The following is a 121,967-nucleotide window of genomic DNA, read 5'->3' as shown; positions in this document are numbered from 1 at the left end:
GAGTGAATGTGTATGTACTATACGTGCCTCATTGCACTAGGTGGGGAAACACTGTCTTTCATAGACATTAGTTTGTATTGTCTATGTCGTCTCTGAAATCAGCTGCCAATCATTCAGCCCTTCTCTCCTCTCTCACCCTTTGCCTGATGTAAGTAACTGTGTTGATTGTGTACTTCTTTCAGTAGTTTGTGTACTGTATGTCCGAGGGAAAATCAGGACGGCACTGGGATTGATCATTTTAATTGTTGGGTGTGTTTTGATTACATTCATGAGAAGGAAGACAACAAAAAATAAAAGGTTTAAGGGAAAAAAAAACAGATCAAGATAAATTTAGATCCCCATAAAGGCGAGACATCAGGGAGGAGGTGTTGTGAGAAACGAGCGCTTGAAATATCTGCACTACTTGTGTAAACCGATACAGACTTTTCAAAGCCATGTCTGTCACCACACTGTAACCTCAGCAAAACAGTACAACACCTCACTGCAGCTACTTGTATTGTTGCCATTTCAGTCTCATCCTCACGTGCACAAACACACACGTGTGTGTATTTTGTGCGTGCAGTTTGGGGATGGGGGGGGGGGGGGTCTAGTTTTCCTTTGGATCAGTGAAGGTAGCAGGAGGTTATAATTACATCTGAAAGTATTTTGTGTTGTTTGTCAGATGGGGGGTTATTGATCAGCTTGTATAAGTAGATATGGTATTGATCCATCGGTCTAGAGGCCCCATAAACTCTCCTCCTTTCCCAGCCTCTCTCCTTCTCTCTCTGCTTGTGTCTACCCTATTTAGCCCTAGTGTTACTGCCTTGTGATAGACTGCAAAACTCATACTGGAGCCAGCACATTCCCTTATTCTCCTCCTCCCTCTGCCCCCCCCCCCCCCCCCAACCCGCACCCCATCTAAACCCCTCCCTTTCTGTTTCTGTCTGTCTGATTACTCATTTTCTCCTCCAGCAATCCTTACCTTTCCTCCTGCAACTCTCCATCACCTAACCATTTTTCCTGCTCTACTTTTTCCTCCCCAGTTCCTTCAGCTTTCTCCCCCCATCTTGCCCTCTTTCTTTCTCTCTGTGTATGACAACCCCACCCCACCCTTTCCGTCCTCCTCCCTATTCTCCCCCTCGCTGTCTTCTCTCGTTTGTGCAGTTCCGAATGGTCATGGGGAAACATGTTTGCATGCTTATATTAACATGAATGATGTCAACTTGATGCAATGAAAATTATATAAGTGATGCTTTAAGCAAAATCTGACAAAGAACTTGATACTAATACTACTAATGACGACTAAAAGGAGATCTAGCAGATGTTTATCTCTGTGGTCAAAAACAACACTGAAGAAAAAGGATTGTTTATGCTGTATTTATCTTTCTCGGATTGGTATTCCTTTTGATTTTCATTTGTTCTTTTTATATATAATTTATTCAAGAGGTTTACTTTTTTATTGGTTAATGCTGAGTATTTTGATTGAGAGGTTAAGCCAGGGCGATCGTTTCAGTCGAGATAGCTGTACCAGGTCGCAGGATGTCTGTGAATGTGTAAGTAACAGTGTGGCTGAAGTAATGATCATGGAAATAAAGGATATGTATCATCCAGCCTCGTGTTTCTTACTTCCCTTGATGCACTGGGCTGTCACAGATGCCAGGCAGTGTGCTACGTGCTATATATAATATACAAACTTCACAAACTTCTGAGCATTTCACATGTCCACAGTGTATATTTGCCTCAGGCATAGAAGGTAAGACCTGGATAGAGACTGCCTGAACTCCGAACTTTTTTATTTATTTTTTGAGTTTTTGGACTTTCAGCTGTGCATTACGTCGCATGTAATTATTCAGCCACTTTGTCATGAATTCTTTATTGTGGCCACATTTTGCCTAAATGCAACGTGGAGCACCGTCGCCTGCCCTGTGTGCGCACCCACATCTGCACTCCTACTTCTATTTTGTCTCCCTTTCTTTTAGAAAAATCACTCATATCATTTGTCATGTGGTTATTATCCCTCGTTAAAGCCCACCAGCAGCAAGCTGCACCTCCGGTGTTTCGGCAGAAAGCAGAGTGAGGAGGAAGAGGAAGCTCAGATGTGCAGAGGAATGACAGAGAAGGAGGATTAGGGGGGGATTAAACAAATGAAGGAGGATGAAGAACCACAGAATGTCAGCGAGGAAGAGAACAGGAGGAGGAGGAGAACACAAATGGGAAAACCTTAAGGAGAGAGGCGATAGCTGCTTGCAGGATGAGTGGAACTGGACACAGGAGGAGGTGGAGGAGGCTAGTTCTGTATATAGACACACTCATAAAGGGGCACCTGCAGCATACTGACAGTGTTAACAGTTCAAGAAGTGCAAAAAACACACACACACGTGACATCGACCAGTTAGCACAGCTTTAATGGGCTACGCTCTTGAGCAAAAAATGAGAGGAGGGGCTGGGGGGGGTGCTGTCTCCATGGCAACTTTCCCACCGTGTAAAAAAAATCATTTAGTCGGAAAGACATTTCACTCAGTTCACTGAACTGAAAGAGGCAGAGAGGAGGGAGGGGGGAGCAAGTGAGACACTGGGTGTGGGAGTGTGTGTGTATGTGTGTGTAGCATAGAGCTGTGTGTATCACGCTTGAGGGACAGATCTAAAGGTATCTAAAAGCTGACAGCAATGCATTAACCCTTATTGCAAATATATCTGATTATTAAACATAATGATAATGAATTCACCTGCATCATTAAAGATGTATGCTGTAACTCTGGGTGATGCTTTGGTTTTATAGTTTTCTTGACAGGGCCATCTGCATGGAGCCCAATCTTTATGTAACATGTTGAAATTCACTTTATGCCACGACATTAAACCTGTGTCTCCAGCGCGCCGGAAACCTTTACGTGACGCCCAACTTTTGCTTTCTCATTTTGAAAGTACACCAACCACTTATTATGCCACGTATACAGTTTTTAACATTTTATTCCAAAACTATAAATAATACCCGAAACCTTTCAAAATAATGAATTCAATGAATGCATGCAAGTGGAAACTTCAGCCAGCAGGGGTATTAGAGGAGCCTGCCTCTGCAGGGGAGCAGTGTATTAATACAGGAGTGAGCCCCAGGATCTGACCTTCTCTGCAAACTGCTGCCATGGAGGAACTTGCTATTCACCTGATGAGCACAAACTTATGTAAAACATCCACTGACATTAAATTGCCGCATGCATGGCTTTAAATGATGAATGCTCGGGAAGTTCTGTACAAGATTAGAAACTGAGGTAAAATCCATAATTAAACTCTGTTTTATTACTTTTCATTGCTGGTCCATGATTTGACAGAAAAAGGTAATTTTCTATGAAGATTTTTAAAAATACTATCAGATCTAATACTCTGGGCAGGAGTGTGTCCAGCGGAGCTCATGGGACGGAGCTGTCTAACCAAAATATAACTGAATTAATTATCTTTGAACTAATGACACAAATAAATTTTAACGCATTCATTTAAATATGTCTGTGTTACTCCACTTTCTGCTTCCACCTCACTATATGTTGGATCCAAATATTGCATTTTGTTCTCCATGTCATTTATTTTAAAGCTTTTAGATATGATTTTAAAACACAAATTTAAATGTTGCCTTTTTTTATATGTTTTTGTTTTATTTTTTGTTTTTTAATAGTTTTTTATGGTTTAAAGTGATTTACACATTAATGAATAATTGTGATCTAACAATATAATGCCTGTGCTTCTGGAAAGGCCCCTTCCCTTTACTTCAGGCACCTTATTTATTGCTAAAACCTTTCTTAAGTCAGATTTTGACATTGCTACTTCACCACTTTGCAAAACAGTTATTCAATGCTGAAGCATTTTCAGGCTCTTTTGCAGCACAGTTTTTACGTATTACATTGTTTCAGGTTGCACAAAAGCCTACAAATCACACCTAAGGTTTTCAACATAAATTTTTCTACATTGGATTTATTTCTGATCAAATATTACGATTTCCTGTTGGCCACTTTTCCTTCACATTCATGGAAACGCCTCTGGTAACCTATTTGTCTGGTAACCTATTTGTGTGGATGCCATTGTATCAGCATGCTGGCTGTGATTACCTGTTGTGAGGCGACCATCTGGCCCTCAGCATCCCAGCTGGGTACCAATGTCAGGAGACGGATTGTCTTTACCATACCACCTGGACCTTGCAGACATAGATAGCTACAGCACCAACTATATTTCTGATTCATATTGTATTATGTAATTCTGTGACCAAACAAGGAACATAAGAGGAAAAAAAAGAAAAGAAAACACTGTCTGGTCTTCCAAAGGCATACACTGAAAGCAGGCCTTCTGTAATTGCTTGGCAACTGCTGGCATTGTGTGTGTTGAAGTTCAAAGCAGCGAGACACACTGTATATTCCTCTGAGCGGCAGAAAGCATCAGAGTTGCAAAGTAAAGGGATGCCTACGCAGGCACACACACACACACACACACACACACACACACACACACACACACACACACACACACACAATCCATTCTGTCAGTTTAATTTGGCCATGATGCTCATTCAAAATAAAAAAGCTCTGTGGAGGAGCTAATGTTTGCATCCAGGGGGTAGCCTTGGGCATAAACCCTCCCTCAGATGAACTTTCTTTAGGTCGCCTGAAGTGTTCTTGCTTACTGACGCCCAAATAGAAAAGCTGCTTGAGCCCACAGCTTGTTGCCCTCCTTAGAATTTAGGTTAAATTGATGTGGAGCATTGTTTCTGTGGGAGGGTTTGAGCTTGATTAGCTCTGAAGCGCTTTGCTGAATGCTGTGCTAAGCTGACTGACTGGCTGGCATTACCACAGGGAAGGGGATGCTATTGTTGGACCCACAGAAGCAGCATGCCGATGTGTTACAACTACAGGTTAGCCTCTGGTGTATTGTGCTGATCTGACAGCAGTTAATGTGCCGATAGCTGCTGTGGTAATTATGGTCTTGTTTCCAGCACTGAGGTTGCAAGGGGAATGTGAAAGCCTTTTTATAGAACAATGAAGTTATGAAACCATGAAATCCAGAAAAAAGCAACAACTAGGTTAAGAATGTCAAGCCGAAAAATCACAGGCCATGCTTTGTGGTGAAGATGTTTTTCTCAGTACCATGGATTTTGTCTCGGTATCTTTTCCTATATGTAACTTACTCTAAACATATACCGAATATAGATAAACAGTCTAACACTAAATTAAAGGAACTTTAAGTTAAAATGTGTAGCCTGCTCTCTGATAACACCATCATCGGTTCATCATCACTAGATATTTGCTGACATCTGCTGGAGGTCTGGATCACAAGCACTTGGATATCTCCAGCGTTTGTACTCAGAACCCTATTCGAAACACAAAAAAGAAAATAGTCTGGGGGTTTTTTTTTGGGGGGGGGGGGGGGGGGGGGTTGGTGGTGGTGGTGGGGGTGGGGTTGCTGTGGCAACACTCAAAGATTTCAATTTCTGTCTCTTCAGTACTGAGCATAAGTTTGCATTAAGCAAATTAATGTGTGATTCCTGTCCTTTGGACTTCGGGAAATTTCATCTGAATGCACCTGCCATTGTTATCTGTAATAGTCAGCTGTCTGGATTTTTCTTGTGTAGATTTCAGTTTTACCCTTGGGGAAAGCCCTCTGGCTGCCTCAGGTTGGTCATTAGATAGATTTAAGGAAAGCTAACTGGACCCTTTCCTCATCACTCAGGCACTGAAAAGCAAAGATGAGGTTTAGAAGTCTGAGCCAAGACAATATTCACTGATGACCCTGCACCTCCATGTTTCATTATGTGGAGCAATATATATTGAGGGCATTTCATTTTCAGTAATTGCTTACAAGCAGCCAGATAGCAGAGACGTCTGGGCCTGCTCTGGGCACTTACACATCAGTTATGGCAATGGCAAATGTTTATGGGCCAGACGTGGTCTAAAAAGTCATGAAGTGGATTCCACCAAGTTAAGCGTGGGCTGGAAGTGACCCAAACACTTGGAAGCAAGAAAATACCACAGTACTGTGTGAAGAATTAATGGCTTGACTGTTTTTTGTTTTGTTTCTTTTGTTATTGTTTTGATGTTGTTGTTGTTCTTATTCAAAATAGAACTAGATGAAATTAGCATTTAGGAAAACACCTGGACAGATCATGCTATTACAACTTTGTCTTCTGTCCCTTTTTGTTTTTTATCCTCACCTCTCCGTGCTCCCGTTTCCCACTGTCACCAAGTTCTTGGTCATAGGGGATCATCTGAATGTTGGGATTCTCTCTGTTTAATATTGTGTTAGAACGCACTTGAACTGACTGTTGTTGAATTGGTGCTATTTAAATAAAATAAACTCAAAATGAATTGGATATAATCAGGGTCTTGGCCTTCAGTAAGCCTAAGAAGACAACAAATAAATTCGACAAGGTAACTGGACTTCTTTAAGCTTGCAAAGACCCACTTATTTAGGTACATATCTGCTATGTGGGAACACACAAAAACATCTTTGACTGATGAGGACCAAAGCTATTAGTTTTGCATTTTCTATTAATTAGATTTCATTTTTATTTCATTTTTATTTTGTGTTTTAAGGGAACTGCCAGTGCTTTTGTTTAGTTTTAAATGTTTGAAAATGTTTCGATTTAGTTTAGTTTTCATTACTATGAGGGGTTGGTTTTAGTCTTTGTAAGGGGTATTGATGTGAATTGTTACTTTTTGTGAAACCGATATTGAAACAGTGGTTCATTTATTCTGGTATTGCTGGTTTACGAAACATCTCTAGAGCATATTTTCACGTTTTGTTTCTGATCATGGTAACCCTAATTTTTCGTTATGCTCGAAAAAAGTTTTCTTGGTTACAGTGATATTGACAGTGTATTCACACATCCAAGTTCTCCAGTCGTAAGCCAAATTTCACTGAATTACTTTTGATATTAAAGCATTATATTTTCTCAATAATGGACAGCAAGAATTGAAAATACCTTAAAACCGTGTCACCGTCTTAAAGATTTTAGTATACTTCTATAATTCTGTGTGTTAGAACGGCTTGAAACCCCTGGTATTTTGTGTTTATGGTAATTCCCAAGTTGTATCGTTTTCGTTTATTTTCCTTGTACTCCTTTCGGTGTTCTTGACAACCTGATGTATGCCATATTCCGCTTTGTTGTTATTATTAATAAAGTTTTTCTTTTTTTTTTTAATTCTTGGACTCTTGTGGGCATGTCGTTTCGTCACTTCCGCCAAAAATACAACAAACGCTCACGCTAACTGTGCTGTGTAATTCAAGTTAATTTTTAAAGTTACAGTTTGGTCCAACCGGTTCAGCGGTTCGTCGGACAGTCACAGTCCATCAGGTCAGTCTACATCACTTAACAGCTTGAAAAAGGCTTGTTAATTGGGGTTATTTGAACTATATTAGCTTGAATCGCTCACTGACGTTTGCTGTGCTAGCTAACGCTAAAACGAAAGCTGTGCGCACTTCAGCTGTTGTTGACTTCGTTAGCTTGCGTTTAACCTCCCCTTGGCGATAATGTCGATTAGCAATATTAATTATGGATTAATGATTAGCGAAAAAAAGCTTGGTTTTAGGTCCTACCTTTAAAACTGGAGCGCACAGCTATCGCAGCAAACATCTGGTATTTTATCACCGGTTTAAAACAAACAAACAAACAAAAAGAAACAAAAAAATAAAACATTTCTCGCAAGTGTGCTACACTGAAAAACACATGTGCTGTTTTTGTTTTTCTTTGAGAAAGAATAGCAGACTGTTACAGCTTCACAGAGGTGAAGTCACATGCTTCCATCGTACTGTAGCTGCTGGATGTCCCTGAAATCACTATCTTACATTGGGGTGTTTCAGCTCCGAGTGACTTGTGTACCTGACAAAACAAACTCAAAAAAGCAAATAACATAGATAATCGAGCTCGAATTAAGGTAAGAAATCAAACAGGAAATTAAACAAGGTAACGCTAAAGATGGTATCCCAAAAAGTTGAAGCTGTTCGTATGGACTTTGCGTTTTCAGTTGGAGAAACGTTTCGTCACTCAACCAAGTGAGTTCTTTAATCTCAGTTGACTGCACGTTATAAACAGTGCATTTGCATATTGACTAAAACTAACACCACTGGTGACTATTGGTTTGTGGGGTGAGTACAGTACTGTTTAAGCCATGGGTAGCTTCAAATACTTAATAGCTGGAAGTATATATTTTTTCTTAAAGATTCAAAGTAATGGTACAAGGTTCGCTGTCTCTTCAATGACAAACACAACATCAGCTGTGACGGAAGAAGTCACTTTGATGAGTGATGAAATGTTTTTCCCACTGAAAACGCTACGTCCAGATGAACAGAATCAACTTTTTGGGATTTACTTACCTGGATAATTCAGCATGCATCAAGACACTAAAGATATTAGTTCCGATAATAAGAAGACAATATTAAAAAATTAAAATGTAATGCTTTCTAAATGAATATATATGAAATGAGCAGTAAATTAACATGTTTTTGCTTTTGTTTAGTTTTAAAGGAAAATTGTAGTTTAAATTGTAGCCCAATGTGTCTGTCTTCTCACTGTGCTGCAGAGTATACGTACAGATCATAATAGATGCCATAAATACCACAAAGGCATTTGTCTGTGAAGGTTCTCAGTCATCCAGGTCATCGTAGCCTAAGGAGCTTGGAAAGAAAAGCATCTGGACTTTAAGTTGCTTGAAGACATTTCACCTCTCATCCGAGAAGCTTCTTCAGTTCTAAGGTCAAATGGTGGAGAGTCCCAGATCTGAAGTCCAGACGCTTTTCTTTCCAAGCTCCTTAGACCACAAGGGCCTTTCATCCGAGTTTTAACAAAAGTGATTTTTAGAATTGTTTTGTCATTTTCAATGTCAATTATAGCTTTTTATGAATTATATTTATTGAATCAAGATTTAAGAATATCAGAAATGCATTCAAATAGAAAGGTAGGTGTTACGACCCGGCTCAAAAGGCGCAACATAAAAAAGGAGATGAGTATCGGTGAGAAGAGGTTTCATCTTAAAATGGAAAACCAGGTTGGCTAAAATGGTTGCTGCCACCAAGGCAAAGACAAGTGAGCTCCCTGGGAAGCTTGCCTCAGGTATGCTTTTATCCACACCTGACTAGGTGTGGCCAATTAGCACCAGCTGAACACACTGAGCAGATTAGAGGCTGCAGAGGGACGTAACAGTAGGTAAGAGGCTTAAGAGTTACATGTACCAAATCCTACTAATGCTGGTGTTGAAGAAATCAGACTATATTTATTTATTTATTTATTTTTAACCAAGAAATATTTTTCACACCTAATTTTGGTTTTTATTGTAGTTTTGTTTTTTGTTTTTTTAAACTATGATAACCTTCTCCTCTGTATCTAGATCTATGGTGGCAGGTTCGGCACTCATGGAGCCATCCAGTAAACCTGGGCCCAACCAGGTGGCTGATGTGGTGTTTGTCATTGAAGGGACAGCGAACCTTGGACCATACTTTGAATCTTTAAGAAAAAATTACATACTTCCAGCTATTGAGTAAGTATCTAAAGCTACCCATTGTTTCCTAACTCATTAATGTCATGTAGCCATGAATTAATTTTATTTCATTCACCACAGGTATTTTAATGGAGGGCCTCCAGCAGAAACGGATTTTGGTGGAGATGTGAGTGTTGCTGTAATTGCTGTAATTCCTGTTTTCTATCTTTTTAACTGCTTATCCAACTTAAGGTTGGGCTAAAACCTTTCCCAGCTGACATAGGGCAAGAGGCAAGGTACACTGTAGACAGTCTAATCTCTGCTTTTTATTCTTTAGCTTGCATTCCCTGTCACTGTTTGCTGAAATTCGAATATGTTTTTTGAATTCTGTGGATAATTTATGATTACTATTTTATTTTTTTCTAGTACGGGGGCACACAGTATGGCCTTGTGGTCTTCAACACAGTGGACTGCGCTCCGGAGTCATATGTCCAGTGTCACGCGCCAACCAGCTCAGCCTTCGAATTTGTCTCCTGGATCGACAACATCCAGTAAAAATTATTTTCCTATTACACCTTTTAAACTGCCCCTTTGTTCTAATCATGAAGAGAAATCGTAGAAAATCACACTTTTTTTCTTTTCCACACAGGTTTATGGGAGGTGGAGCAGAAAGCTGCAGTCTGATTGCAGAGGGACTTTCTGTGGCCTTGCAGCTTTTCGATGACTTTAAGAAAATGAGGGAGCAGATGTAAGCCTGTATTTGTGTTTTCTTCATTGATAAAACAAACCTAGAGGCAGAATCTTTTCATCCAAGGTAACTTGGTAAAAGACAGTGAGAAGCTAATTTTGGCACTTCCTTAAAATAACATATTCTTCTCTTTTCCAGCTCCATGTTTGTGTTGGGCCTACCAGAGTAGCTTTTTTAGAATAGCAAGTTCAAACAAGCTGCTTTAGCTGCTACCTCTCAGTTCAATAATCCTTATTTTTCTTATATTTGATCCCGTCAGTTCATCTTCTTTCTGAAACGACATGTTTTAGCATACTTCCCTGTAATTTTAACCCGTTTTCTCTGATTGGCTCCCTCTTTGAAATACCTGCTTAAAATGGCAAATGGGTGGGGCCTCGTTGCTCTCAGTGTCTATGATGAATATATTACGGATGTCTGCTGTTATTAACATTATTATGAGACAAAAATAGAAAAAATTTAATTTGAGTGTTTAGATCAGTTTTGAAATCTGAGTTTTCACCTCACACAAATTACACTCACATAAACTGAACTCATTTTCAAAACTTTGACCATATGTAATTTTGGTTATATAGATGAACATTCACCAAATTAATGGTAAAGGAAAAGTATAATAGGTTCTCTTTAAGAGGCAAAACTATGATTGAATCAGTATAATAAGTCTTCCTTTATCCCCAAAATAACTGGGTCTTCTTGCTAAAATCATCTTTAAAAAGTTTCTAATATCTCATGAAATTCAAGTAAAAAGAAAAAAACAATTACAACAACGCCAGTTTTCTTTTTTGAATTAGCTTAGTAGTGATGAAAATCTAAACTTTTATGTCTCTCCCTCTTTCTGTGTGCTGCTGCAGAGGTCAGACCCACAAAGTGTGTGTGCTGCTGTGTAATTCCCCTCCTTACCTGCTTCCTGCTGTGGAGAGTGTCAGCTACACTGGCTGCACAGCAGACAGCCTGGTCAAAATCATCAGAGATGTAAGTAAACACAGATTTTGTCCTCAGTAGATACTTGGAGGACAGGCTGGCTTTTTTGGTGAAGGTTATTTTTACTGGGTTAGATATGATCATAGTATTAACCTTGATATATATTTGTTGTTGTTTTTTTTTTTGTTGTTTTTTTGTTTTTTAGAGAGGAATTAATTTCTCTGTTGTGGCTCCTCGGAAACTGCCCCCTCTAAGGGCTTTGTTTGAACGTGCGTCACCAGTAGGGGGGGCAGTTGAATCTCTTCCTGACTACAGTCAAGATCCCTTCCACATGGTCCTAGTCAGAGGCATCTCGCTTCCTGGTGAGAAAACTATGCCTTGTCCACTTGTAGCACATGTTTTTATTCATTTATTTGTTTTTTTTGTTTGTTTGTTTGTTTGTTTTTTGCTCTTATACTAAAGATATGTTGTGGAACAATAAGCCTTGATGAATTTTCAATTTTAAGTCTTCTTTGATACACAGTGATATGTAAAGGTATTTGGACTCATGTTAAAGCCTTAGCTTTTACACGCTGGGTGCCATTACGCTGGTTTTCGGGTGGAGGAATTGTTCTTATTTAGATTTGAGAATGGACTGCTAAGTTGTCCGCTTGGTTGGAACTGTAGTTTTGGCACTTTGACATTTTTAGCCCTGGAGGTTGATGTTTAATATGTGAGTAGACAAGTGTACAATGCTGTGAAAAAACAATTTGACTCCTTCTTGTTTTCAACATGTTTCACCTTTTCAAAACATTTTTAATATTAGTCAAAGATGATCAAAGAAAAATGCAGTTTTAGAATGAGGATTTCATTTATTAAGGGAAGAAAAGTTATCCAAACCTACCTGACCTTATGTGGAAAAAAAAAAAGTTATTTCCTCCCTTGTTAAGTCATGAATTAACTGTGAGTAATCACATTTTTTGAAAGCTGAGTTCACTTTTATTGGCCAAACCCAGGCCTAGACTCTGGTGAACCATGCTGCTAGCCATTATCCACAAATGAAAAAAACAGTGGTGAACATAACCAGGAGTGGCCAGCCTACAAAAATGACTCCAAGAGAGCATGAACGACTTATCTAAGAGGTCACAAAAGGACCCAAAACAACATCTAAAGAATTGCAGGCTTGACTTGCTTCAGTTACGGTTGTGGCTACACTTATGATTCAACAAAAAGAAAGAGACGTGGCATAATGGGATAATTGTAAGGTGAAAACCAATGCTGACCAAATAGAGCACAAAGGCTCATCTCACGTTTGCTTAAAAAAATGTCTTGATGAACCCCAGGAGTTTTAGGAAAAATATTCTGTGGAATACAACTGGCATAAAACTAACGTGGCATTTCATAAAAGAAACCTCATACCAACAGTCAAACGTGGTGGTGGTAGTATGATGCTGCTTCAGGACCAGGATAACTTGCAAAATTTGAGGAACTATGAATTCTGCTCTCTTCCTGAAAATCGTGAAGGAGAACGTCTGACTATCAATTTTTACCCTGAAGGTTATGCAGCAGAAAGTGATCTGAAACACCTCACTTGTCATCGCCATTGTCCATGCTGATGACAACTTGCATATTAACAATCATGAAACTGAGCTCACAACCATCAATGGTGCTAGTTTTTGTCATAATGCAACTATACCATTTAGAAGTTTGGGGATACCTGCTGTTAGCGGAAACTCAAGAAGTTCCCACTAAATTCAGATGAACAGAATGAACTTTCTGGGTTTTCCTTACCTCGATGATTGAGCATGCATTAAAATACACCAGTCACTCTGCTACTGAATGGCTAAAAAAAAAAAAACAGTACAAAATGAAGTTTCTGGAGTGGCCTAGTTGAAGTCTAGACTTAAATCCATCAGAAATGCTTTGGCATGACTCCCATGCTGCTGAATTAAAAAAAAAAATAAAATAAAATAAAAATTCTACATTTATCACAAATGATTGATTTCAGATCTTCCTGCCAAGGGTGCCACAACCAGTTATTAAGTTTAGTTTTTCACTCAGAGCCAGGTTTGAATAGCTTTTTCCCCTTAATAGATGACATCATCTTTTACAAACTGCATTCTCTATTTCTTCTGGTTATTTCTGTCTAATTTTAAAATTACTGAAACATGACTGTAACTTTGTATATCAGTTTATGAATCATCCATTTATATAAGATTTTTATTTCACTCTGAGCGCTTCTTTATTTGTAATTCTTAAAGGAATTTCTAAAGACTTAGCTACTGTTCAAGGTTACTCCGACACATCTCTGTGATCAGAGTCATAAATACATATCATGCTTCCAGTTGTAAGAAGTGCAAAACAGAACAAAAAAACGCTTGTACCTTTTCAACTGGACTTCACTAAACAATGGGTGATGTCCCGATGGCTGCAGCCATCTTTTATGTACAGAGCTTATCTCCCCATCTCTCTCTCTAGTTTCTGCAGGTGGAGGACCGGGGCCGCACAAACCTGTCATCCCTCCTCCGGTGCTGGCTAGTAGTCAGCCTGTTGTTGGAACTCCACAGCCCCCTCCACCAATAAACACAACCCCTCCTTATCAGGTAATGGGCAAGCAGCCATATAGTGTAAAGCTGGCTGGAGACTAATTCGTGCTGCCTGCTTTTGGCTCAGTTTCAGACAGCGGTGCTTATGTTTCTTCCCTTAAAACGTTTTACCAAGCATTGTCTTCCTTTAATCTGCCCGCTGACAGAATACGCCTCTGACTGCTGCTCAGGTGGCTGCACAGATGGTCATGGAGGCAGCCAACAACCAGAAGAGTCGCTGTGAGTTACCAGAGGGCTCTTTGGGTCTTTGTGAACAATTTATACTAGCCAAGCTTTTACTTGCAGCGTGTCTGTGTTTACATAGACCATGTGTGATTATGCCTTGGTGTTTAACCCTACAGCATATTTATATATGATATTGTTCGGATTTATGCTTTTTTTTATGTCAGTCTTGTCTTTTTATGCCTTCTTTCCTTCCTTCAGTCCCAGGAATGGGCCAAGGGCCTCCATTTCCCAGTCACCCTGTAGTCAAGCCCATTCAGCCGAGTTTATCAACAGTGAGTACGGTAAATACGCCAATCCAACCAGTTACTCCCAATCAGCAGCCAGTCCCACCCGCAGGACAGCCAGTGCCCAGCCAGCCACCACAGCCACTCCCTCAGCAGCCACAATCCTCTGGAAATCAGACCACGCAACCATCTGCAGCGCCCACTATGGTAATTTCTGTTTCTTCTTCTTCAACTTCCAACCCCCTTTTAAGGGTTAAAAATACAGGAATTTGCAAACAAGGCAATAAATGCATTATTTGGGAAACTGTTCGTATTTCTTGTGTTGCTAAGAGTTAGATTAGAAGAACCGTAGCTCTGTAATGTGTCCCTGGAAAAATCAAAGCTGCAGAGATCAAGCTGGTAGCTCAGACAGACTCAGTGGAGCTGGGTCTGACCACCGATGACAAACTCAATATACTTCAGACATTGAAGAAGAAAAACACTTAAAATAAACCGATATTAGATAGGATATGAAAACATGAACGTCTTGTAACATGTTTTCATATCCTATTATTAAAAGGTGACAAATTAACATCCAAAAAAACGAATAAACTGCGACCAAAAAGTGTGGAACATGATGGACGCTGCTCTAAAATTCATGACAACCTCTTCAATATAATTTAAAATCTAAAATAGCAAAACAATAAACCATCCAGCAATTCACTTATTTGGTTCTGGGTTGCAGGGCAGCAGCCCCTCTCACGAGCCATTTCCTCCAGCTTATCCAGGAAACATCAGGTCCAGCCAAGAGATATAATCTCTCTAATGTGTCCTGGGCCCAACCTGGGGCCTCCTGCCAGTAGGACATGCCTGGCCAGACAACTTTATATCCAGGACTACCTCAGCTGCCTCCTTTCAATGTAGAGGAGTGGCGGCTCTACTCTGAGCCCCTCCTAAATGACTCAACTCCTTACCATACTGTTAAGGGAAAGCCCATCTGCCCTTTGGAGAAAGCTAATTTTTTCCACTTGTATCCATGAGCTCATTCTTTCACCTTTAAAAGAACTAGCAATAATGGTGCAATAAGATATCTGCATAACATTTAGGACACAACAATTTACTGGTATTTCACATCAATTAAAATCTTAACAAGACTTGGATTAAATGAGTAGTAAGTCTGGTGCTGAGTAGTGACAATTAGTCGTATAGTCGCACACATGCCTACTAAAAACAAGAAGTGTTTTTCTATATAGGGGATATTGGCGATCAATCGTGATATCATGTAACTAAAGAATTACTTCCATGTTGTCCAGTGCACTGGAAACATTGGCCTTCAAGCATATATATTCCTATTTCCAATGCTGACTTGTCCTGACAGTTGCACATTGCAAAACACTTTCATCAGATTAATTGCAGCGGTGTTTTTGGCTACGTTCACACTGCAGGTCTTAATGCTTAATTCTGATTTATTTTTTTTTATTTTTTTTGTCTGCTTGTTCACACTACAAATAAAATGCGACAGCAAATGCGCTCTAGTGTGAACCCTCAAAGCGGCCGGCATGCGCAAAAGAAGACGTCACACACAACGCGCTCTGTTTAGACCCAGACCAAACAGTATTGTTTGACTGATGGTCCTTAATATAAAGACTTGTTTCGGACTTTACGTTTCCCAATTTTGCTTGAAGTTATAAAGTTATTTTGTTATTTACAAATGGCCTAATAATGATCCTTATTGCTGTTTTAGAGAGGAGCGGTGCTTCAAAGGATAGTTGCAGATTTCTGTCAGAATCTGCAGATTATACAGTACAAATAAAATGTTTACGTTTCTCCAACGTTGTCTTCCCAACAGTTTCATTGGATGGCCAGGAACTGTTCGCGATGTCTTCTCAGGCGCTGATAATTGCCGTCTGTCTTGCGTCAGTGACGTAAAAGACGGATTTAATGCGACATGACCGTTCAAACAGCAGTCGCTTTCTAAAACATCGGACATGTATCGGATTCAGTACCACATACGAAAGTGACCCAGATCGGATTTGAAAATATCGTATTTGTGCCGTTCACACTGTCATACCATGATCGGATATGGGTCGCATAGGGTCAAAAAAGTCGGATTTGATGAGCTTTCGCCTGCAGTGTGAACATAGCCTTTGTACACCTAAGTCACATTCATGCCTTTATTTTTCTGTTCTGTTTACACATTTTGTTCAAACCCAGAGAAAAGAAAAGGGTGAAAAAATAGTTGGACTAATGCTGAAGACATACAGTACTCTGCATACAGAAGTTCATTTTCATTCCATGTTCCAGTGGCATATTGTGTTTCCTAATCCAGGTTTATTTTGTGAAAAGGCTAATTGATCTTTGTGGGGGGGGAAACCCCCATCCAATTATCCCAACACAGAGCTGAAACTGCTGATTAAGGAAGCAATAAATCTGTCTAATTGAGCGGTTGGAGCATCAGCGTCTGTGGTTCAAATATACTCAAGTTGGCTGAAAAAATATTGGGTTATCTTATGTTTCATTTGCTGTTTTCACCCCTGTAAACGCTATCAAAGATTAAGTCATACTGATATTTTTACATGTAAATAGCCCTGCTTCACTTAGAAAGACTCAGGACTTTACTTGGTGATGCTCTGCAAGCAGCAGCCTTGAGCTGAGTTTTCAGACCAGCACACTGTCTGAAGCCTAATATCAAAATGAATTTTAAATACTACTACTACTACTATCAGAGCAAAACCAGATAAGAGTCGCAATTCCCCAGAAGATCATTGTGGGTAGCGTTTTTTTTCCCCTTCGTTTTCCAATTCATTTATTAATGTTCCTTTTTTAACAGATTCAATTGTCTAAACTTACATCTAATAACGTAGTTCGATCAGCTCTAAAGAATTATGTTTTACTATTGAAATAATTACTTTTCCTATGAATTGAGAAGTAATTCTTTATTCCTGGAAAAGTGTTGTATTGATAGCGTCCTCTAATTTCCTTACAGCCTGGAAGTCAAGTCAATCCAAACCCAATTCCACAAGGACAAGGTGTCACCAATAAAGTAGTGGCCTGGACTGGTGTTCTCGAGTGGCAAGAGGTAAAACAGATTCTTTGATTTTGAGTTAATGTTCATTCAATGGGAAATAAATGGATGTCTTACTTTTATTGAGAGCTTTGTGATCAGAAAGTAAAACCATCAAGGAAAGAATCACTTAAGTCATCAGAGTTCAGACAAAAGAGGTCTGGGAAAACTGCTAATACTAACCATTCTCCTCCTCAGTGGGCCTCACCACCAGTACACTGTGGAGCTCCATTTACCAGTCAGCTTGCAGATGTTTCTTTAAAATGTGAAATAGAGCTTTTTAGCAGCTGACCGATACTTTAGTAAACATTGAAAGTCTGATACCTTTTAATGGTGTGCTGCAGCAGCTGCAAATGAGTCTGAGGAAAACAGAAATGTTTTCTTTTTGTCACAGCAAAAATATACGAATTAAGGGAAATCCGGAAAGATATTGAAGAGTTGCAAGTTGGAAAAACAAAGTAAATAACTGATTACTTCAAATGCAATACTAACGTGTGTTGCTTAGTGTAGCTGGAGGGTAATCTAATGCATTACTTTACCTAACACTGCCCTTGGCTCTGTAAGTCAGTGAGAGCAGATGTTCCTCATATCCTCACATCTCATGCACAAACCCTCTGTTTGTAGGAAGGAGCCAATCAGAAGAGAGCTGTCTTAAAAAAAGAACCTTGGACGTCTTGGGGCTGTACATTATGTTGCATTTATTTAATGTGCAAAATTTGTATGTTATCTAAAAAGTTTTGTCTTTGCAAGCTTCAGAGGGGCTACAGACAAGTTACCTGGTTCCTTGTGTTTCCATTCCTAATGCTAAGCTAACTGGCTCCTGGACTCAGCTTTACATTTTCTGTCCTTTTGTAATTGATAAGTATTTTTTGAAACTATCTTCAGAATAAGTGAATTAGATGTCCCTGCTGTAAATCAGCCTGTATTAGATTAGAATAAAAACCAGCACAGTCTGAGACTTGCCCTACCGCTGTCTAGGACCTATCACAGCAGTAAGTCTTAATAACCACCTGCCATTGATTATTGTACAGCTTGATTAATTGCACATCATTTTATTGTGCTACTTCTATTGGTTTTTGCCCAAGGTCAAATCGATTCAGTTTACAGTTGCATTGCTGAACCAGGAAAATGGATGTTAATGCCTTTTATGCGACACTCATGAGGTCTTCCAGTGTTTGTGTTTAGTGGACAGACTCGGATCAATTCCCTGCATCGACTCCAGCCCCCGTCTTCTGTTTGTCAAAATTATACAAGTCGGTTAAACGGACAGGAATAAGAATGAAGAAGCTCTGGAGAATCTAAATCTTGTCTATGACAATACAAACCGTCACAAATGATCTGAGTGGACAAATTAGAAGCATGAAACATTGCTCTTAATCTGCTGCCTCCTACTGCAGTTAAGTCATCAGGCTTTCAGCTCTGTAAGTGATTCTTCTGTGGCACAATCTGTAATGTTGAGAATAATTACAATGCAGACACTAAAATTCATTTGGAGAAATGGCTGTTGATAAAAACTCTCAAGGACTGCCAGCACACTTGGGTGGCGCTTGCTCGGAGTACAGTGTTATCAATATGGTATGTTCTGTTTTTGGCTGAATTTCAATCTGTTATTCTATGAAAGCTTTTCTCGTCTAAAATGTGGCGTGTTTGCGGTTTCCGCTGTGGTTTACTGACACACTTTTTAAATCCACCCGTAATTTAAAGCAGATTGTTTTGTTACTGTCCACATTCCTGGCTCCTTTTCTTCTCCACCTTAGCAAGCCCTGGAGATAAATAACCCATTTGTCTGCAGCACAACACATTTGTAATGGTCTATAGTAGACCTGACTAATATGTGATAGATTAACCATTGATCGTGTATTGATGCGCTGAAGACGAGTGCTGGCAGTGTTCCCAGTGGGATTGCTGCAGTGATGTGCTTGGAGAGAGCGCCCCTCTCCTTTTAATTCTTGACAATTTGTTTAGGTCTTAAAAGTCCATCCATTTCTTTAAATTGCTTTTTCTGATTGAGGTCACTGGCAGAGGCTTGAGCAGGGCAGCCCACAGATCCTTTTCCTCAGCAATATTCTCCAATTGCTCCCAGGCCAACTTGAAATCCCAGATACCCATCAGAGCATTCTGGTGTAAATTGAATGTTGGATGGTCAAACGCATCCAAAACGGCAACATTACACACCAAATAGGAACGGTGCCACTCCAAAGCACACTCTTTTGGGAGTTCATTGCTCAAACTGAATAAGCTGTGAGGTATTTAAGCCTACAAAACAACTGACTAGGGCCCTATGAACTGCAATCACAGTCATTGAAATTATTGAGAGTTGAGTGTGCTGATAAGTAAAGAGTTGCATAACAGTCACTTTTCTAAATTTTACAGTGTTCCGATTTTCTGGTGTTAACAATATCTGATATTTTAATTAGTCAATTAATGAATTTAATGATTTATTAGTAGTAACACACGTGATAATACTGCAAATGTTCCAGCACCATAACTGTCTGTTTAATTTGCACAGTTATGGTTAACTTTATGCTGTATTGCAGCATTGAATGCATGGTTTCAATAATGAGGTCAGCATATGTACACGTAATCCTGGTGAGCCTGAAGCTCTGCTTCAGACCACTCTAAATGCTCAGTATCAGACTGTCTGAAAATTGAGTGATCTGACTCTGGTGAAAAATCTGTTAAGGCAGTGTTCACACACAAATCAAATATACTTTTTTTTTTCTTGTTTTTTTTCTCTTTTTTTTCTGGCCTTTAGTGATTGTTTTCAGAGAGATCTGTTCTTTCTGTCTAAATATAGAACTCAGTGGCACTAGCCTTTGGGTGCTTAAAGGGAGTATATTATGTTTTTCCTTATTTTTTTGTATGATGTCAGAGAGAGTGGATATTCCTCATATGGTGTCCCACCTATCTGCTGTTCAGACCTTGTATTTTTAAGTGGCAGCCAATCAGAAAAAAGCTGTCTTACACAGAAGGGAAAGAGCTGCTTTTTTTTCCTTTAATATAGAGGATCATCTGTTAGGTTGAAAGCCCAGAAAACGATAAATAAGAATGATTTTGAACTGAATCTTGCAAAGCTACTTTGGCTGAGTGCAAGAATAATGTGCTGAGCGTTTTAGGCTTTGAGTGTATTTCATTTGCAAAAGACCACAATAATTAAGATTAAAAGTTCATGTGACTTATAAAATTATGTTATTGTTCACTCATTTCTTTTCCCAGATTTCAAAAGCTGTTCTAGTTGATATAAATTATTTTGGCCATCATAGCTGTATAGTGAACATCTAATATTGTAACAGCTTTATCGACAACGAACCCCATAAACTGGCTGCAACTATGCACTTCTTCCCAGGCTTAAAATGCAGACCAAAATAGAAAATTCCCAGTTCCCTTTAATTATTTGTGAAAGAGTAAAAATCTTGTCCACTCTGCAGGCTGAACTTGGGCTTTTTCAGTTGTTTTCTCAGGGACAGTAAGAACACACCATCAGGTCTATTTTGAAGTTGGGCTAGAGGTGCGAATTCTTATATAAAAGTGTTAAAAATATATTTGTTCTCTCTGCACTCTTACTGATTTCTTTGTTCTGCGTGTCCACACTAAACTTAATACATAATGTGCTCAGCCAGAAGAACTTTCACAGTTTAGCTAAATCCAGTCTGCCTACTCTGTATTTCAATTTTGGTTTAAGAGAGTCGGCCATGGTTTGAAAGATCACACGAATGTCTTGGAATAAGCTTTCTGTGAGCTTTAAGTAATGTTTTCTGTGCCCTTCTAGATGACTTCTTTAAAGAAAATTTTCTAAATTCCCCTCTTCTTTTTGTCTCACACTCGCCCCTCTATGTTAACCCATGCAGAAACCTAAAGCCTCATCCATGGATTCGGCCACCAAGCTGACGCGATCCCTGCCATGTCAGGTGCACGTCAACCCAGGAGAAAATCTGTGAGTAGCTCATCAGACACCCTGGACGTTAAAAGTGGTGAAATGTTTTTGTTCACACCGTGACTATGCACGTTTGTCTCTAAACAGAAACACAGACCAGTGGCCACAGAAGCTCATTATGCAGCTAATTCCACAGCAGTTGCTGGTGAGACCGTGTGTTTATACTGTTTTCTTTTGTTTTGTTTATGTGCAACAGGGATGCCTTTATGAATGATGCATATCTCGCCTGCTCTCTCCGTAGACAACCTTAGGTCACCTTTTTAGAAACTCTCGGATGGTTCAGTTTCTCTTCACGAACAAAGACGTGGAGTCGTTGAAAGGCCTGTACCGCATTATGGCCAATGGTTTTGTAAGTTTTCGAGCTCCCTCTGCCTTCCTCTGAACCTGGAATGTGTGTCCTCTGCTTGTACCCGCTCTTGTCCATCATTCAGCATACCTCAATTTATTTTGCATGAGTGCAAATTGCGTGCAGGTTCCACCTCTACCCAGTAGATGGACTGAGCGTGAACCTGTGTTGCAGTTTTATGGTGAAGACTCTAGAGGGGGTTCTAGGCCACTCTTTCTTTTAAAGCTCAACATCATTTTACAACATTATTTGTCATCAGTTTAAGCAAAAGAAAAAAGCTTTTAGTTGTGATCCTTTTCCAAAGGGGTAGCATAATGATAGGACTTTTGTTAGTGTGGTTTATTTTTAATCTGCTGGTACCTTTGAGAAATAGCGGAGGCATTAATGGCATTCGGTCCAGCTGAGCTCTACCTCTTTGCCTAAATTTGATTTGCAGCCCAGGGAAAGAACAGTGTGAATTAATATCATTTGCATTCACTTTATAAAACTGGCATGTTTGATTGGGCAAAGGAGCTTAGGAGAAGGTTATGTCCCCAAGCCGGAGCCCATCACATAATTACAACAGTGTCCCATGTCAGGGTCTTAATCTGCCCTGTGACCCTCTGCAGGCTGGCTGCGTCCACTTCCCCCACACTACCTCGCCCTGTGAAGTGCGGGTGCTGATGCTGCTTTACTCATCCAAGAAGAGAATATTCATGGGCCTCATCCCCAACGACCAGAGTGGCTTCGTCAATGGCATCCGGCAGGTCATCACCAGCCACAAGCAGGTCCAGCAGCACAGAGCGGTGAGTGGAAGTGGAGTTTGTGGGAAGAAGGATTCAGTGTGGTAGAAAACATGTGCAGCGGGGAGACCAAAAGCAGGTGATAATGAGGAGGTATTTTAGAGATTGGACAGGGAATTGAGGTGCATTGTTTAAGGCGTTAAGTTGCATTGTTGTTGACATTTCATTTAGTGAGCCTGGTATCTTCACAGCAGCCACTCTACTACAGGCATTACCTCCTGCAACATTAGCTGACTGTTGCACTCCCACCTCATTATCGCTGCTTAACTGAAGGCACATATAGGTGCGAAGCATAAAAGCTCTTTATGTCGAATTTGCTTCAACCACAACACAATGGCCTCTGCAGTAATCGGCGCTGTTTGTTTATTTCAAAATGCTGGGATAATGCACAGTTACTGCTTTTTAATTGTTTATTTCACGTTAATGATTAATAACTGGCTAAAACATCAAATATTAAGGGTTTAATTGCCCCTAAATTAAGTGCTTCACTCAGGTGTGTGTGTGTGTGTGTGTGTGTGTGTGTGTGTGTGTGTGTGTGTGTGTGTGTGTGTGTGTGTGTGTGTGTGTGTGTGTGTGTGTGTGTGTGTGTGTGTGTGTGTGTGTGTGTGTGTGTGTGTGTGTGTGTGTGTGTGTGTGTGTGTGTGTGTGTGTGTGTGTGTGTGTGTGTGTGTGTGTGTGTGTGTGTGTGTGTGTGTGAGATGAAACTATCACACCTTTGTTTGTTTCCAAGTATTTTTAGGGTTGTCAGAATTTGGCTCTGACTTTGTTAGTCTCTTCGTAGTTTAAAGCTCTTGTAAACTGAGTTTCAAATATTAAATATTTCTCTTTAACATCAAATATTCATATTAAATCAAAGTCACAGAGGGGAAAACCATTGTTGGGTATCAATTATTAAGAGTGAAACACTCAAAACTGAACCAGCATGGTAAGCAAAGACCAAACAGCTGAATTTCATATATTGATTTAGTGTGTGTTGTTTTTTTTTTTTGTTTTGTTTTTTGTTTTTTTGGTCTAAATGGAGTTTGGAGGTATGCTTAAATCTGACGGCAAATAATGCACTTATATGGGACCATAAATACAGAAACCATGAATACAAAAGCCTTCAGGAATAATAGTCCAAATCTTTCCAGCTTTCGTTTAATTCAGGTGTACCCAGCACATTTTAGCTCACGGGCCACAAGCAGTCCAATTTAATCTTGAGTGGGCCAGACCACTAACGCTATTGCATAATAGCCTATAAATAGCACATTCAAATGTTTCCCTTTCTTTGTTGTTTTTTTTTCTAACAATGACGGAAAATTATCCACTTTCCTCATTTAATATTAGCCCTGCTGAGTCAACAGACACTCACCGGCCAATTTATAAGGTACTCATGTTCAACTGCTTGTTAATGCAAATGTCTATTCAGCCAACCACATTGCAACAACTCGGTGCATTTATGCATGTAGGCACAGTCAGGACAACCTGCTGAAGTTCAGAGCATCAGAATGAAGAAGAAAGGTGATGCAAGTGACTGTATGTGGCATGATTGTTGGTACTACATGGTGTGGTCAGGGTATTTCAGAAACTTCTGAGAGTGGTCAGAAAAAGAAAATATCCAGCGAGTGGAAGTTCACTAGGTGAAAATACCTTGGTGATGTCAAAAGTGAGAGGAGAATGAGCAGAGTGCCTCAAGCTGATACGACTGGAACAGTAACATACTGATAAGCTTATCTGTAGGCAGAACAGAGAAAACCTTGAAGCAGGTGGTCTACAGCAGCAGCAGAAGACCACACCGAGTCCCGTCAGCTAAGAGCAGGGAACCAAAGTTATATAAGACTGGAAAAACATTGCCTGCTCTAATTAGTCAAGTTGTGCTTTGATGTCGGTGTGGAAGGGTTGAAATTTGGCACAAAATAAGATGAAAGCATGGCTCTTGTGTTAACCACTCAGGTATGTGGTGGTGGCGTACTGTTGTAGGGGATATTTTCTTGGCACACTTTGTACCTCTCAGTGCCAGTTTAGTGTTGTTTAGCAACACCAGATGATACCTGTTGCTGACCGTGTCCATCCTTTTGTGACCACACTGCACCCATCTTCTGATGGCTGCTTCCAGCAAACATTGCAGTCAGTTTACTGTGCTTAAATGGCCTCCAGTCAGCAGAAATCAATCCCGTAGAGTCCCTTTGGGATTTGGTGGATTGGGAGATTCGTATCACGAATGTGCAGCTGACGAATCTGCAGCAACTGTGTGATGCCGTGACGCTGTCAATATGCAGCAAAATCTCAGAAAATTTTCAAGCACCTCGTTGAATCTGTGCCACAAAGCATTAAAGCAATTCTGAAGGCAAAACGGGGTCCAACCCAGTGCTAGCAAGTTGTAACTAATAAATTGGCCAGTGAATATATAAGCACAATTTCCTCTTCTGTTGTGTTGTGTTTGCTTGGCTCCAGACACGACAGTCAGAGTGCAATGAAGTGCTTGTTACGTCTGATATCAGGCTGCTTTTGTTTCTTAAGCTTGTGGAACTAACTTACTTAAACGTGCATGCGTCACCTGTTCACGTCAGTGAAAAAATTAATTTGTTTTAATTTGTAAACTCCTGCACCTTCATTTCACTCTTGTTCATTAAAAGCACATTGCACATATGTTTTTTGGGATGATTTTTAGGAATCAAGCACTTCTCATGTTTGTTATTGAGACTGTCTGAAAACAAAGAGGACAGGCAACATGATCTTGAGATTAGTTAGTAAATTAGAAAAAAAGAATTTCTAAAACCTTTTTTTTTTCTGGCTCCTCTGTAGTTATCAAACTGCCAGCACCAGAGAGGAGGAGGAGACACTGTGCAGCTGCTGACTGATATCACAACTGTGTGTGTGTGTGTGTGGCAGGGATAATTATGTTTACCACATAAGATTCAGTGGTGGTATGAACTCATAATTTGTATTCATATTTTAAAAGAAAAGATCCTCCACTATTGGAGGCATTATTGCCGTTGCTAAGTGTAGCAGTTTTTCTGCTTTTTTAGACTTGTAAAGGGGGAGGAGGCAGTAAGTGTACGTGTTCTAAATATTCGAGGGTTGACATTTGATATTGCATAGTCCAGTGTGACTTTGTGGCTGGTTAGTATCTTTACCTTGTTGTAAGCAGTGTTGGGGAGAAACGGAACTCATACTGTATGTATGAGGAACTGTATACCGTTACAGTTGACTAGTAGTATGCAGTTACTTTGTTGAAATAAATGGATTGCAGGGCGATCTTTTCCTGTTTCATATGTGAGGCTATCCCCTCTCAAATTTTGGTAATTACACGCATTGCCGAAACCCAAATAAAACACGAAATGAAAAGCTCTAATATAAGGGTCCTGTTAATTTTGGTGGCGTCAGTTACACAATGGACCCGAAGCCAGCACAACAGAACCAGCAGTCAAAGAATCGACCTCCAATCTAAAGAAACATCTGGAAGTAAGTTCTTTTATTAAGAACTTAACCATTAGCCTAGTTCAATTACCTTGTTTTAGTTGTGTTAGCTACCTGGGCTATGTGTGACTTCAGTGTCTTCAATGTACTTTTGCTGTGTGATTTATTACTATTACTGAAGGCTTCTCGCCACCGACCTAACATTGTTTGCTGGCGTTAGCTGAGGTTAGTTCATAGACTGCAGGCGGTTAGAATTGATGGATAGCATTAACAACCTGCTAGCTGCAAATAATCATGCATAGTTCTAAGAGCAGTCTATGAACTAACCTAACAATGTTAGCTCGGTAGCGAGTATCCTTCAGTAATGGTAATAAATCACACAGCAATAGTACATTCATGTAGTTGTAGAAAAGCATGACAATATATTAAGTAATCCAAAGTATTCAGAATACGTTACTCACACTGAGTAACGTAACTGAATGCGTTACAAACTTCATTTTGGGGCATGTATTCTGTAGTGGAATACATTTTAAAAGTAACCTTCCCAACACTGCGTAAGTGGCTTTCAGTCACAGCAGAGGCCATCACCACTGGAGCAGCGAGGCTTGTAAAAATGTTGGGGGCGGGTGCGTGGAGTCAAGTCTGGGCATTCCGCGTTAAATCGGGACTGGGCATCCAAAAATGAAAGATGGCAGCCTCCTTTGGTTTTAGCTTCATTTTTGGGAAATGACAGGAAGCAGAGGCACATATGCAGTCTATGATTAAACTACCAGGAAAAGATGAGTAATACATTTTCTGTGGACCTTTCAAGTTGAAACGTGATGATTCACATTTATAAATTGCTAGATTGTGTTCTTCTCTTTCTGAATCAGGTCTTGATTTGCTCCACAGCCCTCATCCAACGTATTGCAGCTCACTAGGCTATGATTTTAGCATTTTATACACCAGCATAGTTAGAGCACCTGCACCCCCACCTCTGGCACCGGTTTGTAGTGCAAAATACAGGCAGTCCCGTACAGAAGAAGAGTGAATCATCTCAGGTTTAAGGTTTCTTCAGGAGGAAAGGAGAAGGAATTTTAAAGCTCTTGAAAACTGTGATTAGCATTTTTTCCACATTTTCTTACCTTGATAATCAAAATAAAAAGAAATAATCTTTAGACTAATGAAAGATGAAAACTTGTCTTATTTTATGGTACCTTTAAGAGGTAATGTAATTTTGCTATACAGCAAGGTGAAACCAAAACATTCACACTAGTTGCTGTGCTATGTTTTGTATAATGTGAAAAGTGTAAACTTGTGAAATTCAGCTTTAAGCAAAGAAGATGGGGTGTTAATTTTGCAGGCTGTCTAGATGTTAGCATTACATAAGACGTGCTGTAGGAGGCAAAGTGTGTGTCACTCTTCATGGACAGGGATGAGGAGGTCTAGAGACAAAGCCCGCCCTCCCACCTCCTTGCCTTCAATCTCACTGGCGAAGGTTCCCTGTTCCTGTGGCAGAGTTCATTACAGGTTACAAACACTGCTGCTTTGTCCACATGACTTGGAAATTTCACTCTCCCTCTCTGCTCATCTTCATCGCCGGAGACGGGGCGATTTAAAGTGTGTCCTCTGGATTAGCTGTCTTTTCCATCACAGGGTTGTACTCCAGTTTGTAGCATCCAGGGAGGAGAGGTGCAGCGTAACTGAAACAATGCAGCATCTAGCCAGAGAAGCAGTGTGTCTCTCTTTAAAAATGAAGCCCGCTGTCGGTTTTACACGAGTTGGATCACATTTCTCCACGCAGTCTGCTGTCATCAGCGATGATAGCACTTGTTTACTCACCCTGCTAATTTTATGTCTTCGCGAATGCGCATAAGCCTTATACGTAACTTGAAGTCGTGTATATGTGTGAGCATCAGGGCATTTAGATTAGGCAGTAGACATGAAATTATAATGAAGATTTTTTTTTTTTTTTTTCCTGCCTCTTGTGTATCATCACATATTCAGTGCTGCATTACTAATAGTGAAGCGGTAGAGCAATCTTAACATAATTAAAATTTCAATTTGGACCCGTAGTTAAGGTTTCTCTGTGTAAACCCCTGGAGTGGCATTCTTTAGGAACAAGATTGCAGTTTGTTCTGTTCACTGCAAGACAAAATTAAATATTTTTCCCTTAAAAGCAATGCAAGCTCCTAAACCTTGATCCAGGATTTCACAGGTTAGTGGGTTAAAGACAGGAGATCAATCAGAGGCAGTAGAACAGAAAGAGGCAGCTGTTTTGTTAGTTCCCTCAAAAGACCTAAAGCTGTTTGTTGCACTGCTTTTGTTGGTCAGAAAACATACCCTGCATTAGTGCAATCCCAGGGTGATTTCTTCAGACTCAGCAAGATGGATGGGTTAAGGTGGGGGGGGGGGGGGGGTTGTCCCCCCCCCATCTTCTATCACAGTTTTTTCCTCCCTCAGTGTCTGGTTAATAATTTGTGCTTGGAGGAGGGATGAAACACCCCCTTCATTCCTCCTCGTCTCTCCCTTAGTGTAGAATCGCACAAAACACCACAGTACCTGCAGAGCACAGCTAACTCAGGAGCACTGCTGCCAGTTTCAAATTCTGCCTTTTCAAGCACCTACCACTCGTCTCATATTGCAATAGTCTGTCTTGGCTGATTTCTGTTTAAAGTGCAGGACTCTGCAGATAAAACTCAGATGATACTGACTGCAGTTCATTTTACTTCAGTATTTCAGGTGCTATATTTGTGAATTATTCAGACTCTCTCTTAGTAACAGCAACAGGTTTCCTCTTTTCATGTTGCTGTGTTTAACTGGAGATGCATATTGTATATGATATCCCCCACCCCGCCAGACGATGCTGGCGGCTTCAGTTTGTTTTAAACTGTGAAATCCAAAATAACAAACACCTCAGCTGGTGGTGCTTGAAGTTAAATCTCCGCTGGTGTATCATCGTCCTGTTTGCTTTTGCTTGCCGTCTGTGCACACACATGTACAAAGAAAGTCAATATGTGGTTTCACACTCTTTCAGCATTGTTAACACAGTAAACATCAACTACATATAGCAAATATGAAGTTCTGTAAATATGGATTATGGTTTCATAGCATTAGCATAAAAATATCGAAACCTGTAAACAGTATTGATTTATTTGGCCTAGATGGGTTTTTTGTTTGTTTGGATAGGTTCTTATTTAAAGGGAATAAATTAAAATCGATCGTGACATGCCCATACTCATATGTATGTTATTGATGACTGGACTAATTTCTTCTGTCTTTTTGATAGGCCACACAGACCACTCCAAAGTAACAAGAAGTCTTTCTTCTGCGATTTTATATAAAAAAATAAAAATAAAATAAAATACTCAAAAGGTTCAGATGAAGTTAACATGAAGCTTCATAAGTCCTGAACACATTAACAGGGTTTCAGAGTTCCTCTTTTATATCTTGTGAGTCTTTACTTAATGAATCCTTTATTTAAACAGGTAAATGGTAAATGGCCTGTATTTGTATACAGGCCACACACAGGTGATGGCAGCTACATTGTAGCCACAGCCACCCTGGGGCGCACTGACAGGGGCGAGGCTGCCGGACACTGGCGCCACCGGCCCCTCTGACCACCACCAGTAGGCAACGGGTGAAGTGTCTTGCCCAAGGACACAACGACCGAGACTGTCCAAGCCGGGGCTCGAACCGGCAACCTTCCGATTACAAGGCGACCTCCCAACTCTTGAGCCACGATCTCACTGAGATCAAAATCCACTTTAACAGGCTCTAGAAAGTATGAGCCCGGACAAAACATACAAGTAAGCACCATTCCCCAACTCTCTGTGAATGGTACTTATGACCATTTGCATTTCTTTTTTTCCTGACCTCACAGCCCATGTTCGTTGGTGGTGCTAGTTTCAGTCATTATGCAGATGTACTGTTTATAAGCTTGGGGAAACATGCAGTTGGCTGAGGCTGCGTCCACACTAATGCGTTTTCTCTCCGTTTTGGCCTTCCGTCCACACTGAGACGGCGTTTTAGAAATGCTCTCGAAAACGCAGACTTTCTAAAACGATGACACATTTTAGTCATGTGATGCAGTCATGTGACCAATTAAAGATGGCGTAGTGCATTATACAGCAGTTGTTTTGATTGCTCTAAAAAAGATTAATATCAGTTTGTACATGCTCCAGATAGCTTTTCTTCAAATTCTTTAATTCTCACTCGCTTTTGCGCATGCGCAGCACTGGAACGTAAGCGTTTTGGGCCATTTCAACGTGGACACACAACTCTGTGAAAACGACTGAAAATGCTAGTGTGGACGTGGAGCGTTTTCAGACGTAAACGCAGTTTTCAAATCTACCCGGGCTAGTGTGGGCGTAGCCTGAGGAAGTCACTTGGGTGATTGACGAAACATTTCTCCCACTGAAAACTCTACACCCAGATGAACAGATGAGCATGGATCAAGACACAAATACACACAACTTTCTTTCACTTAAAGTGGTGCAAAAACAGTTGTACTAATGATCAAGAAATCTGTCTGCTCTTCATGTGCCTGGACAACCGTTCAGAACCCCGTCAGTCTCAGTGGATGTGCTGCTGGGGACCCAGTAAGTGCTGTGTTGAGTTTGAGGTAGATTGGATTTGGCGGTTCTCATATTTTGGCTAAAAGTTGTTCTCTGTTCTTAGTGTTTCCCCCAGAGTGACTGTAGCCACTGTGTGTGTGTGTGTGTGTGTGTGTGTGGGGGGGGGGGGTTGGGGAAACACACAGAGAGATGATTGTTTGCTTTATTTTAGAGAGCCATTGGCATTAACAGTCCCCAAGCCAAGTTAATTTTGCCAAACTGTCACCTTGACCCTAATGTACTTCGAGCTTTAACCCGAGAACCAAGAATTAACCTGCAAACAGGCCTTTGAAGGAGTGTTAAAAAGAAGAGCTGGCTTAAAAAGAGGGCCCAACACTCAAACTGACTCTTACAAAAATAACTGGCCATGGTTTTTTATTTGTTTTTGTTTACTTTGGCCTTCATATTCCTCTGACAAAAGACTTGAATCACTCACTCATTTTGTTTGGATGAGCAGTTCTCCAGAATGCTGCAACCCACAATCTGCCCAATCTGCACAGCCACGTTTTGAGTAGGCACAATCACACACAGATTCAGCAAGTGTGTTACATTTTTTTTTTCTTTTCTTCTTTTAACAGCAGCTTTAGGATTGTCTCAATGTGACACTTTTAGGTAAACACTGTTGAAACTAGTTTATTTTTTGTAGCTACTATTTAACTCTCCCTGTGTTAATGTTTAAAAAAGAAGATAAGCTAAATCGTTTAACTTTAAATCCACTTGTTTCAGTAAAGTAAGAACTGTTTCACTTTGATCGTGTGACGTTCATGATATCATTATAATATTTGACATCCCACACTTTAAAGATTTAGCCATAGTTTACACATGACATAAAGTGGATATCCGGTGCTGGTGAAAGAGGATCAGCTCTCCTTTACGTTGTGCATACACAGATGTGGTTTGCTTTTAGGGTGAGGATCGGAGATGCATATACACGATTATCAAAAGGAAGCCAAGACAGAATGGTAGATTGAACAGTGCTCTTCCTATTAGCAGAAGAGAAGCATTATTTTTCATCTGGGCACTAATCAGATTTTGATCTTCAGTTTGTTAATTGGATTTTGCATTTGGGAATAAAAAGCAATTTTAGCCGCTTGAATATTTGTAACATTTAGCAGTTTTCAATTCAAGATCCATTCACTTAAATTTGGACTTTTTTTCATTTCCATTTGCACAATAAGTATAACAAAACAGCATATTTATATATTTATTTTTGGCAGTTTTGACAGTTAGGCAGTGGAATGCTTACAAAAACAAACGACGATTTGTTTTTATTTTTCTTTTCTAGCTGATGACAGGTGGAAGGACTGACTGCTGCAGTTCACCTGTCACACTGTAACACAGGTGTCCTAGGGCAAGCTCAGAGAGTGCAGAAACCTTCAATGGAACAGAAAGGCCACAGGTCACTTGAGCGCAATTTTCACAATAAATATACCCTCAGAAGCTTTCTGACGTTTCTGGTTTTAAGCAAGAGGTGTCAGAAAAACTAACACAAGGATTGACTGGTCTGTAACAGCCATGTGCTGATAGCAGCATTGATCCATTTGAAGTTGTCTCCTCATCATTGTGTAGAACGATTTGGGTTGTTCACACACTTACAGGAAGTTAGAGCTGGGACCGTTGTAAGATAGGTTAGGTTCACGGCACTGATGTTGTGTCTTAGCAGTAATAATTGTGGTTAGTACAATTTGCAAAGCTACATCTCTAAGTCAGAATCCAGTCTAGATCCAGTGATACAGTAGCGCTGTGGAGTGCTGGTTGTTGTCACATAGCCAGCTTGTGGAGGACTGGGTTAGGAGAGGGCCAAGAGACTTTGTTTCTGGAGGACCCGGGCTAAATAACTTTTAAACGATCTGAACCGCAGTGCAAAATTGCAGGTTTGAATTAGTGGCTGTGGGAGAGGAAACTCACCAGTGATTTGCATTCGTAGCTGACAGATTATGTCTGCCATGATTTGCTTTCCTCAGAAATTACCTGAGCGTCTGCTTGTAATGCTGTTAAATCTGCATTTAAGGTTATGAGTGCTGCTGCAAGAAATTAATCAACGATTCTCAGATGCAGCAAACAGATTCTGTCTGCCATGGATTTCATTCTTATTAAATTATCTAAACTTTGTCAGTTTTCTAAAAGAGACCCCTCTCCACCCAAGGATAACAGATAAAAGCCTTACTGTTGTTAAAGTAACACAGACTTCAAGAAAGCTATATATGCAAATCTATATATTATGCAAATAATAATTTGGTTACAATCAAGTTATATTATGATAAATGTAATCAGTGAATAAAATTATTTTTCTGTACTGCTGCTGAGTGATGTAACTGCAGACAGGCTGTATGAGTCATGGTTGGATGTTGCAGACATGTCTGGGCTTTCCCAAGAGGAGGGAGAAAGGGAAGTAGGAGTTTGTAGAAGCTATAAAGCTAAACTGTGGACTCGCTTTTTGGATTTTTCATGAAACCATAAGGGTTTAAACCTGTTTATAAAGTATTGTTACATCTTTTTTTAAATGGTTCTAACAGGTTCTAGGCCACCAAAGTAGAAGCCTAGCAATGCATAAAGTGTACATATCATCAAGGGGTGAGCTGCCGTTAACCGGTGGACTGGTAACTGTATTCAACTAACAGGGCTACTCAGTTGAAGTGTGTTACCAGAGGATGCAGGGTAGTCACCTGGACATGTCTCCCTGTCACAAATTTAAATAAGTTTCTCGCAGTTCGTACTAGGATAATAGACTTGGACTTCCTATACAGGCGTAACTGGGATCTGTCACTGTGCTAATGTTCAGTTCCTGAACCATCAAAATATGGCCTGGTTCTTTTAAGTGACCAATCCAGAGTTTGTGCCCACTCTGTGTGGGTGGGTTGTTTTTTTTTTGTTTTTTTTTGGATTAGTTGTTTTTTCTTTCTGGATTTTTGTTGGATTTTTTTATGTGTGTGTGTGTGTGTGTGTGTGTGTGTGTGTGTGTGTGTGTGTGTGTGTGTGTGTGTGTGTGATGTGTGAAATACAGTGGTGTCATTCAAGTCATATACTAAAGAGATGGAGCAGTGTTGGAGTGGAGACCAGTTAAAGATGGTTAAATGTTATAATAACCGCAGTTTCTTGCTTTCTCTGGTTATTCAGCAGTTAAACAGTGCAGCAGGACCTATGCAGCCCAATCAGGTCCCCCCCAACCAGAACTTCATCAACAGAGCCCCAGGTCCTATTCCAGTTTCCCACGGCAATGTCCAGCAGCAGGTAAATAAATGAACCCTCTTTGTGCTGGCTCGTCTGCCCGTTTTCCCTCATCAGATTCCTCCTGCACTGCCTGATGTTGACACCTGAACTGCCTGGGATTTCTGCATGCGTTGCTGCTAACTCTTTCCTCCACTGTTTTTTCTTTTTTTTTCTTTTTTTTCCCCTCACACTTCCACCACTCTTCTCCACTCCCCCTCCCTCCTTCTTCTGATCTGACCAGTCTGTGGTGGTGGGCATGCCCCCTGTTAGTCAGGTCTCTATGATGGAGGAGCAACAGAGACAGAACAACATGGTGAGACCCAAAGTAGCTCTCAACTTAACCAACATGTATTTACGTTGTTCACAAGGGCTTATAATTATAATATTAGAATTCAGTTGTAGGTCTTACTGAGCTACATCGATTATAATACAATATATAGTATAATAAGCTCCTTGTGTCTTCATTCAAAGCTACCTTACAATTGCATCTCTTGTCCTGAAAATCAAGAAACATTCGTTTGTTTGACGGTGTCAGGAATCTTGTATTCAACCTTTTTCACACGTGCTGCAACATTATCCAACATACACTACATGGACAAACGTCCTTGGCCACCTACACAACACATTGTAATCTTGTCTGGGACTTTGTGGCTGAATTACTATAGCTCCTAAATGCTTTCCCTTTCCAGTGAAAACTCTCAAATTCAAAGATTAAGAGGTGTGACCAAATAATTTTGCTCATACAGTACATGAGAATTCAAAAATGCAATGAGGCTCCCTCACTTAAACCACATGGAGTATATCCAGTAGAGTGAATCTCTGCAGAGGACTTTTTCCTACATTGTGACGACTGTGGAATTTCCCCCAACCTGATTCTTTTATGATTTCTCTTACATTTATGTGTGAAAATGTTGATAGCTATTTCTCTCAACCAATTGCTCAGCATCAGCCTGGTGTGTAGCTAATTTACATGGACTATATTTAAAAAAAAAAAAAAAAAAATTGAGGTTGACGTCACCTGTTGGTTTTAGACTCAAATTTGAGGCCTAATTTTTAGCTTTGTCAGTTTTTCTGAGCCAGGAGTGATTCATGCTATTCATGCTAAGCAAGGCTGGTTTTAGTGCTGTTTCTTTGTATCTTAACAACCTTTGGAGCCAGCCTCATGTGGCCACTAGAGGAACTGCACATTCCATAATTGCTTCATTTTTCAGCTGCTTGCTAATTTCCTGTCACAGCATGTGTGCTGATGTTTTAAGTTCCTGTTGAGTACGTCTGAGACCGCATGCCCTTGATGCTAAATAATACATTAAACTGATGACATGCATGCATATGTTTGTGTAATTTAATGAAATTGATCTTTTATTGTCATCTGAAGGTTTTTAGACTGTAGTCGCCAATATCAGACTCCAATAACTCCTTGTATTTGTAGTTGGCTGGGGATCATATTTAAGGTACCCCAAGTGTGTAAACTGAGATTATGGGTCATCCACCCAGTAATTTGGAGAGCCAGAACTTATCTTATTTTTCCATTTTTAGAATAAGTGCAGGTCAAGTTTAACTTTTCTTTTTCTTCACTTGAACCAAGTGAGTGCTCAGTGAGCCTGCACAAACACTGCTTTTTTTTGTATGTGACAATGTTGAATTCTAATTTGTCACACCACTGCAGCTGCTATTAACTGTAGCATTGCTTTCAAAAATAGCAGTGTTTGTGATTACTCTAATTAATATTTAGGCTTAACTCTTAAACTGTGTGGCGTTCCTTCAGATGACAATGAGAGCTGCCGGACCAACCAATCAACAGCCGCCCGTCAGTGGCGCTCCACCTAATCAAGTTCCGACTAGCGGACAAGCCCCGCCCCAGGGTCCCATCCTTCGCCTCACAAATCCAGGAGCCAATCCACAGCTTCGCAGTCTCCTTCTCAGCCAACAGCAGCCAGTAAGAGTGCACCAGTCAGCTGTTCGAATGAATTACCTTGTAGTAAATGCTTGATTCTGAAACTGTTGTGTGTCTCTGTCCTTGCAGCAGGGTGGGGTGTCTCACATGCCAAGCATGATGTCTCACCAAGGTTTGGGACAACAGATGGTCCACCAGGCCCCAGGAAGTGGGGCTCAAATTCAGAGCCAGTGGAGGCAACCCATGACAGGTCAGCAAGCATCCCACAGAGAGATGGAAAGAGTTCACTAATATTTGACTCAAGTAGGCATTTAGAATACGGGTCAGGAAATGTGCTCATTGAAGGATATTAAGCTTGACATCTAAAGAAAATAATAACTTTTAAAGGTCACATTTCTAGAAACTGACAACAAGTTAGCAATTCTTGTTTTATTCCATTAAAGATATTTCTGCAGACTTTTATTTTCAAAGCAAATTTTAAAGCCACCAAAGCAGCCATCTGTATCTAACAAAAGTTCATGGACTTGTTAAAGTTGAAGATTTCATTCAAGTGTGTGTTTGTGTGTACTGGGCAAATTTTGATTCGTGACATTTTATTTTTGTGCACATTGATTGAAATGTTCTGGTGCATTAATCTATTGATTTCAAACTTTAAATGTTTTCATTGCTTAAAAAAACAAGAGCAGTCAGCCTCTGCTGAGCCTGAAAATTCCCTCAATGCCACGCATGAGCTGAGCCCATGGAACCAGAAGGATTTCTGGGTCCACGTTAGTTCATATGATATGTTTTTATGATAGAAGTTCAAACAGGATGAACGTGTGCTTCATTTTTCTTAATGCAATTTGATGTGTTTTTGTGAAAATAAGACTAGAGATGTCCAATTATATCATGTCTGCCAATAGAATACTTCACAAGATACCCGGAAAAACATCTGGATAGACTCCAGAAAGTTAATTACATAATCTTCTTGGCAGAGGTAAAACGATGTTAAATTTTGGTAGGAAGTGGCGTGACTCAAAAGGTTGATGAGGAGGGCAGAAAGTCTGAGCCGCAACATGGAGAATCTGGCCATTTTTAAAAATAAAAGACCCAGTAGAGATTAAATGTTCTGCTTCTGAAATGTTCCTTTTATGATGTGAAGCTGTGAGATGAACAGGCTTTTTGGATCATGCTTTATAGGGATATGTCCATTGTCTTCCATGCAGTGTAATGTTTATGCCACAGCTGGTAGGGCTGTGCGATATGACCAAAATCTCATATCCCGATATAAGACATTTATCGTCCCGACAACGATATATATCACAAAAATTTAACATTTTGTGAATCTCAGGCAACTCGACTCGCGTGAAGTATTTTCAGCTGGGCGGCGTGTACCTGGAGTCAGGTGTTACATAAGTTGAAACGGCCGCAATTTTCTTTGAGTATTTATTACACGGCATGCTGCGGGGAAAAGGCTGTTCTAAGGTTTATTTTTTAGCACCTGGCGGCTCTTTTTAGCTTCTCGTCCGTAAACGTTCTGCATAGTATTTCACGTGATTCAGTTTATTTTGAAAAATCAGGACAGAATCTTCAGCTTTATTGTGAAAGGTCTATGTGGAAAATAAACAAGTGGACGGCAGAGCCACGCGATGATTTTACCGTCATTGTTGCTAACGCCAACGCTTGAAAACAGTGGCTTGTCCGTCCGTAGTGTGGCTATATTAAGTATAAGACAAAGAGAGAACTTAAAGGAATTCTACAGTAACCATCAAAACTATGGAAAAATATTGCCGTAAACAGTTTATTTTATGACACCACAAAACAAACGATAGCATAATATGAAACGATAGACATTTTCATATCATCAGCCGATATATATCGTTATATCGAACAGCCCTAACGGCTGCCCTAAATGAACAATATTGGTAATTACCAATATCATTTATGTTTCTACAATGGTTAATCCATTATTTTTTTTAATTGCCCAAACAGAATTATTGTTTGTATTCATGAATTTGCAATTTTACTGACCTACAAAAAGCAGAAATTTTTTTTTTAAAAAATTATTAGTTTTCTATCTCAGAGAAGTGTAGTGTGCCGGCTCGTGAATTCAGTTTATTATTTGCCTAATAAATAACAATATAAATGACTTTTTTTTTTTTTTTTTGACAGAAGTATTCGTGTTTTTATGAATTTGTAATTTACTGTAGAGGTTTAGTGCTTTATTATTGACTCGAAATTACACAAAACACTATCGTAATCTAGTGTTTGGGGTAACAAATTACTTTCTATAGGGAGTAAATAAATTAAATGTGTTGCGTTTGAAAAAGTGCAGAGTAGACATGGCTTTTCTTTTTTAAGAGTACTGAAATCCAACACTTGTTACACCCTCTGAGAGTATGGATTGATTTTAGTCACTGGTTTGCTTTGTGGTTTGATATGCACGTACTGAAAGTAATCAGAAAAACAAACAAAAACAAAGCTACGCTTGCAACAGAAAACACAGCCGCTGTGCAGTCGTCCCAGTCTGAACACTGTCAGTGCCATCAGGCAGTGCACGTGGATGGGGGTGTCAAAGATTTCCCTGATGATAGAAATGGCTCCATATACATAATCTTTGTCTGCGATTGCCTGTGGTTTGTTGTTCATGTTTTACTTTGAGAAAAAATAAAACGGAAGCACTTGGCTTCGAAATCCTGCATGTCTGAGCCAATACATTTTATTGCAGCGCATAAACATTTTAGCTCACTGTACACAGTAAGTACCTTGATGTTTACTTATCTCAAACAAAGTGTCTCTAAAGTAGGTCTCTGTAAAAAGGAGAACAAATGCAGTGCCGCAGCATATTAGTTCTCACTATCCTGCTTTAAACTCTTAACTTTTTCTCTCCGCTTCGATTTTTAAAGCGTTTCCAGAAACTGTCTTATCCTTTCTTCCCATCCCAGGTCAGATGATGATGTCTGGAGCTCAGAGAGGAGCCGTCCCGCAGCCCGGGATGCCACAGGTCTCGAGCATGATGGAGGATGAAGTCCTCATGGATCTTATCTGATGGAACTGGGCTTTCGATTTGAATCTGGGCAGCCATTTTTCAGTTTCGACACATATGTCTGCTCTGTCGCTTTAATCCTACAAATGTTCAACGTAATTAGGAAACAAGTCATAAACTTTTTTTTTTTTTTTTTTTTTTTTTTTTTAATTACAGGACTGAGTCGCTGAAGTTAATTAGGGGCACACAATGTGAGCATTAGTTTTTCATGTAAATGTTCAAACCATCAGCACGCTAATCCCCCATACTACACACAGGATAGAACAAGCTATCATGCTTCTAGAAATTATACTAAGTTTTATCATTGAAATGGAAACCTGTGTTTTTTTGTTTTGTTTTTTTAAATTAAGATTTTTTTTAATTATTGATCATGTTGTTTTATGGAGATGAAATAAAGGTAAACATCGTATAAGACCAAGTTGTTTGTGATTACAAAGAGGTTTTGTTGTTGATGAGTCCGCACTCCTACCACCACCCCCGTGTGAACGCCGCTTGGACTCTTAAGGTGGGAGAGAGTGAGACTGAAATAGACACAGTAATAGATAGTTCGGTGTCTTTTTCTGCCAAATAGTGTCACAGTGTTAATTTTAACTACTCCAATATGTTGTGGAACCATAGAGAGTCTCCTCGTGCCAAGTAGTCCTACCAGATGGCATCAGTTGGCCATGTTTCCCTTGGCATAACGTACAAACAGGCTGGCCGCATGCGCACATGGCACGGACTCCACATATATGCCCACAGTCTGCTTTCGCATCAGTTCTATTGCATGTGAGTTAAGTCCTGTACATCGACAAACACGGGCCTGTTGTGCACCTCGTGGTGGCACGGGCGCTGAGAGAAAAGGGAGAATGACGCACCTGAACTTTTCAGTCTCTCACATATGTTTAATGACATATGTCAGTTTATGCAGTCCCCCCACCCCCCAAAGAATGTGGACACTGTGTGTACACACTAACCAACAGGAAATGATGTCAGTCCCTGTCACCTGGGAGACTGAGACGGTTGCTAAGATACCGTGACAGTGGGTTCTTGTTTCTGAGCTTTTTCCTCAGCCCCGCTTTCACATGGACTCGCACAGATAGACACTAGTCCCTCAGTGGCTGGTGTTCATCCCTCCCATCCCTTAATCACTGGCCGGCCCTCGGAGCCCGGCTTAGCTTCACTTCATCTTCCTCTCTCCCTCTCCATCTCCATCTATCTGCCTCCATCTCAATATGGATCTATTAGTGCCTTTCTAGGCTCATAAGTTTTTCAGTATCCAAGTTATTAACAGCCAAATTCATTCATATGGAATAAAAATGGTTAAATGTATAGACAAACATAAGTTTACCAAATCACTACTTGGGGAGCTGATAGCCAAGCGGTTAGTACACGAACTACATGGACACAAATGCCATCAGCGGTGATTCCCCAGTTTGCTTCCTTGTGTTTCTTACTCGCGCATTTCCTGTCTGTGTCAGCTGGCGTTTTCCAAAAATTAATTTTACTAGTCATGCAAAACAATTGCATAAAATGGACATTTCCTTTTTCTCCAAAGAGATTACAACCGTCAACAAAATGTGAGGAAACTGCTGCTGTGACTTCATATCCAAAACATGATTTCTGTACTACGCTAAAGTTGATATAACTGAACATGAATTCTTTGTAGCACAAGACAGTGCAGTGAGAAAAAAATCTTTTTGTTTAAACTTAATTTAACCAGGAAAATTTTCAATAACATCCCAGTTGAACACTAAGCATCTGCAGGTAATGGAAGTAAGACTAAAGGGGTGAAAAAAGAAAACAAATTAATGAACCCACATGGTAAAATTCTCTCCCCTGGTGGTGAAAATATTGTATTACAAATTCATTGCGCTCATTACGAAAAGTACCTTTAAAATCAGCTGGAAATCTGCCCATGGTGTAACCCATCTTTCAACCTCTGACAGCTGGAATAGGCTCAAGCCCCTCCTAATTAATCAGCAGAAGAATATATATGGGTGTTATCATGTGACCCTTTACCTTTCATTGAGAATAATAAGTAATAGTGTGGCTGTCAACCCTTTTACAGCTTCTTCTAAGATGGAACATTGCAGAAAAAGTTTGTTTTGGTGTTTTCTGTGGTCATGAATAATAAATTAATAAATTCGGTTTCCCTTCCATGCTTGCACTGTGCAAAAAATGACGTGTGGTTCATTCAAATAAACATGATGCAATAAGGTTTTTTGACAGCCTTGCTGCATATATTAGCATATAAAAGAGTTATAATTAGATATTCTGAAAACCTTAACCTTGTATTTTAATACATTAAGGAAATTAACTTTAACACCAATTGGGAAAGCAATAATCACAAAGAAGCATTCGGTAATTAAAGCATTAAATCAATGATGACTGTCTTATACAGAAAATATCACGAGGGTTTTGGTGAGTTATTAGTTTAAGTCATGTTCCTCTTGCTTATGATGCAATGGACTAATTATCTGGCGATCACATGATGTCAAATTATTGCACATTTCTTTGCTTAAACACTAGTGTTGTGGTTTTAGTTTGCACCCCTCAGAAGAAGAATATTTGATGTTTCTCTTCTGGTTGTAGATGAAACTATACACCACCAGTGTGTCCTTTACTTAGCCCTGACAGACAATTTTTCAATGGCCAATTAAACATTAAAATATAATTCATTTAGTTGCAGAGCTAGACAGTTTGGTAAATAAAAAGAACTTCATGAGCACTGCAGAACTAGAACTAGAAAATGTGCAAATTAGTTCCTGGAGTGAAAATGAAGACATTTAATTGCACAAGAGCTTAAAATCTTATAATCACGGCATAATTAGGAAAGCTGCGTTTCATAATTATGGACGTGGTAACCCATGTACATCTACATTATTTCCTCGAGCTCCTCCTAGTAGTTTCCAGATTCACCAAGGAGGCTGTGTGATCTCAACCTCCATTAAACTCACCTAACTATCTATGGTGAACCAAACTCTGTGAAACTCAAATTCCTTCCCTTTAGGCAGTGCAAGTATGAAGGATGAAAGGAGATGAGTCGACTTCTGATCTCCTTCAAAATAAAACAGCAAACATTCAGGACTTCAGTTCAGGCGCATTTAGTTTAACGAGATGGGGAAAGCGGCCGTCACAATGGTAAGAGTGGCCTGACAAAGAGAACAAAAAGTATGGCTGACGTGTATAGCTTGATGTAGCTTAAGTAAACTCAGCACAGAGCCTGTTTGGTGAGTTATCTATGGGCTCCATAAATACCTTAAAGAATGCCACTATATCACAGTGCTGCACTGCAGCTTCAGATGATATAAAGCTCAGAGCATGCTACTTCTGAACTCGTCATTTTATTGCAAGTTTATAAAGAGATCAAGTGCTATTACAAATGCACATCCTATAAGGCAGCAACCAGCTCCCAACTCCAATGAGACATTCCAAAATTTTTGAGGAGAAGTAAATATTTAAAAGTGTAGTAAGTAACATTTTTCATGCATTTTTATTCAAATGTTAACTTGAAAAAGAAGACTTCCCTTGACTCTCACTTCTAAAAGCACCCAGACTTGTTTCTGTCGGTGCAAATTTGACTATTCAAGCTGACATATTTTAGGACAACAGGTGTGTTATATATACCCTGGACAGGTTGCCAGCCTGTTACAGGCCAAGCTCTGCGATGGGGGGTGTTTAATAAGCTTCCTGCAGCTGTTGATAGTTTGATCATTGCCAAGTTAACTTTGTTACCACGTACAGTCAGGTATACACTGTATACCACAGCCACAGCAGTCACAGCACCTCATACATGATCCTCCTCCTCGAGATTAGATATAAGCAGGTCTGAAATCAGCACCCACCGACCAATCAGATCTTTGCAAAATGCCATCGCCATTCCTTCAGACTTTTATTCATGCATTTCTGGAGGGTCAAAAGTTGCGCGCGTCTGTTTTTCTGGTGAGCGTAAGTAGTAAACATAGATTCTTGGACACAACTTTGTTCCTTGATGGGTTTTTTTCCTGTTTTCTACAAATAATTTTATAACACTTTTATTGTTCTACATTGACGCTTAGATCATAGAACACATGATGTAAGCCGTGGCTTGAATAGAATTTTTAACCTGCCGGGTGGGCGAGCACACAACATGGACACCCAAGTTTGTGAATGTGATAACTCTAAAAAGAAGCAACCTAGGAGTTTCAAATGGATACCATAGGTGTATCTACTAAAAATCTTGATCGAGTTTGAATCTCATTGACTTTGGCCTCAAGGTCATAGGTAAGAGATCAAGTTTTCTTGCATTGTAAATGCAATAACTTGAAAACAAGGTGATGTAGAATTTTGAAATTCATACCATATCTACTAGGAAGCTGAGGGGTACAATTAGCCACCACCAGTATTTTGTGTTTATTGTTTTTATACCCAGATGATTAAATTTCACTGCAGCTGCAGGTGAAAGAATAAGCATGTAGTCTATGTTTTGTGAATAATGATGTCTTAAATCCAACCACGTTTGATTCCTCAACTTACCACCGAGCTAAAAGCTTTGACATCGGCGAGCAAATGTCTGTTTTTAGCAATTTTTTCAAAGTGTGTTTTCAAATTTACGCAGTGTAAAAATGACAACGCTCACCAATGTCATGATTCAGACAAGCAGCTTCAGTGGATGCCCCCAATGAAATTACGTTTGTAATCCATCAGATTAATACATCCCACGTATAAATAAAAGAGATGATACGTGCTGATAAGTTTGTTTACTTACACAGTCTGCATTTTTACCAGAACTCTGTCTGGTCTTCAAATAGGTTAAACCTAATATAGTCGATCTTTTCCAGCATTCATACAGTGTGTTTTCAATACTACACCGCTGCACTGTGCTTGTCCTGTTATAGACACTGATACCGCTGATTTGTCTGCAGCAGCTGTGTTGCTGTTGGTCTGTATTCTGTGTTTTACCTCTTTATATTTTTCCATGATTGTAGTTTTAAGTCCAGGGCTAAGCTGTCAGTAGGCCTGTCTACAGCTGTGATTGGTCAGAAGCTGCCAAAATCACCCTTTTTATATGAACATGCTTCTACCTAGATTGATGAACCCTGGGTTAACTTATTAAATAGATAACCACCTTTCTAAGACCTGCCGACGTTAGGGTAAGTGAAGCCAGATAATGGAAGGATACGTGAACTTGCTCTGTGCAGTTGTACAGTACGCTTTTAAGACGTTAAGATTGTTTGATGTGTGGATGCGTACACCTCGGAGAGAGGATAGATGCTTTTGTCAAGCTGAGCAGTGTTGTCACACATCAAACCTTATAAAAATCTCATGTTCAGAGTGAAACACGTTTTCTCCGGGGAGATCTTATGTGACTGCAGTAAAAAGAAAAGTTCACGTTCTCTAATTCTGGGTCAAATGACAAAAACTAATTATATTAAAAAGAAAAGCCAAGCTTGTCAGCAGAAGTAACTAAGCTTTTGATATTCCACAACACACCGAGTACAGTCAAGTTTCCCAAAAATATGTATAGACAACAAAAAGTACATATGTGGTCCTGATCCTTTTTTAAATAATTCAAATAGTTGTTGTACTCCTTTGTAGTTCTAGTTTTCATGTTCCCCTCTCCCTGTCTTCATGCCTCAGTGTGTTATCTGCCTTGCAGTAACTTCCTGTTTTCCTCTTTTAGAGTTTTATTTCCTTGTTAAATCTAGTTGGAATATCGCATTGATGGAAATCTCTCTCTCTCTCTCTCTCTTTGAGATTATGTATCGCCTCCAAACACCCTCCTTCTGGTTGTCATCTACATAGGTTCCCCCTGTTCTGCAAGCTGTTCATTTACGTGCCCCACCCTCCCTCCTTGTTCTCAATTCTTTAACTTCTTCATTTCTATTTAGTACATGGGGATTTGCCAGCCCTGGGAGCCATCGCCAGTCCCCTTCGATTCCTTCCCCAAACCGCAGCTCAATTCATGTCAAAGCATTCACTTTTACCTACTAAAATGCTGTCAAACCTAAAATGAGGACGTGGGCCCAGCTAGTGAATTGTAACTGTGTGCCTCTTTGGTGTTGTGCATTTGGGTCTGTTTAAGACCTTTTGCTAAATTATCAAACAAGCAGCTCATAAATTCACCGTGCTCCGTCTGGCTTCTGGCAAAGCTTCTGTCACATTTACATGCACTGCTGAATTTTTTTTGGAGGGAAAGTTTATAACTAAACTGCCTATGGCCACAAGTGCTCAGCAAGTTCATGCAGCTTCTGGTCAAACATGTTCTGTAAAATAAAACAATTCATGCATATTTAGAAATATTTCTGCCACGTTTTGAATATCCAGCTAGTTTCCAGACATTTCCTGAAACTGTTGTTACGTTCCCCTGAGGGGTCTAGGCGGTGAGGGGGAAGTAACAAAAAGTGTCCGGGTCAGGAAAAGGAGTCAAGGAGGCAAAAGGGTTAAATTAAATAGTTTTATTGAAGTAGCTCAACTAAAAGAGACGGACAAGCCGCTATCACCATTTAAGGAAAACAAACAAAACTCAAGCGTTGGTCAATAAAGTAAAAAGTAAGTCAAAAAGAGAGAGCAGCTCACTAACTGCAAATACGGACATGCAGCTCACTAGCTGAAAACCACCAAAAACACAGCTCACTAGCTACAAACACTCAGACATACAGCTCACTAGCTGCAACCACACTAATGGCACTCTGGCCCAGAGCTCACCTTTCCCTGGGCTTAAATCTCTTTAATTACTGATGAGAGTCAGCTGCACAAAAGGGAAAGGTGGCACCTCAGGTAGAAGAGGTGGTGGGACACGCCCACACAGGCACCTTCAGGAGGAGGCCCTGCTAGGGCCGTAACACTGTTTAAAATTTGAGACAGTTTCTCAACTAGTGTTGTGAATAGTAGCACAGAGGTGCAGACGCTGGTAATGGCTCTGGGGAAACAGTTTGTTTTTGTAGAATTTCCATGTTAAAAGCTGGTCTTTTACAGTTACACTTTGATTTGATACCTGTTGCACCGAGGTGCAGTACTGTCATCTGACAGCAAAAATGTTCTGAGATGAAGCCACAGGGCAACTGGGGCTTCCCTGTGTGGAGTTTCTCCCTGTGCCTGTGTGTTCTCTCTGTGTACTCCAGCCTTCTCCCACAGTCCAAAGATATGTTTTTTCTTCTTCTTCTTTTGGTTGCTCCCTTTAGGTATCACTAAAGCAGATTGTCTGCCTCTGTCTCACCCTGTCCCTAGTGTCCTCTTTTGTCACACCACCTCTCTGCATGTCCTTCTTCACTACATCGACGAGTCGTCCTTCTACCATGCTTTCCCCCGTTCCTCTTTCTTTGTCTTCCACTGGCACCCTGTTGGCCAACAGCACTAGAGCCAGTTGGTGTTTCATCCCAGGCTCCAACCAATCCAGTATGAAAATGATATTGTTGATGATATGCATGTTTGATTAGGCAAAGATTTTAAACTGGATGCCCTTCTGATGCAACCGTGATACACCCTCAGCCAGGCGACACAGCCAGGATTAATCAGACCGCAACTTCTGCCCTGGCAGCTGCCCACAAATATCCACTCTTTGTCATCAGCCATCTTGACGCTTTCTCTGTAGCCTTTTTTCTCTCCTGTGATGCCAAGCCCAGTGTAGGCCTGGCAGAGCAACTGTCCCACGAAGCACCCAGAGAAGTACCTTGCCCTCCAGCCTTGCTTCTGGCACTCCTTGACCCTGCCACTCTCCTCCATATACTCATCTCCTCTTGGTGCTTTTAGCTCCAACACAATAATATTCTTTTTCGCTCTTTCTCCACCCTTTCTACCTGAATTGGATAAAGAATTAATCAAATGCATGAATGGACCCAGTTGTGTTTTCTGGGCATCAGAAGAAGAACATTTTTTCTTTGCATGCTAACTTTTAAATGTCCTTTTTGCGGTCCCCCTCTGCAGAATTGACCTTCTTCTACTTTAATTATATATAATTGTCAGGGACCAAGCAGTAAAGCATAAAGGACACCGGTGGTTTTAATTCAAAAAACGGGTTTTATTGACCCAAAAATATGAAAATATATTTAACAAAGCCAAAACTTAAACAGGCAGACCAATAAAAGAGGTCAACTCAACAGACTAAACTCAAGATAATAATTAACAAAACCTCAAACAAACATATGGTAAACTGACCTGCTGAAATGACACACAGGGGGACTTAAATACTGGTTTAGCTAAACCAAATGACACACACGGGGGAAAACAAGATGGCTGCCATATAACCAACTAATACAAAACATTTAAACAAACATGAAACACCCCCCAGGCAATGAAGCATGTGGTGCAATCCAATTAGGCTGTCAGCAGTACTTCAGGTCTCCCAGCCCTTTGCCACACCTTTTGCCAGACAGGAGGAGACACCAACCCCCAGGTAACTCAAACAAAGAAAGATGTATTAATATAACATAAAACAGAACTTTGACCTTGCAAGGTTAATATGTGTGCACGCCATATAAACATTGGAAGGTGTGATGGAAAAATGAATACATTTAATAAAGAAACGATATTGAACAATAAATAGAATATTTTAAAGTAGTGACTGTAAATTAAACTAAAGTGAATCAACGGGTGATGAGGTGTGGAGCTTACCATGTGTGGCATGCCATCACAATAATACATATTGTTAAATTTTGCATTTTAATGCCTTGTCTGGTTAAAATCACACTGCACTGTCCTGTGGTACAAATTGTTAGTAAAGGAAAGTACAACCTGGCACCATTTGGGCTTTGTTTGATTTTTGGATGTACAGTAACAGCAGCTGTTTCTGCAAGATTTTGTTGATTAGTTTAGTTCACTTTGGAATAGTTTAAACATTTTTCAAAAACGGGAAATTAAAACAAGTACCTTTAGAATGGGTTTCTTTAAAATACTGGCATATGAAAGTGGAACAAAGACACTGAATGTGATATGAAACGTGCAAGTTAACCATAAAACAACTCAGTGCTTTATACCGAACATTCCAATATCAAGCATTTGAGTAAAGATATTTTCTTTTGTGTGCCTCATATAGATTTATGACATTTGCATTAAAAAGACGATTACACATATTAAGTGCAGTTACCCTTACGTGCCGGGACACATCCTCACACACAGTATGCCCATTGTCTGTGCTGTTTGACCACTTTTTACTGCAAAGTGGTTTGGGCCTGAAATTAAAATGTTGATGGCTGGGTGACATTTTGGTTATTGCTGTCTGCGTTGCCACCGCGAGGAAAGCAGCGGACCAGTTTAAGGGCCAGTTTGGCCTGGCTATAAGCTAGAGATGAAGATTATACAGCATGGTGCAAGAAGTACTGCTCGGCATAATGGGGTTTATAGGCCTGTGGCAGAGTTTGCTTTACGCCCTGCCGGAGGTGGTGTTGACAGGAGCGAGAGACAGAAAGGCACGAGAGACATGTCTTATTATTCAGCCTCACCACGTAGTGCGAATGAGTTGCGGTGGTCATGTTTGAAGATGTGATGATGAGATTAGGGTGCATGTGGAGAGACGATGAGGAAAAGGAGGCAGGTAAGAGCAGCGTATAACACCTAAAATTGGATCTGTCTTCAGGAGCTTTGTGGTCGAGGTCCACTTGGCCTGGGTGTGGGAGGATCAATGTCTCCATTGAGCCCTAATGGATGCGGTTGCCAGATAGGGCTGTTAGTGATAAGGGAGGAGTATTAGCTTTAGTGTTGCAGATACAGGCTTGGTTAACTTCGTGTTTAAAGGAGCTTCTTGTTTTTCTGTGGGTGAAAGCCAAGTGTTTTATGGTCTACACTGCCATAAGCGTTGGAGCATTCAACCCTTGCTTGCTTGTCACGACAGCCAGAATGTTCAATTTGGTATCAAACGGGTTAGGATTGCAGCCTGTGGCGTGCTGTTTCGCCATCAGATACGGATCAGGGCTCTGTTAGGGCCTCGGAGGCTGCGAAGAGTTCAGTCTTGAGACAGCATGTGAGAAGGGAGCGGCAGGAGGAGAAAGGCAGGAGGCCTGTTCCCTACACCACCGGCATATCTGCCCCAGTTCCTCTCACCACGCCATTCCAGCGCAGTAAGGCGATGGCAGAGGTTTCACCCCGGCACAGCAACTACCGCCGAGGCCACAGGACCTAAACATAACCCAGGGCAAAGAGAGCGCCTGCACATCTCTCAACCAATATGCCAGCACAGCATAACACACAGCAATACAAGGCAGAGCACAGAAGGCGTGAGCAACCTCATCCACAGGGCAGAGGCAGAAATACTAGATGGCAAGCTTTTTGTCTTCATATGAGGCACATTAATCCTCACAGTGGCTCCCATCTTTATTCATTTATCGGCCTGTGGTGTCCACTCAATCAGTCAGTTAAAGTCTGGCCTGATGGAGCGAGCCCCGCACACCCACCACAGCGAGGGAGAGAGGGAGAGAGAGGGGAGGGAAGGTTATACTCCATACCATATAGCCTGAGCAGACACTGCAGTACAGAGATACAAACAGGGTGGGATGGGGAGGAAGAGGAGGAAATGTGAGGGGGCTCTTTTAAATAATGAGGCAAGGAGGGAGGAGAAAGGGAGAGAGGGGGGAGGTGAGACAACTGGAGGTGAAAAGAGAGCAGCCTTATATCAAGAGTGAGCGAGATTGAGAGGTTCAAAGTGAAGGAGGGGAGAGAACAGTCAATATCAAGAGCAAGCGTTAGGGAGAGATCCGGGACGACGACAACACCTCCACAGACTACTGAGGTATGTATGTGGGAGGGAGGAGGGAGAGGAGGGAGAGGAGGACAGGGAGTAGGGAGGGAAGGAGGGACGTGTTGGTGGAGAGTGTGTGAGAGTTAGAGAGAGGGAGGGATATCCACTGCACTGTTGTGTGACTGGAAATTTAATAGAGAGAGAGAGAGCGAGAGAGAGGGAGGCAGGAAGGCAGCAGGGGAGGAGGGAGGGTGGGGTGGAGAGAAGGGCGAAGGAGCGACGCAATGCAAAAAGCACTGAGCGAGAGCCGTTGTTGTTGGAATTACAGAGGACTGGGACAGAGCGTGGATGCTGCTAGACCCTCACTGCAGAGCGTGGGGCTGTTTGTGTGTGGGGGGGTGGGGAAGTGGGGGGTGGGGGTCAAGTGAGCGAGAACATATTGTGCATAAAGTGGAAGAGAGCAGCCAAGGCCACGTAGAGTGTGCACTGTGCAATGTTTAATAAGAGAGAGGAACAGGTTGGCCACCCTGTTGCTGCATCCAGACTAAATATGCAGGGGTCAGTCATAACCCTGATCCCCATCTAAATCATGCCTGTATGTGTGTATATGTGTGTGTGTGCGATAGCCAGGAGCAGTGCTGGAAGGAAGACACGTGTGTGAGGAGTGTGTGCATGAAAACACGTGCCTGTGATGAAGTGCTGGCGTTGAGGTGCAAGAATGTGAGAAGAGTGATCCACTGAGTCTCGATATAGAACATTATCAATCCAGCACTAATCACCCGTCTGAATCCCCCCACAGCACTCACACACTCATCCCCTCTTCCCTCTTACCCTCTGTTATCTGATGGACACACGCTCAACCACCCACCGCACATCTCCCCGCTAATATCTTGCTGAAGTGATTGACAACTCAACCCCGAGCAGACCTCCAACCTTAACCTGACCTTAAACCTCGCCTCACTCCCACATTTAATAACCTATCCCCAGAGAGGCTTTGCCCAAACTGTCATCACCTGAAACCAATCACATTAGTGCTCACATTCTTTAAAAAGGCAAATTAATTTCTGGGAAATAAACACGCTCAACCCCCCGCGCCCAACACAATACCCCTCCTTTCCTCCATCTTAGGATGCCAATCAATATACCCGCGCGCATACTGTATATGCCACACGTACGACGGGATCCACAATGGCAGCAGGACTCAAATCCAACGAGGTAGCGCTGTACAGGTGGGGCTCAGCACTGCGTGTGCGTGAGTGTTGCCAAGGGAACCGACCAAGCAGCAGTGTTCCTTGTAACAAGCAGTAAACAGCACCATCACCGTCATTTTATAGAGATTATGCGAGCATATGGACACGTGCGTGACTGTCTCTGGGATCAAATGTAAAAAAAAAAACACCGCAGCTGAATAGTGAAATGCAACGAAAGTGTGGGTTCCTGTGACTAATTATAATCATAACACATAGGAAGGTGATAATTACTGTTACATTGGATGCATTTATTTATTATGTAATCCCATTTTTGCGTTATTAATAGGTTGTTTAATGCTACGAGCGCGTTTGCAACTGACTGTTTAGGTTTTATGTGCAACGCAGACCAACGCAAATCACTCATTTAACATTTTTTTTTGCTTCAAAAGTAAGAATTTAAAATAACTATATATATATATATATATATATATAATTTTTTTTTTTTTTTTTTTTTTTTTTTTTTTTTTAAAGAAAAACTGTCCCGGCAGTGTAGCCCATCCCCTCTGAATCGACCAGTGGTTCCATCCACCTGAAGATGTCTGAGACAATTCTCATTACCAGCGGTAGAAGCGCAGCACTTGGAAAGGGTGAATCAATCAGAGAGGGAGAGAGAAAAAGAGAGAAAGGGAGAGAGAGAGAGAAGAAACAGTGAGGGAGACGGAGGAGAGAGAGAGAGAGAGAGAGGAGAGCGAGAGGAGGGAGAGAAGACAGCGTCGGCGGCTCTGCAGTGGAATACGCTGTTATTTGAGGGAAGGTGAGAGCTCTCGGAGTACCGACACGCGCGCTTTGAGCGAAGATGTGTTTCAGGACTTGATGGAAGCATAATAAAATAAAGGTAAGTGTCTCGATGACATTCAGAGTCCGGGTGCAGTTTCGTGACATTCTGGTGTTTGTCTGGTGTGTCCGCTTGTGTGTGTGTGCGCGCGAGAGAGAGTCTGGCGGACAGTTAAGTGCATTTCACGCGCTACAAACTACTAATATGTTGGAAATCTGCGTGTATCATGACCGGATGTGATTTGGGAACTGTCCTCGTTTGGAATCCGAGAGAGGCCTCTAAAGGTGGCTGATATCCAGGAATTACGCGTGACAACAAGACAGACGTGTGTCACAGGGAATCGATTCAATTCTATTGATTTGCATGATTGGATTTGGTCCGTATGCGCAGTTCAAACTTTGCACCAGCTCCTTGGGATGTATTTCTTGTTTCTGTTTGTGTTCTGTGTGCTTTTTCAGCACAAGTTAATCTAACCTTGGAGATAAGAGGAGCATCCACTGTAGCACAAGCTGTTGACAGGGCTTAATATATGATCCGTTTAACGCGCAGCTTTCACTCAAATATACTCAATTAAACCCCCCCCCTAATCGGACCAGTTTACAATGTTAATGTGTGTGTGTTGGGCTTCAGCTACCCTCGCTGGCCCCTGTTGATGACCCCAGATTTGGAGGAAAATGCGCAGGCACCTTGCGGCTTACGCGCGGTGGGTTAAGCTCTGAGTCAGAGCCTGGGGCCCCTCCGGCTGAGAACAAGGAACAGATAGATTAGGACTGATGAATGAAGATCTACTGCCTCTATCTGCAACACAATGATATGGTTATGAGGGGATTTAAATGCTAATGTGCAGTGTTTGAGAGAAATCCGAACCGACTGGGACTAGCGGGAGGAGATTGCTGGCAATGTGTGTGCTGTGGACCAGCTGGATGATCTCCTGAGTTTTATGACAAACAGAATAGGTTATTAATGGGGTGTAGGAAGGTGAACTGGGGCACTGGGGCAGGATTAGACAAGAAAAAGGTTGGAAGGATCTGTGTGTGTCTGTAGTTATGTGTGGGAAGGGGAAGGGGGTGTTGATGCACCGAGAAGCCCCTCCAACAGTGTACATTTTAGCAGATTTGCATGCCTGGAAGGAAGAAAATGAAGCCGAATTTCAGGGAGGTTCAGAAGAAGTCTGTGTGTGTGTTTTTAACTGGAAGATGGCTTGTGTCAGTATGGATTTCCTCCCATGCTCTCATACTGCTAAAGTAGAACTGTTTGCTGCTTGCATTTTACACCCCGCAATTCAAAGCTCTTTACAGTACCTATAAATTTCTACACCATTGTAGCTAAACAGTCGAGCAAATGACCACGACATATACCATTTATGGGCCCTCATTCCACTGCACATCCTTTCTACTGGATCCAAAATAAGCCTAGAGACGTAAAACTTTAAGAGGATGGTAAGTTTTTATGTTGCTCGTAAAAGCATGTATTTCATCCAATCATATTGGTTTATGGTCAATAGTGAGGTAGCGAGGCTTCTTTCTTAGCTGATCGTGAACTGTATTTACAACATCACCAGTAACTGCAAGGTTCGGGCTTCATGAAAAGCTTGTCACATGATATCGCATTTAAAGCCAAGGTGCTCCAGCTCGGGGCAGCGCTTCAAAATATCAAGACATCTCACTGCCGCAAAAGCCAGGCCGGAATGTCACCGGAATTTGTTCATCTTGAACTTTGCTGCTACCCTCCTCCCACCAACCCCACAAACCGAAGCATTAGCTCACTTACTGAAAGACAGCCACATTGTGACCACTCAAACAAGACAGCAGTCTATTTAGTTTCTGTGATGTGGTTTTTATGGATGGGGGGACGTGATTTCTTGTGATCCTCATTATTGGGATTTTAATTTTAAATAAAATCAAGAAGACCCTGTACTGAATGAGTAAAGACCTTGAAATAGGGGGAATCTAATGCACAACTTACAGTAGGTCAGATCTCTATGAAGTCCTGAAGGTGCAAAGTCATGACACCTCTTGACCTAATATGCATGTTATTAAAATTGAACAATGTCACGATTCACAAGGAAAGGTTAACACAGATTAGTTAAATGGGATGCAGGTGGAATGTTTTATTCATCTGATTTCCTCTTCATGGACTCTGTTCATGTAACGGGAACATTTAGACACTGGTAGCTCCAAGGTCTAAATTGTCGGCAACCAAAGGAAGGACATTTGGCAGATTTTCTTTTTAATTCTAAAATGTGCGAAAGGTGGAAAAATAAATAAAATAAAATATAGCAGTCAACACTTTCCTGAAGGATTTTCTGAACCTCTTCTACAGTCTGACCACTTAAAAAAAGAAATAGCATGTGGGTCATCTTGCAAATTTCAACTGTCACCTGATAAATTTAACACACAGACACACACATCCCACTGACTCCTTCCTGTGTCACAAATTAAGCACCGGCTGAGCAATTTCAGTCATTTGAGGAATCAGGCCAAGCTGCTCTTTAATTTCCTAGGCACACCACTTATGCATGGCCGATGAGCTTGATGAAAACAAGCAAGCAGGTTAACAGGGACATGGTAAATTACACCTGCACACCTGGCCTAGAGGGAAGGTGTGACTTTGAGATAATGCTCAGCCCCCCACTGCTCTAACGTTGTCGGAATAGTGGAGCCATTGCGGATTATTTCCAGAGGAGATATATAAAAGTCGAAGCAAATCCTCCAAAAACAAACACCCTAGGTGGCAAAGGGCATGAGAGGAGTCCAGCATATAAATGATTGCCCCCTAAAATATTGTCCCAATGATTTGTGCATCTCCCAAATGAAGCCAGGGTGCTTTTAATCTGGTTAAAGTGTAGTTTGCCTTTCTTTGTCCCCTTACTGTAAAAGGACAATGGACTGCATTAATTCGCTGCTACATTAGAATGCAAAGGGAGTAACTGTTGCCCTAAATATGGCGTCTGCCTGAGTTTGTGCATACCTGTGTGTTTATGCACACGCACTCATTTCTGTGACAAAGAGCCAGAGCCAGATAGAGATTATAGATGACACTTAAACTGTTCTAATCAGGGCAAGCTGGCCGCTGATCTCTTCATAGAGCGGCGGTGTCACTGATTGATGGCTGCAAGACTTGCTGATGTACACGGGTTGAAGGGTGAAGGGAGAGTCACCGATCAGCCAAGAGAGGCAGAGAATTGTGGGAGGAACCTCCGGCGTTCAGCTCAAAATGCAGCAAGACGAGGGACCCATCTGAGACGCTGGGATCGTATCGCACACAGTCGCCACGTGCTCACGCCACGCCAGAACCTGGATATCTGAGATTCTGTTTTTGTGCATGATGTGGCACAATTTGAATCCCCGCAACCAGGGGGCAGGGAGTGCATGAGCACTGACCCGTGCAGAGCAGAAATGCTAAGCTCCCTATGATGGCGCGGTGGGTATAATTAGCCATGATTGGTTTGATTGAGTCTTCTGTCCAGGCCTGGGTGTTGGCCCTTTGGGGAACATGATGATTGTCCAGACATTAATTATTGAATAATAGTTGGAAGATTGGCAATGGTTAATGACACAAAATGAAAGCTATAATCCATTGAATTGACATAATTAGAAATGGTGAGATTTCCCCTGAGGAGTATATTCTCATCATGACCTAAAGTGAAGAGCGACGCCTGAAAAAATGAACTAAGGCGATTCCTTCCCCCTCCTACCTCATGAGTTCATGAAGGCACATTGGGAGAGCTGCCTGGAGGTGCTCGAAAATCCGATCATCTCCTAGTAAAGATGGCTGAAAGCGGCTGTTTCTTCCTCGTGTCACCGTGAGTGGCAGTCAGGATGCAGTTTCGGTTTGTGCTGTCTGAAATGAGCTCACCAGAGAGAGCGGTCAGCTCTGAGTGTCTGATATTGAGTTTGGCAAATAGAAGAGATATTATCTTCTCCTGGTTAGATTAAGTATTAGTAAATGTGATTGGGTAATGAAGGCGGTCAAGCCTCAATGACCACCCTGCTTTACAGCTACTGCCGGCTTGGCTGCATCTATGAACAGAGTCTTGAGGGAGTTTGTTTCGGGTCAGTGGTGGCATAAGAGTTCAATACAGCATTGCAGAGTCGGGCTGAGGCCTTTCCTCCTCTGTCTGCCTCACTGGCTGGCTGTGCCGGCCGGAGGCACAACAGTTGTGGCATACTGATGCTGATGACAGTATAAATATTGATGATGGAGATGGCAAGAAACAGAAGCATGAAATTATAATCCTGATGACCAAAGTGTGATGCTAAATGTTTTCTCTCTCTCTCGCTCTTTTTTTTCTTCCTCCCGCTGTTGTTTTTACATGTGATTCAAGCCTGACACAGACAGGTTTGGTTTCCACGGCGCTCTGAGAGATCACAATGAGATGCCTGGAGAGAAGCGTGGGCATGCTGTCGCACAAGATGACACGTAATCCAAACGTCCTTTTTGTAGCTGGTTGGAGGTTGTCGTATTTTCAGGGGCAGCAATGGGGGCTGTGCTGATGTCACTGTGAGATGGCGGCTCCTGAGGTGGGGGTGGGCGATAAGACATGCCAGCAGCCGTCCCTGGAGGCCGTTAAGGGCCCCAGAGGAGGCAGTTAGCAAAGCTACGCGCCATCGCTGTGATAAATCGCAGATTCTGCTGTATGGTTAGGACGATTACTCTCGGTGCCATCACATGAACCTGTGCACGTCTTCACTGTTTGTTTTCCAAGTCCCCGGACTCCCCGCGATATATGTAGAGTGTTGACTCAGTTGTACTGGTTTATTTATATATTGTGCCCCTCTTGCATATTTCTCTTGTGGTAGCTTTCAGATTGGGTGGTGCAGTGGCGAGGTCTTCAGGCTCAAGTTTCTCTATCAAACTCAAAACAGTTGATATGGTAAGGCACTTCCCATACTAAAGCCTCAGTGAGGCTTAGTTTGAACTTTTCTGTTAGAATAGAGACTTAAAGAGTTAGAACATCCCAGACCAATCTATCTAGATTGCTTTGGTGTGAGCTGCTATGTACTTTTGGAGATATTGTCTGCCCTCTCATGAATACCAAAAAACTAGACCTTACTTGCCTTGTGGTGCTCAAAGTGCAAAAGTGGGGTGGTTGAGAAACGTGAAGAATCTTAGTTTTCCCGATGAGGCACAGAAACAACTTGTTGAACTTGATATAGTTATCTTTAAAGTGACCAAAGACCAAAATAACCAAGAGTTCTATCTAAAGAAATATACCGAAGGCGACCTAACTGATAGGAATAAACCAAAATACATAAACTTACCTGCCCAGCATGGGGAAAACATGTCAAAAGAAACAGCATCCCACCACTACAAACTCCTTCAGTCTATCAAGCAAACCGCATAGCAAAAGCTACAGGTGGAAACACGTGTGGCAGGTTGGAATAGGAGGAAGATGAATAAATCTCTGCCCACGATGGCACCAGACTGTCCTCAGCCTGGAGCCAATCATCTGCAAGCCGAAAGATGGCACATCAATCATGTCCAAGTACCTGCACATTTCAGTTATCATATATCGACACACTAAACCACCCGAACCAAACATCCCACAAGGAGAAGGAAAAACAGATCTGTTACACTCATGACAAAATACCATTGAAGTCGTAAAATTCTCTTTCCAGAAGTCATGATACATTTATCAAAAAAAACACTAATTTTTTAAAAATCCACAAACCTTGCTGTGATCAGTTTCACCTTAGGAGCTATTTTCTTTCTACTGTCTACATCGGCCAATCCAGAAAACATCCAGTTAGCTAATATGATGAATACCCATGCTGCAGTCATGGGTATTCACCTGTCTTTGCAGGTAGATAAAGACCAAAAATTAGACTGTGCCAAATACTAAATCATTTGGATATCCATTTGTTGAGTATTTAATTCTGAATTTTCAGATTTGGTTATTTTTTATAAAATGTTGACTGTATACTCAGCTTGTGTGACTGACCTCCCTCACACTCCCAGTAGTGAGCATCACACTTCAGATGACCTCACTGCTGCTAACTTAGTGACTTTGCTGGGAGATTAAGCGACTTTTCACACCCCTGTAGAGGATTTCTTTTAAAGGCATTGCAAAAAAAAAAAACTCTGGTCAGCATCACGACGACTTCTCCTGGCACAGGAACAGAGGTCTCCCTCTCTCTGCTGTGTTCACTGGATGAGTAGAGCTTCTAAGAGTGACAGAGCAGTGGTGCATAGTGCGAGAGAAAAAAAAAGTAAAAAAATAGTTACTAAATGAAACTGCTCACATCAAAGTTTGTGGGCTTTTAGAGTACCCGGGTCATGAATTCTGGCATTGCTGTTGAGTTTGGATTTTTGAGTACCACAAGGCGAGTGCCGTTTAGTTCTAATACATCCAAGAGAAGGCAGGCATCTGAACAGCTGATAGCTTTAAAAGCAGGGCACTCATACTAGATTAATTTAGATGGATGAACAACACTACAGTCTAGAGGACGGGCCTGTATCTTTGATTTTGGAGTGAACTGTTCCTTTAATGGTTGTATTTTTCCTCTCAGCTGTGGGTTTACAGTGACCTGACCGATCAAACAAATCCAAAGATAAAATAGTTGTTGTTTTTTTTTTCAGTTATCACGCAGTTATTTCTCCTCTTAGAGGCGTAGTCATTTAGAGTTTTTGTCTGGCCAAAATCAGATTCGATCCAGGGACTGTTCCACGGTTCCACACTGCAGGGTTTAGCGAACTGACACCCCGCTTTGGGAGCTGCAGAGCAGGGCCGCGGACGCCCCGAGCCCCCGCCGATGTGACGGAGAGACGCAAGATGGTGAGTGGTTACTATGGCAGGTTACTATGGCAACCTCAGGTCTCTGTGAGAGCTTCCATTTCGCACAGCGTGGGAGAGAGTAACAGAGAGGGAGAGAGGGGGGAATGAGACAGAGAGGGAGAGAGATGGGCTGGAGAGAAGAACCTGCAGAGGAAGAAGGGTGGAGAAATCAGCAGAGGAGGTGAGGTGTGGAAATAAACATGCCTTAGGTGTAGAGAGAGGAAAGCGGGGCGAGGAGATGAGCACAAAGGAGGTAGAGAGAGAGAAGAGGAGTGTGAAGGGGGAAAAGTGATGGAGAGGTGTAAGTGGTGGGGTGAGACTAGGGTGTGAGAGGAGCCGATCGGAGGGCAGCGAAGACGATCACGTGGCGCTTTAGAGCAGATCTGCACTGCATCCACACGCAGGCCGGAACATTTCAACGCTGTTTTGTAATCTTTCTGGTGCTGCACACTATTTATCGCGCCTTCTATCTCCATTTCTTCTCCCTCACCTCTCTGATTCAGTTGGCACGGCGCTCAGCGGCGAGAGACATTGTGTCAGTCTTGGTGACTAGTCTCCATGGAGACGTCCATCAGTCAGTCCGTGTCAGTGTTTTGTGGGCAAAGCCTTATCGTGTTTGTCAGTGTGAGTGTTTATCTGTCTGTGTATTAGTCAGTGTGTCACTCATAGAGAAGGCTGGGGCGAGGCCTGAATGGATGGGGGCCGAGAGCGTGTTGCTTATCACTCACTCATGAACGCACACGCCGTCGGTTTGTTTGGGAAAAAGACGAAGGTTTATGCGTAAAACCGCGAGGATTCGCCGGAGACATTCACACAGATGCACACAAAATAAAAGTGTACCCACCTCTGCTCCACATGTTGCACGACACTTAGTAAATACTTATTCTCCCTTTTTCCACTCGTGTTGTCCGAGTTAAACGCTGAGCCTTGTTCCAGTGTAAAATCTGGCATCATATGTTGCAGAGAACTCCTTTGGTTAAATAATTCACTTTGTTCTGTATGTTGTTAATGTGCAAAACACCAGCAATATGACAGCATCAGTGCTAAAAACGTCCCATTTTATAACTAATCTAATTTATTTTTCTTTATAGTGAGCAGACAGTTGAGTGGTGTGTTGCAGTCATGTAACAGAAAATGTTTTTCAAATAGAACATATGCAGTCATAGCATTCTCCTTTGCTTTAAAGAATAGCACTTCACTTGCACAGGCAGTTAATATCGTAATCGTTTTTATTTTAAACTGTTGCTGTTCTCATTATTTCTCAGGCATTTGCTCATTTTTACTCTACACTATGTAGCTGGAAGAGAGTCCACAACTCCATTTGTGAAATCATGTATTGATGACCTTCACTTTGACCTTGAGTAGTAAAGGAAGACTTGTAATGACATTACTTGTTCTAATTAGAAACAAACGTTTTTGTGATTAAAGGTGCTCAGTCGGAGCGGCTAGCTTGGAGTGCGTGTGTGTAAATGATGTAAGTGTGTGGGGGACTCGACTTAATGTTACATATAAAAAAACGCTCTTGTTAACTTCAAAGTGGGGCTGTTGCACAGCATTGTTGAATCGCAGTGACTCCTCACTCCAATTAGAGATGCAGCGAGCTTTGTCCTGATACATGGATGTGCATCAAACCAGGCTCCAACCATTACATTTATACACAGCAAAAAGTGCACACTCTGGGGCTTTGCCACTACCTAAATAGTGCAAACCATTAAGCTCCCTTAGCAGTGGAAATGCTGAAGTGTATTTTGTCCTTTAGCATATGGTTCTCAAAGTGCAGCCCTTGCTATCATAATTTTTTCATAAGAATGAAAAAAAATAAATAAATAGAGGTCTTTGGCACAAATTCACCCACTTCCAAGATGCACTGAGGAGAGAATAAAGTCAGAAGAGAGAAAAACTCCAGCAACACTCACTTGACTGACATATTTTGGCTTGTGGCTTTTTGCCGGGGTCAAAATGGAAACATATCAACTTTTTAAATAAAATAAGTATAGGTACCAAAAATACAAAACTGTGTGCTCACTTGGTGTTGACGTCCAAAGACATTATGGAGCAAAATTTAAACATCATTCCACCCATGTTTCTTCTTGGACACTCCCCTTTGTCTGTGATTGGCTTGAAATCACTTGACCATATCAGCCCATCCTTGTAGATGTTTAACTTTCAGATATCTTTGTGAATGTAGATGACTGTTTTTTTTTCCGACTTTGTACCCGTCCTATGTAAAATGTTGTCTATAACATCTTAAATAAGATTGATTTTGATGATGTGCTCTGATAAGGCAAAAAGTCAAATATGTTGGTTGAGTAATTGAAGTCTAGCTGGAGTTTTGACCTCTTAATGCCTCTGCACACAGGTCTAGATACTGGTCGGTGATCACCTGGCAACCACAAGTCGCTAGGGAAAAATGTATAACAGCTGACTGGATGGCGACTGGTCGCTGTCAGTAGATGAAATAGATTTCAAAGAGAGTGCAGAACCAAAAACCTCCATGTGATGGCTTTGGTAGCCAGCAAGTCACTGTGGTTTGTATCAAAGATGCCAACTTATCTGCAAACGCTTGCCAACTACTCACCAGGCAGTAGTGAAAGGGCAACGCAAACGGGAAAGTGAAAAATGTCAAAGTAAAACTTGTGACTTACTGCTGCAACCAGTACATTTTAAAAAGTCCCATTTTCGCTTTGAAGGCAAACCAGCTTTATTTCTGATTTGCATTCCACTTTCCACAGTTTCACCACCATTTAACTGGGGTAGTCTGCTAATTCTCCAGAGGACTGGTAATGAACTAATCATTTGATTCAGGTGTGTTGACCCAGGGTGAGATCTAAAACCTGCAGGACGCCAGCACTCGAGGCTTGGAGTTGCCCACCCCTGCACTAGACTTTAGGCCTGCATGACCGAATCTTTAGCAACTCATTTCACCTACCAGCAACTTCCAACAACCACTGACTAACCAGTTTTCCCTGCAAACAGTGGTTGCCTCGGGGTTGTAAAGTAATCTCTACGCCTACTAGGACTGAGGCCTAGGATAACAATGCAATCATGTTATCACATAGTTCATGTCATACCATGATATTGCAGCCCAGCAGGAAACTAACAGAGTATGTCTGTAATTTCAGTTCCCCTGTTTTAGTCATCGAAGCAGGTTAAATCTTCCTAACAGTGACAGATACTGTCAATATTAAAAAACAGCCACCTTGGATATGGTTGAAAAACTCTAAACCAGTATGAAAATGATTATTAACAACATAAAGCACTGTGCTGAGCAGACATGGTACACACTCTAACTGAAAGTGTTTTCACTGATGTGTCCATTTTCCCCATGCAGCCCTCAATCATACGCAGGCTCTAAACTGGCTATTTGAGAACCACTGCTTTAACATGCCCAGGGGAAACTGTATTTGAAATGACCACAAAAACAAAACAAAACAAAACAAATTAATTAATTAACACCACTTTACCAGTATCAAAGAAATAAGTTGCCTTCTGTGTAGTTTTAATAAGCAAAACAGTAGTGTGTGACCTTTTCTGTCATTGATGGGAATGGCAGCTGAGAACCATTTCCAAATTATCCCATCTATCGGAATTGAACGCCTCCAAGCTTATTACCCGCTATTATCAATTCTGGCATGTTTTTGTCGTTATACAACAATGACGTCAAACTAATAGTCGAGCTTTTACACACCTGAGTCATATACAGGCCTGGTTTTTTTTCCTACACTGTGTTCAGACTCTAAATAATAAGCAGCTGCACTGATACTGGAAATGTGTGAAGGCAATATATTTTTTAAAAAGAAAATGATCAAGGATCAAACCTATCAGCAGAACTGTTATAGCTAATATCCCCAAAGATCTATATATATTTTAATCTACACATTCTGTTCAACAGAAGACTTTAACATATATAATGCCTGCAAGCATGTCCAGCTCCATTGTTTTTAAAGACTTCACTACTGTACTAAGAGTACTTTTGCATGATTCACAGTTCAGAATGATCATTATTTATCCTACATCCTCTCCCTTTAATTTGTCCTTCTTCTGATTGGCTGTGCCTCATAAACATCAGGTGGATGGGGGTTGTGTGCTCACAACCAGATGTGTGCCTGATGTGACTATTTTAGGGACCTTTGGCTCAATGAAATTAAAAACATCAACTAGCAGAAAAAAATGGTTTCAAACGAAATGTTTGGAGCAGTCTGAAATTTCAGCACCAACTGTTACTTATACATACGCTCACCTCATTATTTGCAAATTTGACCATGTTCATATGCAGAAAAAGGTCGACTTTTAGGGATAAAGGAGTGTTAACAGTTAAATATTAAGAGCAACAAATCTGTAAAACTGCCAAACAAAAAATATCCCAAATATTAGAGGAGTACTTATACTTGCCAAGCCTCATGCTGAAAGACATTATGCACATTAGTTTGACGCGACTTCAGTGTGATGTGAAAAATATATAAATTATATAATTTTCATGAGCAGTAATGCAGTACTAAATGTAGACTCCTATGAAACATAGATAAACTTGATGCCTTCAGGTTCTTGTTAAAACCTCAAAAAATGTCAGATATTACAATTTATTGCCAAACTGCAGCATCTGTATTTAGTCCAAACTAAGAATCATAATGATAAAAGCATAATGTGACTGTGACAGCCAACTGCTGCACGTCACTATTATCACAAGTGATTGCAGAACACCCACTTTAATGCAATAAATTGAGAAGTGTCAATGAAGAAAAACAAATAGTCATCTCCATTTGTATCCAGATAAAAATATTTTTGTTCCCTAACAGATGCATCCTGTTACATAAACCAGCAAAGCAAATAGAGGGCTACGAAAAATCAGTGGATTATTTTAGAAAATGACAATAATACAGAGCAAGAATTACACATGGTAATCTAAGTTATGACAGGCAGATTACACCCCTGTAATAACTGTAACAAACCAGCATCAATTCATCTTTAGCTGAACATGTAATTATGGAGGAGTGAAAGATAACTGTGCTAGCAACTCCGTGTGTAAGAGGATAGTGTTGTCACGATACTAGAATTTCAAACCCAATTTCAAAACCATTTTCAGTACCAAAAACAACAAAATTTAAAATATGAAAAAGAGGCAAAATTTCAAACACTCAAACTGACGTCAGATGATTTTCTTTGCTGCTCACATGGAGTTGTCAAGGTAGGCTGCCACTGTTTCTTTCTAGTTGTTGGTTGACAGCATCTATCTGGGACTTTAAGAGGAAAGTTACACCTTTTAGACTCTAATAATTATGTTATCCTGTTAAATTAACATAATCTATGGGCTGGACTGATAATGTCTGGCTCCCACATTAACATTATGGTTTTGTTATTAGCTGTAGCTGCTAACTGCTGCCTTAATGATAACGAATTATAACAGATGGCTAATGTTGCTCCTGCCAGCTTAACACTTATGAGTTTAACATTGTTGAAACTGGAGCTATGCTGACCTCTCACATTGTCTCAACGTGTCGGTCAGTGTGGTGACTGCTGCTCATGTGTTCAGCTGCTAGTGAGGGGAGGGGCTGTGTGCCTGCCTGTTGGTATTGATACTGTTGCAAATGAGCATCGAATCCAATAGTAATTTGTATCAATTGTATCGATTTATTTGACAATCTTATATTCAGTTGTCCATAAAGTGTATTTCCTTACATTTCAATGGTACCTCCACCTAAAATGGGATACAAACACATTTCTGTTAAAAAAAAAATCACTGAATTGTTTCCTGTTATCCATTTTAAACTCTTAACCTCCACCTGGTCACCAGTGACCCCAGAGTTTGTGATGGTGATACGGTTAGGTTTACATCTACCTAGAGCTGGGCGATAGAACGATAACGATATGTATCGCGATATAACCTTTTCTCGATAGAAAAATTTAACTATCCCGATAGACCTCGCCGCTCTTGTCCTCTTAAAAAAAAAAAAAAAAAGAGCAGCCAATCCAAATTACGTAGCGCAGAGCCGAACCAATCACAGCTGCAGCGTCACGTCACGTGACTTGTTACGTACAGCACAAGTGCCAAGCCGCACACGTGTATTTGTTTGGGAAGCGGCCAGCCACCGTACCGCCCAGGTAATGGAGGAAATGAGTGTGCCGACTAGAAAAATCAACCGAGCGTGACCGAAGAGAAAACAGATGATGGTTCCAATGCCGGAGAGATTGTCGAACGGAAGAGCCATAGAAGTTCCGTAGTGTGAAGGTATTTCGGCTATTTCAAGTCTGACAAAAAACAGAGTAGCGTGCACTGTAAATTGTGCCGAAAGCAAGTCTGGAAATACAATAAACTGGTGCATGCGCTACGTCCACACGTACCCGGGTATTTTTGAAAACGCAGATTTTTCTATGCGTTTGCACCTTTCGTCCACACGTAAACGGCGTTTTTGGTCACTGAAAACGAAGATTTTTGAAAACTCAGTTTTTGCATTTACGTGTGGACTAGAAAAACGGAGAAAACGCAGCGTCAAAGGTGTGCGCATTTTTTGACGTCACACTGTGCACCACGTTATTGTTTCGGTGAAATGAATTTCTACAATACTGTTACTGTTAATTCTACTCTCTGCAGTGTTTAAATGCTTACATATACACAGTTACTGTCCCTCCACATATACGACTCGGTTCTGCTTCTATGCCCCAGCTTTGTTTACTTTTTCCCACCGAGGCTTCTAGACTTCTGATTGGCCAACATTTCTGCACGGTTAGGAATCTAGCTCCACCTGCTGCTTTGGCATGTTCATAGCAGCGTTTTCCTTCATTTCTGCCTTTATGTGTGGACGGGATTATTTTTTAAAACGCTTCTCTGACTGGAAGCGCTAATTCGTCATTCGGCTTTTGTCAGACTAAAGTAACTGTTAAAACTGTTTGAAAAGCTCAGCTATACAACAAGGAGAGATTGAGAATTTCCTTTTAGTTCTCAGTTTACTTGATATTGACAAAAGTTAGTCAATTTTGTCTGTTCTTCTGTAAAACAAACTAAGATTTATTTTTAGAATTAATATTTTGTTTCTAAGTGGAATTGACAATTTAGTCTGTTTTGTTTGTTCTATTTTGAAACTTAAACGCTTTAGCGGCTGCCTTTTGTGTAGTTTGCAATATTTGCCTTTATTTATCTGAAAAAGTCTCATGTTCCTTAAGTACATCTACCCTGTTGAACTTATTATGGGAAATAAATATATAAATAAAAACAAGCTGCTGATTATTTCACATTTTACTTGTGAGCAACGGCACATTTAAATCTTACAAATATAGTTATTTGGCTTATATCGTGATAGATATCGTTATCGCCTGAAATGAAAAAAACATATCGTGATATGAAAAAATCTTATATCGCCCAGCTCTACATCTACCCCTTTATTTCAGTTTTTAAAAATCTGTTTAGCATATTCAGTCTTGTAGATGTAAAAAAAAAAACCTGTAAAAAATCTGTGTTAGAAATCTGATTTAAAAGGTAGAATTGTATAGTTTCTGGATCTTTTTTTGTTTAGCATGTGGCTAAAATGCAACTCTAACCCTCCCTTACTTTAGGGGTGGACAATTAATTTGCCCAAGGGGTCACATAAAAACTGGGACTGTTGTGGAAGGCTGCACCAATAAGATAGACTCAGTTCTGGTCAATAATAATTTTATATCTGTAAAAAGTTGTTGGTGTGGACCTCCATAATGGTCACAGTTTCTCATGAGGCTTCTTGCAAAAAATAATTGTCCACCTTTGCCCTACATGGTTCACTGGTGAGCTAGTGGATGTTAAGAGGTTAACACTTTATTTCTATTCCCATATTATGGTTATCCATCTGATGCCTGAGAGAAATAACGTGTTTTGCTCAGTTGTTTTATAGATTGTGGTCACAGTTTTATTCTGTATTGTCTGTCTTTACAAAACGCTTATAATTATATTTATTCACATGTCCCAATTATAATACAGCATACACCTTCACACATATACATATTTAAAAAGAAATTTCCGATATAGTATGCTGGGACCAAAAATGTTCACATGATGCATATAAAGACGTGAACCAGTATCAATTTGTGCATCATGGAAACATGTCTGCTTCAGTTGGAAATATTCCACCTCTATCGCACACAGACCTCATACTCATCCAAACACACCCATCCAATTTGGTGGTCAGTTCATGCTGACAAATTTCCAAACACTCTGTCAGATCTTTCAGTGCCTCCACCAGCTGACTGTTGGACTATAGTGCAAGCAACAAAGAGCAAAACTTCCCTTTGTGTTTGTTTGAACCTAACTTTTAATTGTAAATGACATAGTACCTTTTACTTTTTGAGGATTACTTTTTTTCATTGACTTCAATCCAGGGCACGCAGATGCAATGATTAATGTTTGTTTCAGCAAAATGGCACATTATTGTTTTTTGGATTGAGCTGATGATGGCAGTAACTCATGCATAAATAAAAATACAAAAAACAATATTTATTATAAGTGCCAGTATTCTGTTTATTATATTTGTTAAGAGTGAGCAACGGATACAGTGTTCCAGATGTACTACAACTTTGTTTCTTTTAAAGAAACCAGTTCAACTTTGCTCATGCACATTGTACACTGACCAAAAAAGTATGATGATACACGCACTGAACACGGCATAGTCTGACCCCATCACAGAAATGTCACACACATAAACAGCCACATGGAGCCAGAGTTGACATGCTTTAGTGTGACCTCCTGTAAGAAATTCTACACTGAGCTAAAAAAACGACAAAAAAAGGAAAGCGAGGGCAGCGTGAAACCCAGAAATGCTGAACCAAGTCCTCCTCTCCAAAACAGCTGGGAGCAACTAACGCTCAGCTCAGAAACACTGGGAAAAGGTTTTAGTGTAACCCCCCCCCCCCACCTACCCCTCCAAAGGAAAAAAAAAAGTGCAGTTTGCATTGCTCTGTAAATCGCTGAGAGACATTTTGATTAGCTGCTGGCTTTGGCTTCTCCCCTCAGCGCGCAGGAATTCAGTGTATCAACACACTTAACAACCTTAAATACGGATTAATTGTTCACAAAATCGGCGTCCCGACTAGGCAGCGCCACAGAACGGACAGTAATAAGTGGATTTCATTTGAAGTAGGGAGGTGGCGTAGTGAATGTGACGATGTTAACATTAAAAAGACTTTTATCCCAGCATGTAATGACAAGTGGTATGAAGCCCCCAGTTAGAGATTTGAACATGTGGGGTAGGTAATGTAATGTCTGTTAATGGGAGTGCTTTAGCAGGGTGGTGAACACAGTGACTTTTAATCTGGAGCTCTATGCCCCCTCTGAAGGGGAGGAGGTCCCCGCTCTTGTAGGAGCAATTCTGAATAGATCAGGGCTCCTCTCTGCATTCAGCATCCTAATGAGAGTAACACCGTGTCTTTGGACATTTTGAGTAGGAGGGCGAGGTAGGAGACGGATGTGGTGCAGAGGGGGCTGCAGTATATCCTATTTGACAAGGATGAGTGGTGATTAAAATGTGGAACGCTGAATGCTCCAGTTTAAGAATAACCTAATCAGGCTTTTATGCTCTTTTCTAAAAATAAGCGCTTATTGTAATAATACTCCGATAACCAAACGGAATCATTTATTGCAGCAAACTACACCAAATTGCGAGAGCGTAACATCATCTCAGACTGCATGTCCTGTCATGAGATCACATTAAGGAGTTTATTGAATAGGGAGAAAATGGGTTTGGGGGGGTGGGGGGATTATTATTGTCTAATTAATAGTTTATCACACCACCATAAGCTCTATTGACCTTCTGTAGGTTACGCCAAAGAGCACAAAATTACAGTTTAGCTCAAGTGGAAACAAGACATTATAAGACATAAAAAGTGAATTCACTACCATTGATATTATAAAAATGTCATATTTATTACAACTCCTATTCTGATGCAGTCAGGCTCTGAAAAGCCTCTTCAGTGGCATCATTGTCACATCTTAAAAAAATACAGCCTACTTAGCTTTGAGAGTCTTATTCATTTGTGTGTGTGCGTCTTTAAAATTAGTCCTTAAATGTAACAACAGGCTGCCTGCAAGGCGTTTATCTTAGATATTGCTAAAGACAGTAACAGAGTGACTTGAAGCATGACAACTATAAAATATCACTCTACACACCTAAATTTAGACAATAAAAGGCAATCATATTAATTACAGATATGAGCTCTTTCCCTGCAAAGGTTAGGGGTTGTCGAAGAGCAAAGTAGGACTGTAGCTGTTTTATCTATTAATAAATTAAAGTATTACTTTCCAGAGATATATTTAAAACAGTGTACCCTGTTTTGTGTATTTATTGTAGTTTTTATATTTTGTGTGTTCTGTATTATATGAGAATGAAAACTGTAAGCTAAGGACAAAGGTTAAATAAATGTAACTCAACTGGAACACAAATAACAGGAGTGAAAATGAAAACGGGTCAAAATTAATACTGCCTTGTGTATTTAGTTAAACCAGAAATCAGTTTTATTATTTGACGATGGAAATTGTTAGAGCCAATCCATAGAAGAATATTTTCGGTACTGTTTGGTTTATTGTGTTACATGTTTGATTTGTATAAGATGTTATGGGGAAAATATATACTGTGTGTTTAATTTGTGTTGGGTAAGATGAGCACTGTATGCCGTACGTGTGGTAGTGGAATAGAATGAGCCAGCACAGCATTGGAAATGTGCGCTGTTGCAGCAAACAGTTTTTTGACTATGACATTGTGATATGATAGCTTTGTTTGTATGTATGAGTCAGAAATAAACCTGGACAGCTCACATTAAGAAGGGGAAGAATTATTTTTTCAAAGCTTGGGACAGAAATTCGCCACTACAGAAATATTAATGAGCTTTTAATCTTTTGTAATGTAATCTAATTTAATTTTTTTTTATATCTCAAATGATGTGTGAACAAAGTTTTTAAGTAAATATTGATTCTAGCTGAATAGAAACAGAGGCTTAGGCAGAAACTTGCAGAGAGAGGTAAAGTTTTCTCGACGGATGAATGGGATGTGGGTTTGGCTAAAGGAGTGCAACACCACATCCATCTGGCTGACCATACCTGCTTTTGAGAGCGGTCCCATCGTGTCGCCCCAGCTGATTTAGATGACTTACACAACCACCTTCAAGGACTTCTGGCAGCAGGAATAATAAAAAAAATGAAGGAGTCCCTATGCTTCCCCCATTGTCCTGGCACGAAAGAAAACGGGGCGGTTGCACATGTGTGTGGACTATCGAGCCTTGAATCGCAGAACTATTCCTGTACTATTCAATACACAGTTCCTCGTACTGATGAGGTTTTGGACTGTTTATCTGGAAGCAGGTGGTTCTCAGTCTTGGATTTGCAAAGTGGATAGTACCAAATTTTCATGGCCGAAGAGGACAAGGAGAAAATTGCTTTCAAATGTCTTTGGAATTCTTTCAGTTTGAGAGGATTCCCCAGGGGATAACAGGAGCTCCTGCAACCTTTCAAAGGGTAATGGACAAAGCGGTGGGAGACATGCACATGATTAAGGTAATAGTGTACCTTGAAGATTTGACAGTGTTTGGAAGGACTTTGGAAGAACATGAGCAGAGACTAATCAATGTTCTCGACAGACTTCTGGCATGAATACATTTGGACCAGGGACATGATTTCGAGAGTAAGCTGATTCAAGATCTTCTAAGAGTGTAAGGAATCTGAAATCCCGGACAACCCTTTATCATCCCCAAGGAGATCCACAGCCGGAGAGATTTAACCGGACGTTACTTTCCATTGTGGCAACCTTGGATCCCAAGAAGAAATACATGTGTAATCATTCCATCAGTCATGTAGCACACGTGTACAATTGCACACAGAATGAAGCAACTGGGTACTCACCCTACTTGCGTATGTTTGGTAGAGAGGCCCTGTTGCCCATGGACATCTGTTTCACATTCAAGGATGAGACACAAAGATGCTTGACGGATCACAGATACATAATTAAACTGAATTGCAACAAGCTTACCGCCTAGCAGCACAGACTGCTGAAAAAACTGGAGGTGCTATACGTTGGGCTATGTCCTTTGTGAAAGCAGTCTTGGATTTCACCATGTAGTTTGAGTCATCATTGGAGATCTCCATGATGTGATGCAGATGGCAGAAAGCAGGTAAAACCACAAACCTGTAGTAGACAGTTCAAGAAAGTAATTATTAATCTACACAATAACTCAACCATATAGCTTTTTGAAGAAACAGTAACAATAAGTAAGAAATAGTTTTATTTACCTGCATTGCTCAAGAACAGTTGCCAGCTTTTGGAGTATTACCAGCTCTGATGGAGTTTGTGCTTTTGTTTGTCTAAAGCAGCAAAAACAGCCTCTTGATTCTTTAGTAGACGAGAAACCATATCCAGCGTTGAATTCTACTTTGTGGAAACATCCTGTATGATTGGTTCTTTCTCTTGCCCCAGTCTTGTTTGCTCCTGGTGTAGTTCCTCCATATTAGCAGGGCTGTCTGTAATGCATCTAATTTTGCTTGCTTCTATCTTCTACCACTGATAGTGGTCTACAGTCCAGAGCAATCCATTTTGCGAGAGAATTTGTAAGTTTGTCCAATGTTGACTTACCAATTTTGGTCCTGAAGCCAGTTATTTGGGCTGCCGAACTGGCACTGCTAGCGCTAACAGTTCCCACAGTTTCTGTGCTCGCTGCAACATGTTTTGCATTTAGATGGTGACGTAAGGTTGAAGTGCTTCGATGGTATGCCAACTCCTTTTTTGCACAGTTTGCACAAAATCACACTTTTATCAAGGCTTCTGTTGGGTAGTCTTTTGAAATTAAACTTGCCTCTGATCAGTCCTAGCAATACGCTTTGTTCTGATTCTTTGTAGCTCTGATGGGTGCATCGGTAAAATCGGTATACCAGGAAGTCGTGCATTGACAAAAGTTCCCCTTTGCTTGGAATGCAAAGTGTGATTAAATGTGTTATTTTTTAACGCACTATTTTTAATTGCAATTAACACATAAATTTGAGAGGTGTATTGGATTTGCTTAAATAACTGTGATATCATTTGTGTTAATAAGGGTGTGTTTTGTACATTATTTATCCTGCCCTTAGGTTCACTAAACTAAACTAAACTAAACTTTTTGTGCTAAAGAGTTGTCTAGGGTTGCTTCTTTTTTTTAAATAATAATAATGGATTGCATTTATATAGCGCTTTTCGAGAACCTCAAAGCACTGTACAACTCCACTATTCATTCACTCTCGCATTCACACACTGGTAGAGGCAAGCTACAGTTGTAGCCACAGCTGCCCTGGGGCAGACTGACAGAAGCGAGGCTGCCATATCGCGCCAACGGCCCCTCTGGCCATCACCAGTAGGCGGTAGGTGAAGTGTCTTGCCCAAGGACACAACGACCAAGGCTGTCCAAGCTGGGGCTCGAACCGGCAACCTTCCGATTACAAGACAAACTGCCAACTCGTGAGCCACGATTACTGTCAGTCCAACCTGCAGGCAAGGGATTTACTGTTAGTTTCCCTGATTCCTGTCCATACCAGAACCATTTGTGGTATCTGGGCTGTAACGAACCCCACCTAGGGGATCGAAACTGAGGTAAAGTGGGTTTAGACTCAGTATAATGGGTGGACAACAGTGCTAACCATGGGTGTCTCTGTGAATTCTGTCTGAATTCACAGAGACATTTAAATGCCAAAAATTACTTTTTTCCCTGCACTTTGTTATTTTTACCAACTCATCCAAACCTGAGAAATCAGTGGAACTAAGCAAATTTCAAAAACAGCAAATATACCCCCTCCACACCCTTCAACTACAAATTTCCTAGACCTCTTAGTTTTTTGGGGTTTTTTTATTAATCAAAATCTGACAGTCTAAGTGAAACTAAGCAGAGGACATAGCACATATAGTCAGGTTATATTTTATAGTTTTGGATCTTTCTTTGATTTCTATCTGTTTCTCTTACACAGTTAGCTACCATGATTCTATTTGGTGATAATTAAAACATGAAATCCCAAATAAGATAAGCGACCCCTATATACTGCCCACTCCTCATTAAGGGGTTAATTAAACAGGAGTACATTATGATTAGCTAGCAAGCCGAGAAATGATTTGAATTTGACTGTAAAGCATAAAGAAGTCCTTTGACATTAATTCCGTTTACCTCATAAGGACTGATAAGATTACATATCTCGGGATGACAATGAATGTACTTCCATGTTTGTCTTTGCAGATGCATATCTCAGCTTCAGCGTGCTTTGGGCTTGTTTCATCTGTGATAATAGGAATTTGCTCTCGAAACCAAATTCTCCACCTTCTCTCCCACTCACAGTCTCCCTTCTCTCCTATTACAACATACCAGCCATTTAATGATATCTGCTATCAAACACGTATTGACTCAGTCTAATTCGAATATGTTGCTCCATAAGCCGAAATCATTACATGCAATATCAGGGAGTAAAAACTCAATACAGTATAGAATGGTGGTGTTTTTGCTTGAATGTAGCATAGTGCTGTAATACACCCCTGTCCTTAAGTCCCTGTTGAGGGGATGGGGGATTTATTGACTGGTTTAATTGATTCACCTGTACTAACATCTAACGTCTCTGAATATTTCAATAACCCAGGGGCCTCCTTCCCCTGGGAGCCAGACATGAATCAGGTATAACAGAGACAACACAAAGGGCGTTAGTATGCTATTAGTCACACTCCTTACAGTTTGTGTGTGTGTGTGTGTGTGGGCAAGTGACGTCAGGGCTTCATTCACCAGCAAGGCCAGTGCTCGTCCGGCTTTCTTTCATTGCCAGAGGGTGGGAGGGTAAACACAGTGGATGAGGCCGACAGAAGGAAGGAAGTGGGAGAGCATGGGGCTTCCTCTCTCCCATCCAGCACAATGTAACACAGCAGCATCACCCCCTCAGCGCCCCCACCATTTAAAAACTATTCACAAGTACCTTCTGTCATAGCCCCATATTCCCATACCCAACCCCCCTGCTCCATCATTAAAAAGAGAAAGCCCTGTGCGTGACTCGGCTACTTCTGCGGAATAAAACTCTCTCTCTCAGTCCCGCTCCCCCTTCTTTTTTTTGTTTTCCATTAAATCAGTGCTCCTGTGTCCTGATGCAGAATTCCCCCTTTCATTTTTTTAAAAGCCCCCTGGTCTTTCATCCCAAAGTCAATTTTGCCTGGCAGTTAGTCAAATGCTTTAAATGTGTATAAGTGCCTGTGAAGAGGGTAAGCTTTAAGTGTGATAGACTACCCTGGGACCAAAGCGGGGCTGGGAGTGAAGGAAAAATGAGGCTAGATGAACATGAACAGACTGGGCTAAAAATTAATGCTGGTTGGTAGCAGACTGTGGAAGGTCTGGATGGGATTATAATGGGCTGATTATGGTGAAACTGTCTCTGTGGCGGGATTACCATTTGACATTATGGCTGGCTGCTGAAACAAGTGAAATGTGTTTCCCCGCATTCAGATTTTTAATATTGTAACTCTTTTTTTGTTGTCGTTTTACTTTGGCGGTACGGTTTATATTTAGATTGACCTCTGTATACTCGGATGCTTTTCTGCACGAATTGCTTTCCTTGGTCGGGATAAACAAGACAATGCAGGCTGAGTGAGAAGTGCCTGCTAAGTGAAAATTTAGTGGTTGTTTTATGTTAACCAGCAGACACTGGGGGTAATCATATTAGCGCTGATTTATCACATCCTAAATTTGTCTGCTTCTTATGAGCTGTGCAGCACAGAGATCACACTTGCGATAGACCAGCATGGCCTCGACCCGCCTAGGCCTGAAGAAACGATCGTCTAGGAAAGTGAAGACCTCGCTCCAGCCTCCTACTTGATTGTATTGCAATCTGTCATATTCCCTTCTAATAAGACGCAGTGAGATGAGACTGATTTGGTTTGGCGCTGTGTGTTGCAGTTCACTGGAGGGGCCGGCCTCTTTTGGATATCTGAGTCACTTTAAGAAATTATGATTGAGCTGATCTGGTATTTAGACATTTGTCTCCTGGTCAAATCACATCTATATGATGAGAAAACTGCCACGTCTCTCTGGTAGACAGCTGGATGCTGCATGCACTCACTTGTGAAAGACTGGATTTTGACTACTTTACACGCTAATTCACACATTTTTAAATTCAAACAGCTTCAATAAGTGACTTTATATTAATTACAGACAGTAATTTGAAAGCAGTAACTGATTAATCTGCACAGTATGTATTATTTATTGAAAGACAGTTTCATTTAGCTGCTTTTGTTAGTCAGCAGAACCTGGCAGTTGCATTTTAAGACCTCCGAACCTTCCAAATAGTCATAGGCAGCTTGTATTAAATGTTTAGAAATAACAAGAAAGACACTGTGGCATAAGAAGCAGACAGCCCCACAGACTGGAAGGATTTACTGACTCTGCAGCAACAGCTATCTAAACTTTGATGACTACAGTATTGCAGTTTTCCAACATCAGAGTCGCCAACTCTGAACCAATCTGTCAAAAAAAAGAAAGCCAAGCTAATATCAACCCTCCATATAATACTAGTTGGTGAGGCAATTCATTTTAATTCAGTGCAATTGTATTTATGTAGCATCTCCAATAAGGAGTGAGAAAACACCTTCACACACGCCCCTTCTGGTTCTCTACGTATATATGACCCCGACCGGTTCTACTAGCTGTTCGTTCTCATTTTCGTGGCCTATCCGCCCTCCCCTTTTTCTATTCATTCACTTCTCTTTAGCAAATGGGGGCCTGCCTGGCCCGTGAGCCGCTGCTAGTCCCCTCTGAGGCCTTCCCCAAACCGCAGCCTCAATTCACATTCAAGCCATGCCATTATCTACTAGAAATGCTTTCAAACCTAAAACGAGGATGCAGTCCCAGCTAGTGAAATGTCAGTTTTATCCCTAAACAATATTAAACAAACACGAAAAGCAAACAAGATAAAAAAAACAACAACCATCAAACATCCCCGTATGAGGAAGCACTTGGGGACAGTGGGAAGAAAAACCTCCTTTTCAACAGGAAAAAACCTCCATTAAGTTTATAGTATAAGATGGTGCCTTCATTGTGAAGCCTGGCGTGTGGCATTTTGGGCGGTGCCAAGCTAGCGGCTAACCCTAATTAGCATATGTAGCTTGAAAGGTACCTCAGAAAGACACAGAAACCTTCTAATTAATGCAAATATGATATGATAGTATGGTTAGCACTGTTGCCTCACAGCATGAATGGCCTGAGACTTCACCATATGGCTGGGTCCTTTCTGTGAGGCGTTTGCATGTTCTCCCCGTGTTTGTGTGAGTTCTCTCCGGGTGCTCTGGCTTCCTCAGTCCAAAGACATGCAGTTAGTGGGATTAGGTTAATTTATGGTTCAAAATTGCGCCTAAATGTGAATGGAAGTGTGAACGGTTGTCTGTCTGTCTGTGTAGCCCTGTGATAGACTGGCGATCCATCCAGGGTGTACCCCGCCTCTCAGATAAGTGGAAGAGAATGGTTGAAAAAAATAAGACTTGAAAACATTCACACATTTTGGATAGACTGTTGCACAGCAAGCTGGATAATTTGTCAAATAGCAAAACAGCACTGACACCACGAATGCAGTGAGATAGTCGAGATTAGTGACAGAAATTAGCTAAGTTCAAGCCTAGCAGACAGATAGTAGCTGAAGCCCTTAATTAAACATACCTTAAAGCCTTAATACATTGAAAATTGATAATCCTACAGATAACAAGACATGGGAAATTGGAAATAGTGAACACAAATATTTTTTCATACTACGCTCGCAACATGTTTGTTTCTGCTGTAAACAAACATGCTGAGAACATTTTAACATGAGAGTCTGTGAGGACTGAGTCGCTTTTGGAGCCATTGTCAGCTTCTGCTTTGTCTTCATTTTTTAATCTCAAAGGTTGCAGCTTTGGAAACCTAGGAAACAAGCTGAAAAAATGCAATGTGTCGGAGTGCTATTTTGGAATAATAACTTCCACAACTTATTACACTTTAAAGAAAGGATGCGTGAGTTTAAAGAATATTTTAAACCAGATCTTAAGAACATCAAGTTCCAAGAAATATCTTAGTGATTCCCAAACTGTAATCCAGGCCACTGTACTGTTTAAGGTGTCAGCAGTGATGGCCTGCTTTATGATAAACCAATTTAATTATATTTGTTCCTAAATCTTAGCTCATTGTAATTTAAATATGTATTTATTACATTGCAAAAGTATTTAGTCTTGGGTGTTAAACAAAACACTGTTATCAGTCACATTCTCTTTGAAGCTGTATTGTCATGGGAGAAAAGAAGAAACCCAGTGAGTTGACCAGCATGTCTTAAAAACGGAGCTCAAAAGACTCTTCGAAAAGATGAGGGCGAGAGGGGATGATCCTCTGTTGCACAAAGACTTTGCTTTCCCCCCCAGAGACTTCGCCCCCTAGCGATGCCTCGGGGTGCCAAGACTTGTGTCCTTTTGTGAGGGGACCTCCACTCTGCCCTGTTGGCAGAAACTAAAAGTTAGAGGAGAAAGAAGGAGTAAATGAGACAAGAGGTGCATTTGGATGTCTACTCTTGCCCTCATCACCCCAGATCACTAACTCAGAGCCAGTTGTTAGCAATTAGACTACAAGCATTTTTCCTGTTTGCAGACAGTCTTGTGTGCTGCAAAATCTACAAATTTTTACTGAAATCATTGTGTTCTGTTGTAGGTTACGAGGGTGATATTGATGTAATTCAGATAGAAGAAGCCAATTTTTCTTACAGTTGTGTTTTTCTCAGGGTGATAAAGCCTATGAACTGAGTTACAGGAGAGCCCTGGACACAAAATAACGACAAAAACGAAACTGCTTTCTGGGGAATCCGGTCAATGAATTCAGTTCAGATTAAAAGATTCAGGCAGTGTAGCTGATCAATATGTGCATTGATTAGAAAAGCTTTGTCATATTCATCATCTCAGACATCTTAGACGGCTAACTGAATTTTAATAAAAGGTAAATTGATTAGATTGATTCATTAAATTGACTGAATCGGCGGCAGCCATGAAGCATACCGTCCCTGAAATGATAACAGCATTGCAGGTTTAAGGTAAATAAATTTGCTCTCTGCAGCTTGGAATAAAATCAGATTCAGGTTATTATTTAAAATTACTTCCTTGCCTCAGAAATTGGGGTGTGTGAGAGCAGATTTTCCACTGTCTTAAAGCCTCACAGGCACAACCCCGTTTGGCAAGATGTCACAGCGATCAGGAAAGGTCATAGCTCTATTCCCACAGCACACAACCAACATGATGAGCTTTCCTCTTTTCTTTTTTTTTTCCTCGTGGCTGCATGAGCTGCCATCTTGGTGTGTGCCGAGTCATTATTGATGGGCCTCCATGCTGATGTGCAGACAGGGTTCTGCAGAGAAGGAGTGTGCTCCTGTCTGTCCGACTTGCTGCTTGTTCGACTGTCAGCGCATCTTTCTGGTTGTCTTTCATCCTGTCTCTTTCTTCTTATATCACTTAGAGCAACAGTCCATTATTGGTCAGTATACACTACTAAAGATCACACGTTTCTCGTGGTGAAAAAAGGGGAACGCTTCACTCCCTTTTCTGCTTCTTTCCTCGAGGATTCGATCTGATGGGGGAAAGAACCAGACGGAGATGAAGTGGAGAGTAAAATTATTCAAACTCAATTACCCAAAATTTAGAAGCTGTCACAAGTCTTTATGAAATAAGGTTCACAGGATACATGATTGCAGCGAGGATCAAAAGCATCAAGATGGGGGTCTTTTGACCTTTTCAACTCTACAGAGCCTCTAGCAAGTCGGGCATTAAAAATTCATAGTGGGCAAGCATAGAGTGTGCAGATGCACACAACTTTACTTTAAATTACTGAGAAATGAAATGTGGGAAATCCTTTAAGTGTAGAATGGTGTCAGGGTTTATTTGATAAAATCAAAGTTTTGTGCGAACAGAATATACCAATAAAATCAAATATATCAGCTCTTTGTAGCTCGGGGGGAATTTAAAGAGAATACTGAAGGAATACCTGTGATGTATTATGACCCAAAAAAGTGAAATTATTTTACCTGACGTTCCAGTGATCCACTTCCATCCATTTCAATATTATGTGAAAATTGAAAATTAAACTGTTAGCTTCTGTCAAATACTCCCTTCATAATAACTGAAAAGATAAAAAACTGAAACAGAAACTAAAACTTGGCATTTTTTAAATAATAAAAACTAGACTGAAATGAGCAAAACCATTCTGGAAGCTGAACTGGAATTTAAAGGAGTGAAAAACTAAATAAAAATAAAAAACATACTGAAAACACAGAGCTATAACTTATGATCATTTTTTTAAACGTCCACCAGAATTATTTGGCAGTTTTGCTAGATTTCTTTCTCCCTTTGCCCGCGTGGGTTTCCTCTGGATTCTCCAGCTTCCTCCCACAGTCCAAAGACATGCATGTTAGATTAATTGGTGATTCAGACTTGGTCCGAAGATATAAATGTGAGCGTGAATGATCGTCTGTCTGTCTGCGTTAGCCCTGTGATGGACACGCATAATGTCCAGGGTGTGCCCGATGTCAGTTAGGATAGGCTCCAGCTGACTGTGACCTCAGCTGGATAAGCAGTTAAGGAAATGGATGGATGGTTAAAGTCCCTAAAACTAGGGTTCAAATCTTAAAACTGCATTAACTGACTGTGCTGAGCAGATGATTTACAGTGGGCATGTTAAAGTATTTTTTAATGTAAGCTGCCCTTTGTGGACAAATAACAAGCTATCAGAGGAGTGACAGCAAACCTAAATAAAGTAAATCTAAAATGTCTCTGAGCTCAGGGGGAGTGGGGAGCTGCATGATAGATTTCTGCAGGTTCTTCATTATGAACAAATAGATTCAAGTTGTCATGTGATCAGCAATGATTTAAAACATGTTAATTGTAGTAGCTTTATTTAGTATTATTCTAAGAACATTTAAAAAATCTTATAAGAAGAAAAAAAAAGATCTGTGTAACTACAGTAATGTGTGCATGTGAGAAGCTGCTTGGGAAAACAGGCTGTATGTGCCTTAAAAATTCCAAAAAGTTGTTTTCTTTGCGTATGAATGCGATTTATGCACCTGTTAATGTGCCACTACGTCATCGCTCTCAGGGAAAAACGGCCCTGACCTTTGTTCTTGTGATTTGTGGTTGCTTGACATTTGTGGCGACTCGCTGGACGAAGGAAACTGTATCGACATCGCTGCTACAAACGGTAACCGCGGCCTGCCGTTACCCTACCTCGTGGTTTGTGCAGCGTTGATGTCATTTGCGCTCACGCTTGGTCCATGCCATTTGTATACGTGTGTATAGGGTGCTAATGAGGGAGGACGGGGAGGTGGAGCGGGGTGGATGTGGAATCGGTGGGATACAGCTGGACGGAGTGGGAGACTGTGGTGAATAGGTAACCATGGTAACTCTGTTGGCTAAGATTTGAATGCAGCGAGAGGAATGAGAGAGCAAAAGGAGTGGGGGAGTGGGGGGAGGAAGCTGCAGTGTGTTTGTGTTTGGAAAGAGAAAGAGTGGGGGTTAAGGGTTAATATGCATCATTGTAGCAGGTTAATCTTTCATCAAACTGTGGGGTCAGTGCAGCGTTTACCCCCGCCACTGGACACTACAGTGTGCCACACGGGGGGGGGAAGAGGGGGGAGAGGGGTGGAGGTCCAGGAAATATGTAGTAGTAGGGTAGAGGAGGAGAAGGAGAGGGTGGAGGGGAGGTGTGAGGCAGCTGGGAAGGGAGGGGGGATGAATGTGAAAGAGTTTGCAAAGAGGAAGAGAGTGTTCCCACTTTTAGAGAATGAGATGGGAGATAGGAGGAAGAAGATATCAGGGGAGATAGAGAGAGGAAGAGGAGAGTGAAGATAAGGAGGGAGGGTTACAGTTAGAGACTATTGTAACATGTGGAAAGTGACAGCGGTGAGGCAGAATACAATCAACCAGCCTCTAACCAGCTGTCAGCTTCAAGCAGCCTCATTCTCCTCGATGGACCCAACATCTGAGCTAGCATCTTAACCTCAGCCCCAGTCACCCCCGGCTCTCCCCCTTGCGCTCTTTCTTTCTCCCCCCCCTTTTGCACCTTTCCACCCTGCTCTGATGCCGTCTACCTGAAATAGCTCTGGCACTTAAATCTCGCCAAAAGGAGAGGGGAAAAAAAGGTAGCTGGAAATTAAAATACGTAGAAAGGTGAGAGCTGGTCCAGAAATAGCACTGCGAGTTCCTCTTCATCCATCGGCTGATGACGAGCAGCTGCAGACGAGTGGGACTGTTGCTTTCGCTGCCACCGCTGGTGCCCTGTTCTTTCTGACCAGAGACACCGCCGCCACTGCTGCTGATATGATTTGTCATCGTGTCCTTGTGTGTGTTTTAATGTCATTGAACTTGAGCACACGCATTATTGATCAATCTTGGCCCAGCCAGTCCAAGCCTGCCTCTCCTCCCACTCCCCTGGCACTCAGGAGAAACCTCCCGCTCTGTCCCTCCATCTCTTCCTCTACATCTCCACCTGTTTCAAATTCATCCCTCTGTATTGTCTTTTGCCTCCATCTCTCCTTCACTCTGTTTTATATGCGTCTCTGTGTTGTCATTCCCCTCCCTCCATCTCTGTCTGCTTTATATTCATCTCTCTATTGAGCCTTCCTCCCTTCTCTCCTCTCTCTCTCTCTCTTTCTCCCTCTCTTGGTGAGTGAGAGATGATTAATATTAATGTCTCTTCTTTTCTTCCTCCCTATTTTCCCTCTTCCACTTTTTTATCTTCTCTTTTTTTTAACAACTCATCTCTTTTCTGCTCTTCCCACTATTTATACCTCTCTCTGGGTCTTTATCCCTCATCATCCCTTTCACTCACCCTTCCCTCCATCTGTCTCCGTCTCGATCTCTTTCTTCCTTTCTGTCTCTCTTTCTCCGGCCCTCTCTCTGCAGCTGTTCAGTATTCATCTATTACTGTAGTGTTGATAATTCCCTTCTCTGCCTGCAGCCATACAGTCATCTATCAGATTAATAATCCTCCTCTCCTTCTCATTCTCTGCTCCCCCCAACATCTCCTTTCTTACTGTGCCAAGTGAGGATGCTCAGCGTGTCAAATGAGTTTGCGTGTCAAAGTCCCATCATTACAACTATCATCATTAATATCTAAGATTGCTGGATGCCCTTATTTAAGGTTATTCAGGTTCTAAACAGCTTGCAGGGAGGGATACAGAGGCGCTCTGCATCTCGGACTTGAACGGCCGCATTTTAGTCCCACCTCTGTGTCTGTGCTACTGCAACAAAACAAAAAAAAGCGCTTACTGATTTCAGTTTGTTTTCAAGGTCTGGATAACTTTAATTAAAGGTGGTAAGTGTTCATGTTCAAACATCAATATATCATTGTCGTATTATTTGTTATACCTTGGAATAATTAGTGCTAACAAATGAGACCACAGCAGAGATGACTGGAAGGCTCTATCTCACACTAGTGGTGTTATTAATGCTTCTCAGAATTAAGACCAAATGTCCCAGAAACCCCACCGCTCCCTAGATCTTGTTTTTCATTCTTTCTGACATCTACCTTTGCAAAATGTTGTGCTTTTTGTCTCTTTTGCTCCTACAAATCACACATTTCCTGTAAAACCCAACATTGTTATTCACTCTGTAGACAGCAGAAATATTGCAGTTGATGCAGAGAATGGTGTATTGTGTATGTTCCACAGCGTTTTAATAATTAGATTATTGTAGTTAATATCACAGCTTTGAGATTTTAAGTGGAAATTCTTCAATCTGACTAACCATGCATACATTCTTGCATATGTAATTCCTTTCTGATATGGAAACTATTTTGTTTACTAATTTGTTCCTTATGTTGGAAGTATTGATATAACTGCAGGTTTAATTGGGTTTAATTTAGATGGATTTTAAATAACTTACTTTTAATAATTCAGGTAATCCCCTGAACAGTCAAAAAAGTCTACAAACCAAAGACTGTATATAAAAGATGGATGGAGATGACCATTTTAGAAAACATGCACCTGTTTTAACTAAAAAAAGAAAGAAATTGAGGCGTCTGAACGTGACTTTACAAACCATTTGTTAATGCCGCTGTGTTTATCTTCGACCTACCAAACTGACAATTTTCCTACCCACTGAAACTACCATTTCTGAAGCAATGTAAAAGCCATAATATACTTCTAAATATACTATCATGTAGTTTATGTTTTGTCCTGTAAATTGTTTGAGGGTCTTTTTCCACTCAACCCAAACTAGTCAGTACATATGGGTGTCCTTCTCTGACCCACATACTGCTAGAGATTTCATCCTGTTAAAAGGGAGTTCTTCTTCACCACCATTGCCACGTCTTTGAGGTTTTCTTTCTTTTTCCTTAAATAAAAATGATTTTGGTTCAACTACTCCTTTTCAGATGTGTAAATACAGGTGAGCTTAGTTTTACACAGTGAAGAGTTCTGACCCATGTCGAGCTGACAACACGTGTGCAGAATTCATATGCATTTCTTCACAAGTGTAACTTTAAGTTGCACAAAATGATCCATGTCATTGTCTTTCAAGGCTTTAATATTTTCAGCGCTGTATTGCATCAAATCAACAAAACTCATTTTCCTGAATTACATTTCAGGCAAGTGACATTTGTCACCCAAACACAGCATTCAACAGTTGTCGTGTTTATTTGGCGACAGATCTTATTCTTTTAAACATGAAACAAGTGTACAAAGATCACTTCTTCTCTGAGTGTTCTTCTAACTAAACTTTTGAGCAGTTGAAATCTGCACAGGAAAACCTCAAAAGCAAAACTGCACCGTTTCCATGCTGTTTCAGTACGATTTTGTGTGACACTGCTTATCTGTTTACAGCGGTTATGCCAATGTTTCAAGAACTAATTTCTTTCTGATTTATTGATTTACAAAATGCAATCCTTTAAAAACCAAAATACTTGATTGTCCCACTTCACATTGTTTGTTTCCGTATCTCCACACCTCCACCTCGTAACATTAATTACAGAATCAGCTTCCATCTGCCCTGTGTGTAAGGATTTGATTTCTGACAAAATGTCTGCTCAGGGATTATGTGGGATTTGATATGAGCAGTGACACAGAAGTTCTAATGCTTCTGAAAGATTTTTTGACAATCCCTCCCATGATAAGCTATATCGTAGCTGCCTACCCATTATTTGTTCTGTTCGTTGTCTATTGGTAAAAACACAAAGTGTAGTCTGTCTACTGTCTTTAATATCTGCTCTCTCTCTTCTTCTCTTTGTCTCTCTCTCTTTTGTTCTTCACAGTAACTCCTGGGTTCTTCTCACTTCACAAAAAGCCTCACTCGAATCCCCCGACAGCACCAGAAAAAAAGGGAATAACATCTGTTTATCTGCATATTTCTATGTTCAAAAAACAAGAGGGAAAAACACAGAGCTCGACAGAGGACACGAAACATCTCAGAGCATGCGGAATTAGAAAGAACAAATTGCCACTGGAGGACCAAAGGGAAAGCAAACCTTTTCTAACAGATCCACCAGTGTGGAGTCACCTCACCTGTACCTTCGGATTAAAGAGCAGGGTCATGTCCCAGTTGCCATGCGCATCGCCACGCTGACCTGCCTTCCCGGCCCCTCCCCCTTCCTCTTTCTATTGGCCCAGCTGCTGCTGCGGCTCCTCCTCCCTGGGCCGGAGTTAGTGGGAGCCGCCTCCACCTGCCCCTCCCTCTGCACCTGCTCCAACCAGGCCAGCCGAGTCATCTGCACCAGGCAAAACCTGGAGGAGGTGCCAGAAAGCATATCAGTCAACACGCGATACCTCAACCTGCAGGAGAACTCAATACAGGTAAATAATGGTGGACGGAGGTCAAATCATTTCAGTCTGTATTGCAGAGCTAAGCATGACTAATGTTTTTATTCACTGAGATGATGATGTTAGTGTTGTGAAGTTTTTTTTCCTTTATATTTGTCACACTTACATTTTTCAGATCATTAAACCAATTTTGAAATTAGACAAAGAGTAAATACAAGACGCATTTTTAAAATTATGATTTCATTTACTAAGAGAAAAAACTATTCAACCCCAACTGGGCTTATATGAAAAAGCAATTGCTCCCTAAAATTAATAACTGGTTGTGTCCTTTTGGCAGCAAGAACTGCAGTCAAGTGTTTCTTTCATCATTGTAGAAGAATTTTGACTCGCTCTTCTTTGCAGAATTGTTTAATTTCTGCTACATTGGAGAGTTGTAGAGCATGAAAGGCCTGTTTAAGGTCAAGCCAAAGTATCTCAGTCAGATTTAAGTCCAGACTCTGACTAATCCACTCCAAAAACTACATTTTTATTTTGAGCTATTCAGAGATGCTTGTCGGTGTGTTTCGGTGCGTTTTATTGTCCTACATAACACAAGTGGATTTTTGGTAGAGGCTAGAATTCATGGTTCCATCAATTGCAACATGTTTTTCAGGTCCTGAAGCAGCTAAGCAGCCTCAGACCATCACATTACCATCACCGTGTTTGAATGTTGCTATGACGCTCTTTTCATGTGATGCTGTGTTAGTTTAATCCCAGATGAAACAGGACTCAAACCTTCCAAAAAGTTTAACTTTTGTCTCATTTGTCTGCAGAATGAAGATGAGCCTTTGTGTTCTGTTTGGTCAGCAGTGGTTTTCAGCTTGGAACTCTCCTATCCGGTTGTTCAGTGATGACGCGACGAATCCTACTTCCGGGTCTAAAGTAGTCTGCGTTTAATATGGCTTTTGTGTTGTTAACATGTTTAATGTTATGTATTTTCTTCTATTTGATCTCAAAAAGCTCCTAAAACAGTCAGTGATCCCTGTTGACCTCCCTCGGCATTTATTACCACTAATCATTTATTTAAGCTCAGTTTTTAAAACCTTAGGATGTAACTACAGCCCAGCCCATGCAGCAGTATATGAATGACTAACCTCGTATTGTGGATGGATTATCTCAGTTGTTCTCCTGGCTGAAGTTTGGTCCTTTTACAGCATCCTGCCATGCGATTACATTTGTTCCTGACCACCGAGAACACTCACGTTAACTTTTATCGAGTGGAAAAAAAGTTAGCTTGTTTATATTATGCTAACATAGCTGTGTCGCTAGCGGTCACGTAGCACATCATTATATACCAGCTAGCCAAACTTCAGTAACCCTACAAACGTCACTGCTGTTTAGTTTTCTGTCTTCATTTATGTTGGAAGTGATAACAGAGCTGTACGTTTGAATTTGTTTCCAAAACTCCGCAGTCAGGACATGCTATATTGTAGTTAGATAGAAGCTAGCGAGCTAACTCCCTGCTAACTTCTAACTCCGTTAAATGTCATAAATTCCGTTTTCATGGATGCCTGGATGTTAAACTCAATTGTTACACCTGGTAGAGCAGAACGCTGATCATTTTATTAAAGATGAAAGACTTTAGACAGTTTTTCAACTCTCAGTAATGCCATAGTGATCGTTTGATATATGGACCTGCAGCAGAGTTTAGACCCAGACACGGCTAGTGACGTCAGACTGAACAATCGGATAGTCTCCTATTGATGTCATTTTTGCCCAGCCTCTTTCTTCTTGTTTAATAAATAACCTTAACCTTAAATAACCAACTAGTAAGGCCTGCATTTCTTTAGATGTTGCTCTGAGTTCTTCTGTCTCCTGAAGTAATTTTAGTAGGTCACTCACTCCTGAGAGGGTTCCCCACTGTTCCAGGTTTTCTCCAGTTGTGGATAATGGCTCTCACTCTGGTTCACTGGAGTACCAAGGCCTAAGAAATAGTTTGCAACCCTTTCCAGGCTGATAGATGTCAATGGCTTTGTTTCTCACCTGTCCCTGAGTTTCTTTAGATCGTTGCTTTTTCTTTTAGCCTGCTTCATTTTGTCGGACAAGTCCTTTTTAAGTGTTTAAGAGCAGGTGTGGAAGTAATCAGGCCTGGATGTGTCTAAGGAAACTGAACTCCAGAAAAATGTGTTAACCTGAGCCAGCTAGGGTTGGGTAGCTTTTCTAGTCAAATGAAATAAATGAAATAATAATTAAAAACCTGCATTTTCTATATTGCTTTTGTCCAATAATAAAATTTGTTTGGTGACCTGAAACAGTAGCAAATATGGAAGGAAAATAAGAAATAAGAAAAGGGGCAAACACGTTTCCACAGCCCTGTACATTTGCACTCAAAAGCAGGCGTGTGAGCTAAACAACAGTTTATAAGTTGTTCCTTTGCAAATATTTTAATTGCTAAGTATGTTATGACGGATGAACAGTAGGATTTAACAATACTGGATATTTAGTAGTTTGTACCAGTGGCTTGTTTGTACTAGTTCCAAATTTCTTGCAAAATTGGAAGATTTCCTCCTTGGACTGCAAAGCAGGATAGATAAGGATAAATCAGGATAAATCATCACTTTCTTATCAATGAGTTATGACAGAGCAATTGCAACAGCTACACTGGTCGCCCTCTCCCACATAGGGATTTTGAGGTGCTATGGGAATTCTTCTGTGTTTCACATGGTTTTTTAATGGGCCTCCTTCTTTAGCATACAGTATATAGGTAGACTAGAACACTTGTAGCTACATGCCTCCCCTTTCACTTCTCAAAAGAATTGCAGTACCTAGAAAAGTACCTGCTCATGGGAGACACAGCAGATAGATTCAAATTTTTGATCTGGATTTTTTCTGGATTTTCTGGATTTTACTCCAGATTTTCCAAATTTTACTTGTCTTGGGAGGGCTGTGCCAGGGAATCGAGAAATGGTTGGGATTGGCATAAAAAGAGCACCAGCTTTTAATTCCCTGAGGCTGGGTTTCTGTCTCCGGCCAGTCTGGAACCCAGTATCCTTCAGATGTAAAGGGGAATGTGTTAACCACTACAACAAGGAACTAATATGCTACCTATAGTAGTTATAGTGCTATAAAAAATGGCAACAATAAAAAAAGTCTTTCTTTTGTTGTTGTTATGAATCTCAGTTACCAAAAGGTGTCATGTATTAGTAATCAGCTGCTTCTCAAAAGACTCTCACATCCCCCAACTGATACTGATTGTTCTGCTTCGGTTACCTTTGGGTGGCAGCAGAGGAAGCGGTTCACTATCTGTTACAGGTTGTAGATTGAATACAGTTCAGCTCAAGAACAAGGACTACCACGGCAATCTGCAGTCCAAGAACAAGCCATTGGAGTCTACCAGAGTGAGAGAGGAAGGATTCACGCAGCTAAACTATATAGTAGATCTTCACAATAGTGATCCAGTCACCTAGCCATTAAGCTAATGGGGAAACACAAAAGGGGGAGGGCTGGAGCTAGCTGGCTAATAATGACTGGATTTTCCAAACAAGAGTGAAGGGATGTCCAATAACATATACTAATAATAATATACTGCAGATGATGTTGTTCTCTGAGATTAATAAAAAAAAGTAAAGTCTGTGTGTGGGAAACTCTGGAATATGACACAAATATTCACACATAAACTGCTAAAAAGAAAAGCATACAATACATGCAGTTTATTTCTGTAAGCATCATAAGCTGCATCATGATGCATGATGTAATTTCTGAAGGTGCTGACTGCCAGTCATTTTTCCTATAACACTAATTGATTGGAGGTCATGGTTCATTCTCTTTTTTACAATCAATGCACAGAGAAAACACTCATTCTGGCATTTGAAATACGCCACATTTTCAGCATTTCTTTTCAGCAAATAACCTATTGACACTTCTCTACAAACTCATTTATTTCTTTTATTATGAAAGGAGATATTTGCATAGTCAGTGATATAGCACAGTCGCATCTTGTATAGCAGATTGAGGATTTTCACATCATAATGCACACATCTAAAAATCAACACATACACAGACACCAGCACACTTATGTGTCTTTAACACTTGTGTTTGCATTTTTTGCCCGCTATCAGAGCGAACATTTGCGTTTGCAGTTGTGGATGTTAGGATTAACTTGTTGATACAGGTTCTCTCTTGGAAACTTTATTTCTAAGAAAAGACAAGAAAGTAAGCGACTATAATGGTAGAAAAATACACTTAAGCCTCTAGTGAACTGAGGGAATATTTTATGAATTGAAAGCAAGGCAGATTTCCATGACACTGAGCTGCCTTTTGTATGCATTACCAATTTATCTCGAGTCCCTAGACAGCATTTGTGGCTTTACAGCTGCAGGGGAAGATCATTTAACCACAGACCATCGATACAAAGCACATGAATCTCTAAATTTATAAACCGAGTGGGTTGATTTTAGTCTTTGCTGCAGCATTTGATGTAGCTGGATCCATCCTCATGTTCCTGACAGTGCCTTGTTCTTTTGTGGTTTTAAATTCATTTCCACAACATTTTATCTCCTCTAATGAAAAGCAACGAGTATCCTAAACGTTGTTAAAATTGTCCAGTGCATCTCTTATAATGTCAAATTGCTCTGTACATTGGACCGAGCAGCCTGATATTCTCTATTCCTCGGAGAAAACATCTTATTAAACTTTATGTGACGTTAACGGAGCAGAAATGGGACATCACGCCACTTGATTTGGTACGTGAGGCTTTAAGAGATGCTGTTAACATGAAAGGGGAGAAAAAAATAAGGAAATAAGAAGAGTATTTGTTGCGTTTTGTTTTTAGCCTACAAAATTTGGATTCGGCTTGTTGTATCCTGCAGCCCCACTTGAAATGATTAAAAATCTAAAAATGTTTTAACACCTGAAGGCATCCTAGATTCTCTGGCTTATTTTTTCCTTCACTGAGTACCCTCAGAGTAAAGCCTTGACAGCTCCCACCCCCTCTTAACATCCTCACCCCTCCCTTTTCGCCCCCTCCCTCCTTTTGCCTATCAACTCCCCTCTTCCTCTCCCCCCGCTCCTGCTCTACATACAGAAGAAGCAATGGCCTGACTCCAGGAGCCTCTGTGTGCCTCACTGAGGGCTTTGGCTGCACATATCTCAAACAGTCAGAGATTTAAGGGGCTTTTAGTCGCGCTCACTAAACTGTGTGTCTTTGACTTCACGCCAAATGAGCTCCAGTTGGACCACACCAATGCTACTGTGCTCTGTCCAGGGCCCGTGGCACCCATAGAGTTCAGATTCATGTCTTCCTGCAGACAAAATCATCTCTTTTTGTTTGTCACACCAAATTTAGTAAAAATGTATTAATTTAATTTCATAGTTCCTTTGTGGTTTGTCGTGACACTTTATGCGAATACTGTAGTCCAACACTGATAATCAGCTTATTAGCAAGGGATTATAATGTGTCAGTAGCAAGCCCCCTGAGTCTCACGGTAACAACGGTGTGAAAAGCACTTTTGTGTCTGCAGCAAGCGCTGAAATATGGTCAGGGTTAAGACAGGGTTGGGTTTACAGTAAATTTGCCACAGTGCTTTCAGATTTAATGAAAAGTCAAGAGTTTAACTGCTTTTTGTCATGTGATATATTGTCGAATGAAGCATGAAACTACTAATTAAAAGTGACCATTTTTTTTTTGCCATTTTTCATCAGTACAAGTTGAGCTGTGCTGTAGTCATAATGTGGGCTACTGATCAAATTCCTAAAACTTTATTTTGGTCACTGGGTGTATTTGACCCCAACTTAAATGGCACAAACAGTCCTTTTAGAAGCAAGTCTTGCAATTCCATAGCCGTCCAATTGGCAATTATTTTCTAAATGAATGGGAAACAGAGCAATTGTGAAACTACATGTGCAGAATCCATCCATCCACCGTTCCATCAATCCATCTTTTCTACAGCTCAACCAGGTCCGGGTCCTGCGGGCAGCAGTCTAAGCTCCTGGATGCTTCCTAGTTGAGAGTTTGGGGGCATTTCCTAGTGGGAGAAGATCCTGGGGGAAACCCATGGCAAGCTGGGGAGATTATGTCTCTCAGCTGGTTTTGGAACGCCTCAGTATCTTCCTTAAATTGTTGGTGAATAGGGAGAGAAATTTCTTGGCTAATATAGAGTCACTAGTTAAATCAGATCTTTTGAAGCTTAAAAAGTCTGATATTTTTGCCCAGGATAAAGCTTTAAAAGCTTATACTGCCTCCATGCAATGTGACGTACCTCCAACTATCTCCATGGGAGTCCCTGCCTCCTTTTACTGACAATAGTCTGACATGGGAGGGTCGTCAGGTAATGCAGCTCATCTGGGCATTTCAGGCTTTAAAAGCTGGTTCGCTGGGCATGAAGTACATTTGATGTTTGTTGCTTTAGTTTCAATAAACTACCTCTTGTGCAGATTCACTCATTGTCACATACTTTGGGTGAGTCTACTGAATTATGGCTTCACAATGACGCCTTTACAAAGACAGCAGGTGCAGCCTCACAGCTTGCCCTATCATGAACCTCTAGTATGTGAACACATTTGGCTCATATGTTCGTTGGTGTTGGCTGTTGATTGAGTTTTTGAGGACGTGGGTGGGATATCCACCATCTTTTCAGTCCAGAATTGTCCTAAATATTTGTATTCTCAGTGGGTGTTAGCCAAAGTTGTTGACTTAAGCTTTATTGTATCCCTGCTATTTACAACCTCTGATTGTAAATCAGAGCACTCAGTGTAACTCCATTACTCAAATGCATATTGTTTTAAGAGAAAGTCTAACGTGGAGGCCAGGGAAACCCTTAATTTGATCATGTTTATCTCCATAGTCAGAGGGAGTCATTCTCAAATGCAGACAGCAGCAGGAATCACTGAGGGTCAGCAGTTATCAGTATTAGGAGAAAAATACATTTTTATTTAAATGTATGGCTTCTTTACTTAAACATACATTTAGCCCGTAAGTCATTCATTAGCAATGTTTTTTCTTTTTGTTTTGCTTTGCTTTGTGTGTTTGTTTTCGCACTGATTTGTAACATTACAAAAACTAGACCATCTCCAAATTCCAAAGATTATTTGCTAAGAACAGATTAACATAATTTAATTACATGTTGGAAACAGATTAACACATAAGAATAACAGAATGCAGAATTAAAGAAGACATTTGTCTTTCAGGGAAGAAAATATTCTTTGGCCACTCAGCCGTCGCAATAGGATTTTCTCCTTTTTTGGAACATCCAGCAAAGGGGCCGATTACGCTTTTTATTGTTGTCTGGAAAATATATACTGTCACATACTGTTGGTGGATCCTCATGTTATACGGAGAAAAATTTCAAGTAATGAGGTCAAAATAAGTACTAAGTAATAAGTAATTCCCGTGACCCCAAAGATCAGGATTCAAGCTGCTCTCAATGTTCAGGCTCAGGCAGTTTTTTTCTACTCTAGGCTCTGCATGATGTCACTGAGAGTGGATATCACTGATGGATACATACTTACCATCAACCACTCACTTTCCTCTTGTGAAATCAAACACATTGTTCCAGTTTTGCCATCCATCCATCCATCCTTTTCAGCTTATCCAATTCAGGATCGTGGGGTGACCAGAGACTATTCAAGCTACAATGGGGGACAGATCACCAATCTGTCACGGGAATTTATCTGTCTATTTAATCTGAAAAATTCTGCATGTCTCCCTCTGACTTGTCAGTGCCATTGCTCCCCTGCATTGCTGCAGGCTCTTTTAACCCCTCCACCTTCTCTGATTCTACCTGTAGGCTCAGGGGGAGAGGTTTATTCACTGCTCACCTGATTCTCTGTGTATCATATTTGCAGGAACAAGCCTAGACATCCAACTTTAAATGTATTAATGCAACTATATAAACCAGTCACTTCCGATGTGTAATACAGCCATCTCGGACTCATCCCTCTGACCATGGGAACAGAGGTCCAGCCCACCTGTTTTTGAGAACAAGCAAATCAGAAGAGATTTAGCTTAAAGGGAGAGCGCTAAAATGAACTTTTAACTTTTAACTATCAGTGCATTCTGACAAAATCCAAGGATAAAAATGTGCAGGTGGGAATGAGCATAACAGTCTGCAAGTAATCTTAGACCTTAAAATAACCACAAGAGAAGAAACCAGAGCTGCTATCACACTTAGTTGCTGCGTGCTTGTGTTTTGTTTTGTTTTTGTTTTTTTCTATTTTGTCTCACTGTGTCCTTTCTGCCATTGTCATGTGTAATATAATGAGACATTTTTTGGTTAAATGGCTGTTTGGTATTGTTTGACAATCATTTAAAATCTTCTCTGTATAAGTTAAAATATTTTAAAAGATTAATTTAATAGTTGTAAAATGAAAACACTGACACATTACAGTAATCTTGATTAATGTGCATTGTCCCTAAAAGGAAAAAAACAAACAATAAACAATAAACAATGTCAGTATTAGTGCTGCATGTCTGCTAAAGGTTTTATATCATTTGGTATTCTTTAATAAATAAAAAAGCAAATTAAACATTTAGGGAAGCTGTTATTGATCTTCATTCTCATTGAGAACTAATGCATGACAGCCAAATTAACATTTTATAAGTGTATTTGGTTTGTTATTATGAAAGGTGTAATCGAGTTTGTTTTAAATAGCTGCTGTAAAACACAGCTTCCTTTTTTTCATTTTGTTCAGATACCTTTCTTTCAGTAAGCTCCATTAATAATCCTACATGTTTTGCAGTAACTTTATCATTACTTGTCCTTCCAGGTTATCAAGTCGGACACATTCAAGCACTTGAGGCACCTTGAAATCCTCCAGCTGTCCAAGAATCAGATACGTCAGATTGAAGTTGGAGCATTCAATGGCCTGCCCAACCTCAACACGCTGGAGCTTTTTGACAACCGCCTCACGCTGGTGCCATCACATGCCTTTGAGTACCTCAGCAAGCTGCGGGAGCTGTGGCTGCGCAACAACCCCATCGAGACTCTGCCAGGCTATGCCTTCCACCGTGTGCCCTCGCTACGTCGCCTGGACCTGGGTGAGCTCAAGAAGTTGGATTTCATCTCAGACGCAGCTTTTGTTGGCCTCATCAATCTGCGGTACCTAAACTTGGGCATGTGTGGGCTGAAAGACATTCCCAAACTAACAGCTCTTGTGCGCTTGGAAGAGCTGGAGCTGTCAGGAAATAGGCTGGAGATCATCCGTCCCGGCTCCTTCCAAGGCTTGGTCTCTCTTCGCAAGCTGTGGCTAATGCACTCACAGGTTTCCGTCATTGAGCGCAATGCCTTTGATGACCTGAAAAACCTGGAAGAGCTCAACTTATCCCATAATTCCCTCCACTCCTTGCCCCACGATCTCTTCACACCCCTTCACCAGCTAGAGAGGGTACACCTTAACCACAACCCCTGGGTGTGCAACTGCGATGTGCTTTGGCTTAGTTGGTGGTTAAAAGAGACGGTGCCGAGCAACACCACCTGCTGCGCTCGTTGCCATGCTCCACCATTCTTAAAAGGCAAATACATTGGAGAGCTTGACCAAAGCCACTTCACCTGCTATGCGCCCGTCATTGTGGAGCCACCTACAGACCTCAATGTCACCGAGGGTATGGCTGCCGAGCTGAAGTGTCGAACGAGCACATCCACAACATCCGTCAACTGGATCACCCCTAATGGCACTCTCATGACCCACGGCTCCTACCGCGTGCGGATATCGGTCCTGCACGATGGCACGCTCAACTTCACCAATGTAACCCTGCGAGACACGGGCCAGTACACCTGCATGGTGACTAACGCTGCTGGAAATACCACTGCAACCGCTGTCCTCAACGTTACTGCTGCTGATGTTAGTGTCAATTACACCTATTTTACAACAGTTACTGTGGAAACTGTGGATACTGTTGGAGGTAATGATTATGCGTTGGTTGCCATCAATGAGACCTTCATCCGTGTTCCACCTGGCCCCACTCCCTCTGATTTGTGGCCAGACGGTGTTGCTACCACAGACTCCTCTCTGCCTATCAGCTGGTCCTCCTCCTCTCCCCGCGCCACTCGACCCACCTTCACTGAGCCCATCACAGACGCTACCTTAATGGATGATGTGATGAAGACCACCAAGATCATCATTGGCTGCTTCGTAGCCATAACCTTCATGGCAGCCGTGATGCTGGTGGTGTTCTACAAGCTTAGGAAGCAGCACCAGCTGCACAAACATCACGGCCCTGCACGTGCCATCGAGATCATCAATGTGGAGGATGAGCTCGGCGCTGGGGCCAGTGGTCGGGGCAGCGGCATCTCAGGCGGAGCCACCGTGACACAGAGCGGAAGCAGTGGAATTGGAGGTACCCAGAGCCTCAGGCTGCACCACCCAGAGATAGTCAACTTGCCCAACCTGGCTCGATCGGAGCACCTCAACCACTACTACAAAACTCATCACTTCAACAACAACATGATGGGCCTGGGCCTGGGCACAGGATCTGTGGGCCTCAACAACAATAACAACCCCTCACCATGCTCTCAGTCACAGAACATATCCTGTTCCCAGATTCCAACCTCCACTGGTGGGGGAACACCGACAGGTGGCACTCTGCCCTCCCCAGTGCCCCTTCCTCAACTGGGTCTCCACAATTCTCTGAAAGGCCTGATGGGGAAAGGCCAGAACGAGCCACTACTTTTTAAGAGTGGCTCCAAGGAAAATGTGCAAGAGACTCAAATCTGAGTGAAAGTGAGGGTAGAAGTATGAGGTAAGAGGAAAGGGATGCTGGATAGTGACAGTGATATAGAAAGTACGCGAATATTTGAACTGACTGTAGCCTATACCGTCCTCGTGGACGGGTTTCAGAAAAAAAAGATGAAATTTCTCGTAGTTGCTGCTTTGTATTGTCAATCTTGGCAGGTAGAAGCAGATAGGAAGACTGAAGGAGACAGTACTGCATCTGATCAGTCCCACAAATAGCATCTGAACATAATTTTACACTAAGTCAGACACCAACACATGGAACGATCACCACAAAAATCACAATCATGTGCGCAACCCGCTATAGTCTTTGCCAAAGTCCAAGATCAAGCCAACTCTTTTCACCCAGTGGACAGCTATGAACAACAGCCTGTATGTTTTTTACAGATAGCTTCGTATATTTCCAGACACACTCAGTGTATATATTTAGAGGGAGACATAATATTGGCTACTGAACATGTTTTCAGATTAGTGTTTGGCAGAGACTCCGAATAACAAACAATGATTTGGGTGAGCAGTGCTGTCCCAGGTTTCCAGGAAGCACTAAAATACAGAGCAGAGCAGCGATACTGTTCAGAACACAGACTAGTACTTTGCAGGGAGAGAAAACAACAGCAATTGTTTTTTCCGAGTGGTTTCACTTCTCTCTCACTTTCTCACTTTTTTCCCTTTCACACTTTACTGGCTACTGTCTTCTTTGAGGGAAGAAAGCAACAGAGTGGGCTATCATGGGAGGAGAGAAACCCCGTGGCATGAAGGACAAAGAGCGATGTATTAAAAAAAAGGACTAAAGTACATATTATATATACCGTAAATATATTTTCATTCAAAGAAGTAAATTATAAAGAATCTTTATCAAGCTTCTGACTAAAAACTACGACGTCTGAAGAATATATTAAAAAGAAAAACACACACAGTTGTTTTAGTGCCCCCCACCCCACTGCCCTCCCCCCCCCCCCCCTCCCCCTTACTACTTCCCTCAACTTGGAACAAAATGGCCACTGACTGTGCCGCATAAGGACACGTGGGAGAGTGGGGGAAAAAAAAACAACAAAAAAAAGCAAAACAGACAAAATGTTTGAGTGAATTTATTTTGGTCTTGACTTTTTTGTAGCCACAGAGCGTGTTTTCCCCTCTCCTGTCGCATTCACATAAACAGGGTCACCGGAGAAGGGACGTGTTTATGCTCTACTGCGAAAATACGAAATACGACAACAGCTCTCCATCGTTTGGTACAGCTACAGCCTAGCGGGAGTGTTAATAATAATAATCGGAACGGTAATAATGATAACAAGGTTTAGCTTTATTTGTCATAATGAACGTTTAATGATTAGCACATGAAATGACACAAAATGTTGCACATGCTGATTTAGCATGCTCTACAGACGTCTCCAGATTTGATTTCAGCCGATCATTTGAGATTTATCCAAGGGATTATGTTATCATTATTAGCATTCATGCGACTATTATTATTACTACTTGTGCCTACAAATAACTGAAAAGTACTTTTTTTCATTTGTATATGACGCTGAAGTTGTTTATGACTGATCCTGTTGGACTTCGGCTAATGAACAGCAGCGGGACGGCGTGCCACTACTCCACATGCATCAGCAGGAAATAACTTGGCCCCCTCTAAATGGCTTCCTCAGTCCAGTTCTCACCAACTCCTCCAACTGTCTCAAGCAGTCAGGAACCCTCATGTTTGTCACACGTTAAAGACAGGACACGAACCTTTGACGAAGACTGCATCTTTGCAGAGGATTATCTCGCAACTGTATCTCAGTGTTATCGTGTGTGCGTGGATTTCATGGCAGCAGGGAACTACTAAATGGACGACAGGCATTGCCAAGCATTTCTAAAGGTAAGCGATGCTCGTTCAGTGAAGAGGAAGGAAGTGACGTGCAGTACAGGAAACAGAGATGGGGGGAACTTTTTTTCTAAAGAAAAAGTACAATTAAATGAAAAAAAATATAGAACCTTATAGATCTCTTTTAAAAAAAAAAAGGAAACAAAACTATTATGATAAGTGTTTTTCATTTTGGGTTTTTATCTAGTTTGATTTTTTTTGTTTTATTTTTAAATCAAGTGTTATCTTTATTGTAATATTGTTATTGTTATTATAATTAGCTAATTACACTGGTTATAATTATGAGAGATGTTCTGTTAGCAGAGGTCACTTTTAAAATTAAAAAAAAAAACTGGCACATAAAATGGCAGTGGAAGTCTGTGAAATTTGGTGGCTATATATTTTTTTTCTCCTTTATGTTACAATCAACTTTATTTGTAGTATCACTGTTTGTGTCCCTTTGGCTCTTCTTGAGATGAGACATAGCGAATGTGAAATGGTCAGCACTGGGTCCTTTTATTTTCTGCACAGGGGGACAGGAAAGGCCCTGCTCCGGTTTACAAGCTCAATCACACTCGCTCTGTACTTTTCGTGAATGTCATCACCATCACAGTGCTCAGAGTGCGATTGCGCTATGTCAACACCTCGTTGCCATGACTACACCCTCAGACTAATGCGCCAAACGCCGTCAGCATCGGCTCCTCGTAAGGCAGCCGGTCGCCCTCCCCCTCTCCTGTCCGTCTCGTTCCTTTTGAGGTGCCATATCTCGACGAGCCGGCCAGTGTTCCTTCAGTGGTAGCAAATCAACCTGAGCATTGTGCCCATGTCCTCACATAAAACTCCCTCCACCCTCCAACCCTCAGCATCTTGCCATCAGGTTTCCCTGGCAACTGTTGCTGCTGCGACAGCCCTTATCACAGCGTCTTGATTTGGGTTTCGAATGCTAAACAGACGAGAGCAGAGGGTATAGAACTCCTCTTCTTTTTTTCCATGCCAAGTAATTCACCCCGGTAATGTTCCTCGTTAATGTGTTTGATTTGTTTACACCAGCAACTATACTTCTCACACCGCTGACTTTCTCTTAGTGAATCATACGATTTACATGCCACTCTCCCCTATGTGTTTAATTTGCATAGGCCACCACACATTTATGCACCCAGCACTTGTGATTAACACTCATACCCTGCATCTCTCATTAACATATTCCTTCCCAAGCACAAGGGATCCATATTCTGCTCACAAGTTATTTACATATTCATCTGCCTCTGTGTGTGCAAATAACAGTGAAATTATCATGTGGGCATGCTGGTGGGTAAGAGTGTGGTGTGTGTGTGCGCGCGCCAGGTTTGTGGCTGAAAGCAAGGACTGTTACAAAAGCTATTTCCCTCCTAATTCTTCAAATACTGCGTGCCCTGCCTATCGCCTGTGGTAGCTCGCCACTTTGGAAAGCGCTGCGTAGCCCCTATAGCTCCTGTGAAGTGGCACAAACCAGAGGCCATGTTATTGAGGCTCGGTGTTAGAGAGAGAGCAGCGGTTGAGCTGGAGACACACAGTCACAGTGCTGCAGTGTCTGAGTCACAGAGCACTGAACACACTCCCAACAATCTAATGGAAATGCTGTGTTTACTGTGCAGGAAGGGACCCGCTCATTCACCCATTCGGGGAATAGGTGAAAATCACCAGAATATGTGCGCGTGTGAGTCCAAGCTTGAGTGCGTTTAGTGCATGTGCAGCTCTGGATTATAAAATGCCCGTTGTACTGTTGTGTAAGGCAAGGAAATCAGGACATTTGAAGCGGTACGCTGTTTATGGCAAGAGATGTTACACCATTGTTGATGCAGCGCTGCTCGGTGTGTGCGCTCCTGCACAGGTGCGTGCGTGCTCAGGTGGGCTTTTGCTAGCTCGGTTGTGTAAAGAGGGGAAGAGGGAGGAGGGGCGGTCAGACCTCCATTTTAAATCCCCAGTTTAAACCAGCTCTGTCTGTCTCCCTCTGCTTCAGGCAACTTTTGTGATCCTCTCACCGACACTTAAAGTAAAAATACATTTTTTTATTTATTTTTTGCGTAAGCAGCCCCCCCCCCTTCTCTGTCTCTCTTTCTCTGCATACTAAGAGTGATGAAACGTCCTCTCGATCGAGGCGACCTCCTCTTTCACCAAATCCTCATCGTCTTTTTAGCTCCCTGTCAAGTTCGGGGTCAAGGGTCAAGATGAGCAGCAATTTATGTTTACCTCACACTTTTAGCCAGCTAATGAAGGTTAGCGTTTTGGATTGTGCCATTTATTTTTATTGTTTCGCCCTGGCTCAGGGAAACGCCTGTTGGCGAAGCTTAAGTGATTTTTAATGTGCATTTTCAGTGGCTGTTTTGTGGTTAATCACCTTGACGGTGATGTGACTAGTCATAACAGTAATGCTGCACATGAAGTGATTTTTGGGCAGCTCGCTTGCGGTGGGTGAGGTTTGCGTAGTTGCAGATGGGAGGACACTGGTTCAATCTGCCGCTTGTTGCGACCAGCACTGTTTGAAAACAGGGCCTGTCCCCGAGGGCAGCCCCGCACACATGTTAACCTCAGCACTACAAGCCCCGTGTGAGCATCACGCTGCCTCATTTCTTTTTATCACCCCCCCCCCCCCCCTTTAAAAATAGCAGAGAAGTGACAGCCGAACTCAATGCATTATTGATACACAGGGTGTCAATGATGCATGTGCAGTCACCAGTGCTAATTTTCTCCACATTGCAGAGGCCAGAAGCATCAAACGGGTTGTAATTTATATGCATCGTTATAGCTATTATTTTTCACACGGTCATCAAGACGGTCCACGGGAGCCAAATGTTGCAGCTTGTCTCCTCACATGATGAGTGCTGCGATTCTAATAAGTGCAGCAGTGTTTTGTGTGCCACTGTGTCACCGAGCCAGCCCCCCCACACCGTTCCACTCCACCATCCCAACAGCAGCAGCCCTGTCTCGCTATGCTGGCTTTATCGCCGTCACACTGGTCTAAGGCCGATTTGATGGCACCAGTTTTCAGATGCCCGGGTCACTGTGTTCAGTCACATTATGAGAGAACTGAGGAACTTTTTTTGTCACTGCGATGCTCTTTTTCCTGCCAGAGCTTGAGATGAGATGTGCAAAGACATTTTTTCTGTGTCATCACTGTGAAAACCCTGCTCTGCAGCCACTTTTCAAACCTGACCGTGCACTTGGGTACTTATACATTTAAGAACCACGTGCACACACACACACACACACACACACACACACACCAGGGCACGCATGCCCTCTTGACACTGACTGAAGGAGTGATTTATTGATTGAGGTGCAGCTTTCTTAAACAATTTGCAGCTGAGTGCAGCGAAGGTTAATGCAAACCTCTGAACTGCTGCCATCATGCTTCAGTCCACACGTGTGTGTTTTACATCCTGTGAAGGTGTCCGTAATTTGAGAGCGACTGGGACATTAGCGCATGGCTTATTTCCTTGTTGCCTTGGAAACAATGGCGCCGGGTGCAAGATGTCCATTTTGGCCGTCTTGTGAGCTTTGAGCTGTGTGGAGTCAGAGAGGGCTGTCAGAGTGTGTGGGCCGTGACGTGAGAGTGATGAGTGGTGTTTCATCCCGGATGACTATCTCCTCTGTGTCACTCAGCTGTGGGTCAGAGGGCCGCTGAGCTGCAGCTCAGAGGAAAACTGAGAAAAATCCACAGAGTTGCTGTGAATAGCAAAATGGGACACGCTCACAGCCCATGTAATTGTAAAGTACCGATTAATGGGAATCATAAAGCTGGAGCACTGCTTAACACAGAGCTTCTCATGAATGCTTCATAAAGGAGAATATCAGTGTTGTCGTGTGAAAACCTTCCAACTGCAGTTTTGAACATCAGTGGAGTGATTATATTTTAGTATTTGTTCTTAGACGCTACAGGCCGTTTTGGAAGTGAAACCTTTTCAGAACTCCACAAAAGAGGCCCGTTCTTTCTTAGATCCTGAAAAGCTGACATTTGGGGCTGTGGAAGGTTTTCATCTGACAGCGACCATATTGCACTTTCAAATGCAGATTTGTGTTTTGAGAACAATCTGGGATGTTGTGGCTCGTGTTGGGATTTGGAAACTTCTGGAGAGACTTCATGCCCTCGAGCGCTGTGGAAAACTCCCCTCCTGTTTTGTGATGAGCGCCGACTCGGGGACTTGTGTTGTGGCCTGAACAAGCTCGTAACTATTAAAGGATGTGCTGACCTAGCAGCTGTGCTCCTCTCAGCGGACATGCTTACAGTTAAGTTTCCAAACGCATATTCCCTGCTATCCACAGCAGTCTAGCTTCCAGATTTACTGTTTCTGGGAGCCTTGGCTCGGCATCATATTCGCACTCTGGTGTGTGTGTGTGTGATGTTTGTTTGAAGCTGGGCAGGGGCCACGGAGTACATTTCAACGCTTTGAAGTGTAAATTCAGGTCTGGTTGGAGCACCTTATGGGGGGCAGGGAGGAGATAGCGACAGCCATATGTATGTAGGCTGGTGGTTTGATAATGGAGTTGTCTAACCGCTTATCTGTCTACTGAGGCAACAGAGCCCCCAGAGGACATGAGGTCAAACCCTCACTGGATGTCAACTCAGTGTCAAGTCAGACGGTGTCTGGTCTCGGAGAGGTGAAACTAGAGTAGAAATCAGCACTGACCCAGTTAAGGCTTCCCCGGCTGAGCTTTGAATCAGACCTGGTTCATCCTCTCAAGTTTAGAAAAAGATGAAGCGGTTGTAAACAGTCATCAATATGAAATAAACTTTTACTGGAGATATTGATTTTTCTTTACCCTTTTTTGTCTCCACCCCCTCATGTCAGCCAGTGAGGCATGCTGCTTCTCTCATTGGTGCTGATTTATTTATCCGGTCTGGCCCTTAGTACCCTCATTTCATGTCTGCTCTCATTTCTGCTCGCAGTCTATGTGACACCAACCTTTCAAGTTATATTTTTAACCCTGATGCTCGAGAACGGCTACGAGCGACGTTCGACGGGCACCGCAGTGGCCTCGATTGTGCTCAAGCTGCGGCGTTTTCTGTGCATCCCGTCATGCCAGTGCCACATTCGCTAGAGCCTGCTTACCACGCAACAGCTTCTGTCGCCTCTGGCTTCCCCACCCTCTGAGCCCAAAGGAAACAGAGTGACGAGGGACGACAGAGTAGACAGAAATAGAGAAAGCGAAAGGAGAGATAGACTGCAAAGGGACGAGGATGACAGGAGGAATGAAAGCTGACAATGAGAGACATCCTGTCACTCCATATCTGTACAGTTTTTTTACTCTACATGTGCGAGTGTGTTTGCATGTGTGTGCACCAGTGTAAGGCTCCAGCTCAGTGTGCGCTTGTGTAATAGCCGCATGAGTGGCATAAGTATGCATATTTATGCATACGTCCGAGTGGGCTGCGTGCGTGCTTGTGTGCACTCGAGTGCGCACGGTATCCGTGTTTGTGTAATTGTGTGCGGCAGAGATAAAGACATGAAGGAGGAAGGGCCGCTGTGGTGCTTATATGTCACCCAGCGCCAGAGGGGAAATGACTCCTTTCTGTCCCCGACCCAAGGGAGGCAGAGGAGGAGCATGGCTGACTTCTCCTGCTTCTCTGCCTTTTCTCACCCTCTCCTTAAGAAATGTAGCTAAAGCCTCAGTCACAGCCTCTCCCCCCTCTCTCTCCCTCTGAGTCACACACACACACACACTCGTATGCTTGCTTGCTCACAGGAGTACGTCTTACATTATCCCCCTTTCTTCCCCTCATGCTTCTCATCCCCTTAACCCTTCTGTTCTCCTCCTCCGCTCTTCTCTATCTACCTCATATTTGGTGTTTCACCCCACCCACCTTCTCCTACTGCCATTTTCCACCCCCCCTGCAGCTAGATGTTGTGATTCTGCATTAACCCCTTAATCCTCCCATACATAAACAAGTACACGTGCAGTCGTGCTCCAGGTTAGCCCCCTGCACCACTCCGATCCTCTCTCAGGAAAATGGAAAACAAACCCACAACAAACCAAGGCTTCTGATATTTCCTTCCCTCTGTTCAATTAAACATGGCCTCCATCTGCTTCTTTGTTTCTCCTCAGCTTTTCTTCTGCAATATTGACTATGGTTGTTCTTGTGATTGTTTTTAAGACTGTGTTTTAACCTGTTATAACCACAGATGTGCATATTAACACTGAAGGAACATGTCACAGGGGTGTGTGCGCGTGCGTGTGTGTGTGTGAGAGAGAGATGGTGTGTGTGGAGAACGGTGGATTTGTTCTGCTTCAAGGTTCCGTGCCAAATCTTTTTCAGAACATTCGATCTCTGTTCATGTGCCATACTGAGAAATTTATGAAATAAAAATAACGTTTTTTCACAAATTGCAATGTGAGATCGTGTTGCTTATTTATGACTGTAGGTCTATTAATGAAAATCAGTGAGACAGAAAAAAAAAAGTGGAAGACCATGTGTGCCACATCATTAGAGTAACAAATGTTGTTTCCGCAGGTTATTTTGCCTCGCATATGTGTGAATGAATTCATGTGAATTCTTAATGTGTGTGTTCTTCCATGTCGCTGTTATTTTCCTTCAGTCAGCATCATTTTTTTCCCCTCAGCGTGCTGCAGCAGTGTGTTTCCAAGAGATTGTGTCACTGTGTTAAACCTGATTTGACACTGAGGCTGTGGACCGGCTGGCTGCAGGGTGTGTATTGTGACCCGAGCTGCTGACCTACGCCTGCGCCCTACGTCTGCTTGTATGCCTGTGTGTCTTTGTGTTCACGTGGGTGCATGTCTGCGTGTGTTGTTCTGTGGGATGTTGTTTAGCCTGCGGTGAACACTTAGCTCGTGCTGGCTGGGGGATTGCCAAGAGGTCAGCTTCTGAATAGTACTGACTCAGGGTTACAATTATTGGCTTACAATATTTGTGTGCGTTTATATGTGCGTTTGCGTGTATGGGTGCAGATTATGGGTGTAGGGGTGTGTTAGGTTTAATCCGCTTTACTGTGATACTGATTCTCCTGTCATGTTTGTGAAATAAAGTCTATCATAAACAATTTTAATATCATAATTCTTGTGGCTATCTGCCTGACAGTGGACAAGAAAAGCACCAAGGTCTGGTGCTATCCATCCATCCACAGTGGTGCAATGATGAAGCACCGCAAGAAGGTCCAAACTGGGGACTCAAAACTCCAAAGTACTCTGAGTTTGCATATGTCCCTCCTGCGTGGGTTCTCTCTAGATACTCCAGCTGCATTCCAAGAATAATAATAATAATAATGGATTGCATTTATATAGCGCTTTTTGGGACCCCTCAAAGCGCTTTACAATACCACTATTCATTCACTCTCATATTCACACACTGGTGGAGGCAGCTACAATTGTAGCTACAGCTGCCCTGGGGCAGACTGACAGAGGCGAGCCTGCCATATCGCGCCAATGGCCCCTCTGGCCATCACCAGTAGGCGGTAGGTGAAGTGTCTTGCCCAAGGACACAATGACCGAGACTGTCCGAGCCAGGGCTCGAACCGGCAACCTTCCGATTACAAGACGAACACCCTTGAGCCACGATCGCCCCACGACACTGATGTTAGTTTAATTAGTGATTTTAAACTGGGTGAAGATGTGATTGTATGTGACAGACGGGCATACTGCCTCTTGTCCTATGACTAAAACAGCTTTGCAGCCCTGGACCAGATAATTATTTGAGAAAAACTATGGATGAAAGTTCTGAAAAGATATTTTTCACTAAATATTGCCGCAAATCTGTCGAGATCTGAGCACAATTAATCCGAGAAAACAGATAACATGCATATATGTCTCTTTCCTCAAAAAGAATGTTCAGTGTTCTAGCTGGGGCATTGAACAGTTCTCTAAATGTCCAGGTTTAAAACGTGTTCAATAATGTAATCAGGAATGAAACATAATCAATGATTCTCTGCTGGAGATGGCTAATAGATCAAAGACTTGATGGGTCTTGGGTCTTGCAAGTTGCAGTGCTAAAATCGTGCTTGCACAGCAACATGTATATTTAAAAAAACATGATAATTTTGAGCCAAGGTAGCAGATCTGTTAAGGTGCTTTCGGACAGGATCTAGCACCTGCCTGCGCTCTGATCTGACACTCATTATTTTCAGTGGTTTGCAGCAAGCAACGTGCAGGCAAAGTGCACAGTTGTGGTTAGCGTTCGCCAAATTTAAACTAAAATTTGCACGTGCATTGAAGACTGCCTGCATAGCATAGCTGCAAAAATGAAATGTTATGCTGGCACTTTTTGTTTAAGACATTTTACCTTAAACTACGATGTGCACTACGATGTGCACTTCATGGTGTTGCCAAGGGATAAAAAAACATATTCCTATCCATCACTGGGACCATAGAACCTTATAAAAAAACTTCGCAACAAGCCATCAAATCGTTTTTGGAATCAAAGTGGTGCACTGACCAGCAAAATCAAAAGACCAACATTCCTTAGAGTCAGTAAAGTAAATCCGTTAACACAGCTTTGAAGGGAAAACCTTTAAATATTGTATCATTCGAACATGCAAGACAGCATCCAGTGTGAAAACTTGACTTGGTGTTTCCCTTGTGGAAAAATCAAGTCTAATAAATTGGCCTAAAATGCCTCATTTATTTTTTAGAAGCATTCAAGACCCAATGTATCATTCTTACTTTGTTTGCCTTTATATCTGCAGTGCACAACTTTTGTCTCCCCCTTCTGGCACTGTTGACGTGGGCTTATGACGTACATGAAAATAAAGAGAAATATAACTTTACCTCAAAGCAACAGTGCAGAAATACTAAAAATATTCAGCACTGTGTGAATTTGTTCGCCAAGGTGTTTTATATGTAGGTACTGCAATCTGGCTTTACTTGTTTCAGATTACTCCAATTGTTCAAATCTAATACATGAACTTTTCCATTTTCTTTCAAGCAGCTTTGACATGTAAACCAGGACGTATTTATTCTTTTTTCAAAGCTGTAATCTAGCATGTAATCTTAGCTTTTCCTTTCCCCCCCTCCAAAATTCTGTAAATTCTGTAATCAGATTATTGTAATCCAGTTACACATTATGTATTACTCCTCCAGCCTTTGTGTGGGTGTGTGCATGAAGGGGGGGAATGCAAACAAGCACTGTCCTCTTTTGCATGAAGTCTGTGCACAATCAGTGTTAAATAAAACAGGTTTGAATTGCATGAACATCATGTAACTTGTATTACCATATGAAAAAAAAAAGTGACACGTCCTCTGCATGGGTGGATTAGTTTAAGTGCATGGTGGAAGGATATCAGTAAGGCGAATGCTAGCTCTTTCCAGTGGAGTCATGTGGTGGAACTTCAAAATGCTGATACAACGCCACCTCCTTTTGCATACATGCTATCAAGAGTGCAGTCCACGACCGCACTGAATAGATTATGCAAAACCACCTAACAATTCTCATTTTCACCTCACCGACACGAGTATCTACATGACTCAAGGGTAGAGCAGCAGTATGTATAAGATTAGAACAGACTGCATGAAATCCAGGGCAATTTATATGTGACAAAACACTGAGGCAAAAGCATGCAACTCAATCACAAGAGTCTATTTCTCTCTCAGCTTTACTTATGTTAAAATAGTTGTGATTGAAGGCAGTGGGGAACAAAGTGACGGGGGGATTGGAATAGTGATTTGAGAAAGAGGCGGAGAAAAAAAGGAAAAGGGAGGACCAAATGAGTTTTTGGGGTTTTTTTTTTTTGGGGGGGGGGGGGGATTGTCTCTCCTTCCCTTTTTAAAGGCCAATTCTTGCAGTTGGCTGGAATCTAAGTGATTTCTCCCTCCTGCCTCTTCCCTTCTGGGGCCCGTCGGATGTCACTCTGCTCCTCACTGCCATTTGTCTCTCTTTCTGCTCTGGTGCTTATGCTACGTTGGCGTCGTCTGCATGGTTACTCTGGGAGGTGAGCTTCGTCTGGAGGTCAAGGCTGGAGTTAGTTCTGGATGTGAAGGTCACAGCCAGAAAGAGGTGTCTCTGTCTTCTTTAATTCATTCTGGTGTGATGAACGGTCCGTGTCACCCTTCCACTGCCCCACACTCGCTCTTCCTTCACATCACCACTGTCCCGCTCTGCAGTGATACAGTTGTAAAGTGTAACCTTGGAGACAGGGGCTAATCATCCATCCCATGGCTGCCCGTTTAATCCTTCTCCCTCCACCTCCCTCTGTAACTCTACTCCCCATCTTTCCCTCCCATGTCCTCTCCACCTTTCCCCTCCTCTTCACTGCAACAGGCTTTTTTGCCATTTCACTGGGTTTACAGTATTTTCTCAATTATCTACTTACCTCTTTACTTCACTGCCATCCCTCCTCACCCCCTGCCACCATCATCCTCCCCTCTCTTTGTTTGTCCTGTGGAAGGACATTTGTTTTCCTGTGGGGGTAGAGGGGAATCGACATCGAGAGATGAGTTATTGATTAGAAAGCAGGTTTCGAGAGAGCGGGAGAGAGATGGAGGGAGAGAGAATGAAGACAGGATGACACGTGCAACCTATGACACATCCTGCATACTGTATCGAGGCGCCGCATCTCGGTGTGACATATGTGCAGTGTGCTATGTACCCGCTGTAACATGCAGACATGATTAATGGTGACACAAACTGTGTTTGTTGTGTAAAAATTAATGTTTATCAGATTATCAGACACGTGGGTGCCCGTGGGTGGATTCAGCAACCTGGCAGGCATTCGAATAGAGATTTTACGTCACTGGAAGTGGTAATTCACTGTTAATCTCAATCCCATTATTGACATTCACTGGGACCTCAAAATTAGCCCTTTTTTGAGCCTCGGTGAACATAATGCTTATTCATTTTGAACTTTATTTATTGCTACTTTGTCAAAATGAAAATCAAGGTTCTCTCACAAATAACAGCTGTGCACCAAAGGTCTTCTCAAGAAGGCTATCCATCCATTTTCTTAACTGCTAATTGAAATCTGGGTCTCCCGGCTGGAACCTATCCCAGCTGTCACTGGACAAGAGGCAGAAAACATCCTGGACAGTTCACCTGTCCATCAGAGCTAACACAGAGAGACAAGAGACAACCATTCGTACTCACATTCACACCTAAGGCCAATTTAGAAGCACCAATTAACTTAACAAGCACGTGTTTTGACTGTGAGGAGGCCAGAGTACTAAAGAACCCACAGAAGGGTCCCAGCTGGCCCACAAATTAATTCTCAGAACCTTCTTGCTGAAGGATAGAGTTGTAGTATTAAATAGTGTTTTATATTTTTTTACGTTTCTTACAAATGAGGAAGTGTCTGTTTTTGAACGTTAGCTAACCAAGCTAGCTAGCATTTTAGCATTGTCGTCACAAGCGTCCAAGACACTTAGTCTGTAACATACAGATATTAATTTGGCTTTAACAGATCCATGGTAGTAGCATGCTCAACTGCTCCAATGGAGCTGAGATAGGTAATGAATACAGCTAGTTCTGCTAACTGTCATCATGATTTCTACAACTTTAATGTGTAGCTGTATGCTCATTTCCAACTTCATATTTTTATCCTTGGACTCTAACCCTCTGGAGTCCATGGATGTGCCGGCATGTCCAAATCACATGACCGATTTAAGATGACAGCAAGATGCAGGCTCACTGAATCTCTGTTTCAACTCATGGACCCTACAGTTATGATGATTTTATCGACAATTTGATGCATACAAGTTTTATACCACAAAAAAGGACTGAAGCCAACAAAATAACCATGCATACATTGACTATGTTGCACTATGCAGATATTTGCTTTAGACTGATATACCAAAGCACCATTTGCTATCAGTGGGGATTTAAAATATTTGGTGCTTATTCAGGAGACAGAGCATCTACTTTTAAAATGAGGCTGGAAACTTTCCTTTTTGTTAAAAAATATAGTACATATAGTGTTATAGAGTGTTTCACTCACTATGTGTTTACACATCAATCTTTAATCTTAATGTTACTATATTAAACTTTGGCTCTCTTCCACAGCGTGTCTTTGTCCTGTGTTCCTCCCCCTCACACCCAGTCAGTGGCAGCAGATAGCCCCCCATCCCTAAGCCTGGTTCGGCCAGAAGTTTCTTGTTCTCTGTATTCTCATAGGGTCTTTACCTTATATTCGCCTTGAAGTGAATGTTGTAATTTGGCGCTTTATAAATAAAGTTGATTTGAATAATTGCTTCTTTCCCAAAGTGTGTTGTAGGATTAGGGTTAGAGTTATCATATGTGATGACAGACCTCAAAGGGTAACTTTGCTTGACTCATATTTCAAAATATATATATTTTTTTGCAACCCTTACATATATCAGCTGTTCAAAACATCCTGATTGGCTGAACCATGAACAGAAAGTTTGAAGAGTAGGTGGGTGTGGCTGCTGTGCTTATTGATGACCATGTCTGACCAGACATACCCAAATTGTTTTAAAAATGCCTGTACAGAAATCCAGCATTTAGAGCAGTCTGGTGCCTGAGCCTGACCATTTGGGTAACGGGAATTACTTGTGCCTTTGTCTTTGTTTACTATGACTCCCCACCATGGTAACATTGCACATATTGCAGAAAATAAGGAAGAAGGGAACAGGTGACCTTGAAATAATTTGCAGATTTATCTGGTCTTTTTATTTGCCAGACTCATCTGATTCGTACACAAACTGAAGTCTCAGTTTCAGGGTGGCTCTGTGAGGTTGTAAATGCTGGTTAACCTGAAAATGAGGCTATTTATTTCCATTCTTGAAAGGCAGCACCCAGGCGATACCATTTTCCATCTTACTGTGACACATCCTAAATGGACTGTTAAACCTAGCGTAAGATAATGAAAAGCCTACACACTTTAAGAGCAGGTATGACAAAAGCAGATTGCAGTTAGACAGAGCAGAGAATATGTCATCCCAGGAGAAGGTCAAAAAAATCCCGCAAACAACACAAGATGTAATTTATAACAAGGATTTGCCAAGGGATAATATTTCATGCACAGTTATCCATGAAGAGATGTCTATTTTTTTTCCCGAGAGCAAGCATATGTTCTGTCAGACACCGGTGGAAGCGTCAACGTAACACCAATCCACCAGCCAACATGTGTGACTGAGTGTGCATTAAAAACAGCTTTTAAGGAGGTGGTGGAGTCTGGTCTGTGGTGTGCAGCGTCTGCAGCATATTGATTTGCGATAGACACTATCAGAGTTCCAGTCTGGGCCCCAACAGTGGGCTCTTGTCCACACATCAGTTTCCATAGAGCTCCTCCAATCCTGACATCCAACAGGATTCCAACAAAAGAGACGAGAGTGTTTCAGCTGGCCGGAGTGCAGGCTTATATTGCAGATAATTATCTCCAATATTCAGCATTCCAGACTAGAGCAGAACAACCGGAAGACAATCTGTACAAACAAACATGATGCAATTATGAATGCATTACCACCCAGCAGACAGGCAATCAACACGCAATGACTTGTCGTGCAAACCTGCAGAATTAACAGTCCTCTCAGGTTTCTTACACATTGGAGATGATTGACATGCAAACAGCAGTCTCTTGTAGAGAGAAGAGTCAGCCTCGCCTCACCCCTCCCACCCCCAGCCTCAACTTGCTCTTCCTCTTCGCTCTGAGCCTCCTGGTTACATAAAGGTGCCGTGTTTGTTTCCCCAAGGTGAACTGACTGGCTTAATGGTGCACAATGAGACGTGAGTGTGCACTTGTTGTACGTTTTAACAATCCATGTACTGTGCGGTGTGCAACCTTAGCTGGAGCATGCGGGCACTTCTGTCACCACTCCCTTCCATCCTTTTGCTGCAGCGCTAAGCGATTCAAGTAGTTTGGTAATGATTTGAGGCAAGAAGGCAACGGCTGAGGTGAATGTCTCTCTCTCGCGCTTTCTCTCCCGGTCTCATCAGTGTCTTCAATCCATCGATTAGCCACAGAGGAGTACTGACGGGCAGCAGCCACTGCGGTCCTGCAGGATTGCCTGTGTGTGTCTGTGTGTGTGCGCGTTGGCCAGAGAGTGTGAACAACAGACAGGGATACAGACAGCAGACACGGGGGCAGAGCCTGCAGTCGTGCACACCTACATAACGGAGTGCACAAGCCTTATTTACTCCACTACCTGGCTTATTGAGTCAACCCCCTCAGTGTGCTGCAGCTGCCTGCCTGCCCCCTCGCCTTGGCTGCCTTCGCCACAGCTGCGCGCTAACTCGCTGTACTTTACCAGCATCCTGCAGCTTAACGCAACCGCAAAAGCACACATGTCTGCAGCGTAAGGATTGTTGACCATGCAGGGGCACGCCACCTCTGCTCCTCCACCGGACCTGTTTCTGTATGGACTGGTGGCGGAGGCAGTGGTGCCTAATGAGACAACATTATTTATAGTCTGGTGTGATAGCAGTGGCCTCACCATTAGACTGATAATGAGTCACTGGGATATTGATGGATGCTTGTCTATATTGGTATTCACCAAGGAACCAGTGCCACTTCTCCGGGTTGCCGTGGATACCAACGTTGCCTGCTAAATGACCCAATAATAATAATGATAACAATGACAGCGCTATGTGGAGGTTGAGTTTTAAAACCCTGGGGACAGTATGGAAGGATAGCGTTACAAAAAATAGAGGATGAGAGGGAGGAGTGCATTTTTGTTTTTGCTATTTTTGTTTGTTTGTTTGTTTTTTGTTGGGGGGGGGGGGCAATTGATGATCACTGGGGTAACATTCACATTGTTCACACATCTCTAGCCTCATCCCCCTTACCACCTTCTCATCCAAACCCCCCCAACTCCCTGAGTCCCCCCCCACCACCACCACAACCCACCCCCCTTCCTCTTGCGGCCTCTCTTTCTTCCTTGCTGCAGCGTTGCCATGGCGACCAAGAAATGTGGGAATACCGCTGTCCTTCAGAGAAAGAGAGTAAAAGAGAGTGAAGGAGGAGACTCAGGGTGTGAGGAGGAAGAGAAGGATGGAAGAAAGGAAAGGAAGGGGGGTGGGCAGAAGATCAGTGGCTGAACGCACATTTAAAGCTTGTTTAGCCCTTGAAGGAGCAGCCAAAGTATGAAACACGGTGCTCTTACACACTCGTGTACACACATATACAAATGTGCGTCAGAGTCGGCACCCTGCAAAAGCATTCAGCTCACTCTGTTGATTCCAAGAAGGAAGTTAGAGAAAAGTGTTTTCAGAGAGTTTGTGTACACTAACACAAAAGCACACCTTCTCCTGCATGTGCTCTGTTCCAAATCATATTTTTTAATCACTTCATAGAAAAGACAGAGGGAGCCACTCTGAAGCCACCGAACAATTTAGGAAGTTGTGTTTTTTCCTCAACTCCAGCATTTTGGGTGCCTCCAACTTGACATTTTTAGAGTGAAAATGAGATATGAAAGGTGGCTCATCATGATGACCAGTCTCATCGCGTTGCTCATACTCGAGACAAGGTGATTTCTTAGCCCCCGACCCCCACTGAACTCCAGCTCAGGCTTAAAAGACCTCTCATCTCCCACACACCTCAGCACTTTTATTCGTTCATAGGACAGATATGCAGTCATTCCCAACTTTCACGCTTTGAGGTTGCCTACCTGCTGCTCTGACTCGGGGGCATGTGCAGCATCTCCATCCTTCTTCCTGGTGCATCTAGCTTATCTCATTCGGCTTTATGCTATTTCAATTTGTCTCTTCTCTCCTCCTTACAACTTTTTGTTTCTCCCTGTCATTATGTCTGACTTAATGTTAAAGTCGACCTTACAATACCAAGACAAGCAAAATCAACAGATAACATAAAGACAGCAAGTTTTCATGCATCTCAAATGCTACATGGAATTGGAAGGTTAGTTTGCTCCTCTGGTTCTCCAGACTGCATGTTGAAGGACCTTTGGGCAAACACACTGAAGTGTGTAAAAGTGTGTCTGCAAAGGTTATACAAGCTGCTTAGGTACAGAAAAAAGTGCTTATATCAATGTGTGTGATTGGGTGGATGAGTGCTCAATTAGAGTAGAAAAGCACTATATGAGTATTTAAGTACCAATACTTTTCCATTTACAATGAAAGTAAATGATTATTTACTGAGCTTACAGTTAAAGTGAGCTTTTTTCCCATAGTCCTCTGTACAATCTGACCTTTTTTTGGAGTTTCCCCCTGCTGAACATTTTGGATTCTTACGTGTTTCTTAGACCCAGAGCCTATGTACATCTTATATATACCAAATTTTGTAAATTAAAACTGTTCCAAACTTTTTTTTCCCCAAGTTTTTATCACTAAAGTGGATCATAATTTGCAAAATCAGTTGTATAAAAAACTAAAACAAGTGAGTGAAACCATGAGGTCCTTGATCAGGTGAAAAATATGTTCTTTTTGTTACTGACATTTATACAATTAGATCTTCTTTTGCATCCACAGGAGGTGCCACCTGCTGGACATTTGAAAGAATGCATGTTTAAGACTTTTTAAGACCATCTTTTATTTACTGTCTATATCTCCAACACACACTGAAACACACAGACACACACAAACACACTCTTGCAGTTGCACACATGTTAATCAGTGACCAGCCAGACTACTGGGTATTTACCTGCACTCTGCTTTGTGAGGCTATGGTTACTATGACAACCCATCCAGCCTGAAATAGTCTCACTGCCATTCACTTTTCATTGCGCAGCATGTTTCCATCACCTTGTTTACCCCAAATTTTTCCCGGTTGTCCACCCATGCATGTTACTGTCGCATTAGAAAAGCTGGCGAAGTGGCCTCTGTGTTCCCGTTCCTCTCCTTTCTTCCACCCCCACTCTGCTGCCTCTCCTGTCGTCCCCTTCTCCAACATCGTTCTCACCTTCCTGCCAACCTGCTGCAAAGATCCTCCTCAAATTCATTTTATTGGCAGCTAGCATTTCCATGGAAACATCTCGAAACCATGGCAACTATTTGAACGGAGCCAAACGCTTTCAAAACTGCTGCACTCATCCCCTTGCTATGCCTTTTCTCTCCCTCATGCTATCTTTACTCTCTTTTCTCTTCACTACACTATACCTGCGGAAATTTACAGGTCCTATATATGCATACATATATATATATATATATATATATATATATATATATATATATATATATATATATATATATATATATATATATATATATATATATATATATATATATATATATATATATATATATAGTAGCAGCAGGCCCTTCTTGTGTCAAAGTGTACTTCATGCATGGATTTCAGACTTCAGCTTTTGGCTGTGTGGCTAAGCAGAGTGTCTCCAATGCATGGATGTTTGTGTGTCTGTGCATTAGTGTATCCTGTCCCCCATGCACTCCCCTAACATGATTATGTATGTGTGCCTATTGCCTAAGCCTCTTCTCCGCCTCCTTCGCTACTTACCTTGAGCTTGTCCTCTCAAGTGTTTAGCAGCATGGCTGTCTGTCAAACTTCTGACTCCTCCTCTGGGATACAGCCTGATGATGTGAACTGGAGTAAGACTGAGTTGACTGGAGTCCAGTCACAGAATCAGCCCACTCCTGACTGGCCCTGGCACTGCCGCAAGCTTCTGTGACAGACTCCACAAACATTCAGCCAAGCATGGACTGAAAATTTAAATTTTAGTTTGATTTTAAAGCAGCAGTGGGTAAAGCCAGAGCCTAAATCAAAGAAGCACTGAAAGGTTTTTCCTATCAACACCAATTTTAAAGTACAACAAATAGGAAAACCTTTTTTTAAGTATTTAGAAGTGACATAATACAATATATATATTTATGTATAGCTATAAATATAACAAAGAATATATTACGTGTGATACACCAAAGGGAAGCACCAAAAATGTGGCCTGTGACCCAGGAGAAATTACGTCTAAATCTCAATGATGTGTTTGGTTCTAAAATCATCTCTATGTGAAGCCTTCATGCTCTTAAAGATCCACTTGATATGTAAATAGTAACACACGTGTAATGATTGCAGACTGACTTGCAAAAAAGCACACTCTCTAAAAAAATACATATTTTTCCTAAGAGCGCTCCTGCTGTAAATCAGCTGTTTTTGTACATGAATTGTTGAGTACAATAGCATGTTTGAGGTTGTGTTTATAATTTGCTTAAAAGAAAGATAACATTTTGAGCTGTGTAAAAATATACACATACACTGGGCTTTTGGGGTTATTTAGATGAAATTGTGGTCAGGAGCTAAAACGAGTTTATCACTCTTGATTCAAATAAGAGACACGTGTAAATGCACAATTGTAGGAAATATGTTTAATGGCAGGAGCTTTTCAGCATTGAATTACTGTACTTTTTATGCTGACTATTCATTTAAGTGCCATGTTTTGTTTTTAGCTGTTTTTCCTGCACAGCTGCACAGCACTTTGGCCAACATCTGTTTTCCTTGACTTGACTAAAGAAAGAAAAATAATCACTGAATATCAATGTCCCAGAGGTTTTCATTTACGTGTACAGCAATCATTCTCAGCTGAATACTATAATCATATTCAGGGGGGCATTTTTTTCCTCAAAACTGCCCTTTAAACTTGTAAATGTGTAATTTGAAGCTAAATACATTATTCCAGTGATATTCACTTAACTGCATTCTGGGACTTCCTCAGCTCATAAGTTGATTTCTAGGGATATCAGCAAATATTTAAACCTTCCAGAGTAGCCAGTGAATATTCAGCACTTCCTCTTCTGTTGCCAATAGTTTTGAGATGTACACAAACTGTTTACATGCAAACACGCTGGATCACGAGGTTTTGTTGGTAGAAGTGGAAGTACAGATGCTTTGGTTTAAAAAAAAAATACTCTAATAAAAACTGAAAAGCTGAGTTAGGCTGTACTTTTTCAGTGTAAAAGTAAAAAATATAAAAAGTGAAGCCAGCTATTTCTGTGCAATGCTAAAGGAACCTTGTGTTATATTAATACGATAATAAATAATGTTACTCTAAGGGAACATCAACTTCTTTTTAAAAAAAAAAACTTAAAAAAAAAACTAAACAGAAATGAGTACAGTCAGGGGTTAAGAGTAAAGAGTATGTTTTTCCAGTCATGCAATCACTGGGTGACTGTGGCAATTGGCTCACAACCAAAGCAATCCCATAGAGCAGGGGTGTCGAACTCCAGGCCTCAAGGGCCGGTGTCCTGCAGGTTTTAGATCTCACCCGGGGTCAACACACCTGAATCAAGTGATCAGTTCATTACCAGGCCTCTGGAGAACTTCAAGACATTTTGAGGAGGTAATTTAGCCATTTAAATCAGCTGTGTTGGATCAAGGACACATCTAAAACCTGCAGGACACCGGCCCTCGAGGCCTGGAGTTCGACACCTGTGCCAAAGAGGCTTTTAGTGCAGCACTTTCTTTGCTTATGATCCAGGAACTCGACTGACAGTCAGGGAATTCATATTTTTCCCAGTGGTTCCCTGAGGGTCGTCGACCAGTCTCTGGGTGACTAAAGCCTTAGCTGAAACGCCTTCCCACCGCTGGGTATGTGTCACTCTGCACCAGACATCCATGGACATTGTTTCTAGGCTAAATGATTAGCCATTCATGGCCTTTTAAAAGTGTCCCTTTTAATGTCTACCCCCGAAACGGAGCAGTTACTGTCATGTTTCAGCCCTGCTTCCAGAACAATATGACTGTGTGTGCATCAGAGGTTAGTGAGGGTGATCTCTGCCTATACAGTTTACTAGGGCCACCTTTGGAAAAACACAGAGCCTATTCTAATTATCATTGAACCACATATTTATTGTCGGTTTTATAACTAGTCCTTAAAGTTGCAGGGGAGGTCATAATAGGTCGTCTTCATGGAGGAAAAGTAAAGGCTAAATTTGGTGCAAGGTAAAAGAAGTGAATACTAAAAAGACTTTAATTAAACTTACACTGAACAATGTCCTGTTTTAGTCTAAAAGATTTCTCACATGAGAGAAGAGCCGAGACTATAGACACCACAAAGCTTCAAAAATCACGGTCTCGAGTGTCATTGTGCCGCTTTGATCCAAAAATGTTAAAGTTTGCCTTTATTTACCAAAAGCACAGCTTGACTGGACCCCATGACTACAGCGAGCAGCATCTGACTTATCATCTAAGAGCTATTAAAAGTTGTTTATTTTTACTTTTTCAGGTACATCTCAGAGTCAGTTCTTTAACACTGGGGCTTTGGATGTGACAGTGCTGAGTGAGACGAGAAGATGTGAAGAAAACATTTATACACAAATGCAACCAACAACGCTTTTGTGTGACTTCTGTCATGTGCCAAAAAGGAACGAGGGAGGAAAAAGTGCCATAACTGTGAAATTTAATCTGTCCTATTTTAGATCGGTTGGTAATAATTTATATCGTACCACAGCTCTGATGCATCAGTGGGCTTTGATTTTTATCTGAAGGATCTAATTGTAAGGCTGTGGTCATACAAGCACAAAGAAACTAATAACATCACTCTCAACATGAAAACTGCGCAGATAAAATAATTCCCAACCTTAATGATGAGGGAAGATGTGCAGATGAGTGGGGAGACATGTCTTCATCTTTTAATGTTGAGCTGCTCTTATTGTTTTCATCAGAGAAAGCCATAAAACATAACACGCATTAATTATTATCCCGCTTTAATCATGACAGTCTCAGTCTTGTGCTCATCCTGTCTTGTATCCCTCTTCCATGTTTCAGCTTGTGCGCACTTTCCCATTGCTTGCAGTTTTTTTTTTTACCAGCCCTGGATTTCTTAAAATAAAGCATTTCCTTTTTTTTCTTTAACAAGTAAAGTAAAATTAGCGTAATTGTTTTAATGAAAAGACCTGAAGGCATTTTCTTTTTTCTTCACCCTGTGATAGCAGATGAGTCCTTTTCACCTAAAGCACAAGGCTGTCCTCAAAATCATTGAGGGAGCAAAGAAAAGAAAGCTCGTAGCAGCAGAAAACTATAATAAATAGTGCAATGTTTAAAAAAAGAGGAAAAAAAACAATACCCTAAAATAATAATACTATTACTAAACACAATGCAGATGAAAGAACAGTCATATACACAAATCTATTCCCCAAAGACCTGCTCAGGATTTGCTCAGTGGTTAAAAAAAAACAATTACAGTGCCATGAAATGAATAAAAGGTATATTCAGTTATCTGAGTCCTTTGAAGATGGGTGAGGACGAGTAAGCAAATCTAATTCAACAGCGAGGGTTTTCCTTTGCAGAAGAGCCTATGAGAAAAAAACTCCCAAAGTGCAGAGATTAGTAAGCAGTACTGCAGTTTCTTCTTCACTGGGGGAGTGTGTGTTGTTGCTCTCTCGCACGCTCTCATTTCTGGTTGTGTGTGTTTGTGCATGCGTGTGCGTGTGTGTGGTGGCACTGTAATAGTCCAATCTGGTCGGTGACAGTCTGAAGAGACAAACTTCCACTGTTGCAGGATTCCTGGGAGTTAATGATGAGGAGCCAGCAGAGGTGAGGACATTATGATCAAATGCACACAGAGAGAACTAAATGAACCCGTTCGAGGGGGGGCGGGCAAAATAACAGGCGCACCCTAACAATATGTGAATATCAAGCAGCTAATAAGGAGGACCACCACCCTTCGCTCTCTTCATAACGGCTGCAGGCCTCCCCGTGACGCTTTCATGCTGCTTCGTGGACTGCATGTGGTCGGATCTTGGAACTTCTTTTAAGTGGGAAGCTGTGAGTTATGAGAGACAACAGAAGCGAAACACCCAGCGTTGTTTAGATCGGCTGGCAGAAACAACACTGCTGTTTTTTTCAGAATGTTAAAAAAGTGCTCGATTTGCCTTGAAAAATTAAATTTTTCTTTAAATGTGTGTGTCCTGCATAGGGAATTATGTGGCATTTGTTAATTATGCTTCATACCTTCATGCCTTTGAAACGGTTGCTTCAAAGATGGAGAGCAAGTCTGCAACCACTTCCAGTCGTCTTCGAAGGAACTTTGGTATATCAAGACAGCAATAACATGCCAATAAGACAGAGACGATCTGCCATCAGTCTGCTAGTCTGCAGCTGAGTGGGGTCAAGTTGGCAATTAAAATTGTTTGTGATAATATGGCAATTAACTGTGATAATTGGGGACAATTCCAAATCTGTTGCTATCTACATACACAGAACTTCATGTTAACAGTTTATATTCAGAGTGCAGCTAGAACCTCATAGATTTAAGCAGAAATTCCCTGAGTGATGTAGTTTCTGTGGGAAGCTGATTTCACTGCAAAATTTGACTGATGCTCTACAAACTTTCTTTTATAAAGGAAAAATAACCAGTCGGCAAACAGTTGAGTCATGTCCCTTACAGCAAAAAGATGCATCGGAGATAAATTGTGCTTATCAGCACAGACTGTTACAGACTGATTGCAATATAAAATAAAATAAAATAAAATACTCCAGTAAAAACTGAAGTACTGATTCAACTGCTTTACTCAAGTAAAAGTGAAAAAGTATAGGCTCTGAAACGTAAAATCAATAACTATTCAAGTAAAACACAGATACCTGAAAATCCTACTTAAGTACTGTAATGAAGTATTTATACTTCGTTGTTTCCCACCTCTGAGTCAGACCACAATTGTTTGGAGACAGGTTACTTCCCAGCATGCAACCCATGCTCGTCAAACGTGGTCACCGTGGGGCTGAAGGCGTGACCAGCTAGTCGCCATGTACTAGCAGTAAGTTTCTGAACTTGCCATCCTATTTTTCCTCTAGTGTGACTGAGCTGTGACTGTGGTTATAAATGTTAATACAAAGCAATAAAACCCAGAGCTGACAAAATGAGGAAGTGTCAAAAGCTGCAGTTCCTTGAATGGCCACTCGAGGCTGACACCTGAAGTAAGCCAATCAGCATTGACTCCCATGTCAAAATGAACTTTACAAATAAAAAAAACCAATAACTTTAATGAAAGCAAACCAAACCCAGTAACAACAATTCAAGCAAAGAAATCCAGAAGAAGCAGGTGTGAGGAGCACGAGAACATCAGACATTATCACAAGGAGACCACAAGCTGACAAACAGACTGATTAAACAACATAGTTAGAAACAAGACTACATACATACACAAGACTGACTGGGCACAGGTGAAAACAACTGAACACAGGTGAAATCAACAAGGAAATGACACAAAAAAAAGCAAAAAAAAGCAAAAAACGAAACTAAAACAAACACAGGAACACAGATAGAGAAGCATATGAGAAACAAAAGTACAAGAAAAACTATAAATATGGCAGAACATAACACATACAGTCTATAGATACATCTATCTAAGAAAGCTAGAACTTAGCACAGCACACTGTCTTCCTTGTATGGTCACTTCTGGCTCAAAAAAACTTAACTTGAGCTTTCAAAATGGGACCGTTATAATTACAATAATTTTCTACATTGAACTGTCAATGTAAGTTTGGCCTGTCATACTTTTTCCACTTACAGTGGAGGAAGCTGGGCATTTTACCCCATTTAAGCATTACTTATAGCCATCTATTTCAGCCGGTTATTGCTTACAACACTTACAACAATTTAGCTATCACTTTAAGCAAACTATTACAACTAATTTAGTGATTAAAGAAAGACTTGGCATTCTGCTCACTTGCTAACTAGCGCATTTTTTACTCTCTCAGTGCCAACACTGGTAAGGTACTAAAACTGATTCTGGAAAAGCACCAGGATTACTAGTCTGTGAGCAGTTACCTTACATCAGTGCATCGAATGCAGACCACAAAGACTCAACTATGATACATGTCAAAAATAAATAAATAATATCGAGCATGTCTTGTGTAGTGTAGACATTACGGTGGAGCAGCGTTTGCACCCCTGGGTGCCTCTGCCATTTCAAATGGCCTCAGACGTCTTGTCTGTTGCATGACCATGCAGATCTATGATCAGACCTAAAGCCTGTGCATGACTGACAGCAGCTACTGTTAGAGATCCACCATCGCGTCTCAGAGCTGCCAACCCATACTGGGCTGAAGGCTTTCCTAGGTTTGCTCCAAAAAAGAAAAGAAAGGGAAATGTCAACCACCTGAAATATTTTTCTTCACTCCACGATGCAGTCTGTACCGTTTTAAGCTTTTTGACCGATCTTTGTCTGCATATGTTTCCACGATTTTGCAGACTGTTATTTTTCTCACACTATGCAGGTGGATTTACGTGCACAGCATGTGATTCACCTGTGTGTGGCAACATATTAAACACCTACACACATAAACATGTATGTGTGTACCCACACACTTTTATTTACGAGAACCTTTTGCTGACTGTATTTATCACCTAAGCACATATTGTAACAGCCACATTTCAACCTAACATTCAAGCATTTAAATCCTAAACCCTTTAACCTACTCTATTCTATGATATTAATGAATTCTGCACACAATTTATAATTCAGCAGACATGTCCATTACAGTGAGAGCAATCAGTGTACCGCTGAAGACAGAGCAGCATGTTAGGACTGTACTGGGAACCGTACATGAGGAATAAGAAGCTCAATGACAAATCAGGAGGTAAAACTTTGATAGGAATAGTCAGGCCTATTAGCAGTAGGTGTTGGACACAAAAAGCTTTGTTACAATTTGAATTTTTAGTTGGCTTATCTCAGGGTATTTGTTAGCCCTTCTTTTGTTTTTTATTTTGAGCAATGGTCTACAGCAGTCTTCTTCCAGGCCAAAGGTGCTTCCAAAGGTAAAGATTATATACAACCATAGCAGCAGAAGTTAAAAGTCAGGCAGTGCTATTTCAAAGCTACAATATTTTAAATTTAGAGGTAATTCTGTGTTGCTGTGGATACTGTTTTCTGGTTGAGCTGCAGCAAGACCATTTTAAAGACTCTTTTTTGGAAAGTTGTCTGCCTGATTTTTTATAACTAAGACTTGTGAATCCTCAAATCATTTTCAATTCCACTCAGTCTGAAATTGGTGCTGAGAAGGCCAGTACACCAAAGGTGAAATATTTAAATCTCAACAACCCTTTCAGCTTATACACAGGCATGTGAATTATTTTTTAAAGCAGACTTAAAATCTTTAAAGCCATTTCTTTAAGATGTATCGCTGCATCTAAGATGGCCAGCTTCCTTCTGGCTGGGAGTAGATTTGTGCAAGTAAAGGCGCTCTCATGGTTTTGCTGATTAGTGAGCGTACATAAGATGCAGAATTAGATATTAGCCAGGGTTAAGAAGAGAGTCAACTAAGCCAGAAGCTAAAGCTGTAGATATAAAGTCTACTCTTAATTTGTGTTCATTAACTTTAAAGTAATAAGATTATTACTACGGCTGACCTGAACTATTAGCCTTCTTTATGACAGTCTGGGCTCAACCGTATTCGAACTGGATAAGGACTTCTGTATCCAGAAGGCCATCTGCTTCTTTTTTTTCTTTTTTTTTTCAAAGACACCAACTGTGGTTTTGGCATCTCATCCGGAGCCCTCGCTGTGTATGGAGGTTTTCTGGGCATTAAGGAGGAGACGCAGAGCACAATGCAGGGATTATATAGACATCCCTTTGGACCCGAGATTGCTGAAAGAACACCAGGAAGAGTTGGAGGATGAGTTGTGGTTGAGGAAATGTGTGTCAGGGCTAGTTTGTGTCCCCTGGACCATGTAGTGTAGGAAAAACGGGAAGGGGTATGATGTTTTAAAATGAAGTATATTGCCAAACTCTGTTACATTAAACCAGGGGTCAGCAAACTTTAACACCCAAAGAGCCATTTGGAGCCGGTTTCCATGCAAAAGAAAACACTGGGAGCCGCAAATACTTTTTGACATCTAAAATGCAGATAACTCTGTATATATTGTTTTTTACTTTTATGCTTTGTGTGACCAACTAAGGTGTGTTTCTTATGCAATCCATGAAGTGCTACAGAGAAAATTACATTTTATTTATGTAATTAACACATTTTGAGCTCTTAAAGAAATATAACATAAGGAAAGACACCCAGCTGAACTAAAATGATCCATGTAGCAAACAAAAAC

The 121,967-nt window shown here is 41.4% G+C and overlaps 2 protein-coding genes across 9 annotated transcripts; both read left to right on the top strand.

Moving 5' to 3' along the window:
* The first annotated feature begins 7,170 nt into the window (after window positions 1–7,170).
* med25 (mediator complex subunit 25) lies at window positions 7,171–38,770 on the top strand. Of its 6 annotated transcripts, none has more exons than XM_026164148.2 (20): window positions 7,171–7,309; window positions 9,339–9,488; window positions 9,570–9,615; window positions 9,855–9,979; window positions 10,078–10,176; window positions 11,025–11,145; window positions 11,300–11,456; window positions 13,552–13,676; window positions 13,826–13,898; window positions 14,103–14,335; window positions 17,094–17,186; window positions 21,020–21,105; window positions 21,193–21,250; window positions 21,347–21,454; window positions 22,060–22,236; window positions 33,345–33,458; window positions 33,679–33,750; window positions 35,203–35,373; window positions 35,461–35,581; window positions 38,256–38,770. In XM_026164148.2, exons 2-20 carry the CDS (start codon window positions 9,343–9,345, stop codon window positions 38,357–38,359), a joined length of 2,229 nt encoding a protein of 742 aa, XP_026019933.2. In that variant the 5' UTR covers window positions 7,171–7,309; window positions 9,339–9,342; the 3' UTR covers window positions 38,360–38,770. The 6 variants fall into 6 exon arrangements, with proteins under 6 accessions (XP_026019933.2, XP_026019934.2, XP_026019937.2 ...); XM_026164149.2 differs by lacking the exon at window positions 7,171–7,309 and adding an exon at window positions 9,054–9,157; XM_026164152.2 differs by lacking the exon at window positions 7,171–7,309 and having other exon boundaries at window positions 9,189–9,488; window positions 33,348–33,458.
* An 11,605-nt stretch (window positions 38,771–50,375) lies between these two features.
* On the top strand, window positions 50,376–108,251 carry lrrc4ba (leucine rich repeat containing 4Ba). Of its 3 annotated transcripts, none has more exons than XM_026164147.2 (4): window positions 50,376–51,074; window positions 83,029–83,566; window positions 92,276–94,247; window positions 108,067–108,251. In XM_026164147.2, exons 2-3 carry the CDS (start codon window positions 83,321–83,323, stop codon window positions 94,220–94,222), a joined length of 2,193 nt encoding a protein of 730 aa, XP_026019932.1. In that variant the 5' UTR covers window positions 50,376–51,074; window positions 83,029–83,320; the 3' UTR covers window positions 94,223–94,247; window positions 108,067–108,251. The 3 variants fall into 3 exon arrangements, with proteins under 3 accessions (XP_026019932.1, XP_026019931.1, XP_026019926.1); XM_026164146.2 differs by lacking the exon at window positions 108,067–108,251 and adding an exon at window positions 95,775–102,449; XM_026164141.2 differs by lacking the exon at window positions 108,067–108,251 and having other exon boundaries at window positions 92,276–102,449.
* The last annotated feature ends 13,716 nt before the right edge of the window (window positions 108,252–121,967 follow it).

This window comes from Astatotilapia calliptera, chromosome 4 (genome assembly GCF_964374335.1).
Source record: "Astatotilapia calliptera chromosome 4, fAstCal68.1, whole genome shotgun sequence".
NCBI classification, from domain to species: Eukaryota; Metazoa; Chordata; class Actinopteri; order Cichliformes; family Cichlidae; genus Astatotilapia; species Astatotilapia calliptera.
Note: the sequence above shows the minus strand (reverse complement) of the source record. Positions and strands in the feature narration are given on the sequence as shown.

Bases quoted from the DNA above. Each gene is read 5' to 3' on its own strand.
- med25 (XM_080300751.1), top strand. From the start codon at position 9,313: ATGATAACCTTCTCCTCTGTATCTAGATCTATGGTGGCAGGTTCGGCA. The intron at 11,146-11,299 runs GTAAGTAAACAC...TTTGTTTTTTAG, and splicing joins TGGTCAAAATCATCAGAGAT to AGAGGAATTAATTTCTCTGT. The intron at 35,582-38,255 runs GTCAGCAAGCAT...TTCCCATCCCAG, and splicing joins GTGGAGGCAACCCATGACAG to GTCAGATGATGATGTCTGGA.
- lrrc4ba (XM_026164147.2), top strand. From the start codon at position 83,321: ATGCGCATCGCCACGCTGACCTGCCTTCCCGGCCCCTCCCCCTTCCTC. The intron at 83,567-92,275 runs GTAAATAATGGT...TTGTCCTTCCAG, and splicing joins TGCAGGAGAACTCAATACAG to GTTATCAAGTCGGACACATT.